Consider the following 121,896-nt stretch of genomic DNA (forward strand, 5'->3'; position numbering starts at 1 on the left):
AACATTCATTATGCGTAGTCGATACATTACCATATTTACTACTGATGTACCTTATTAATAAAACATTTACTTAGTAGGAGTATTTTTATAACCAAAAGCGATACTGTAAAAGTGTTTTTGTTTTACATTGAAAACCACCGAGTCGATCTTCATGAAATTTGGCATACAAAGGGTACGGCGAACGAAGAAGGACATAGGTTCAAAACGTACATAAAGTTCATTATTTGAATCAGGATTAAAAGAAAATATTGGGTACGAGTTGGCTGCAGTGCAAACGGAAGTAAGCTTTTTATTAACTTCCTAACCATTGACAATAAACAAGCTAACAACATTTATATGGGCTAAAATAAAATAATTGTACATATTTGCACATTATTAAATGCAAATGCAACATAAATAATAGTTAACAATTAATAAAATTCCACCATAACCTTGCATTAGGAAAACGAAATTTATTTCTAAGCGTAACTGTTTTCACACTGTTATGTACCACACAAAAAAAAATTAACAGACAAGAACAACAACAGTATTCAGGCAACGTCTCACCAGTTAGTCTCCCTAATGTTTGTTAGCAACATTTTTATAGCACTTACAGGCGATAAATATTGCAATACGTGGTGTCCGTCCGCGGAACATTCCAGAAGGCTTACCGACTGATGTATCGGGCGAGACGGCAATCCGGAATACGTGGAAGAAGCAGTGGCAATACACGAGAAATGCGGGAAAAGTAATAGCCTCTTACATTTACTTTCATTTTTGAAGTATAAGCTAAAGTGTTCTGTTTTTAAGTAAAGTCTTTGGGTTAACTTTGTCTTGAAACTTTACAGTAACCTTAATTAAAACGTCAGTTGTTAAAATGCATCATGTGCATAAGTTCAAATCCCACCTAGGCCATGTATCTAATCTATGCCGTCCAAAATCAATACTGGAATATTGTGTCATTTTCAATGTGCAGAGTTCCTGCCGATGTTTTCTTTTACTATAAGAACATCGGTAGGCACTCCAGAAATTGGTAAAATCACTATACAAATTAAATTAATACTATTTCACGGGTTTTAGCTGGTGATTATTGATCAGAGAAAGATGAATTATTGTATCACACATCCTACTACTATTATAAAGGCGAAAGTTTGTATGGATGTATGGATGTTTGTTACTCTTTCACGCAAAAACTACTGAACCGATTACCATGAAATTTGGTATGTAGGTAGCTAAAGACCCAGAATAACACATAGGCTACTTTTTATCCCAGAGTTCCCGCGGGATTGATAGGGTTTCCATGCGGACGAAGTCGCGGGCGGCCTCTAGTAATGTAATAATCTATCACGGGACAGCCGTTAGTTTAGACTCTGTCGTAGTCGTAGCACCGCTACGGCGTAGAAGCAACTCGTAGCACTGTTATTACTTTTAAAACTAATACCAACATTATTGCAGTTTCATTTTATTAGTTTTTAAGTTAAGATATATCAAGGACCGTTCGTAAATATGTACCTAGTAGGTACTTATAATTAGAGAAATTTGTTAAAAAAATAGCAACAAATACTACTTATTTGTTTTTATTTACGAAGCAACTTTCTACCTGACCTCCGCAACCTTTTCAGGGGAAATTTAGGTTCATATTGAAAAATAATTAAAATTGTGCAGGTTTCCTTACAATATTTTTCCTCACCGTAATAACAAACAAACAAACTAGTGTAAGTTGTAATTAATTATTGGTAATGGCCGCAATATAATTAGAGCTTATGATTTCCTGTGGATCAAGCTTTTTATTCAGACACTTTACCCGTTCAACCACTCAACCACCGTACAACTACACTTACGTTTATTTCAGTTATTTCTGTCAAATTATAAAATATACAAAGATATTAAAACAGTAAATACCTAAATCATTTTCATTAGTTAGTTCCAGGAATCAATTCAGTTTTTTGATGAGAAACAGTTAACTATTCGATTATTTTGTTAGCATTTTCGATTCGTTATTTCGATATAATTACTTTAGATGTACACAAACGACAAATTACTTCCTGTACACACAATGCGTTGAAGGTTTTTCAAGAGATTATGACCCGTGATGATAACTTCAATAGATTCGCTTTTAAAACTACGTACTTGGTATATACTTGTCTATCCAATATTGATATAAGTTTATATATCAAGTATTATGTAGATAGGTTTTCCATTTTAACCTTTTATTTAAGGGATATTTGATTTTTAAAAACGAGGATTTTACTAATAGAAAAAAAAAGATGATTTTTTTCTATTAGTTATGGAACTCCAAAGAATTGTACCGATTCTACGGCCTAATAATGTAAGAGAAATTACTACGTAAAATATATTTTCGAAATAACCTGTTTGACGGAGGATTACCGAGTCAACAGCCCAAATTATTAATTGATATAATCACATTAAGACTTCTCATCAAAGCACAAGTGGCTAATGAAATAATTTTCCATTTACTGAGCTCATCAAGTATCAGATTTCATTAACGCCAACGCCGGATTTAAGGCAGACAGGAATAATTAAAAGAGTTCCGCTACAGTTTCAAAGCTGATTTCGTTCTCATGTGTTTTAGTAAATCCACAGCCAGTAAACTCTTTATCCGGCTGCCAGAGGGCGGCTTGCTTTCTTTTTTTTATTTTCGCTTCACTTGCTTTGAGAGATCCGGTCTCGATTTGCCTAAATACCAATTGAATTTGAACTCCCCGATCGGAAATACTAGCCACGAATTTCACATACATTTTTGCTAAACGCCTGAGGTGTATCCGGCGGCCAGGCCAAAAATTCGAAATTCTAATATTTTAGAGGCAGGAGTTTTGAGTTACTGGCATTCAAAAATGAACAAGTTTGTTTAAGCAAAACCAGTTTTAACCATTCATATAGTTAATTTCACATTGCCCTGTTCATTTCAGTATGAGTTTTCAAAAAAGTAAAAACAGCATGGAATGAGGTCGAGCTATGCGATCAATTCCAGTGTTATTTAGTTAGTTTGATTCGGAACGCGTTTTTGTTGATTCAAGCTGAACGAATCGGCTGAATTATTCTGCATAGGTAGGTACCTTTACGTTTAAAGTTTTAAGGAACAATGTTATATTTATTATCAATTTTTATCGAAACCGTTGGGTATCCAACTGAATAATATCTGCACCAAATACAATTATTGCATCAATCAACCATTGTAGAATTTTTGGTTTAATTCTGTCCTTAAGTAAATAACAATAAATTAAGTATTTCCAAATTTTGGATTATATCAACAACCATTAATGTAATGTAAATGTAATGTGTAATATACTATACAAATGTGTTTTAATTAAATTTATTATCACAAATAAGATAGCTTTGTGAAAAACAAAAGTTTTTAGTTGGAAAATTGTATTACAACGAAATTATTGTTTTCCAGTTCAGTTGGATTATGAGTTCGGACACTATACGGGCTTATCTCTGATTCACACTCCTTTGTTTTATTCTAGAAACAGCACATTTTATGATTAATTCATTCATAAATATTGTTTATTTTTTATGAATTGAAAATTTGCTTTGATGTTTGGAGTTGGCGAGTAAAATAATCGAAATCAATTTTAACCTAAAATAAAGATGAGTTTGTAAATGAGTGAGTGAGAGTTTGACACATAAAATCAAGCCCAACTACATATTAATTGGTTCATATATCTCAGTTTGTCGTAACTAAGGGCTACCGTACACACAAAACTATACTTACTGTAAATTTATTTTTATGTTATTCTACTCCTGAAGACTCTCTTGATGCAGCTTGATGCATCGCCTCTTATTCACTTCTCGCAAAGTGGCTACTTTATAGTTCGCTTTAAAGCGCACGAATATTTCACTAAGTTACCAACTGGCAGCGTTTTAGCGCTCGAATAAATACTTGAAATCCCGGCGCGGCAGGCGTTGCGTCATTAAATTTAATGGGTTAAGCAGGACTACGAATAGTAGGTGAGCGGGACAAAGATAAGCCGAAATACATAGGTCGGTAAACTATGGCATTGTCCGGTTAAAGCCGGGTTTTATTACTGGCTGCAATTAAAAATAATATCACCTAAATTTGTTTTTTTTTAAAGCCCTCGGTTTCGTGTTCAAGAGAGGGTGTAATGTACAAATTACCTTTTCAGCATAAAATAAATCTTGCTTTGTTTACGCTTATTGAGCGTTCTCTCTTACTAAGCAGAGTTCACTTCGTCATATATTTTTTGACTAGACTTACTTATTATGTAATATAAAAATTTACCGTCTATCTTAATGTTTGGCTTAAAATGACAAATCCTCTAATTTGGGGAAATACTATAGTGCACCCCTCGACTCCAAATGGAACCTACATGCCAAATTTAAAATCTCTAGATAATGGTTTGGGCTGGGCGTTAATAAGTCAGTCAATCATTTAGTCAGTGTTCTCTTAGGTAGACTTTACACCACGTGACACCGTAAATCTATCTAATTCACAATATTCATAGATACAGCTTAAATAACTAAAGCATCACTTTGTTTTTCTGTGAGATTCTTTCAGTGCAAAGTCTTTTGTTAAAGTTAAAATATTAACGAGGAAAAATGTCTGTGGTTCCGCCCCGCCGACATTGTTATCGTGTCGTTTAATACGTGTCCAGCTTTAGAAAAAGTTTATAATTAACCTCATTACACTTGGCTATATACATCTAATTAACTTTAATACCATATATGGTCTTCGGCACTTTACGAGAAGATTATCTTACTTTGTTACGAGCAGAGTAGTCTATCTTTTCTTTGACGGCTTTTGTGTGGGCTTGTCCCGGGTTCGAATCCCGATCAGGGCATGATAAGAAACGATCTTTCTCTGATTAGCTTGGGTTTTGGCTGTTTATCTATATAAATATTTATTATAAAATATAGTATCGTTGAGTTAATATCTCGTGACATAAGGCTCGAACTTACTTCGTAGCTAACTCAGTCTGTGTAAACTGTCCCGTATATACTTATATATATTTATTTATTTATCAAGAACAAACTTTCATGTTTATCGAGTATCGATGATAAGATATCTCTTCCCACTTGTATTGTAAGAGACAATCAAGGGAAAGGCTAATAAAAGTTTATTAGCCTTATGAATCCCAAGTGGGATCCATTTTTTTAGGCAATGGGCGAGCAAGGTACTTCTCAATCCAACATATTGATTAATTATATTTATTGTAAAAAACTTACACCAATCCATATTTTGTATTTTTCCACTAACTAATTGATTATAGGTATACTTATGTCCTTTATGTATAAGTCATCTGCATAATGAAGTAGTCAGCCAGAAAATAATTCCGATTTTTGCAGATAATCCTAAACGAGTACTTATTATCATATTTTATCCGTAAAAGGGTAGAAAGATTCTCACGTTTAGTTGGCTACATTAATTAAAGCATCCACTATTGTGTTTACCAAACATTTGTTACTATTTTGCTTACTAAAACTAATATAATATGGACGACTGAAGGCATCATAGCCGCTCTCATATCCCCGGGGTAAAGAGAAAGATGCACTTTATCGTATGAAAATTTTCTCTAGAACGTATGAGATGCATGACATTTTTATACTTACTAAAGTAAATAATCAGTTTAAACTTCGCAGATCTTGCAGCGATCTAAACCGTGAATATATAAATCTTACTCTCTCCTGCTCTTTTAATCTGTAAAAAAACATGACTTTCCATTTAGCTAAATATAAGTATCACTTCTTGCGTGTGCAAAACCAAGTCAAGTCAAAAATAAGGAACGGCGATTGCTTTACTGTAAAAGCTTTTCTTGGCGAAAATATCGCACACATAAATATCACGTCTCCATTCTTTATGGGGAAGACAATACCTTACAAGAGTAGAAGGCCGTGTTTAACTGGACGACTTGATGATAGAATTGTAATTTAAAGATAGTGGCAGAATTCACTATGCTCCTGAAAAAGACCCAAGTTATTACCGGTGTGATGATTATGAATGTGGATGAAGCGAAGGAAGTTTGCAGAGATCGTGGCAAGTGGAAAGACTCTCTGCCCACCCCTCCGGGAAGAAAGCGTGATTTTATGATGATGAATCGGTGTGGGCACTTTATTTTTTTTACAAGACCAGCATGATAGCAACACCTTTGGTGGAAATAAAGCTTAGCGAATAACTAAGTATGCTATCGTAAAGGTAAATGAAACACTACCTCTATGTAATGAGATACCTACGACGTAGACAGACAACTAAATTACTACCTAATGTAAGCCGGAGCAAATCTACCGGCTGTATACGCAAGGATCCATTGAATAGATACTTAAATAGAATGGAAGCGTCAAATCAAATACGGTATTTATAAATTGTTCGTTATACAAGATTTAAGATGAAAACTGAAAATAAAATAATAGTTACCTATGTAAATGTCTGCTTACTGAATTTAGTTTTTTTTAAATAAACAAGGTGTAAAAGTTTGGTTAATTCAATCGTTTTTTTTATTGAAGAATAACGCGGCGGTATTTATATTATATTAGAAAAAATTACATACAAACACACATTGCCTTTTCCATTTATATAAATATCAACGATGCAAGTGCATCCGGTTCAGACGAGAGAATTGTTGCCCAAACATTTAATTAATACCTGACCATTCCTCTTTACGATACTTGAGAAAACACACAATTTGAGAATATCACTTTAAGTGACAAATTTCAAATTAAACAACTAGGAAAGTAAACCTTAATATTGATAGAAAGTATAGCTTTTCGTCCGTTTATCGTCTCGTAGGGGAGATAAAGGAAAAGGTGTGCCACTTACTCTTTCCGTGCACATCGTAAAAGTCAGTTAAGAGTAAGTTCGCTAAAAGAATTCTTCTTTAAGGATAAGCAACCTGTCACTTTCTCTGAATCTTACTTCCATCATTAAACCAACAACCTAAACGTGGTCTTTGAGTCTTATAACTTCTGATACATCTTCAAATCCTTGAATTTCAATCATTCAATTCCTTTATAGGTCAGTATGATATAAAGCTACGAGTATGTGTAAAAGCTTTTATATCAGTTACATGCTTCTTCCTCATAATGTTGAAGGTAATCTTCCTTTTGTATTATTGAGTTATTATTTAATTTTATTATTTAATTTTATTATTTATTTCAATTATTTTTCTAATTTTATTTACTTGTTTTTCTTTACGTCCATGAAGGATTCTCAGCAGGTACCTTTTGTGATTCAAAGTTCACAGACACTCAAATTAAATAAACATTATCATCAAAAATGTATGAACGACCCAAACACAGGATTGTTAGCAAGATGAACAGGTATACAAATTGAATTCTTTTTGTAACGAATTGTATTAATAATAAAATAGATATAATAAGAGCGTAGGCGGTATAATTCGGTATGTTTGCGTGCGAAATGAAGGTTTTTGACCTGAAAGAAATTGGAAAACTTTCCAGTGCCAGATTTCATGATATGACGGAATTGACACAATTACTTGATACAGTAATTGTGATACATCACCGTAGGGCATCGCACATTCAGAAAATATGATTCTGTGGCGTTTATCCTCTTTGGAGAAAACCCCGGAGTCCACCCGTGGCCACAATCCTGGAATAGGATAGTCAGAATCAGACTCCCGTCTGACCACCGCCACCTAACCCATTTTGGATCATCGTTTCACATCCAGTTATTTTTTTTACGTTTTTCCTTCACTGCAGTACCAACTCCCTTACGGTAAACAATCAATGTCAGAATTAAACAGAATATTAACTGTTTAACTCAATTGTATAAATGGATCTCAGTAGTGCTGAGCATAGTATCATAAAGCAAATCTGAAACTCTTAACACAAAGTGGAACAATACCAAATTATTTCCGGTTTTCTGAACTTTTGCACTGTTGGTGTTTAAAGAGAAACGTAGCATTTAATCCCAAAACAATGCAGCCGAGGGTAAAATTATAAGTCAGGGATTTATATCACTGCCTAGACTAATTAAATACGGCGTCGAAACGTGCACTCTGGCTGAAACTTAAGAGGTAACTCGTCGAGAGCGTTACGATTTTCTTTCCACATACATACTTTCTTACTTTCATTTATGATAACAACATCTTTTTAAAATTATTTGTGTTTTACCTCTTGACGTTTACGAAGAATAGAACGAATGAACAAAAGAACGATATCCGACAGATTCTTTAAGAAGACATTTTTAAGATATCTGTCTGATACCGTTCTTCTAAGTAAAGAACGAATAATGATATTACATGATCAAAGTCTCTAACATCAACTGATGTAGTCCTGTTACGTTGTTTTTAATGACCCGGTGCCAAGTTTGGTTTGAAAAGTGGATAATTTAACATAATTTTACTACAACCTGTATTTTTAAATTCATTTAAACTATAACATAAAGTGAAAATAAAAAGAAACGCTGCTATAAAATTTTGTGCCGTCGTCTTCTCACCAACATTCCCTAGAGACCTAATCACAAAATGTCATATTTATTCCTCCACTATGTGTGCAACTTACTGCGGAAATATTTAACTATCTTTCAAGAAAAGTACTAAGGTATTTGTTTTTTATGTAGTATATATTTGAAAAATAGAGTTGGTGTAAATCAAGGATCAAAATTGACAACAAGGCCTAAGTCCGGAATGGGTAGTTTTTTTAAAGAATGTATCGTACCTGCATTGTAAAGGAACTAAGAATAAAGGAAAGACCCTAAAAGATTTGATCCCTAGTTAAATAACCAGCAGTACCAAACATACTTATGTTAATAAATCGTCACTATTCTGCAAACCTATATAATTATGCAGGCTTTACCGGTTATATAATTAAAAATGTAATGTCGCTTTGTAAAGTTAATTAAATCGTTTGACATCGGAATTCCACTGGTTAGCAGTATTTTAATTATCATTTAACAAGCGAATTGAGTACATATCGATTTAAAATAATTATTTATCAAACAAAATATTTTGGATTACTATTTGTTAACCCTGATGACAACACAAATAACATTAATTTATTAATGTTCTAAAATATCTATCATACTGTAGATTGCAAAATTATCTCAAACCTTTTGAATAAACGGACACGGGACAAGCCACTAGTACAAGAAAATGAGCTAGCCCCAATGTATGTGATATGGTATACCCACTCATAAACTCAAACTAAACACCAACAGATGAGTGTCTAAGAGCTACTATCCCATTAGAAAAGGTTAATTTTTGACCGACTTAAAGAAAGGAGGAAGCTTTTGAGGACCTACCTAGGGACTAAATCTGAGACGTGTGGTGGAGAGGCAAGAACCTCAGACCTCATTACAACACATCTTGCTTACCATCAGGCAGATTAATGTCAATAAAAAAGAAGAATAATGTATTACATCTACACCTTCGTTTTTCACGAGTTTGTTTTCAGTCTACTTACGGAAGAAAACGAAGATCTTTTAACATTGTTAGTGAATGTTTTTACAGAACCTGAAGACGCGTACAGTTATTTAGAAAAATACTTCCTTCCTTAGTAATAAACTTCAGCAAAAATTGTGTTACTATTAAAACTAAAAGGTTTCCTCGCCATTAAAAGTGAGTAGGTAGGTGAGTAAAATAGTTGAGTTTAGGAAGCGAGTGTCTTATAAAAACAAATTTTTAAAGCATTTTCTCCCTCAACTGTACGTAGTTCTTTAAGGAAAAATAAATAGAAACTAACAAATCAAATTGCTGGCGACGGGATGTGACCAGAAAGTAAATTCTATGTAATATTCTTTGACGAACCGTACTATAAATCAAAGAATCGATTTCTGTCCTCTAAGTATTTGTTAAGGTATTCTAACACCTTGTAACAATATAAAAACAATATATTACTGTTTTTGTTTGTCGTCATTTATATTGATTAAGTTGTTAAGCACTGAGAGTTTCAAGAGAAGTAGAGTACTAGAAAACCTTTGGTTTATAAATTCCTAGAGTTTCTGAGACCCAGGCCGAATAAAAAAATGAACAAACGGGCTAAAGATCTGACACGCAATATGGGCACGGAAATAGGTAAAACGTTTAAAAAAAATTTCTTTGATTTTTCGGTCTCGTAAAATATAAGAAGGTTTAAATAGTTATTTTAATAATTTAAAAAAAAAAACTCCCAAAATCAGTTCACTTGTGTACTACCATAGCAACTAGAAATGCAACGATAAATTCCATGTTTTATCTTCATTCCGTACGTAGACACAAAAGCAATCAATTCAACAGTGTTGCCAGTTGATTTACGCCGTTTTATTATTACTTAACTTTTGCGTCTACAGCCCAACTTGAAGAATAAACTGGAATTATGTATGAGTGCAATTTTCTTATTTATGCGAATACTTTGTTATTGCAGCGACAGAACGACAGTGCAGTGCGGAATGACTTCTTGCTTGTTTTATGTGCGCACCGGGAATTGTACAGTATTGCGCATCTGACTCCTACTTTAAAGCTGATGTTCTGATTTTCTTACGAAACGCGTTAGGCAATTTAATGTGTTACCACAACATGATCCAATATGGATCTGGTTCTCTTACCCGAAGGGTGCGATGGGCAGACATGAATTTGGTGTTAATACTCGTAACTCGTATCCACATGCCACGCTACGGGATCCTGCTCCCGTGACGCCTGCGCACGCGTGACGCCATTTTTATCGGGCGAAACACTATCGCTGTCCCGTTTCACGTCATAATTATATGTAAAAAAGCAATAGTTACTATGGGGGTGGGATGGATTGTTTTGTATTTTTAGTACTTTAGTAAATATGTGCTATCAATTTTAGTATTCTTCGACATTCATTAACTTGTCGAACGATAATTAGGTACGTACATTTAAATGGAATACATTAGAAAAAAATGGGTATCAGCATAGTTTCTATTAGCAAAAAAACATAAATTAAATGTTAAACTTATTATGTACCTACATTTAATTTGCAGAAAAGAATAAACTTGTCTTAACATGTCATTAATTTGAACTAACATTATCTAATTGTCTTAAAAAACACTATAGGTAAACCTTTGATTTTGTCAAAATCATCAATAAAATAACACGATAAAAAAGTATGTTTTTATTATTTTTCTTATTAAATTGTGCAAAAGTAAGCTGAGTTGATAGACACCATTAAAAGTAAAGTTGTGTCTAGTCGTTCGCTGCTTTTCTAGCGTTCGCGGCCAAAACTTATAACTAACTTTCTCATGATTTATAAACTACTTTTGTGAACTAGAAAATTATTTTCATGAGGATATTTTTATGAGTAAGTACGTAACGAACCAGATTGTTAAAGTTTAACCCAGCTCTATTAAATAAAATGAATGAAATTTGAATGGCATAATTTATGTTGACTGACAAGTATGTTAAACAAAACGATAGGTTATTAGATGCTTTCTTACATACTACTACCACAGGGGCAGGCAGAGACTATTAATTGCCAATTGTCACTATACCTGCATACTGGATTTGCTTCATTTACTTTTCATAAAAGATGGTCAGTTCAAGTCAAGAACTTTTAAAACTATTTTTAAACCAAGGTGGGTTTAAAAACTGAAGTTTCACCTGAAAGTACCAGATTTTATCAAGATACATGTCAAATAGGATCTTTTTGATATTGATAAAAGAGCAAATTTTTTAAACCACATTCAATATAAACAAAATAAATTTAAGTACATTTCCCTAAAAAAACCGGAGACTCGTAGTATACAAAAGTTTAAATGTAGATTTTATAAACGATAGTTTTATTTTGTCTTGAGCTCCTATATGCAGTAATTGGCACGTTTTCCCGTTGATCTCTTCTGTTATCACTTAAACAATATTGATCATTAGAGTAGACAGCACTGGTTATGTTTTAGCCTTTTATAAAACATTTAAATATATATATATATATATATACATACGTAATTTGCATCTGTCTAAAAGTCTTCTTTTGACAAATAAAATTGTCAGTTATTTTCAAATGCAATATTATTAAAATCTTTATTCAATAAATGTGGTTTTATTTAGGCCGCTAAAATAATATATTTTAAAATTTTTCAAGAACTTCAAGACTACCAAAATACTGTGAATCCAAAAGTAGACAGGAAACTGCTTATTCTGAATGCAATAATCAGTCTTGAATGTGTGTTATTTTATTGTTGCATTATGCTTTGTCTACTTAGCCAATTTTCACGAAACGTTACACACAGGTACAACGTACTTTGAGTATTTACTGAAATAGTACTCTTCCAGTGAGATTTCGGAAACGAAAAAATACGCGGGCAAAGCCTCCAGCAAAAACTAGTAACAAAACAAATCGACACGCAAAACATCCAATAAACCTAAATACATTTCAATGTTCCCATTTTTCCAGACATTCATCATGCAATCCCGTCATTGTATGATGAGAAACCTCTCTGTAAAGTGTCGGTTTAATGGAAACATGATTATGCAAATTGCGAATCCTTTATAATGAAAAATGCACAACCATCGCCTGTTGACTAAAAAGAAGGTTATTAAAATGCTAATTGTTGTATGAGAAACACTAAAGATTTCATGTGAAATGAGTTTTCGCTAAAAATACAAAGTATTTTTTTTTATGTTTGCAAAATATTGGAGTGAAGGGTTCAGAAGCAGAGATTTTTTGTAAAATACTGATTATTTTTTAAATCTATGCGTGCTTTTCTTTCTTCCAGCCCGGGGTTTGCCTTTGACCATGGACCCTACATTGGGTGAGTCTATTCAGGTTTTTGCACGAAGTGACGCCCATCTGACCTCTGCAACCTTTGCAGGTAAACCAAACCCGCACTGGATCCATGGTTATAGAACCAGTTACCTGAATGTGCAGGTTTTCTCACGATGTTTTCCCTTACGGCATCGGTTAGTATTCAAACTAATATACAACTTCGAAAATAGTCATTGGTACATTGGCTGAGGTGGGATTCGAATCTGTGCCTGACGCACAACGTCACACCCATTTTAACCGGGTACCTTACCAATTGCCGTGTGGTTCCCGGCACTAATAGAAAAAAGAATAGGACCACTCTAACTCTTTCCCATGGATGTCGTAAAGGCAACTAAGGGATAGGCTTATAAACTTGAGATTCTTCTTTTAGGCGACGGGCTAGCAACCTGTCACTTTATATGAATCTCAATTCTATCAGTAAGCCAAACAGCTGAACATGGCCTATCAGTATTTTCAAGACTGTTGGCTCTGTCTACCCCGCAAAGGATATAGACGTGATTTTATGTTATATACATTGCCAATTCGACCATCGACGCTATTCTATGCTGGCTTTTATCCGCTAGGTATATAGTTTTAGCTACAAATTTATATCTTGTCACGGTCTGAAAGATTTTTGCTTTTGTTTGTGTAAGTAAGTTAAAAATTATTTATTACAAGTAATTCTTTTTATGGCTTCTGTTGTACCAACACTTTATTTATTTTTGGCGCCACTGTCTATGTATAGTGAGTGCAATACAGTCTAAACCTACAAGTATAAGAACACTGAATAAAAGTATCCTCGCCCTTTTTTCACATTTCCTAATAAGCTTTTACCTAAATGATAAGCTTTAAAGTAAATTAAGATTTATACTTTCCGTTCAACTTTAATCAGAATTGAGAAAGCACAGATTAGGACAATGTTATCTACGTAACACAAGCGTAAATGTCTAATCCAGTATAATCCTGGATTAAATTTACGACGGCTCTATTCGGGAGATATGTATTCTCCGAAAGATCGAGTCAACTCGTTATTGTACAGTTTATAATACGAGTTGCAAGAGTATTTGTGTGAATAGGGGTGAATACGACGCCTAATCGGCCAAGTTTGGGAGACTCTTAACAGAGACTTGCCAATATAGACGATACTCACATTTGAACCGTTTGAAACTTTTGTATCAAAGTGTGTCAGTCAACTTCGTGGCCTTTTGTGTATACTTATAATAATAATAATGAAATTTATATATAAGATTTAAAACCATATATACGATACGATTAAGATGTGAATATTTTTTGCACTATAAGAAACAATAGAATGTTGTTGAAACAGGCACTTCACTCACGCAATTCACAATGATAAAAGTTGGAAGCGATTACATTCACAGCGATAGGCCTTTCAGGCGTCATTTTATTTCTATGTCAGTTTCCTTTAGTATATTTCCCATATTGTGCAGTATTCACTCATTTAAAGCTCGACTCTGCATAAACAGTCTGTGTAGCCAATCCATAGTCATTTCGGGCGTGTGATCTAGTTTTCAATTAGATATTCCAGTGTGCACGTTCAGTTAGTTTAATTTATTCAAATCATCCAAATTCCATTTAAATTACAGTTCGCATCATTCCGTTTCACAAGTCATTGTCAATACGCAATCAATCACAAAATTAGTGGTAACGACTATGTTTGAAACTATAATGACAGGCGACGGAACCCGTACATTTTAATGTGTGAAGTGTTAATTCGCACATTTGTTGCCGTCGGTTTCATTGCTGTTTGCAATTAGTTGCTTCTCTGTTTCATGTTTTATTCATATCCATACGAGCACTCATAAAAGTTATCTTCCCTTGTTATGGCAGGAAGTGCCAAATTTTATATGCTGGCCGATTCTGTAAATTAAACGTGTATGGAGCTATAATAAAATAAAGTGCATAGAATTTTTCGTTTAGACCTTTTTGTTGATAGTCGAACCGAATTTAAGGGATAGCCAATATTGAGGATTTGTTAGAACAAATATTTCCTTGGGAGAATTTGCTGTTTTGAGAAATTTTCACCTTTACCAAAAAAAATATTTCTACTGTATAAGTACATAATATTAACCTATTTCTGCTCGAAATATTTTGTATATAATAGTGACGTAATGAACCCTTGGTTTTGCCCTCAGGGGTACACGCTTGTTCAACCTACTTGTACGAATTTTCGGCTTTAATAAAACTTTAATTATTGTTCAATCCTAACAAAGCATTTTGTATACACGTACTGCATGGTATGTAATGATGTGTGTAATAAACAAAGTTTTGCACTAAGCTACCCTAAAACCATGCTGGACTCGGATAACAAGCCAGTTGTTAGGCGCACTATTGTTAATAGGATTACATTGGATTCAACCTAACCCCTGGTATATGGACGCGTTGTTGAAAAAATTATGAGAGCTCGTAATAAACCGACGAAAGGAAATGTATGTAGGAAACAATTTACATACATACATACATACATAAAATCACGCCTCTTTCCCGGAGGGGTAGGCAGAGACTACCTCTTTCCACTTGCCACGATCTCTGCATACTTCTTTCGCTTCGTCCACATTCATAACTCTCTTCATACAAGCTCGGCGGTTTCGGGTACTTTTGACCTGACCCTTTACCAGGACGTCCTTAATTTGATCAAGATACGTTCGTCTAGGTCTTCCCACTCCGACCTTTCCCTCCACACTCTCCTTGTATATCTGCTTAGTCAACCTGCTTTCATTCATCCTCTCCACATGACCGAACCATCTTAACATACCCTTTTCTATTCCTGTAACTACATCTTCTTTCACATCACAACATTCCCTTATCACGCTGTTCCTTATCCTGTCACTCAATTTCACACCCATCATACTCCTTAACGCTCTCATTTCCACTGCATTTATTCTGCTTTCATGCTTCTTTTGCCATACCCAACTTTCACTCCCATACATTAATGTCGGGACCAACACGCCCCTGTGCACAGCCAGTCGAGCCTTTCGAGTCGAGTCGAAACAATTTACGCTCGCGGAAAATTTCAGTTGTTGAAGATATTTAAATTTTCAAATTGTTCTAAAAAGGTTACAGCGTAGGACGTTGATTTGATTAACTTTGGAGTCATCCTAAAATTAAATAACATTTTTTTATGTTAGACATACCATACTAGGTAAGTACAAGCGTAGTTTAAGTTAAATGAGCAGAAAAATGTGACATTTGCACTAATCAATAAAATAATTAAGAAAAAAGGAAAAGATTTATTATAAGAACTAATTTCCATAATCACCCTTTATGAAAATTCTAATTAATAAAATGCTTGAAAAAACTATAAAAACAAGATACGAGTATTATAGCATTTTCATCTTAGCAACTTTGCAAAAGAAGTATGCAGAGATCGTGGCAAGTTGAAAGATGTGGTATCTAATTAGTCCTCTGGGAAAGAGACGTGATTTTATGTATGTACATACTTATACTATGCAATTTTTAAAACTTTAAAATGCTACTTATGTTATGGTAAATAGGAGCGGGTCAATGATTCGGCTCAGCCGCCACCAAAGGGAAGATCTTCCGCCAGGCCAGGTGATGACACCTGGCCTGGCGGAAGGCATAAGCCTGGGAACCGCGGCTCCAACGATATTGAGTCGGAGGTTGCATTTATTGCTCCAATCCGTGAAATCTTTGTTATCGCGATTAAGATTCTTCGCTGCTATTGGCTGAGCGCGTCATTTTCTTCGCTACGATTGACAATTGATGTGTGACAATAGTGATGTCGTCACATAAATTAACGTTTCCACACCCATTTTTTACAATGTTCCTAACATATAATTTAACCCACTCTTTTTAACTTTTTTAAATCATTACGTATGTACCACGGTCAAGGGTAGCTTCCGTGGGAGTCTACAAATTTATGCCGACTGGCTTTTTGGCTCTTTTCCCTTCATAACAAATTCGGCCCACGACTGCCCGTCATTACTGGATATCACAACGTTAATCACTACACATTACGCCTCATTAATTATATTATTCATTTGAATTGCTGAGCAAGAGTTATAATAGTGAGATTGAATTGAAAGTAAAATAATGAATAGTATACGTATAGTAAAATAATAAACATTGTGAAAATTATTATTACCAAATAGATTTTTTCATTTTATTATTGTACCATACATAACAGTATTTGTAGTTTAGTAAGGCAGGTATGTTTTCACCAATCATTCGCTAAAATAAAATAATTCGTTTTTATTCTGTATAGAATCTGAATAGAATATTCTGTATATAGAATCTATAAAAATGACAAATAATTATGTAAAACTAAGGTGGTTCAACAAACATTTTGCATGACCGGAGATTTTATTCAATATTTCATATTCATATGGTGCAAAATATGAATAGGGTTATACACGAATCCAAAGACCAATGCAAACAAAACAATAAACGATTTAATATTGCCGGTTTACCTGCCATTTTACATTACAACTTCCAGCGATATTAAACTCGGATGGGCAATATTTACCAGCAGTCTTCATGGATATATGATTGCAACAATAATAGAGGTGCATACGATAAATGATCGGATTGCCCGCCGCGATTCCATTTCAAGGCTTTGCATTTAAATCAGGGAATCAGCCGGTAGCATTTTCCATATTTCAAAAACGCACCGGCTCCAAGTTTCGAGCAAATATTTTCTGGATATTTGAATTGAATCCGGATTGAGTTTCTTGGGGCGTATTAGTTGTTTTGATATGTTGGAAGATTCTAGTATTGAAATAATGATACATAATGGAGATACATATTATGTACTGTTATTTAATTCGACAACCATAATTTCATAAACATGTGCTTGTATATATAATCGCATTAGAAAAATTGTTTTATTAATTAATTATTATTGGCAAATGATCCTTTTTGTAACGTTAGCAGGAACATAAGTACATTTCTTGCAGACTTACAACATACATTTTATATACATGTAATGATTGGAAATAATGACGGATACATAATACATAATTTTCTTGTAAGTATAAGAATTTTGATATTTTATAGTCATCAACAATATAACTGATACGATATTTTCTTCTTTAAGGCTCTCTTAAATTTATGTGGTCAGTAAAAAAGGGGATTCGAACAAGATTTTTCTTCAAGAAGTGTACCGTCAATTCTGTGATAAAAAGTGAACAATAAAAGGGGACTCCCAAAACAAAGGAGGATTTAGTGGCTGCCAAAACACTTACTGCCGTCCACATTTCAGAACTGGAGCACAAAACATAGAAACACAGAAGTCAATCACATAAATATAAGCGCAACCCACGCTGGATCTCTTCACTCTTCTGATAACCTTCTTCTGGCCACTCCTGCCCACCGCCTTGGATTCATGTCGAATTCATTCCAAATGCAAGCCATTCCACTGTGGAATCCCCTTCCTGAATCTATTCGGAAGGCGCCTGATAGATTTGTATTCAGGGAGCAAGTCCATAAAGATCTTTTTGACCAGTAGATTTTCTTAAACTCTACACAATCATCCAACTTTTGTAGTATATGTATGTTTATTTTACATACAGTATATATCTAAAGTCATACTTATGTATGTAAACTATATTATATGAAGTGTATTAAGTAATCTATTTTATTGCACCACCCGTACATTCATCTCAGTTTGGTCCAAAGGTTCGACTGTCAGAGAATGCCTTGTGGCCTTGCGCTGTTGTACATTTTAAGTTTAACTAAATAAATAAATATACATCTTCACTTTTACCACGAAATATATTATAGGTAATAAATACTGCAACATTCAAGAAGGAAACCTAAAAAACATAATACAATTTAAACATCTAGAAGAATTTGTTCATAAAAGAGAACACTAACTGCTTGACTGACATATCAACACACAGCCCAAACCAGGTTTAAAAATTTGAAGTTCTGTTGGAGATTTGATATTTGACATGAAGTTTTATAGTTTAACGCAGGTGAAGCCGAGTAGGTACGTATTTTAATTAAAATATAAAATTAACCAGAAATATAATAAAAGTAAAGCATTTTTCTTTTGACGTGACCAATAAGGCATATTCACAAAAAACTATTATGGTAGTGGCACACGTAGGTATTTATTTTTAAGTGAAGTTACAAAATTAAGGAAAAAGTGAATTCTGTTCCTTCCTGTGTTTTGTAGCTGTGACTCAGGTGCTGTATTTGATGTTAAGACGTCAGGAACTCTCCCTTTTACAAGAACATCATAACTTGGGAGAATTATGTATATTCGGCGATGTAATGCACCTCGTTAATCATCTACATGCAAACTTATTGGATACTTACCTTTACGATTCATTAGGCTGATCAATATTTTGCTTGCCAATGATAGGTAAATTGTAATGCTAAGTTTTAGTTAGGTATAGTTCTATAAGTTACATAGAAAAGCCTTCTTTCTCAATATTTCTTTATGATAATCATACGTAAATCTTATTCTAGGCAAAAATAAATTTCAACGGGACCACGAATTTAAAAACATGACGGGACAAATTACACTAATTGAGTTATTCTCTAAGTTCGAGACTTTTGTTATGATACGCTTACTGTACTTTAGGTATACCTAATATTATTATATTAATAGGCTGTTGAAGTAGATATTAATATCACATTAAACAATAAAAAAGTAATATCAACACGTAAAGAAATTGAAGGCGGTACAATATAAATACTGCGTCCCGCGCAATCAGGTAAAAACGTATATTTACTAATATAAGGCCGTCTACAACAATTTTCGTATAAAGACAAACATGTTGGACCGAATCCCTTTTGTATGGCAATGCGAGAACAATTTGATTAGTATTTATTGCAAACCCACGCTATAAAATATAGGGGTATGTAATTTCAAACATCGCTTACAATTCCATTCAAATTGCTTTCGATCTATTTAATGAATGTATATTTTTGACAGATATTAATTATGTTATTTAAGTACAAATAATAAACGATTAATTTTTGGCTTGGAAGGTAATTCAAGTATTATTGTCCGAAATCAGAATCATTTATTACCTACATAAAATATATTTTTAATTAACATAAGCGATTGCAATAATAAAACAATAATTGACATACTTGAGCTTAAATTACTACGATTGTTATACTCAGAATTTAATACTTGAACCTATGCATTAGTTCCTACTAGTACTAATATGTAATACAAATCCATCAACCTTAAAAACATTTCATTTCCGTTGTACAGAGTTGATCCTCAAATCCAAACTTGTTGAAATTCAGCATCTGACAATCATTTTAAATTAACCTCTTAAACAAAACAATAAGTATGACGTCGTATTAACGTCCAAAATAAGCACAGTATATGAGGCAAATTGTTCCAAACAGTTAAATTACAGTTGGACATGAAAAATTAACTTTTAATGCCGTTAGGGTCAAGAGGCTTTGTCGGCCCAAGCCAGAGCAGGCATGTAATTAAATAATTTCGAGAGAAAAGCCTCTGCGGGCCTGCTGAATAAGTTAACTTTTCATCGGATATTATTGTGTGTTCTTTGCAAGAGTTATGATTCATTTTGGTAACTTGCAGGGAGTAAAAGGTCCGTCCGTTTTCATTGCTTTTTGTGCCGATTTGCGGTATTTGTTTTATTTATTGATAGTATTACGATTATGAGAAATGAATGATTTAAGTTTCAACCATCAGGCAGAAAGCGGAATGTCCTATCAAAATTGGAAAAAATTAAGCTTAAAGTAATAAAATCCACAACGTGCACCAAAAAGTTTTGAAACATTTGTGCCTCTTCTTGTTTCTAGAAAGATTTCTATGAGTTTCAGTTTAATTTTATTACATTTATTTTTATCCAACACTTTACACGGTTGCTAATATTTGAGTCGAAAATAAATACAAATAGACAACATTCTGTCTACACATGTCGCCTTTCAATTTGGACTACGTCCGGAGCTTCTTGATTTATTCAGGTTATATGATAAGGTCCACTCGCTCAGGTGGCCGCTGACTAAGAGTCACATCTGTGGAACAAACAGTATTTATTAGAAAGTTAGAAACAAACGCGACTGAATATGGAACGAAACTACTACGGTCAACTCATTTTAATATCGAATTATAGCGGCAATAAAAATAGGTTATTTTTACTGCTAATTTTTGTTGTAAGAAAAGCAAATCTTCCTTAAGTTTTAATGTTAGTTAATTTAATTTATATTTAAGTCTTTCATTGCGAATGCGCTAATTTATTCTTAACATGAAGCTTCTTTAATTTTTTTAAACAAGAGTATAAAGGGAATTAATATAAAAAGAATCCTAAATACCCATTTCTTTATGATACTTATGAAAAGAGGTCTCATGACTACAGAAATACATTGAAATTAAAATTTTCCCATTCAGCCGACCCAGTTTTTAAGCCCGTTTCTTCCGAACGTTTGATTCATTCACATTCATCACGGCAGTTGCTGGAATAAGTGCCTCCTTTTCATATTTCAAGGAATTAAAATATTTTGTAGTTGGACTTTGAGAGTGGTAAATTTATAAAAAAAAATCTGTCTGTTTAATTCTGAGCATTTTGTAGAAATAATACTTAAGAAAATTTGAAACCTAAGTTAGTCGTTAATGAAAACGATGCAGTCTATTTTTTTCGACCACTTCTTCATCTGCGTTTTAGAAGCGGTAGCAATATTAAACATATTTTGTGTCAGTAATTTTAATTATAAGTTATGCATGATGTCAATAAGTAATTAGAGTATAATTTTTGTTATGATAAATAAACAAAAAAAAATTAAAGAGTTTCCCCAATTCATATTTGTTTGGTAACAAAAACCGAGTACGTTAATTTCGTCTATATCTAATTTTGGGCGCAACAAATATTTTGAAATACAAAATACCGCACTCGTTCGGGCATTTGGATACCTCAAATTAAATTATTGTGTTTCAAATGATCATGTATTGGTGAACCAGTTTTGATAGCTATGTGTTATTATAATTACTACATAATTAGTAATTCATGAGTGAGAAATCTATTTTATCCGAACATTGTGGCAGATTTTACTTAATCTATACTTATATATATTTGTTTGTTTCTATTATATATTTTTTTTACTATTGGTATGAACAGATTGAACCAAAGGAAGTTTCTTTAATGAAGGCTTTGGAGAAATCGAAGTATTTGATGTCTGTTGATTTTGGTGACCGAATATAATTGGAGTGTTTTCTATAACACTAAGACTCTCCTATACAAAAATAAATATAGAAAAACACCAAGAAGGAATTATAACTACTTCATTAATCAAATAAGAATGTATAATTTCATTGTATTTATCTACATGATATGAGAGAATTTTCCACAGTATATGAAAACATCCACGCTTTTAATATTAAGAAGGTATAGATAAATATAAATTCAAGATAAGTTTATGTACATTTATCATCTCAAAACGATTAAGGTTAGCAACTATAGTTCTACTTAACTTTTCACACTTAGGCTAAACCACGATCTAAACGCTCCATTTCAAGATCCATATTTCATGGTAACTAAACTTAAAACACATTGAGCAAGTCTATTTAGCATAGTGGAGTGTTGTTATCTTACGTTGATAAGGCATGAGGGTAGGTTAATATATTTGGTATTCTCTTTTTAGGGGACTGGCTAGAAACCTATCACTATTTGAATACCAATGCCATGCTGTACATACGTGGCCTTTCAGTAATTGCTACTATCTATCCCGGAAAGAGTAAAGGATAGAAACATAATAATATGTACTTAAGACATATGCTTTATCAAACTTCGTTATTTTTCATACGACCACAAGTTGAGATATTAAATGTACAAGTAAAAAACTAGCTCTATCTCTTTCTCTAGTTCAATAAACCCATGCAACCGCAAGCACCCTTGCTTAGTTTTGAATGCTGGCACCACTTATCATAATGTTACTCTTTACCTGATCTTTAAAAACCTCAATTTTGTGTCCAATGTCTTCCATCTTAATCGCTAGTTTACCGTTGATCAAAATTATTTTCCGTCTTGAAAATTTACGAAATAAATATTGGCTTCATTTTTCATTTTATATTTTCACAAAAATTTAATTATTTCCAACAATTCCTAATTTTTTTTTCTTCCACAGCACACCTGGCGGTTTATGGTGCTCTTGACCCGATCAAAAGCATCTTAAATGGCGAGCTTGCATGAAATGCAGCTAAAGAATATTCAATAGTCAGTCAACTTGACAATTGTGAACGATATTCAGGCGTCTAGATGCGGTCTAGTTGTAAATTACGGCAAATGGAGACGGATCCCACTGCCAGGTGACATAATTCAATTAGATTGCAGGTAATTTGTTAGCAACCCGTGAGTTATGTGGCGTCCTGGTCGCATGATGCATCCCTGATAGTTGGAATTTCTTGATATGTGAAAAGGTCAAAACTGATTATAGCCTCTATTTTTTGTAGCATTATATACGTATAACCCGCGGATTATTCGTATAGAGTATTATTGTTGAGCTATTCTATTCTAAGAGTTCAGAATGTAACTACTAAGTTAATAAAAATACTCCCACACTACAGAATAGGACTACTTTATTTCCTTCCCGTTGATAGAGAAAGAGACAACTTAAAGTAAATAAATATGCACTTCCACATAGGAGAATTTCCATGATTAGGATAACCTGGATTAGGTTTCCCTGCTTAAACTATCACGGAGGATCGTAGCCAAATGCGAAACTTGGGCTTCTCTCAAAAGATTTGAGGATGTAATCGGTACCCAAGAAAACGACGACAAAAGGTTATAACTCAATAAAAATATATCTTTCCACGAATTCAATATCAACGAAAATGGCAAAGAATAACGAGCATTAAAATCTGCACGACATTTACGAGTGCGTCCATAGCGTAAAAGCAAAATGATTGCATTTGCATTTTCCTTTTGCATGATCTGCATCAACAAGCGTAATAATGTAAAATGTGTTCTATCTGTTGTCGGGAATATTATTTACTAACGGTACCTTGGGGATTGTTCTTGCAATTTTTAGTTGAAAGTATGTGAGTGAATGTATGTATGTCTGTTAGGTATTCTGTCTCGCTTAAACTACTGGACGGATTAATTTGTAACTTAACAGTGATACAGCGAATATTTACATTAGAACAACATTCAATATCAACACAGCTAGTACAAAATACAACTAAGTACTTCCTCCGCGCAAATTGCAGGGTGTCAAAAATTTTCCGGGATGAAGATATCCTTCTCATATGGGTACTTCTTACAACGTGTGTTTAAAATAGGCGGTTGGGATAATAAAAATATTATGTGAAGCGACAAAACACGACAAAATATAAAAATTAAAAAAAAACATATTCGTGTAATTCTTTAGTTTCAGAAAAAATGCGATGCAAACAAGCTAATAGCAAGTGAAATGGGTTACAAATTCCAGTTAGCTACTGTAACGGGTAATTTTACAGGTCATCTAGTAGAGATCATAACATTATCTCCGGGGCTTTTGTGCAAATGAGCCTCGCTTAACTTTGCAAAGCAGGTGTGTGTTGGCTTCTGTACTCTCATCAACTTTGCTCTCAACTTTTTTATGAAACATTTACCGTTACCTACAGCTTACGGTGAAAAATTTGCATTGCCCAAGCAAAAAGTATATAGTGTTTTGTAATTGAATAAACACGGTTTCACAAAGTTTGTTTTCTTGAAAGCAGTGAAGTACGAAAAGTCTACATTGGTCACTATCTTAAATTGAATCTTAGTTTGTTTTATTGCTTATTATAATAACCAGGTTACATTAGTTTATTTGTTTATACTTTATTGTGCCGGGTAGTTCCCTGCACAAATAAAAAATAAGAATAGAACTATGTACTCCATCTCTTTCTCATGAATTTCGCAAAAGGCTAGGCTTATTAACTTGGGATTCTTCTTTAAGGCAACGGGCTAGCAACCTGTCACGGGCTAGCAAAATCTCAATTTTATCATTAAGCCAAACAGCTGAACGTGGGCTATTTGTTGGCTCTGCCTACCCCGCAAGGGATAAGGCGATATTATATGTATGCATGTATGTACTTTATTGTAGAATAGCACAAACAATAATGCACAATGGCGGATTTGTGTCGTAATAAGATGTTGTTTCACGGACTTACTCCATTAACCACTTTTTTTGATTTTTTCTTTATTATATTTTCTCATTGACAATTAAGATTAAGAGTTAAATTTGCAACTATCATATGCAGGTAACATTTTCTTAATATTTATGATTATGTGAAATCATACATTATAATAAATATTATCAGATTTAATATATTATATAAACCTTTTATTGACCTTCTTTGTTAAATATCTCGATATACAATTGAAGAAATTAAATCAAATTTTAAGCAGGCAAAATTTAAAACTGAAGTGGAAGTATTTTTAAATAACCACTTGCCTAAGACAATATCCTTTTAATAACGCTGACAGCCCTTTGTTCTATTCATATTGTATTTAGTCAGTGGTTACGGCGCAAAATGTGATTACTACGAGTGTGATACTTATTTGATGTATTTCATTTATGAATTGATCTAAATAATGGGTCACAAAAAAGGTTGAAAGCCGTATTAGAAGGGACCTTTGTATATGTTAATTAAATTTTCAATAAATAAAATAAAATCGTATCTTCAATTTCATACTTAGTAAATTATTATTAAAAATATTAGAGTACAAAACAAGAATATAAAATACTTTTCGTAACATCATATACATCACAAAATGTGTTGATCCAATATATCGAGTTTGAGGTCCTCATAGTTGTGAAATATTTGCTTTGAACTCAAACTTTGCTGTCAATAGTATGAGTAAGTTTGAAAGGCTTTTCCCTAAGGACCCGCACAGTGTTACGATGTTGTTATGAACTCCTAAAGTACTCAGGAGTATGCATTTGATGTTCACTACTGTTTGCACTGTACCATACGTAGGTACGGTTCAAATCTAGTTTAAATATTTAAACGCGAGTTTCAGTTCTACTTATAACGTTTGTGCGACAGTTCGAGTGTTCGTTGTATAGATACTATTATTGTTTGCGTTTTGTGAGTATTGAATATTGAATCCTATTGCGTTAAAGAATCACTGACTCGTTTTTCTGATAGATTGCTATATTATTAGATAGCTGGATTTAATGTAAACCAATGTAAATGGTGACGGAATCATCGCAAATCTACACATTCAGGCACCAGAATTAACCATGAACTAAACGGAATTACGTTTAGAATTTAGTCTAGGATGTCAGTCATGGTCATCTATTCAATCAAATAAAGTGCAGTCATAAACAACGACTTGATGATTATTCCTGCCTGGAATGGAGAACTATAGAAGATATCCAGAGAAACTTTGATCTGACCTTACCCTTTCTAATTTTATTTCTATGGTCAGTGAAAATATGGGACACCTTGTATTGACAAACTTGCTTAATTATTGCTAATTCCTGCCAGAATTAGCCCCATTCCTGTCGTAGGCATTCCGTTGTCAGCGGTGAGCCGCAAACTAAATTGTGGATTGTATGCATGTGACATGTGACGTCACGACGGCTCTATGCGATCATAATTAAATTGCACTAAGTTTTTGTTCCTACTATAATATTTTTTTCTTTGTTATTAATTTAATTTAAATTTTTATCTTAATAAACTTGTGTGAGATCTTGGAACATCTAGGAATTCAAAGTGCCTTAAGTAACTTCTGAAGGTTTTGTCTAAATATTCAACTTAAGGTTTTTTTTTAATCCATACAAAAATAGGATCGTGGCTTTTTTCTTTTTTAAAATTCATTCGTTTGTTTTCCTTTGTTTTTCAACTTAATATTGTTATTTCAAGAAAAATCCAATAAAATCGAAATATTGCTTCAACTGCACAGACGCGTACAAAACGGACAGTTCAATAATGATTGGTTCATATGAATATATAAATAAGGTTCTATGATCTATAAATATGCTAATCACACGGAAGCAGTAGTACAAATCACAACAAGTAAACTAAAGCTATAATTCAGCTGGATTTATAGCTTAGTTACCAAGCTTAACACGTTCCAATGTTTGCTATAACGGCAATAAATTCAGAATAAATATGTTGATTTTCAATTAGGTACTGAGTTCGCGGCTTTTCATATAGTTTTCCAGTATTTGTTGTAGTAACTAGTCGTTTATTAAGGTTTTGTTCGCCTGAGAATTGAAGATTAATACGGTCACTTTAAAGCATAAGCAATGATAAATAATAATAATAAAGGATAAATAATGATTTTTGTACATATTATTGTTTCCTTTTTGTCTTTTTGTTATGGTGTTTTATGAATAAATTATTTTTACTTTACTTTATAAATTTCAGTAGAATAGGTATGTTAAATAACCATACAATATATAAACAACTAATACAATAAATGCGAAAGCGGTTAAAACTGTTCCTGTGTTATTTGCTAGCAACTGTATGTGGCGTTGAATTCGTCGGTTTTAGTAGGTGGCGAAACATTTGTCGCTTATTGTAGGTGAAGCCAAATTCGTGGTTTGCGGGTAAAAGCTAGTTGTAGTATAAGCATTACTGAACTAAATCGGTTCACAGTGAGCCCACGTCACATTTATAACTTATTTTCACTACCTTTCTCTACATTCTCTTCAATTTAAAGTATATCATCTCCTCTTATACATATTCTCCTCTTTACTAAATATTCAAATTCTATTATATTCCCCAAAACTTTTTGTTTTGACTAACTGTAAAATCATTATTTCGGATCTGATTAATTCACAAACTTTGTGTAATCATATCTTGTTTAACTTTGTATGATGATTATGAAATTAATTAGGTTAGTTTTAAAAGGAGCGTCGTCGTGGATACAAAGGTTAAATGAATCCGACTCATACACCTACCTAACAGTAGGTTTATGACTCTATTCTACATAACAATACATACTTACTTACAATCATGTTTTCATTCCTCATGGGATAGACAGAGCCAACAGTTCCGAACGTCTCGGGAAAAACCCGAAAGGCCACGCCCAGCTACATGGCTTTAGTAATGGAGCGTTGGAAAGAGCCTTGTTCTAATAAATACGAGTACTCGTATATCTATCAAGTAACGAACATAAAATTTAAATTCGAATGACAATTTGGAATGAAACTAAAACTAACACAAGTGTTTGAATACACCGACGCTTACAGACAGTGTCATAACCACTAACTCAGAGACCTTTTTGTAAATGCAAAAACGCAGATTTTCAGTTATCACAATTTAAAGTAGGTGCGGGTACTTAAAAACAAAAAATTAATATAGTGGTAATTATGGTGGTGCTGACCTTATATACCTATATTTGAAGAAATATTATAAATTTCGAAGGCATTTCAAAGATATCCTCGAGAAACCTTAGTGATAGTTATTTTAAATATTAATATTTTTCTTTTATTTCCAGAGAGATTTTGTAAAGAACGTTGCTTTTAGCAACATTAAGGTATCTAACCCCACATTGTTTCAATTATTAAAAAGAATACTGTTACAAAGCGTTGAGTTCTGTGTAAACAACCTTTGGATATCAAATGTTCTGAAATATGTTTAATATAAAATAAGTATTTTATAAAAGTTAAGTTTTTTTTAGCAAATCTCAAATAAAAAACCAGCTATGTGAAGCAGACAGCTAGTTTAATTTAAAAGTAGCTCTACTTTGACCAGCAAAATGACGTGATTAGCTATTCATCGGCCGTGTTTAGTATGCCATCACGCCGTCACCAATCACAACGGTTCAGAGCTCCAAATACTTCATTAGCCTACTTGAATACTTCCCCGCGTCCGCGTTACCACCCGTTAAAGAGCAGCTTTCCAAGTTCCATTTAAAATTCAGTTCCGATCATGCCCTTAAAATCATCCAATGTGTTTAAAGTTATAATAAAATTCCCTTTTTTTAACTCCATACTTTTTTAAGAGTCAATACAGACATACACATAGTTACGTCTGTATTTAGCGAAGTAGACAGAGACGGCAATTTTGAAAAGACTGAAAGGCCACGTTCAGCTGTATGGCTTTATAGAATTGAGATTCAAATAGTGACAGGTTGCTAGCCCATCGACTGCAAGAGAAATGCCAAGTAAATTTTTAAAGATAGAACTTGCCTTGTTCATATCGTACCTAACTAACGAGCTTGCATGAAGAAAATGGTGAATGTGAAGTACTCGTAAGGCGAATCGGTGCAAGCGGAAAGACGTAGACTCTGACCGACCATCTGAGAAAGAGGCTTGATTTTATGTATGTAGGTCTATTTTCAGAAAAGCCTAATAAACGTTCTAAACTACTTAATAGGAATAACTCACACAAATTAAATAAACAGATGAGCTGTCGTCTTTGAGCTGCCACTGAAAGTAATTTTTTTCACTAAATAATTTGAATAAACATCATTTGATATTTACCTTTACCTATAAATTATAAAAATAAACTTGTCTGAATTGAATGTACACCTGTTTCATCCATTAGTACCTAGGCGACCGAGCTGTGCTCGTATTTTTTTTTTGTTATTTTTTTAAAAAACCACATTAAAAGTTCAAGTAATAAAATAACATATTGTATATTGTCGTGATTTGAACCTAGGAATACCTAATTGATTTTTAGGAACCTGCAGTCCGTCCTACACGATATGAGACATGACATGCTCTTTTAATAGTATAGGACTCGATAATAAGCCTGGAACACTTACCCTTAACAGGGATCTGCTTATTTGAAACAAATAAAATGTAGCCTGTCGGAGCTTCCAATTCCAAATGCAAAGAGTGCCTCTTGTTTACAATCGAAGACAAGTTAATTGAAGTGGATCGAGAGCTATTGATTTATAAAACCAATTGTTTCATCTGCACTTCAGAAGTCAAAGGATTCAAAGCCATTTATATAAAATGATAGTTGAAATAAAATTAACAAGATATCACTTACCTACTCTATCCAGGAACTTGGTCAAAAGTGAGAATTTAACCAGCCCCCGTAGCAAGGCACACGCGACTTGGTTTTTATCGCGCGAAAAGCTATTTCCCATTATTTTGTTTTGTCCTTGTTTGTCATTATCATTTTCCCATTTCACGTCTTAATAAAAAGCGAGGCAGCGATAATTTTTAGCGCATTAAATGCGTTGTGCGTGCCATACTACAAGGGCAGAACTAACGCCAGGATAAAGAAAAGATAGATCTAAATAAATTTGTTTGAAAATCGACATTCATACTTACATAGCAAGCAAGAAAGGACTTCTCAAAGTAAGAAATTGAAAATAGTAAAGCTATAGGCAAAAGCTAGGACATAAAGTATAAACGGTGTATTTGAACAGAGTTACGAACTGTTAGTTCAGATTTTAGCTGACACACAATAGCGCACAGTTTGTATTGACAAGCGACTGTGTCCTGGCGGTCGCAACAACGAGTGTTTGCAATCGCTCTCTGAAACGTTACATTAAGCTTTACTGACCAGACTTTCTGCTTGAAAATATTACAAACATTTAATTTGCATTAAAAGCAGTGATTTTGATATAAAAGTATTAAGAAAAAGATTAAAAAAGCAACAACTACCGCTTCAAAAGTTTAAAATAAATTATTTAGTTTTAATGATAAGAGAGTCAAAACCTTTTTCTCTCATTTATTTAATAAGAACTTCGCTATAAAATGTGTATATTTTCGTATGTATTTATTTAATAAATAACAAATAAAGTCTTAGTGTAGTTTTGAAAATCTATCTTCGCTTCATGACCTAAGCTGTGCAACCGCCGCTCAAGTATACCGCGTCGGGCGGAAAATGTCCAAAGTTTTCTAATATAGACGGGTTTCAGTCTTCACATGAATGTATTATTTCAGCACTCTGCCACAACTTCGAACTATCTTATTAATTTATGCAACAGCGGTTACTAGAGTGAATTACTAAATTAAGTATTATTTTGATGCATTTTAGTATGGTCTCACATCTTTCATGCCTTTTTAGTACAAAAGATCAAATTGATACACCTAAGGGCACCTCTTGTTCACAACATTGTTTCTTAAATGTACGCTCCTTACAACTCGTATGGCAGAAAAGACGTGTATCGTGGATAAGACGTGAAACGTTCTGACCAATAAAAAAAAACTACTAAGAACCTGAATGAGTTATAATGATCAAATTTGTTTAGGTTTTCATTTTGGTCAGATCTTGATTATCAGACGATAGTCGTCTTCTTCGCCAAACTTTGGTCACGGTTACATCCTCACCACTCTGGAGAGGAGATTCTGGATTGAGCAAGTCAGGTTTTCTTTTACACGCACCCACTCCTGACTGACCCCGCAACATTCTTGCAGAAGCATGTAATGACGTTTCCTCACGATTATAGCTATGAAATTTTATAATTAATTAATTGGTAGAAAGATCGTGTTAACTATTTATGAAATAATTAACAATGTTATAGAGTCTGTACTTTAGTTGGAAAATTAACATAATGTGCACTGTACATGTGGTAAGTGATACATATTGCATACAGTATCGCTTACAGACAGTTTGCCGTATTTACTTTGTATAAATAAGCTGTTCATTTCATGTTAAGCTTGTTTTATAATACTAAATATCAAAAGTTAGATTAAATAAAAATTAACTAGGCTGGTCTTTTCAACACGGTAAAGTTAATAATTTTAAATAGATATTTTATATGATAGTCTCCATCTGGAGAGTCCTTCCCCTTGGTAGTTATAAAATGAGAGTAAGGGAATAGGCACATTTACAGCTTTTAAATAATTAATTTCAATTTCAATTTCAAATTCTTTATTGCATATCATAAAGTACGATCGCGTTCATATCTGCAGTCATAGTTTTAAAATTCTTACGGGTTAAAATAGCGTGCACTGTGGTTCCACTAGATACACACACACATGCATATTTAAAAAGAATAAATATTCCTTCAAATGAATACGGTCTTTAATACCAATGATATTACTAAGTAAAACAGTTTATTATTCTATGACATATAACATAACAAAACAGAAAGAGACGGTAATCAACGATGGCCGAACTGGGCCCGATAATTGTCGATCGAGATATTGTCGTCTCTCATTATTTGCATAAGATTTGCCTATACTAGGGAAGCCTGCGACTGCCAGACTTATGTCATTTCAATAAGGTTGAAAGTTTGTCTGCACACGACCCTAACATAGGTAGTGGTTCCTTTGAAAGTTATTGGGTAGCAATTTTATTACTTCGTGTGAGCAAGTGAGATCTAAGATATATTAGATAATCTCGCTTGCTCACACTCGCTTGTTCTAGTTACTAGCGTTACTTGGATTCCGAAATTATTCATGCACTTTTTTGTCAATTTAAAAAATAAAATTAGTTTTACTGACAATTTTTAATGTTTCAAGGTGTCATTTCAACTATGTAACTGACTGACTAACTAACTGATATCTAAGAATTACAATACCCGTGTCATCAAACACGGAAATCAGCAAGAAATGTTAAACAAGAGGGAGCAAAATAAAACATTAAATAATTAAAATTAGTAAATTTTATTAAAACAGTTTACCTATAGTTTTGTTTACATATTGATGATTATATAAAGCTATACATACAGCATATTACACTAATTGTATCATCTACTTATCTCCTGTTATTAAGGTTACAGCTTAATTATTCGTTTTCATAAAGAAAAGATATTGAAGCTGTCCTTAAAATACTATCTAAGTAATTAGTAGTTTTAATATAAACTGGCAGAACCTTTCACGCACTATATGAACTTGATGCACAGGGCAGTTGTCTTGCACAAATGATATTGTTGGCATATCATCAATCGGATAAATACACCGCACAGTTGGTAACATGGTTTCTTCCAGCACTTGCACATAATGATCAGCTGTAGGGCGTCCTGCTATCCACACCTGTTCCCCAGGTCCAGCAGCACTCATCCAGCCCCACATATTTACAGATATGCGTCCAGACTCCATATTTGGCATAATATTTTTTTCTTCATACCGAGTTGCATTTCTTTGCCATAAATGAAGCCTACCGTGTTGCGATGACGTAAACGAACTTTTCGTCCGTAAATATGCTTTTTTCCAGTCAAAATCCAAATACTGCCTAGCAAATTCTAAATGTTTTTGCTTATTTATTTCGGATAAATACGGCTTTCTTGCTGGCTGTCTGTAGTGTCTGTGGTGTAGTCCCTCACGGTGCAAACTCGACGAACAGTAACCACTGATGTGTCGAACTGTTTCGCAAATGTTCAGGTCGGTAATGAAGCCATTATTTTCGTACTGTTCCACCATGGATCTTCGCTGTGTGGCGTGTCGCTGTGTTGATAAGCGGACGACGGCCGCTGCGCGGCGACTTTTTACACTACCCTCTTCTTGATGGCGCGTTACCCAACGCTTTACCGCTTGTTGTTTATAGTGTTATTTGTGTGAATGTGTGAGTGTTAGCGGTGACTTGCAAGCTATAAAGTTTTGCGAACTATGACTGCAATTATGAACGCGACCGTACATCAGTTAAATTACAATTACTACTTATAAATAGGTACAATATGAACCCTTTTGGGCATCGCAATTATAAAATAATAGGGAACGGCGGGCAGGTTTATGTCGACTATTATGTTGAATATAGCAATAAAAAAAAATGTCGTATTATATTTGGAGAGAACATTAATAAGTAATTTAAAATGATTTGATGACATTATGGGTGTGGTTCCCCTACAAAGGTTTCTTGCACCACAACCCAAGCCAGGTAATAGTGCACTAGCAGTTTCATTCCGCTCAAGCCGATTATGACCGTCCGCCGGTTCCTACAATGTCGTTCAATAACACAGAAGACCATTTAACGTAGTAGAGAAAATATACCGAAGTACCTACCTTAGAAGAAGCTTTTCATCATAAAAATATAATTCATTAGACTAATTAACCAAAGAGGAATCTGAAACCAAACATTAATGTCATAATGAAATGGACTTGACTCTAATTGGTTTTGTTCTCTCTTTGATATTTTACTTATTAATTTATAAATACAGAAATAAAAAGTTTTTACCCACAACTGCGCATACGTAATTTCATCTTTGGAATTTTTTAAATTCTCATTAGCCTAAGTAGAAATGTGATTATTATTAAGATTCCTGTGAGATAATTTCAAATATAATTTTCCTCATTTTATTCATAACTGTTGAATAAGACCACAACAAGAAGACAAATAAAGGACAATTAACCTGGAAAGCTGGGTCAAGTATGAAGAGGCAGACCGAAGTAATTATGGCTAGGCATCATTAATAGACTTAAAAATAAAGACAAAGTGGAATGAGAAATGTAGAAAACCGGAGCAAGTGGTGAAGGGTGTTATTGAGACCACGTTAAGATTAGAGAGAGAGGGAGAGCCCTACCTCTTCTACAAATGACAAGGACAAAATAGTCAAAAGCTCGTGGCCGCTAAGAATTCTATATTTAATAAAAGCTAAATGTAGAATTCCTATAATATCGTCAAAACGATCTCTAGCGCTAATCCATTATTATTCAATATAGTGTTGGAATATTTTCTTGAGATTGCTAAAACATTTTTTCGTTATTATCTTTGATTGCGTTTTAACGATTGTACCCGATAGGTAATACTCCCTAAGTGGAAAGAGGTAGTTTCTGCCTAGCCCTCCGGGAAAGAGGCGTGATTTTATGTATGTATACTCCCTAAATCCATTTTATTATAGAATAGAATAGATTTATTTTCAAAATTGGATACAAGGTATCACTTATTAACATCACATCACTTAAATCTAATTATATCTCATACCACTTCCAAAGCATACTTCCAACTATACTGCACTACACTATCAAAACCCATTTCATTAAATAAAATAATAATAGGACTAAATCGCATTGTTTGAGGTAGCCATGAAATAAAAATGAAATGGGGGAGAGAGAAAAAGAGAACACCCATACTAACCTATAGATGAATAAAATCTTAAGAAAATTAATTTTGCTTGTGTAACCTATTTAAATGTCTGCCAGTGTGTCCAATAAGAAAGGCTGCAGAACTCAACCCGTGAGAACGTTCTAGAATATCGTCAGAATGATCTCTACAATAACCATCTACCCGCGTCAATCCATTACTATTCAATATAGTGCTATAGACCCCATTCTTTGAGATTGCTCAGTTGTTTCCTGCAAAAATTTTCTCAATAGTATCTCTGATTGTGTTTCTTCAATTTTACACGAAACCTATTACATACTCTTATCTAAACCATTTTAAGTAAATAAAAAATATCGTCAAATTATATTTTTCCAATACATTTTATATGTAGACATCCCAGATCCAAATCAATCAGAATTACATCATGAATGTGAGAATGTGTTAAATGTTCTAAAGCTCTGAAGATAGGTAGATATGTTCAATTTATTGTAGAAGTATTTTTGTTTTATTCTGGTTTCGGGAAATCGTTACATAAATAACCAGGAAACATGTCTGTAAAAGTGTACCCGCTTCAATTACTATATTTACCTACAATGATTTGAATACTTGCTACTTTTATTTACCCTTTTCACGTTAGAATATAGTGCGACAGCCGGATTGACTTGGGGTCGACTGATTTTTTGATTCGGATCCTCGGGATGAAATAAACAGATTATATCACATAGTAGTGTAAGTGTTTTTCTTATATATTTTGGTTTATGTACGCAGTTTTATTTAGTTTTCTTGCAACCAAAACTAAAAACAAATATATATTTGAAGATAAGTTGTTAAGAAATCAGTTGTAGTAGGTACGATTGAAGAATAAGAGCGTATGGCACACGAGTATGCAGCATCGAGTCAATTAAATCAATTCACATACAAAAGATTGAATATATAGAAAAAATATTTTTTTATAAATACGAACAAAAACCTGCACATCACCCCGTAACAGTAAACACTACTAAACTTAAATACATTATTCATGACAAAGCGATGACCCGAGCCAATGAATACACACGACCGATGTTACATTTTATATTGTCAATGTTACTAAATAAATTCTCGCATCTACCAATCACACACTGGGATCACGTGCCGGCCGTCCGATGAAAAGTATAATCCAATCAATTATTACACTCGTGTCCCAATTTCGAAAACGTGAAGCGCAAAGAGCAAAATTCAACATCGAAAAAATGAGTTTTTTGTGTTACGCCAACGTGCACTATTTTTAAGGTTATCTAATAATGCATACCCACATCTTCCATGCTGGTATGAGCATAGTGTGTGCCTATTGCTTCTCTTCCTGAAACAGTTTCCATACTGGTCTTGTAAAAAAAGTCGTCGAAGAAAAGGAAGTGGTTATATAGGTATGTTAACTTTATAATTATTAGCTCAATCTGAATATCAAAATAACGATATTGTTTAGACCCTCATTAGACATACATATATCTAGATTCCGGCTTACAATTACAATAAAACATAACATTCAACAATAATATTTAATATAAATCATTAATCATTAGAGTAGATCAGAATTAATCATTTTATAAGCCATCCCAAAAAACGTAGCCCTCGGGTATTGTGACAACAAGCTCTGTCTAACCCATAATGGATAGAGGTGTGAATTATATGTATGGTGAACCCTTAAGAAATGACCCGACTCGAAATAGTAATCGATTGTTGATATCAGTAAAAAAAGGCAGATAACCAACATACTATAAGCTACTTTAATTACGCTAGAATAGTGTAACAATGGGATTGTCTTGTAGAGATTGCAGTGCGATTAGGCTGTCTTTAGTACTTTCGTCTTATAATATACCTAAATGTCCTGGATTGGTTGTAAAATAAAGACTACGGTAGCTTTCTCTCCTCTCACTAACGCCCTATGAAAAGTATAAAATCACACGATTTATACACAAAACCTTTTTATCATTCCACTTTTCGCATTCACATAGCGAATCGCAACGTTATAACAAACACATCTGTCTAGTCAACAAAAAAAGCACTACAATTGCAAAACTTCATGGTTGTGATTTTAGTGAAACCGCCATTGCAGTTAAAACACAATTTTTGTTTTAACGCTCGTAGCTTTGTGTATTGTCTAGCATTTACGTAACTTTAAACATGGATACGATAAATCATTTAAATATGGTACTTTCTCTCTCTCTCTCATCTTTCCATATTCTCAGTTGCATCCTCCGCTACTATGCTTTGGGATTTATATCCGTTTTTTTATCACTTCCTGTGAAATTCGTAAGAGACAATAATAAAATTAATTCAACAACTCTGCATGTCATAAATGGTCATATAACCCGATTGCTAATATTATTTTTCGGCATTCGGGATCACGAAATGAAAATGTTTAAAATCAAAAGAAAATATCTATCTCTTACCCCGTTCAAGTTCTTTAATCCAATAGGCATAATCCTAAGGGGCACTTAGTCGATGCCGACGCAATGCAACCTCGTGCAGTTTTTCCGCAACGTTGCAGCGGCATGAATGCAGTCATAACTCCCCCGAGCCCGCTCAAACTAAGTTCTCAACCCTCACATAATTGTCGGCTTATAAAAGTACAAGCCGCCCCTTTGAAAGTTTCCGTCATTGAAGTTCACTGAGTTACGAATAATTTAGATGAACGGGTTTCAATGAACAAACGATTCCAGATAAAAATGTTATTACTGACGTTTGACAAATTATTCGAGTTTATTTAAAAGGAAGAACTTATTTTATCAGAACTAAATTTAATTATCTATAGAATTCTACATACATACTTATATAAATATATACACCAAACAAATAAATATATTAATACCTACAGACTCATACAGGTATCTATTAAATAAAATAGCTCAATTACTCGTAGAGAGAGAGGATCGCACAAGTCCGAACTTAAAGTAAATTACAGATTGTGCTATTTTTATGTCCACTGAAAGTGAATTCCACAACCGTGCTGTCATAAATGAAAATGATTTCTATAGTTTGACATGTTTGTTTCTAAGAAAGCGTAGGCGAGCACTGAGACGGGATTTCCCAAAAATCCTGCTGGAACAGAAATAGACGAGACTTTTGGGCTTATTTTACTCGTAGTGTATTTTATATAAATAATAAATCCTTCATCGAATAACATGTTAAATGCCAATACCATCGTACTGTAATTTACAATACAATTTAATCTTTATTACAATTGGAATTTTTTACTGGTATATACTTTTATATCCGAAAATTTAATTGAGTGTTCATTCAATCACAAATTGTGTCATATAGGACGGTTCATCCCAAAAATACTAAAACGTCAACATTTTTGCTCTTCAATTACACGGCACACAACAAAATGGACTCGCAAAATAAAACAATGGTACATCCGGCGTCACACGTAACGCGGGTCAGCAAGACAAGCATAAAAGATATATTAAGGGAGAACAAACAAAATATTTACAAATCTAATTACAGAGAGGAAATGTTGCTAATATTCAGAAGTTGCCGAGAAAGCGGGACGTGCCGGGGAAAGCACGCAATGAAGGAGTTTTTCAAGGAAATGAGTTAACTTTCACAGCTGAGGGCTAATTCTACGCGTGCCGTTGTAAATTGTGCCGTTTAGGGATCCACTCATCTGCGACAAAAGGGTTTGTACACTCTAAAACTTGCTGAAGTACTTTGGTAGAGTGAGGACTTGGGGAAATATAATGAGCGGATTTTCGCAACAAGTGTTTTTTTCGCTCGCTTGACTATCGCTCTTACAAACAGCCTTTTCGGCAAAAGCGCGCACGCTTCCAGTTGGGACGAACCTCGGCCTTGGATTTTGCCTTTTTGCATTGACTAACTTCCATTTATAAGAGCGTTAAAGGATGAGTGAAAGCTATCGGTTAATAGGTTAAAGTTAATCAATTAGAATCTCTCTCCTGTATTACACACATGCACTGCACTTACGGCAAGATACAATGTGGTCCCAAGCTGGATACATTCTCCTCATAATTACTTGATTTTCTCACTTCTGGACCTGATGGGGTGAACCATAATTTGGTAAATTTTCCACATTCAGCATTAGATACCTTCTCAAATATATCTCTTCATTAATTTAATTTATTATCAAAAACATATAAAGGTGTTGAAGTTGAAATAATGTATATTACCAAACATTCATCATTATATTGTTATTCCTTTGAAGCTCGAGTAAGTACTTATCAAATCTTCTACAGACGGGAGAACAATAATCGCATCTATAACAAAGAAAGCAACAACAAAGTCAGTTCACCGATATCACGACTTTATTCCATCACAAAAGAGAATAGCAAATTATAACATCAGTTTACAAACTTTTGCGAATTTTCGAATCCTTTCAACTGAGTTGTAATAAGTTTATTAGACTTGGAGGCGTTTCATTGTACCAGAAATAATAACGTCTCTATTGATGAAAATGTACACCTACACGTCACTTGAAATTTCACAATATTAATAAATACATTTTCTTCACGAACCAACCAAATAGGCAGAGAGACGTCTTTCCACATGTCATCCCTGCATACCTACTTCTTTGGTTTTTTCCCACACCCTCATTCATATTTTTTTATTATAAACTCGTCGGTTAAATTTCAAATATTCATCATTACTCTCACACACAAGCTACAGTCAAAGTTCGCGATCCCTCTAGGATACGCTAAACACCGCAATCGAAAAAAAAACCGCTTAACACTTATTTACACATATTTGACACAGTTTAATTGTTCTAACCTAACTAACTAATAAACATTTTTGTTCATTATTTTGGGCATCATTGAAACCCTCAAGGATTAATAATTAACCCCAATTTTTTTCACATTTCCAATATTTCTTCGCTCCTAATAATTGCAACGTGACGTTATATAGCCTAAAGCCTTCCTCGATAAACGGTCTTTTCAACACAAAAATAGTTTTTCAATTCGAACCAGTTGTTCCTGTGATTAGCGCGTTCAAACAAACAAACTCTTCAGCTTTATAATATTAGTATAGATACGTTCTTTACTCTCTAACGAAATTCACAGTCACAACAATAACATGCATGAATGGTCCATTATCATTTTTATTTTAATTCATGAAAAAAGCATTACCTAGAGGAAAAAGGCCTTTCCAATTTTGCACAAAGGCAACGTTTTAATTTTTCTGAAGGAAACATTTTTCTGTCTCACCGCAATCTACTCGGAAACCATAAATTAAGACACCTCCCAATTTAAACGCGCTGAAAGAATCCATGTCTCAGTAATTGATTGGATGGAGAGACCCCGGTGCAACCTTTGCTATTAATTGTATGGCTTTGTCCCAATCACAATATGAATCTTAGAAGCTACATTTCTATTTCAGCTTTTTCAATTTAGTTTTTAACCTGAATCGTACTTAAAAAAAGTATCGCTTAAGAATTTTATTCCGAATTCTGTAGGTTTGAAAAGTTATAAATAAATTATATTTACCAAGTGGTTATATTTCCTTTTACTTACCTATTATCACAGAATTATTAATAGTGTACTTTATGCTATTAACGTGTACGGTACGCCCGTGTTGGTATCTAAAATACATTTTCACTGACCCTTACTAATTTGTTTTCAATGGAATAACTCAGTCATTCATTGTCGGGATATTACTATGCTCCGTAGAATGCGAGTAAAATTGGATACTACTATAGAGTTATAAATATTATGTATTTATATATGTAGTCGTAAGGCTTTGTTGTAATTGAGTAGGTATTTTAATATGAAATGTGATTTTTTCTCTTGTAAAGCTTTATGGCTCATATAAAGCTGTTAAAAATGGCAATTTGTAAACAATGTAATGATGTTTAATTTATTTATTTTCCTAAAGATATGTAAATAAATAATAAACGCAAGAAACTGTAATTTTATAAACGATATTTTACTCATTACAAATATACCAGCTCAGTTCTCCCCTAAACTAATAATCAACTACCTAACTTATAAATAATTAAGTACATAGAATCCGTCAATAATATACTCCTTGTAAATTTCAATATCTTCCGTCATCCCGGGACTGATCATTTATTTAGTAAACGCCTTTATTGAAATGGTCCGCAGAATTTCTGATTACTTGAATTTGTTGCGGAGTTTGCCTCCAAAGGCGGTATAATGAGCCCTTGGTCTTATCGGAGCCATTTTGGTTTCAAACGTCGGGTCCAGAATTAGATTTTGTTAAATAATGATAATTTAGATATTTGTTTTTCTTGTAACTTCGAGTAAGAATATTGCCCGAATTTGCATAATCGCAGCCTAACTTGGTTGCTTGGGCAAATAAAGTTATTTGTCGTTAAGAGTTGTGAGCGGAACTTTTTGTTTTTTTAGTCTCGTCAGAAAAACAAGTTTATTATTGTGGATAGAACACTTTTTCGTTCGCTCTACTCAGGGTGGCTTTGGTATCGGACCTGACGCAGAGATAATATTCATGATTTTAATGACCTTTGTATTGTCAACGTCATCCTCCTGGCATTTGTATCTCTCGAATCCTTCCTAGGCAAAAGTCTATAGCTCGTCTAGACTGAGAACAAAAACTTACTTGCGGCTTCACCTATTAACATTAAATTTATATGAAATTCCATAGGAACAATACTTTTTCCGGTTTTAATTTCCTTCTTAATATTCTTTGTAATGTGTGCGAGCTTTTATGAAGGACAATCACTAGCTTGTAAAACGGAAAACAAACACACTTTCACATTTAGAATATTATTACGGATGGATTGATTCTTATGATAACAACTTCGCTTTTTCAGAAAACCAGAAAAGTACATTTCAATATCAAATGGAACTAGTCCGATAGAAGCACTAATCTAAAAGGATTTTATTACTTTCCTCAGCAAACTGAAGAATGCCGACCGAGACGATCCAACCATCTTACATTTCAATATCGTTTCGGTAACATTGAAACGCTTTCAATTACACAAAGGGAATTATGTAACTTACATGCTCGCTACTTACGCTGTAGAATTAGATTGCTTGATACAAGAGACAAAGAAAAATTGTTGCTGACAATATTAAATAATTTTCATATCACTTTCACCCGTACAAAAATTCGAGTTTCCTGAATTTTAGTAAAATTAATAAGAGGGAAAATTTGTTTTAGGATTAAGTTATTACTCAATTCAAAATATATTTCTTCATTCATTGTGTTCATAATTTAACGTGGCTGATGAAGTGAACGATGAGATATCGACAGATATCTAAAATTACTCGTCTCGGTGTTTTAGCCACAAATTATCCATGTCCGTTATCTGACTAAAGCCGTTTCGTCACCGAGAAAGACAAAAGTAAAAAAATCAGGAAATCGTAGCAAGCACTCGTAGCAGTCGCGTAGATGCCGTAAAAACGATCCGTAGCAGTGTAGAAGCAGTTCGTAGCCAATACTCGTACCAACCCTTAGATCCCTGCCGAACATTTAGTTCCCGTTTAAAGAAAAAAATAATGTTTCTAAACGAACAGGCAGCTATGACAATTTTTTTTTTCATTTTTTATATGTTGATAAGCATATAGTATAGATTTTTTTATTACAAAATAATAATTATTACAACGGAAGGACAGACCAAATTAAGGCAAAAACAAATTACCCTGTCCATAAGTGTACCCGGAGGGTTGCGATTAGACAGGAATGGAGCGGTATTATACTATAGCCAAATGGGTACTTTACTTGGCCACCGACATGTCCCTGATTGACGACTACCAACACCCTGTCAAGAATAAACGATTTATAATTTAATTAAATTAAAATCCGTGTGGTTCCCGGCACCAATACAAAAAAGAATAGGACCACTCCATCTCTTTCCCATGGATGTCGTAAAAGGCGACTAAGGGATAGGCTTATAAACTTGGGATTCTTTTTTTTAGGCGATGGGCTAGCAACCTGTCACTATTTGGATCTCAATTCATAATTAAGCCAAATAGCTGAAAGTGGCCGATCAGTCTTTTCAAGACTGTTGGCTCTGTCTACTCCGCAAGGGATATAGACGTGACCATATGTATGTATGTAATTTAATTATTCCCATCAATCCAGTTCATACGTGTTCATCGCTGACGGGATAAAAAAGACAATAGTCACAATATAAATAGAAGGCCACGTTTGGAAGGCTAACTCAATTAGAGTTTTATAAGCTCGCGGCCGCATAAGCAACTGCTAATGAACAAAACGTTGCTGAAACAGCAAAATAAACCAAATCCCTTTAGAGTCGGAACCGCCCGTCAAGTAAGAGTATCAGCCTCTGTGGAATCAGGAAGTATTAATGAAAGCCGATTATATTCCATCGATAGACTTATAGAAAATTGGCGTAATAAATACAGAAGAGACTTGTTTATACCTACTTGAATGTTTATCTACTTAAGTATTAATTTTGTTTAAACCTAAATACGAAATCAAAATTATTGATTGATGTCAAAGTTGGGTTACTGTACCATAACACAAGTTTTCAACTTAGTTTGAGGCTAATTCAAATTCAAAATTCAACATTTTTTATAATTATTATAGGATACTTCATATCGCTTATTGTCAAAACATATTATGGTTTAACAACATTGGTTGACGTCAAATAAATTACTTAAAACTAAGTTTACTGCCGCTTCCAAGGCGTCAGTGCAGAAGAAGCGGTAACAAACTGCACTGCAGCATTTTCTACAATAATTCAATCTGTGTTATATTTTGTCTTGTATAAGTATATATTTATTTATATCTGCATATAATAAATAATAAAGCATTATTAACTATTTAGTTTGACTATAATACAATCCAATATGAGTTTATTAATTTACAAATTTTAGTTTTGATAAAGCAGTGAGAGCTTTATAGTTCATGCAAAAGAAAATATATATACCTAGTTTCTTTTTTGTATTAATTAAATTGCTGTCGTTTTTTTTTAACCTATTATTTTCTAATTGAACTTTGTTCTAAAAACGGAATGGATAAAAATAAATAGAACTTACCTACGTCGTCAATAGTGCACGGTAAAAACTGGAAACTTTTAGTTTTTTTGTCCGGAATTCTGAAGGAAGTTTCCCGCAGCCTTGTCCGACTTTTAGTTCCGCGCTGTTTGTACTATGTGCGCTTTTCTCCAAACCCTTTGTTGAAACTATATCTTTAGTTGATACCTGTGTGTTCGGTACAAATACTTTGGTAGATACCAAACTATAAGTAAAGTAAGTTTTAGTTTTACTATTTTCATTTAATCTGAACAGATTTTATCACCATTTATTATTTCTTAAAACCATACAAACATTATTAAATATTCCATCCATATAAATAGGCAGAAACTATGTGTGTGGAATTCTTCATCTTGTGACGATCCCAATGCAAGTTCTTCGATCAATGGTCACGGTAAATTTAATCGTTAAACGCCCCGTTCAATGATAAAGCTGGCAATTTTTACAAAAAAAAAATGCGTAATCCTGTGTTTAAGATTACAGTTGCAACATTAATCAAGATTACCTGAAAATAGGCGAGGTGCTGAATGGTGAATATTCCTCGTTAAGCTATCTTAATTTCAGCCAGAGTAGATTAAGAGCCTATTAAGTGCTATAATTTTGTAGAATTGACATTTTTTCACCTCTATTAACTTGGTAAGGGCGTAAAACTTTCCGATACTTAATTACTTGAACTGGATTTTATGAACGTTAATAAGCCTCAATTAACTGAATGGTTAGTCTTCTGGCTTCTTCTGAATTGTTAGTATTAGGTTCGGAATATTATGACTAAAAAAAGAGCAAAATAATTTAAATTTGGACTATAAATTCGGTACAAATTCAATAAACTTTTTCTCTTATTTATAGAAATATTTTAGTACAAAGTATTTGTGTCTTCATGATTTAATTTACATCGATCAATTCAAAAAGGCACCGTTGGTACAGAGATAGAATTAGAGGCAAATGTTACTTTATTCCTTCACACACTAGCGAAGCCTCGGACAAAAGTGTGGTGGGTGATAGGATAACTGAAAATGCAACCGGGAAAACAAAAAAAAACTACCTTTTTTAATACAGATTTTCTTTATTTTAACAGAATCTCTAAAAGACTATGTCTTTATTCATGATTAACCAATAAATATTGATACGGATGGACATAATAAGTATATTTTAATTACTGGACACAATATTAACAATTCAACTTACTATTGATTTACATAATTTACAAAGATTGTTTTTACGTAGATAGTCACCTAGCTTTAAAATAACTGTCATGCAATATTTTCGGTTATATTTTTAAATACTTTATTTTTAGATATTTGAAAGAAAACAAACTTATGTTTGCTAATCTTCAAAATCTGAGATGATTTGTATTTATGGTACCGACAATCACTGGCTTGACGCAGTTTTTTTATGAAACAGTTTTTAGCTAAGTAGCTTTTTCCATTTGAGCAACTAAAAGGAAGCTGAAATTATAAATAAAATATTTCTTGATAATTATTTGAATTCATATAAGTATAAAAGTTTACCCATGTAACCTTTTACGAAATTATGCTGTTGTCAAAATGCGAAATATTTTCAAATTAGAGTAGCGCGAGGCAGTTAAGATATTTTTAATTTTAATAGTGATATGTAGATGTTTATAATTTATTTACAATGGTATAATTTAATTTAATAAACAAAATCAACAAATAATCTCAGTATACAGGTATAGATACAAAACTGAAATTGGAAAAACATATGTAACATAACAATTTCAATATTTGGCCTTTAATGCACAATTTATAAGCCTAAAATAAAACATGTATATTTATTATAACATTTTGATTCCTTTTAAAATATTTTTTTCTTATTGTTTTCTCATTTTTTCTTTTGTTTTCAGACATAGGTGAAATACAAATAATGAGTGTTTGTATAAACTTTTGACAAACTTTGCCTTAATGATTTTATTGTTAGATTTTCTTTTTCAATGATAACGCGTGTTATTTAATTTTCATATAAATATATTATATTATACTTATTGGCTGGTATTACAAAAAGCATCAACTAATACAAGGAATGACAATAGAATAAAAGTTTCTAGTGCATATACAAAACTAGGTAAAGCTATATACTTAGTATATATTAAGAGTAATTTCTTACAACTATCACAGGATGTTCTGAGCATCTAGGACTGACCATCCAATTTATACTTAAAAAAAATAACATGTCATTTTATTTATTTTAAATTTATATTAATAATAATCATATTCATATAATTCATTTTATACAATGGCAAATGAGATAAATATAACAGCAATAAAAATTTTGAGCAGAATTAAATCGAATAACTTTTTTTTGTTAACATCAACTTTTTTAATTTTTATTGTATGTGATCTAACAATTTACCTAATAAAAACAAAACTGCTTGATATACTACAATACCACAAACACAAGATAAGAAATTAATGAATCGTATAACTTACTCACAATACGCGTTATATTTCCAAGATATTTACGTACTTTAAGGTGGTTATGATTAGGTACCTATATGATTTTAAACAACGGGTTATAAATGACTAGCCGAATATTTATCAAGGCAAATAATATTTACTTCTTTTTTTAATGAAAATAAGTTCCCAACTACATAAAAACAAATTACTTGTTATCCTGCTCTTTGGTGTGAATTTTAATATTACATGGCTCAAACACAAAATTTAATTTTGTGAACCAGTTTAGGTAAATTTCTTTGGATTGAAGTTTAACCACCTCAAAGTTAACATTTTAACTTAGGTCAAGACTAGATTTTTTATTTACTTTTCAAAAGTACTGGCATTAAACTTAAAAAAAAAACAACTTACAGCCTTTTCAATCTGAAGTATTATTTTAAGACTAATTAGAAAACTATGTGATGTACACATTTAAAAATACATTAAAGGAAAATATGTTTAATGGTACAAAAAGTTCTTGTTTTACAAGTAATAAGAATATAATAATTATATTCAGAAGGTCTTGGAATATAACCTATATCAAACTTTTATGGATAAACTCGCTTGCCTTCCACTCTTTTCATAATCAAAAAACACAACTATGTGTATCTATAATACATTCTAAGCACTGAACGATGAACGGATGCATCCATCCACGTTCATTATTTACACTCCACTGCGCTTCCAACATAGCATCCGACTCTTGCCGTGTTCATATTTTATTTTTACTAGCTGCCACACTAGCCTTCTATGTTAAAATTAGTTCCTATTTTAAAATACCATTTACGTTGGCACCAAGAAGTTTGCGGCGCCGAAAAGGTTCGCTAATAGGATAACGCCGATTAGTAATAAACTGATGCTATTACGCGCTCCTTTGCCACTCAATGCGCATTCTTGCCCTCGGTATTCAAAGCAAAAGTTCTGAAAGAAAAAAAAAACATTAAAGTAACACAATGCAAAGAACCTATCGCGAAATTCACATGCGCTATTAAATGAGATATAAATGAAGATTTACATATGCATAACTGCCCATTTTATTGAATTTTATTGCCATTTACGGTACAATTTTATTTCATAATATTCTGAATCATTTTCAGGAAAATAGTGGGCTTATTTATTGATTTTTTTTCAATTATCGCCGTTAAATACGAGTAATGTAAATAGCTGTAGACATTTATTCATTACACCATTTCAATGAAAAATAAATATGCTGTTCTCCGAACCCTTTTTTAATTTCCAAAGAGAAAAATAAAAGAACTCCAATAGGACATAATGTTAATCCTTGTTTTATTGTACCCTTGTCATTCCATATTACTGCAGTCATTTCCATACCTCTTATTCACAATGACGTTTGCACATACCTCAAATTTTGCGTCACGATTTTGTCAGTAAATGTATGGGATTAGGTCGTTATGACTTATATGTAAATTCGTGTAAAATTATTAGTAAGCTAGGCTTCAGTTTCAGACACACGAATATGTCGAAAATTTATGGGTTGTTGACTACCACAAAATACTCACGAAAGTTTAGGCATCAACTAGTCGATCTACTATCGTGGCGAGTTTTATATTCTATGGTAAAGCAAATAGAAAATAAAAGATTTACTGATTATCTTATAAACAACTTACCATAATGATATTAGAAGCCATCTTCTTGAGGAACGCACTGGTGAAGAGGGCCGCATCGTCTCCACACGATCTCTGGACTGTTTGCTCCGAGCACAGCAAATACTCTTGGAAGGAACTGAAAGAAAGAATACTGAATTGAATTAAAGTAACTATAATCTCCCGCGGTTTTTCCCGAGTAAAATAAAATGTCCCGTTCATTTCAGTTCCCGCAGGTAAGCCGGGAAATCCTTTCTTAGTGCATCCCTCGACCATATAAGGAACCTATATACATGATTTTCAAATCTAGAGGTTTGGGCTGTCCTTTACTAAATCAGTTCATTAGTCTAGTATCTTTAATATATTGTAGTATTATAAAATGTAACTGATTCAAGTTAATAAAAAAACATTTTCTGAGCAAAACTATTTGTACTACCGTACTGATTTTGGAAACTTGCAAAAGTTCTATTATACTTAATGTCATTGTGTTCGAATTTCAGAAACAACTGTCCAGTTATTTCGCGGCTGTGTTGGTTTTTTAATGTGCGACTGATGAATGTACTTACATTTATTGAATAGCTACCGTTGTATAGTCGTGCTTAAATGAGCGGTTGAACGATCGGATATGTTGTTAAAATAGAATTGATGATGATTTTTTTTTTTATAATAAATTTAATTTGTCTCATTTCCTTTATTTGAAACATATTCAAATCAAATTTTTGACTAACAAAGACAGTAAATAAATCGAAGGAGCCTTAGTAGATTTTTCCCTTCATCTGGGTTATTCCGACCGAATTTAAAACAGGTTCGAAGTAGGCTTATACGGATTCCAGTTTATATTTAAATCTTTCCACAAAAAAAGATTAATGATCTTAATGATAATTACTTCCGCTAATTATTTTTACAAAGACTCGCTTTGCAGATTTGAACATTTGGAGTGATTTGTTTTGACGATTTAAAGTCTCAATCTTCGGAGTAATGAGTAACAATAGGCAGGCCAATGTAGAATTAATATGACAGTCAAAAAATTTTACGATAGCACTTTTTCATTCCATGACAGCAGCGCTCATAAAAGCGGTTATCGCCAAATCTTTGCACCAGTAAGGTATGTAAATTAATAAACAGACAAAGGCCTATTAATGAGAGGCGAGAAATACCCCAGAAAATCCAGTTGTCAAAGGAGTAATTAGTGCAGGAGAGGCCTTCAGTTCAATAAGTTGAATATTTTATTAACGGACTATTCAATATTCAGGGCCCACCCGACTTATTGAGTACACTCAGTTGCTCTTGATAACTTCCTTCCATGACAGTTTAATTTGTGGAACTCAAACCGAGTGACGTCATTCGTTAGTTGATGCTCGCTCGGCAAAATGTGCCCAGGACCGCTAATTAGCAATCACAAGTTCTATTTGACAAATCATTAAGGACATCAACTTTTAAGGGTTAATTTTTTATAATTGTTATTCTTAATTTTTATGCATATTTTTTGCTCTATCTATCTCTGGTATAAATTACGAGTCTGAACCACACGGTCTTGTGGTAAGACTTTATGTTGTGGCTATTATGGTCATTATCTTTGCCGGGTTTAACATAAATAATTATTCAATAGATTAAATAAATCGATAAAAAAGTAACCCGATTATAATTTTTAATAAAATTATCAAAAATTGTTTATATTTCACGCGAACCGGGGTTGTAGTTTCGTAGTTTTCCGCGGGAAATAACATTGTTTTTGTTCATCTTTCCAATGTGTCAGTGCATGGCCAGCCATGTGCGAATCCTGTGATAGTGCTGTAATATTTTTAAACTAGAAAAACTGACCAAACCAAACTTTTTACCATGGAAATGTAATTTCGAGTACATTTCTGTGAGTGACAATTCGTAGAGGTACTTTTTTCTGAGCTCCATGTTTTTGGATTTTAACAGTTTTAACGTATTCTTCTTGCAGATTCGTGATTCAACCATTGCTACGGATCATAATAAAAATATCAAAAGCGTAATAACTAATTTATTTCATACTTATCTAACCAACAGACATATAAGTGTACTTCTGAATATTTTATTTTACTTTATGTGATGGTAACTACCTATGTATGTCCTTACTATTTTCACTATTTTTATAATCAAATTGTCATAAAGTACATATAATAAAAAAAATTAAAAAAATTACTTTACTAGCTTTCATGAGAGGCTCAAATGTTAGCCGACCCAATGTATCCACCTATATATACATAAATATATAGGCACACTACATATACTCGTACTCACCAGCAAACAGTCCTCAAATGATCCTCATGGCTTGTAGCCTCGTCTTTCCCCGTGCTGTACCGCTCCGTTTTCTGCGGCTGGCTCAGCGTCGTAAGTGTTACTTCATACTTCTTACTGCAGCTCTCATACTCCGGCCGAACATTCTTGACGCAATTGGCATGCCTCAAATACTCGTCCTGGTATGTTCCTCGGGTGCAAAGTTCTTGGATCACGTCGGTTATGCCGGCGTATATTCTCTTGAACACAACTTGTTCGTGCTTCTCCATACAGACTTGGGTGTAGTTTTCTATGCAGCGTATGCCTGAGCGGAGCTCGCTGTAACAATGGATCATGAATAATCTGTTATGAAATTGTACAAAAAAGTAGGATACCTATAAGAATATTTTAAAAGATACTTATTATGCCAAAGGTATATGTGTATTTTTGTGTCTAAGTGATATTTTTATATGAAGCATGTTGAGGATATTTTTGTATGCTGTTGATAAACTGTAAATTTTTGACGAAGCTTAATGTTGACGCAATGTTGTAGTTATATATAGATGTGATGTGCGGATGATTGCTCTTTTTATTTTTTTAATTTAAATCAATATGCAAAGAAAAAATAGAATGATGAGATATTTATTTGCCTTTGTATTATGCCTTTTGCCATATATATAAAAGATGATCATCAATTTGAATAATCTCTTATGCAACTATTTAACTATAACATGAAAAATTTATAAAAGTCATAAAAGGTGGTATCCGAATGATTCATCCTATGCAAAATAATTTATATCATTGATATCAAATACTATTAAGCTCATTGATTATTAACAGCGGCTAATTAGTATCCATCCATATAAGATAATGGTCTTGTCATGTCAGACTATCGGGTCAAACATGTTACATACCAGTGTCTAATGTTTTAAATCAAATTATGGTTAATACTGTTCTAAACTTTGATATTATTTTAGACTAGGATTTACCCGCGGTTTCGCTCGTGTCTTGTAAGTTCCATAGTTGATAGGTAGATATTTAATAATAATAATATTGCTGGTAAAATAACACAAATGTATTGAACAATAGGCGGACTAAATGCTAGATTTATTATCTACTAGTCAACCATTGGGGCTGATCGAGAACTTTAGGTGGGGTCAAACTAAATAAATATAATAACAATATAATATAATACCTACACAGATACAAAATAATATAATTATAATCAACATACATAAAAACTATAATAAAATAAATAATATACATAAAAATATAGTTGTAGGGATTACTGAAATGAGTTAAATGCCCTCAACAAAGACCCTCGCGACTCAAATGGAGGATGTCCCGATGGATACGGGAAGTGAGTTAGTACCAAGTACCTTACGGCCGTAACCTTACGGGGTAGGAACACTCAACTTATTTGATGAACGTATGATTATTTCATGAGTGGAACTTAGTAGTTCTCTTAAAGGTAACTGTTATCTTATTATAATTAACTTTCATAGAATTTTTTTGGATTAGTCTGTGGGTGACCTATAAAACAGCAGGTTGCTAGTCAATCGCCTACATGAACAATCCCATGTTTGTAAGTCGCTTCACTTGATTGACTTTTTCAATCTACGCTGGAGGGGATGCAACTGGCACACACTTTGTTTTTTCTTCGCTACTGGGAGCAAACCAGCATGGAATCATTTTTCTATTTATTTATACTATTACAACATATGTAAACGACTTACTTTTTTCTAGGCAACCAAGCGGGTAATTTAGATTGAAGGGGAGAATGTAAATTTAAATTTACCATATGTATCTAAAATTCATTATAAGGGCTGTGGCGAAGTCATATTTCGCTTACACACGTTCTATTGACCAGCGCATCCGAATCACCCAATCACGAAGTTCGGACAACTAGTTTCCAATTGGTATTTACCGCAAACAAGAGTCCTAAATTGAGATGAGCTAACTGCGTGCCACGCTCAGAAGTTCGCGCTGACAAGTCTTAGCGAAAGTTACTCGAGTTTCCGAGCACTTCCTCAAACTTAGTGAAAAGCCGATCTTAAAGGTCATAATAGGACTAAAATAAAATTAGTCGAGGTGAAACCTTTATGCGGTTGCTTTGCAATATGAAATGAAAAATAGAAATGTTAATAGTTACTTACTTCATTTTTTTACATTAAAACCTAAGAACTTTTTTATACAAACATAATCTTGGAGAGAACCAGGCCATAGAAAAGCAAATACTTCGATTGGGAATACTAAAGCGAGAGTGAGAAAGGCTATATTTAAACTTGAAGTTTTTCTTTTATGAGATATACATGCAATTACAATACCTTTTGCTATCTCTGAATTTCATTGTACCATTTTTAATCTAACGTATATGAAAGTAGCCTTCGAGTCATGTGAAATTGACAGATTTTTCTCATTAAGACATGGTGAGTGCCTGGAATAATGAGATAAATACAATTAAAAAAAAAAAAATCTCTTTTAACGCTTTATTATAACTTAATTTTATATACTACCTAATCGAAAGCAATACTTTATTTTAATTTATATTTAAATAGTTTAAACGCGCTAGTAGCACACGTTCATATAAAACATTTTTTATTAATTGTTTCTTATTTAGCGAAACAAAAATACATACGGAAAAATAGTCCTCCATCAAAGGAGTGAGTTGTCTCGTTGATCAAAATAAGTAAGTTCTTAGCACGAAGAATAATGCAGTTACTTATTCAACCTTCGACACGGGGGATAGAAGAAGAATAGTGAGAGCTGTTTATGTTTAGTCTCCAGGGAGACTTTGGCAGGAAATCCTAGAAGAACGAGACAGTATATTTTATGGAACGTGTTCTTTAAATTTTATTTTTTCTGTAACGAAGGAACGGTTAGAAATCACACCTTTGATTAAAGGATAAGGTCTAAGGTGTGATTGACTACTCTTAATCTGGGAATGCAACACTACAAGAGGTATGCTTTTTAAGAGCAATAATAAGGCATCTTTTCTAGTTGTAAGGAAATTATCAAACAAATTATTTTAATTATTATATTATGTCTTCTTTCAGCTCATTCTATCACGTAGATTTTCTTCAGAGATTAAATGATGGCAAGTGGAAAGATGTTGTCTCTGCTTGGAAGGCGTGATTTTATGTATGTATCAAAGGATGTGAGATACTCGTATGTCTTGTCCACGTTCGTGAACATAAGTCCATTAGTCTCTCCACATGAGTCTCGGATTTAATTTCTGATAAGTGGAGCTTGATATTTTTCCCAAATTAACAATTTAACAGAAAATAATTTGGAGTTTATCCTACAACTCAAAAATACTTAATCGAGAATATTAAGTATTTTATGATTATTAAAATAATTTAAATTTACCATCAAATCATTACGATAGTATTCTTATGTAAAGTCAGGTCTCAAAAACACTCATCCGCTTTAACCATTGTTATAAACACGTAAGTTAGTATAAGTATTTAGAAATGTATTTTTTACACTCTTGTTTTTTACTTATGAGGTCACCTCTGTTTTTGTCATGATTATCATTCGTTTTGTTCATGGTAACTACTTTTATTGAGTATTGATCAGTTGTAAATATTAAAGATAAAAACAAATCACTTAACTGCTCTTCAGCGAAGTACGAAGAACTCAATGAATTGGATCTTGAACTCTCGGGCGCCTTATTACAGACAAATGAATTTAAACTCTTAATTGAGACTGATAGATGGGTAGTTTGCAACCTCTAATTATTAATGTATAAGATTTCTTGTTTACATATAGATAGATACATGAACAATTCCATGTTTGTAAGTCACTTTACTTAATTGACTTATTCAATCTACGTTGAAATGGATGCTACTATTTAAATTTTATATATTTAGATTTGTTCACAAAATACTATATTATATTACGCAAGCCTGAAATAGTCAACATACAGATCCGCAAATTAAAAATATATATTTTATTACTAAGGTATTACGGGTAGGAATACCAAATTTTAGCTTAGCTTTTAAGATAAGGTTTTTTGTTTTAGAAAAAAATCTATATGTATGTATACACCACAACCCTGTTAACTTTATTATGTTGTTGAGTGTACCTAATCTAAACCTGAATGAGCCCTTATAATGATGGCCACAGAATACAAAAATGTTTTCCTTTCATACAGCCTAGTGATACAACCTTATACATACCAAAGTGTTCTGAAAATTATAAAGCATACATTTTTTAAGATACTTAAAAAAATGTTATTTAAAAGAGTAACTCGTTATTTTAGCCCATAAATCGATATTATTTATTTCCGTCAGTCACAGTACGGGTATATAAAAGTTAAACGCATATGTCTTCAAAGATACCTAATCAAATGGAAACTTGATCATTTTTTTGGAAAACTTGACATTAATAAACCTTTCAAACAATCTTATAAAAGTAATAAAGAGCACCTTCGCTGCTTCATTATAAGTGAACAACACCTTCATAAATAATGGTTTTTTTAGTCTTTTTTCAGAAAATCGCCGCCTAATCCCCGAAGGGGAATGCAAAAAAACCTGGTATGCCTTTGTGTTGCGCTGTGTGTTGCTTTTAGTAAAAAATAATTTAGTGGCCTTTGATAAGCTTTATTAATGACGACGGGAAGGAAAAATATTGAGTTAACGAATGAATAAATAAATAAAAAATACAAATGTAATGCAAGATAAAAAGAGGTGAATTATGGAGCGCATACCTAAAGGTATTTTATCTAAGTATTTTTTGGCATAAAATTTTCACGGTCAGATTACGTCTTTATCCCTTACGGGGTAAATAGAGCCAGCAGTTTTAAAAAGACTGGAAGGCCACGTTCGGTTGTATTCAGCTAGCTACTCGTATAAGGCTCTATTATAAAATTGAGATTCAAAAAGTGGTTGGAATGGACGCTAGCCCATCGCCTAAAAGAATAAATATAAATGTCTGTTCCTGTTTTGAGAAAATTGTATAAGCTGCGTACAATTTTACGGTTCGCATATTGCTTGAGATAAATTCTATGTTATGAATGTTTTAACGTAATCTCGAATCACAGACCCCAGAGTACGTAGTGATTGAGTTTAATTTTTAGCGGAAGAGAATTTGCATGTTAAAACCTGGGGTGAAAATTGTTTCGAAACCTACGTCCTACCTAAATAAATTTTTACATAGAACCATGGTTCATTTCTATCTTTTCAATGTTAATAATTATTTATTTAAATTAAGTGACGTGAATCTCTGTATTGTACGTAGGTATACGATCTCAATATGTTTTTTAAAATAGGTATAGGATTATGACATTCTTTTTCATTCGTTCTCGAATTTGCCGCCATATATTTAACTGTATGCAATTTCTTAAAGGTTAATTGTTAGTGAATTTGCCAGCGAATAAAGTGTAGAAGTACCATAGAAGCTGAAACTTTTTTAATTATAACATTAATAATATCAAATGAAAACTTACATGCAGCTCTTGTCGAGTTCCTCCTGTGTAAGGGCGAAGGAAATGTCAGGCGAACTGAGGACCGGTAGGGCCATGGAGCATTTTTGTAACATGTCTTCTTCTTGGTTGCAGTGCTCCTTGATTGCATCTGTCAGACAAAATTTATGGAATTATTGAGATAAACAACAAAACATAGATAAGTTTTAACATTAGAATTCCAAGAACTTCTCAGACAAAAAATCTTGATTTTTGAGTAATAAAATCAGTATAGAAATATAATTTAACCTTATATATAACCTATAAGATTTGCTTGACGAGTTTTTTTTTTTTGCAAGATTTCTTTATTGTGATCAATTTTCTTAAGAACAGTTTAAATTAAACCTGAGACATTTTAATAGAATTATTCAGGTTTCGGCTGGTTCTTTGTTCATTCATTTATTTGTATTGGAAAAATGTTCAAACAAAAAATTACGTAGTAATTTTCAAGATGTCGCTGTTACTGACACGCACTTGGCAAAATGTCTTTATTTGGAATAAATCGTTTGTACAAATCTAAAGGGTAACTCTGATGACCAATCTTAAAAACATTCAATTCATATTTTATACCTATGTATAAATTTCCCAGAGGGGTAGGCAGAGTCTACTTATTTTTAATATCGTCGAAGCCTGCATTATTCCTTTGTTCCATCCACATTCATAAATACTTAACGAATAACAACCTATCCCTACAGCGACCTTATCAAAAATTAATTGGTAAACGTTCTACTACGTTCGTCTTATTCAAGAATTCAGATTACTAAATACTCGTATACTGAAGAGGCTCTTCAACAATTCCCTTTGCTTGAAAAAGTTACAGATTAAATCCCAACGACTTCATTAATTTAAACGGTAGCGCTTAAACTAACCCTCCGCTAAACTTGTGGCCAGCTTTAAAATATGTCTGAAGAAATGTTTTACGTAGGCTATAAATTTTTCTGTGGAAATTTCCTGTACCTGTTCCTATAAAATAGGTACTTATATCAATCTGAAGGTTTTTTTAATTTTTCTTTTTGGTGGTATTTTATTAGGCAAACATTACTGAAAACAATTTATAAAAGTTAACCAGAATTTTTAGCGAGCCAGACCGATTAAAATATAAACAACTTAGTTTATCTTAGACTATAAAGTATCTTAATTATTTGGGAAATTCATCGTACTTTACGTGGCTGTCCAAGCTTAATTCGCCAGGGATCAGAAACCGAACATAACTAAGTAAACCCAAGAATATTCTCCTCGCCAGTATGTCCAATACTGGAGAGAATAATGTCGGAATGTAGAAACCGGCCCCAAAAATTATAAGGACATTCAATGACGCAGTCACAATATAAGTAATACTAAATTATTACGGAATTGCGTACCTTTAAAAATCCCCCAAAAGTAGTCGAGTATGTAAAGATCAAAAGCCTGTATCCATCCTTGATCTGGCACTTACGTATTCCTATTACATTGTTAGAGGACCCGCACTTCAGGATATCTTGATACTCAAACGCTCTTCAGAAAGGTTCCAAGTTTTATATGTAAAGAGTAGATATCACGTAAGTAGGTACCTGCTTACCGTTTGTTTTATGAATCTGTAAAGCATATGTATATGTATTTTTTTCTTTAACATCTATTTATCTATCTAATATATATAAACGAGCAATTCTTAAGTATATATATAATCAGGATCTCGGAAACGGCTCCAACGATTTTCATGAAAGTTACAGATTAGGGGCTTTTCGGCTCAAGGAATCGATTTATCAAGGTCCTAGGTTCGAGAAAGGCTCGGTTCCCAAGATATATAAACATTTTAAAAACCGCGTTTTAAGAAACAATATCAGCGCCATCTATAACGCCACACTGGGTATAAAAGTAAAAAACTCTTTCTACTCGATACTAGATGGAGCTTTCTGATGCTAGAAATTAATCCGTTCATAAATAAAATACCGCTATTTTGTCAAGATCGAAGAACATTATTCATATTTTATCAGTATGCAATTCATACTAAATATAATTTTCAAAAAACACGTTCTACCAAAAACAAAACCGAGCAAAGCTCGGTCAACCAGGTACTACATATTTACATGCACTTGCCCCACAAAAGGGCTACCAATATTTAATATGTATTAATAGGAATATATGAATATTTAATTTAGTTTTCATAAGCTTTTGGCTATGTTAATTTACTTTTGTTAAAAGTAAGAACATAATATTATAATAAATATATTTTATTTTACTTTTTACATAAAAAAAGTAAATTTTCCCTCACATAAAAAGGTATCTAGTCCTGCGTCTCACGTCGTTTTAAATTATTAATATTTACTCGTTTAGTGCAATAAAGTTGCAATCATTTAATTATTTATATTTGCAATCAAAATTTAGATTTTGATATTAATAGAACATTTTATTCTGCTTACTATTATATTTTTTAAATCATAAGTGATATTAATAAAAACTATCAAATTCGTCTATGAACGGTTACAAGAAACTAATTTGGAAAGCCACACAAGCATTACAAGTTGTTTTAGGGTTCTACATGTTATCCTTAACGTGCCAAACGTGACTCTATTACTAAACCAAACGGGGGTAGGTAAAGTACTACGTCCAAATACGAATGTCCTTTACTCTACTTACGATACTTTATATTCAGAAATAGCATTTGTACGCGGCTTCGCTTCTATGGAATTTCCAGAAAAAAAGCCTATGTTACAACAGAAAGTCTGTTCCATTTCTGTTCCAATTTTGTCAAAAGAAGTTTTGAATTTATTGGCTACAAACAAAATTGTAAAAACAACAAATCTTTACTCTTCATAATATGAGTATAGATTAAATCACAGAAAACAGAATCTTTGTATTCTGTAGATTAAATAAATATAGTGTACCTATATTTTATTAAAATTATAATTTAAACTCTACCTCAACAAGTTAAGAGGTTAAATAAGGGCATTTATAATTTTATTGTTTGAGATGTTAAAACATAAGATAACCAAGGAAATTAAAGTTTATCGTCAGTTCATAAGGTTATCTTCATTTAAACTACCTACTTGAGTGATAAGGCGATAATATTGTGTTACATAAGTTTCCTTTCTTTAGCAATTGCTATTTAAAAAATTGAAATCAAATAAATGTACTTATACTTAGTTCTTTTGATTCGATAATAAAAAAGGTAACCAATCTTAATATGTAGGTTCCTACTGGCGTCTTTTTGATTAATAATACATTTCATTCAAAATTGGGTTTCTCTCAAAAACTGTCTTTTGGGCATACATTATTATTAATAATTAAAGTTTTTATAATAGTTATATCTTAATTAATACAAACTTAAATAAAATTTACAAATTGTACAGTCCCAAGCGTAGCATCAACCTGCGGGAATTTGTCCAAAGGCTGGCACGCGAGATATTTGATATTAATAAGCTTTTTCGACAATTATCGGAAAAGCTGGTGGGTAGATTGCCCCACGGTCCCAGAGTTATTCAAAATTTATTTTAAGACTAGATTTTTTTACTGTGTATATTTATTAACGTTAATTGCGATTTATACAAAACTAGAGTGGTACTGCTGTGCCAAAAATTATTTCTGATTCTCGTTACTTGAAAACCCAATCTTATGTCGTCGTTACGGTCAAGAGAAAGAAAGACAGAAAATAACAATTATTCACATATTCGTGAACGGCCCCACTGATCTTCACCTACGTAAATATTGTTATTCTTCCAGAAATAACGCATGGGCCGGGCTCGGAACGTCATCGCGCGATCACGTTACACTGAGTGACCACACCACGCGTCCCAGCTGTTTGCTTGCATGCAAACGGAAAAATTTATACTATTTACTTATATGAACCTTATCAACTGTATCAGTCAAGTCAAGCTATCGCAATTATAAACTGGAAACATTTTACACTCCATTAACTTATAATTGAGATAATAACAGCGATTGAAATATGCTGGTATAGTTTTTTATCATTGCTTTGCTAATGTTTTAAGACCACAAAGAAGTTCATAGTTTCATTTGCTATAGGATTACACTAGTTAATTTAATAACAAACTTGTGTTAGAAAAAAGAACGATGTTGCTAAGATGTACACTTGGTGAAAAAAAAACGTACGAATCATGAAAAATTATTGTATAATAATATAACCTATGTATATGACGTCGTTATGAATGAGCAGAATATTTTCACTGAAGAACTAGCTGATTAAAAAAACATGTTTACTACGGTAAAATGTTTCTTGCATTCTTATTCGATAGAGTAATCTCTTATATAGGTACCGCCGAGTTGCAATAAATTTGCATTGCCGTGAGTCGAGCAGGGTTCAATAAAAGAATTGATTGTGCAAAAACCTTTTTTATTTCAATGAATCGAGGGATTTTTTAATTTTGCCACCAATATCTTGGCAATGGCCTCGAATGACGTCTGCCGTCGTGTGTGTCCTGTCAAACAGGTAGTTATTTTTAACAGTGCCGTTCTAAGAACCATGCATTCCGATGTTGTGGTGGGGAGCCGAGCCCACCACGCTCTCCGATCCGATTGGCCGAGACATATCGTACGATGTTTTTGCATGTATGAGTGTCGTATGAATATTCTACACACTTGCACTCAATCGGAGCGTAATCGAGTATCAATTTATAAAGCATGGAGAGAGCCGCCAATTGAATAGATTGATTCGATGCCATAGTAAAGACTGCTGCCTTGACATAATGACGCTTCTATTTGTTGTGATTAGTCATTAACCCAGCTGTGGTCAGCGTCTGTTATTGTTTACGTCAAGCAGCATGAAAAAAAAACTCGTTGACGTCTAGGTTCTACGCAAGAATGCAAACAACTAAGGAAAACATTGATAAGAGACTAGGTGTTTTATGTTACCTTGAACATGATTCCCTTCTCAATTACTTTAACTAAGGCGCGTTGTAGGTAATTAAATTATCTACCTATTGTATTAACAGTTACACACTACGCTTCTCGACAAATAGCAAGGTCTCGTATACAGAAACATGTCGAGGAATAATGTTAATCTTGACTAGTTTAAAACGGGTAAATATAAATAAAATTTTCAGCAAAATGCTCAACGTGTAGGTATCTAGGTTACATCAATTGGCATCAAATTTTAGGACAGTCAATAAAAAATAACATGGCTTTATCAAAATAACGAATTTTAGGCAGTTTTCAGTTGATACATCTTATATATAAAATTCTCGTGTCACAATGTTTATTCCCGTACTCCTCCGAAACGGCTTGACCGATTCTCATGAAATTTGGTGAGCATATTGAGTAGGTCTGAGAATCGGCCAACATCTATTTTTCATACCCCTTAGTGATAAGGGTTATCCACACTTAACATTTTTTTTAATTAGGAATTACTTAAAAAATATTTATATGGTAAAAACAACGTTTGCCGGGATAGCTAGTAGTATATACTTACTTATACATAAGTACATGTACAGTTATTTGGGATATCCTTGGCGTGAAATATAACGCCATCTTACCGAGGTCCGTTAACAACTCAAACGAAACCCTGATTAGATTTCCTTCACTCTAATGAGCCTCTCAGGCTTTAGTGTAATGAAACAAAGACGGAATCCCTTTTCCAGCCGACTTAGAAAGATTTCTTAAAAGTAAACGTCATCAAAAAAGTTTTAATAAAATGTGAATTAAAACCTTTATGGCAATCAGTGTGGCTCCATTCCTAAATAAAATCTTTGGGAGAATTTTGACTTTACATTTTTATTACTTTGAAATAATGTAAATTTAAAATTAAAACAATTAAACGTGTATCGCTGAAAGGCAATAAAATTCCTTGTAACATAGATGCATGCTGATGATGAAATTAAATACTTAGTTACTTTTCACTTGGTACTAATTCAAATACCTAATGAATAAAACATTTTTTTTTAATTATTTATTAAATACTATTATTTAATTATTGATAAAGGTAATATATACAGCAAAAGACACAAATTAAAGAATATTGTGTTCGAAATTTGGTGATTAAATAAAACCAGTTGTGAATGGTCCGCTTGCCCGTCTCCACTTTATTATTCAACGAGCTCTCAACTCCACTTCCATTAACTCCGTTTATGGTCCTATGAGAATGTTCTAGTGTTTTCTGCAGTGTGAAAGAATTTCATATGAATGGGCCGATAAAAGGTCTAACGCGTTTTTTAATCATGAAATTGTAGGATGAATAATTTAATACCAAATTATTTTGAATCAATTCTAATAATATTTAACATTCTCTCTCTCATTATGAGAAGGTACCATATTCTCTATTATTTTCTTAGCTTGTTATGTGGGCGCGAAATTATTATTAAATGCTGTGAAAAGATTTTCTCAGCTTTGTTCTAGAATTGATCTAGATCTAATTTTACTAACTGCATTAATTATATGGCATTTGTTCTCTTGTAGTATCAACAATATCTATCTATATGAAGAAGCTTCTTTCTTCTTTTAAAGAAACACGACCATCTCTATATCTTTAATTGTGAAGGATATTCTGTCACCTTTTAACAACAATAAAGAACTCAGTGATATCAACTAATAGCTGACAAAACTAAGTTGTTTGTCACGTAAGTGTATCAGTAAATCTCGTGTCAGGCACGGTTGGGGTCAACCGCTATGAGACGTATCTGCTATTTATCACATTATTATCACGTGATATGACAATGTTTTTAATAGTTTATGTCAAATCCCATGAAGGCACAATATTCACAATATTTGAAGACAAATGTATAAATGTATAATGAAGAAACTAAGCAGTCTTCTTTAAGAACCCTAATAAGTGTAGCTACTTAACTGGGCGTATGAGAACAAAATGTTGATTTATTTAATATATACCTGCAACCCAATATTTAAAAATGGTGTGAACTGGGGATGAAAAGGGAATGGTTTTCTCACGATTTATTATGAAATATTGTAAACTTTTGTAAATCAGGGAGGAAAGATGAAGGAAACATTTTTGAAAGAGAGTTATGAAGAATAAAAAAGTCTTATTGAGCCAATTTTTCTATGAATATCTCCACACTGACTTATCTGTTTCGATTTTTACATTTTAGTACCTAACAAGATTTTATCAATTTCGCAAATAGCAATCGTATAAACGTCCTTACTGATAACTAATTTTTTATCATGTTTAATGGAAAAATCTGTCTATAGAGTAGGCATATTCACAGAACAACTATGTGATGGTATTACAGCCTCATAATCATCTCGTTATCTCTAAAAGTGAAGCGGTGATGGAATTGTGTAGTAAATTTCTGAAATATATTGCGATATGCTAGAGATCCTACATGCACGACTTCCATCTTGCCTCTTACTCTTAAGAGCCTGATCCAAGAGGTAATTAAAACTTGTCTGTGTTGAAAAACTTTACGTGCTAAGTTTAATGAAAAAGTTTACGGCACACATAAAATCCCACTCACCAACTGTGCTCCAAATACCAAAGATTTACGTTCAATATCCAAAAAGCAAGTGTTTTATGAAAGAACATTATAGAAAAAAAATGAGTCTGGAATATCGGTCGTAACGGGTCCATGAAAGAGTGTCCCTAAGGAATTGGGAGGCTGGAAATGGGAGTATGTCGAGATACACAAAGCTGAGAATGATTGCGAAGCAAATCGTCCATTTCACTGATGTCTCCGCGTTCGCGCCCGGTCATTTGTCATCGCACTCAGATGGGATAACTTTTTGCACGGACCGCTGACTTCGCCCTAACTTTTGTAAGGGAATCTTGGCTTATTATCTCGGTACTAATGCGTTCTTTACTGCCGGCGCTAATCATCTCATTTGTGCATCCCTTCGCGTCAAATTGCCGTAATCTGATTATGGGACATCGGCATTTTTGTTGCATAGTTATGTTTGTTGTAATCTCAACAATTGTTATGGTGTTTTATGTGTAAATATGCTTACTAGTTATTCAAATTTATCTTTATAGTCACTTCTCGTTTTTGTTCTTTTAGATAAATAGCTTATCAGCTTCAGCGACGAGGTTTTACAATTAACTGTTTAGGTGAATTTGAAACAATTGTTAAGTTATGATTTCCATGATATATCTTTAAATATATCAACATTTTCCTTTGTCAATCTCATCACCAATTTCATCCATTAAGCACAAGATAATATTCGTTCCTCGACAATATTATCAAAAGAGATCAAACTGATATTTCACCGCAAAAATTTGACGTAGGTAGGTATTTATTTGTTTATAGATAACAAATCTGGGAATATTTAAGCGGGCCTCCTGTGGGTAATAAATTCGGATAAAACAATTTCATCTGACTGGAATCGCACCCCAAACTATGCGGCTTACCTCATAAATCCCGATTAGCCCTCGGCTGAAAGAATAAATCAATAGATTATCCGATATTATATTTGTTATACAAATATCTTGAAAAAGTACCTGTTATAAAACATATCTTGTTAAGATTTGGAATGTTCTGTAAAAGATTCATCTACATTATTCAATATGCATGAAATGAAAACTGCATAGATGTATACTATAATCACGTCCTTATCCCTTGCGGGGAAGACAGAGCCAACAGTCTGGAAAAGACTGAAAGCCCACGTTCAGCTGGTTGGGCCGATTATAGAATTAAGATTGAAAAAGTGACAGGTTGCTAGTGCATCACCTAAATGCAAACTGGCTTATTTAAATTTTAATTCATACCTACGTATAGAAAGTGCACAAAAATTTGACCTAAGACCGTACAACTTATCAATTGGACAGATCCGAATCTAACTTTTTTTGTTCTATAGTTAAGCCCGGGCAAAATAATGGTAGGCTATATGATGATTGACATGATTTTGAAAACTAGAACACCTAATAGGGATCATACTAAATATAGAAATGACGCCTTCAAAAATGTGTTTAACCTTATGAGTATTTTCCGATAAGGTTCAGAAATCTAAAATCTGTAACACCTGACGCAGCACCATGATTATTGAAATGACACCGAAACAAAAGTCGCTCAGCCACGCGAAGTCGTGGGCATTAGCAAGTAAATACTAATTACTTATGTTCTTTATAATATGTACATTGTCTGCCAACACAGACGAATTGATTGATATAAGTAGGCACTCGTACATTCCAGTCTCAGATCATTTATCATCGAAGATTCCAGTAAACCCGACGTTGATATCTATTCTGAAGTTTATGAGGTACAACATGGGATATATTTTAAAGGTTTAGGCTCTTGACGAGCAATACAATTCAAAATTACTAATATATATTATAATATTATAAAAATTTGATGCTATTCTCCCAGTTTTAAATTTGGAATGATAACGTCATTTAACCAAATTAAATACACAACCCATACTAGGTAGGTATGTTTAAAAACATGAGAATAATCTCATAGACCGCCTCAATTGAATTACAAAACTTAAAGAACATTATAGCAAGAGCATTGTTTGTAATTTGATAAAAAGCAGAGAAAGTCTCGTGTGACATTAGCTGTTCCATTTTGCCTTTGCTGCCTTGCAACAGTTCCTAGAACTCTATTACTAGCGCTGGTTCTATTAAAAATGCAAAATATAATTATGTATTAGGAACATTGTTCTTTACGAAGCATTAAATATACTACATTCCTACCTTTGTTTATAATATTAGGTATTTACCTAGCTATAAATTTGAAATGTCTGCATGTGTTTCTGTCTGTGGCACCCATAAAAATTGGAATATATACATACTTACATATAAAGTTATGTGGAACTATAGCTTCTAAATTGATAATTTTCATTTCATGCAGAGAAAGGTTTTTTTTTTCTTATTTATGTTCATTACTGAATGAAAGATAACCGTAATAGAAGATTTTGCTTGTAATGGTTAAATAATGACTTCTTTTTTATAAACAATTTTCATGAAAAATATACTACCAAAAACGTTAAGTTTTGCAACCACTAATAACGTCTTTATTGTTATTGTTAATTTCTAAAATAGACGTCATTTGTTCGTACACAATGTCAGTGTTAGCAAAAATAGTAAACAGCACATTACTCATCTAAGATAGAGTACCTGCCTACATATGTTACATCCAATATTGTCAAATCTAGATAACAAAATTGATTACAATGTCACATGCGTGGTCCGTAATTTTTAATTTCATAATTCATGTAAATATTTTGTGTTAAGAAGCTTAGATAAGGCTACACAATATGTCTTCAATATCTGTGATTTCAACCAAATTCTACTTAAGTCTTGTAATATCAAATCAAGTACAATATAAATATAATTGGTTAATTAAGTAATTCAAATGAATGTATCTAACATTCATTCATATAATCACGTCCATAGGCCTTGCGGGGTAGACAGATCCAGCAGTCTTATAGGACTAACAGGGCACGTTTAGCTGTTAGGCTTAAGGATAGAATTGAGAATCAAATAGGTACAGGTTACTAGCTCATCGCCTATAATCAAAATTTCAAGTCTATAAGCCTATCCCTTAGTCGTCTCTTACGACATCCGTGGGAAAGAGACTGAATGGTCGTATTGTTTTTTTACATTGGTGCCGGACCATACGGCACGGCACAAGTGACTGTGCTTAATGCAAAAAGAAAAAAAATAAGAAGTTTTCAGAGATTGCTTTTAAGTAGGTATATGACATAAACACGCACTAGAAATTTCGTTGACTACTTGTAATTGCTGCGTCTTCAAAAATAGACTGACCTTGTTTTCCGGATATAATCTAGTTTTGTTTTTTCAGTTTCACAGTCTCTATAAACTTGTAAGGTGTAATTTAAAACCGGATTATAGTCTATAGGATTATAAGAGATATTTAGCGCCAAACTGTAATTAAAAACAAGTTTACAAATAGGCAGTTACAATGCTTTTGTAAATATCGCATCTGTGTCAATATTTTAGAACCGTTTACATTTAAGTATTAAAAATTCATTTTATATAAGACTTTCTGTTAGTATTCTACGTTTATACAGACACAAATTTACCACAAATTCGAAGAATGTTTTTATAGCAAAAGTAACATTCGTTTGCCAAATTTATGGGTATGTTTGATTCTTTTTTGTATTTGTGGCGGAGGTTTCCTTTGGTATTGATGTAGTTATATATCAGGAAGGATCTCCGCCGCAGTGAACTGACTAGGTAAAAACCCTGACCACTTCTCAGTCAATGAAAATGCCCGCCAAGCATCAATTTGGTAACAAAAGTAATATAACTTATTATCTAAACGAATGCTTTCTTTAGGTAGGACTATTATAATATCTTCTTTTAATTCTAGCTCATTATAGGATCTAACAATTCCTACTTTTCTGATTAATTCGCTTATGAGTAAAGGTTTCTTTTTTATTGTTTCGTTTAAACTAACTTAACTGAACCCTTTTTGACCAATTTGAATAAAAATTAACACAAAAGCGCGCTAGACCACAAGAAGTAACATTGAATATATGTATTTATATATAAACAAGATTACACGATGAAAAAGCAGTGTGTCTGTTTATCTGTTTGTAGACGCTAATCTCTCGAACTACTGGACGGCTTCGAATTTTTTTCTTGATTAATATATATAACACAGAGAAACATATTGGTTTTAAATGATTCTCTTTATGCGTTCATCCTGATAAGCATTTTCTATTGAGGTATAAAAATCGAAGATCTGGAACACCTGATGCTAAGTTGTAATGACCCGGCTAAACTATAGGAAACATAGAAATGACTTCTCATCAAAAATCGTTCAGGCATTCGCTAATTTTTAATAAAATAATAAAATCAAAACTATTAAACATTAGCAATGTTTCACAATCAGAATGAGAGAAAGTTCGAACTAGAATATTGAGTTTGCCTTTGAAAGCTTAGCACCAACTTAGTTCAAACATTATTTAACAAAGAGAGTAGGTAACTGTGAGAATTAGTTACTAGGTGTATTTAACATCTGGATTATAGTTTTCTAAGTCAACAACTCGTTAGAAACATTTGCGAAGGAGTTTAGTGTATGCTTTGACTTTTGAAAATTTGAGGTAAGTAGCTATTGTATTAAAATACGAGTTACTTATATCTAACTGGAAATAATGTTCGACTATTGCAAAATCCGACGAGATTCATCAATAACCTTAAATTACCTACCTAAGACCTTAATATCCCACCCCAATAATCAGAATAAACACGGATGTTAGGAAATAAATCTGACTTTTGTTTATAGGTGTAGATAATTTTTAATACACGGTTAAACAGTGTTTTAATCTTAATAAATATTTATAAAGAACACTGTTATATTCCAAGCTCTGCTTTTATTTGTATTTATGTAGATAAATTTGACGTGTAAATTAATAGCTTCACGCTAATAAGCTCAATTATCTCTTGCTAGCTTTGCCCGCGACTATGTTCCCCATAAAAGTTCACTGAAAATGTTGATCAGGGGATCAACATTTTCAGTACAGGGGTATTACCCCTGAGAGTAAGTAAGGTCAGAGGTATTTTGCAGTTTTAAGTGAAGGACCAAGCCTAATTCATCTGAAAAAACCGCATTCAATCGGAGCAATAGTTTTTGAATGTTGCAAGTACAAACATACAGAAAGACGGACATAATTTTTTAATATCATATTTTTGGCTTCTGATGGTCTTTATAGATCCCCCATATCGATTTTTTGACAATATCATTAAAGTACAGACATCGGTTACTCTTTTATCATTTGTATGGAGTATGGATATGGATATCAGTTGATACCTACTCCTGTTTCTATACCATTGATATCTAATTGGCTTGCCAGCGTCTACAATGGTTTGTAAACATTATATCCAACTAACTGGAGTATCGTCGTCTTAAAAATTTAGATTTTTTCCGATTGTGACCCATTCCAATACTACTTACCTCTAGCCAAGATCAGACCAGCAGTAGCTGCTGTATCTAACTATTGGTTTAACCAATTCCCAGAACTCTCACTGCCGCTATCTGGCAGCTAGCATATGAATAAATGCTATTCAACAGACCATCAAGTCTATCTATATTCATAATTTTCATGCTGCCAACGGGTGTGATTGGGTCGAGCGATGCAGATGCAACTAGCGGATAATCTATGCATTTTTAAGTTACATTCACTTTATTTTTCAGAAACTTAACTCATTCGGATACAATCTGTTTTTAGTCAAGTAAATATTCCCACTGAGACAGTCACTCGCTTAGTTCACTTAAAGTTGTCAAATAAAAAATAAGAACTATAAACTTTCCGACATAACCAATAATATTAGCTACATCGAATTTGTTGCATGCTTTGACGGGTATCGACCATTCTAAGTCGTAGACACCAAAGGCGGATAAGTAGCACGATGGAGGCACAAAAGTGCCAAACATACCAACTATTGAAGGAACAGAAATAGAGCAAAACTACTAATGAAAACAAAGTTGGCAATGAAATTATAAAATGCTAAGATAAATATTGAGACTACCTTCGGTAATCCGTAACATAATTATGTATTATACGGGTATGTATTATATGTATGTATGTACATACATATAATACAGAGCAAACAGTCATGCTACGACTGAAAGGCCACTTTCAGCTGTTTCAGATATTGACAGGTTTTAGCCCATCACCTAGAAGAAAAATCCAAAGTTTAAAAGCCTATCCCATATTCGCCTTTTACGACATCTATGGAGATCCTACTACTCCATTTCTTTCATCACCATAGACTTTTTCTTTTTTCATTGGACGCACGGCACTAACGTTACGGTAACGGTAGACGTTGCGGCCTTACAAATTTGACCAGAGCAAGCAGCACTGGTAATTTATTTATTACATTTATACCTCTATGATTTTGCATGAATCTTAAGCAGGTATATTCGCCTCTATTAATAACATGTATGTAAATGTCAGCGTCCGGTATGTTAAGTAATCTGATTATGTCTCTCTCTCTATGTCTCGGCAGATAGATAATTTTACTACGTTACTTATTGCTTTGTTTAGATTGTAACATCGCGTGATTCTTCCATACTAATATTATAAATGTGAGTGTATAAATTTGTTTGTCTGTCACGTCAAACCATTGAACCGATCTCCATGAAATTTTGCTTTCATAATAGTGTGGAGTAGGTACGCTAAAGGTCATATCTACATGACTTTTCAGGCGGGCGGACCCGCGGCCAATAGCTCGTATAAGAATATTTAATATAGGTATTTTAGTTTACACTCAAATCCATTTTATATTTTAGTAACTAGGTACTTATTTACCCATGTAACACACTCTCAAATTTCAAAACCATTATGAGCTCTTTGTTAAGACTATATCTAGCCGAGATCTTCTAGTATTGTTAAGTAGATGTTAAAAGCCCGTCAAGCCTTTCTTACTTGTAAATTGTATGATAGTTTACGTATCACCTTGCATCTTGTTTACACCGAAGTATATTTGTGTATTGCCGAGATGTCAGTGAGGGCACGTCTAATTCGTGGGCGGTTGGAACGGTGCCCGCAACACCACCTCAATATAAACAAGCGATAAGCAACAGCTCTGCGTTGCGACTCGATAAAAAATTGTTTTGTCTGGGTAGAAACTGTCTTATTAAAATAAAAACGGCAGTAAAATTATGTTTATTATGTGTTATATAGGAACCCTTTTTTATGTTTAGGTATGTCAAATTATAACAATTTTTTTTTGTCCTAAAGACATCAGAATTATCTTCTATGGAAAATTTCAACTATTTGATATACCTATACGGTTTTATATTATCTTGGCGACTGACAGCTTAAATTAAGATCCAGTTTAACTAAAGTCCTAAATATTAAATTCGAACAATATTTTATTAATATTAAAAATTATAAAGTAGTTTTTCAGGCAGTAACATATTTGTTAATTTATTTATTTCTGAAATCTTTCAACTTACAACCCGGAATACCTACCTACCTAACCTACGGTGCGACGAGACAAATGTATAAATGGATTGAAAAATTATGAAAACGTTAAAAGTTTGAATTACTTATATCCTACGTTTATATTAAAGCACCTATCTAACTATATAAGCCATTTGTTTATCCTATAAGGTACGAGTATCTTACTATTCTATGAACAATTTCAAAGGACTGCATGTAATTAGGTAAATTGAAATAATAGTAACTTATTTGATGTATAAGTTCAACAGCACCTAGGAAGTGTTTCGTAATCGTTTGGTTGATCAAGTTCACGTCACAAATAATTGAAATTTATTTTTAGAAGCCCAATCCCAACCCAGAGCGCAAATTTAGTTTGCTTATCGTTGCGGTGTGGGCGGCTGAATCTTTGGTAGATGGCTAGTATTTATTTGGAGGGCCACAATTCCCGAAACCTTATATTAAAGAAATACGAAGGATGTAACTGCCTAGATAGTATTTTTGTAGAATCACGGTTTAAACCGTGCTGTATTTTGCTGATATAGATTTGGAATAGTTTTAATTAATAGGTATTCATATAATTCACATTCCTTTTTCATTCAATAATTGTGATTAAAAGCTATTCTGAATAAATGATATATTTGAATTGAAATAATCAATAAATGGCAATTAATGGCCGCCATACGTAAACAAAGATATTTTGAAAATAACCTAAAAAATTAAGTCGCAGGCACGACTACACTGAAACAATTTTAAAGTTCTTTAGAATTAAAAATATTATAACTTACCAGAAAAATGTGTTATTATTAATGTAATAAAACTGCAAACTGCCAATTTGCACATCATGATACCACTTAACACTTTCTGTAGTATAACCGGCTACGATTGTTATCGTTTATCTTCAAAATAAACACTAGGAATACAACGATAAATAATATTTAAGGTAAGATTGCGTGACATAGAAATTAAAAATGTAATAATTGAGTACCCACTGAATAAAAATAATAAGTTAGTCGAATGACGAAGTTAAACACGTAAACTTTGACCGCATTCGACAACAATCCCCTCAAAACGCTTGTTGAAAACTGATTAAAACGAACGAATGCATAGAAATGAACCCAAATAAACCGCCAACTCGCCAAGCAGTTTGAATGAAATGAATGAAAGTAAGTCCGACAGTTGTCAGACTGCAGCCTTTATTTGCAGTAAATAAATGTCAACGCGTAGTTTTAGTATCTGTCAACGTCAATTTCAAACAAAAACTATAGTTTAGTTACCTAGCTAGTTATAAATTGCAAGGATTTCATGATACAACCAAAACCGAAAATATGGTATTTTCTAAATGAAATTGATAAACAGCGGAATACCCCGTGAATTTAAGGATATAGTGCATTGTATTTACATGTCTAAAGATATTTCTTATGTAATATGAAAACATAACCTGAAATGGCTACAAAAATATTGAGAAATATTTTACAGACGAAACCGTCGCGTATTATTTTTCGAAGATGGGAAAGTTCTGATAATAAAGTAGCGATATATGACCCTTTTTCTACGAAAGTTAAGAAAGACAAGGAAACCTATCTTCAGGTTATAAAAATGTTTGAAGAGAGAGATACAAGGAGAAGAGGACATGTAGAATTTATTTATGCTGCTCTAGCAAGAATGAAAGAATTTGGAGTTCAAAAAGATTTGGAAGTTTATAAAGCCCTTGTAGACGTGTTGCCCAAGGGAAAATTCATACCACAGAATATTTTCCAATCAGAATTTATGCACTATCCAAAGCAACAGCAATGTGCTGTGGATCTTCTTGAACAAATGGAGGATAACAGTAAGTACAACTGCTCTGTTTAGCTGAAATTGAGATTCAAATAGGCGATGGGCTAGCAACGTGTAACTATTTGAATCTTCTTTGCAGGTATAAGGAAGAATCCTAAGTTTCCCTTAGTTGCCTTTAAGAACATCTATGGGAAAGATATGGAGTTGTCCTATTCTACATCATGTGGTATACCTACTTATACTTAAATGCATATTTTTTTATATTTCAACAGGTGTAATGCCAGACACAGAAATGGAGCAAATGTTGCTTAATGTATTTGGACGTCGTGGTATACCTCTAAGAAAGTTCTGGAGAATGATGTACTGGATGCCTAAATTCAAGTACCTCAGTCCTTGGTATCTCCCTGATAAACTGCCCGATGACACACTGGAACTGGCCAAGCTTGCTATTGAGAGAATCACATCTGTTGATGCTGACACTAGAATTTCAGTTTGGCAGGTGAAAATTATTCTCTCCCTCACAAATATTTTTCATTTTTCAATGTGTGTATATTTGGTTTTTTGTTCTATTTGACACTTTAAGCTGATAAAATATTAAGGCTTTTGTGTAATTAAAAGCAGAAACAAATATGACTGATAGGTTGCCAGACACAGAAAGTATTGCTTGTAGAAAGTGGGGTTTTGATACAAAAAAAAATGTTGAGAGTTGAATATTTAAAACCTCTGTTTCACTTTTTATTACGACCTGACAGCAATAGTTTTTCAGATGATAAAATAGGCATAATAGATGCCATGCTAGGGGGGAAGAGTTTCAATTTTGTAGTAAATTCTATTATCAGGTCTGTGTCATGAATTTATTAAATTCATTATTGATTCCAGCTAGTTTATTTTGTCATTAAAATATTTCATTTGTCAGACAGAAGAAATTGAGGCCTCATTAGACAAGACATGGATTGTCAGCGCTCAAAGTGGAGCTCAGCAGGTGCTGTTAGCGGAGCAACCTGAAGATGAACCACTTGTTGTGAAAGGACCCTATATGGTTTACTTGAGAGACCAAACAGTGAATTATTTCCTCCTTATTGGAAAAATAAGACCAGAAATCAAAGATGACACTGATCCTGATGGTAACTTATTGTCATTATGCATTGAAATTTTTTCTCGTTTTCTTGCAAAGAAGTTTTGTTGTTATCATACAGCCAGAGCCAATGAAACCCTTTGTGATTGTAAGGAAATTATGTACTTCTCCCCCTACTTATATTATAAATGGGAAAGTAACTGTGATTTCCTTATTTTTTTTTTAAATTTGGTACAGAGATAGAGTTGACCCTAAGAAAAACTTAACATACTTTTTGTTGTAAAAAGAGACAAGATGGATGAAGTTGCGGGCAAAAGCTAGTAAGAAATAGATGAGCACTATAATCACAAAACAAAATACTTAGTTACTTAAAAATACTTTGTTAATGTGTATTATCACTAAAAACTGTATTAAGTACATTGGTACTTATAATTATTTCCAGATGTATCCAACATTGAGAAACCTTCTGGTATTCCCGGGTTTATAGGAAGCACAAAGCTACCCTCAATAAGAAACACATTACATGAACAGGACGATGGAACAATAGTATCAGTCTGTGCCACAGGTGAGTTGCTTGTCTATGCATTTCTTAAACTCAGAATTAAATCAATGAGACGATGACCTCTCATCTGTGTCATTTGTTCCATATATAATTTATATTAAACCTCTTAGCCTTAGCCATCCCCTCTTTTCAGGATTTAATGTGTTTAGAACCAGTGTAAGCCACCATCCTTTTGTTAATGTCTCCTTTAGTTGCCACCTAGAGCAACCACAAAAAAGATGATGCACTGTTCCCATAACCTAGAGCTGATAGCCATGACATCACCACTGTGAAAAGTTATTATTATAAACAAATCATGATTTTAATTTGATGTATTTAAACCAGTTTCTTATTTTCAGGCACTTCATCTCGTGATTCCTTATTGTCATGGATTAGATTACTAGAAAAGAATGATAACCCAGTGTTATCAAGTATTCCTGTGATATTTACACTGACAGCACCTCCATCAGACATTGCTGTGCAAGAAACTCAGCCGGCCATACAAGACGAGGGAAAAGAAAAAAATTAATGCTAACGTACAAATTAATTCTATACCTTGTTAAATTGTTTAATATAGAGGTGAATTATATATATTTCATTGTTTAAATTAATTTTCTTTTTACTCATCATAATAATTAAAAAATCTCTGAGAGTTAGATTTGCATTGCATGTATTAAACAATATGTACATTTTCTTTTGAATTATGAATATAATCTAGATATTTACATAACAACAATACACCTTTGGAAATAATTAATAAGAAGGTAACCTAAGTGGTCATACAATATACAAGTAAAATTTAGGACGTCGTTAATTTAATCAAGATGCGTTCGTCGAGGTCTTCCCACTCCGACCTTTCCCTCCACACTTTTATATACTTTCATATTCTTGGAATATATAAAATTGTATTCATATCACAGGATGAGATAAGATAATAGGAGCATTTTTTATAATTTCAATATCTTACACACTTACAATAGACCTAATATGTGGTGCCTTAAAAATCTATTTTTACATCTTAATGAGCCCCAACTCCAGCACATTAATGTAAAAAGCTTTTGATTACTATGAAAGCAGTTTAAATCAGAGATATGCCTACATTACATTCCACCATTGATTGCCTTTCCTTGTTACTTAAAACGCCGCAAAGGGTATAGATGTGAATATATGTACATATGTACCTACCTTTTTACTTTTTAAATTTATGTCCTACACATCGCTGAAATTGAACATACATATTTAAAGGTGAACGTCATTTGAACAAGAGATCACTGCAGCCACTGCACTTTAAATCTCACTTTCATGAAACTATGTCTAAACTTATAATAACTTATAATATAATAGAACACAGTTTTCCTTTTGGTGGTATATCATTTTTGATATATTTATGTCCACTCATAGTCCTCATCCTCCTCGAAAGAGATAATGCCCCACTGTCAGGTGATGTTATGCCAGTCAGCCTGAGGGAGCAGGTACGTCTCATTGTCACTCCGGATAACAGTGACTCCAGCTCCATAGTATGGGATTACATAACTCGATCCATCTGATGGGGTGACAACCTGAAAAGGTAATGTTTGTATATTAAAAACTTACCCACTCTAGAATTGTGGTTACAGGAGCAACTCAGGCTCCTCTCTAGAGGTGAAGAGAAAACATCCAACTTGGATATTTTTATTTTACATTATTAATATAGTTATAAAAAATGTGATAACAAATTGTTTAGGGTTCAGGTCGGTTTGTTGAGGCCTCATGGAAAGTTCTCAAAATTCTTTCTTAAAAGACGCATTCTAACAATCTGTTAACCAAATAAGGAATTTTCAAGTTCAATTTTATGACAAGATTTTTCATAATGAAGATTAAATACAAATATCATTCATCATAAATGCATTGATATAATTAAATGTGTAAAACACACTTACTTGAGCAGCTATGAGAATAATATCCAGAAGTTGCCCCAGGAACATGAATCCCAGAGTGCACAGTTTGGCCAAGCCGATACCTGGGTATCCCAAGTAGAAGCGATCCAAACCAAACATTCCTAGAAACACTGACAGTAGCAGTGCTATCTCCAGTGAATACCCATTTCTGAAATGAGAAATATTTATAACAATAAAAACATAAGTTACAACAAAATAACACATGACATTCTTTGTGGCCCACTGTAGGTACTATTAAATCAACACATGTATTAAAGTAAACCTAGAAAGTCATTAGCCATAGTCTGATTTGAACCTGTGCACTGTTTGGAACAGGCATGCTTTTTAGGTTAATCACCAAAACTTGAGTCATAATGTAGTAAAATAAACACCAACGATAGCTAAGGATGTTTGGTGTTGCATTGATTTGTTGATAAACCATTAAAAGGTTTCATCAAATCATTTCGCTTAATCGGATTTAGCATTAATAAGTAATGTATAAATGGGTGTTTCTCCAGAAACTGGTCCACTCGCTGTCTCAGGTCAATATTTTCATAATAGGTATAGATTATGTAATAAGTAATAGTAACTCATAAAGTTAATGCCCAGATCTATCCCTACTGGCAGTAAATCACTCATTAAAACAATTATTTTTACTAAAAAAATAATCATAAAGTGCTAAAAAAACAGTCCCCTGGGGTGTCTCCATAACAGAATACTCACTTAAAAGCTAAATAATTAAGACAATATCAGTAGAAATCATATAACTTGTTTAATTATTCAAACAAAACTTAACAATGGCTCTTTAGTAATGCTTATTTATTACAAACATAATTTAAAATCATCAAAAAATAAAATTAAAATGTGTCTCCGTATTTCGTGAACAGTCCCCTGTGCATATTTTAAATTACGCGCCACGTTTTCCAAAAGGTCAATATATGCCATACTTGAGTGTAACGAAACACAACCGATCTGAAGTTAACGCAGATGCCGCCATTAGCTTCCGGACGCCATTTTATTGAGTGCCATGCACGCGTCCATCTGCGAAGCACGCACTATAACCTTGAAATCAACAGTCCTCTGGTAAGAATATTTTATCATTTATTATTATTTAATTTACTGATACCTTATGTAGTTTATATTGTTTTAAAATATATATGATCCATGAGTAATGGGAAATAACGTAACTCAATTAAATTTTGAACGGCCTCTGAATGAAATAATAAAAAACAGTCCCCTGGCGACAGCCCCCTGCCCCGCCACACAACAGGGGACTGTTTTTCCTTCCAGAGGACTGTCTAACGCTTGTTTTACGAGTACAGTATGGCGCCGAGGAAGAAAAAGTTTTCTAGGAAAGAGATTTTACAAAGAAAAAGAGAAGCTGAGCGAATGAGATATGAGCATATGAAAAACGATCCACAGAAACGGGAAGCACTTAAAGAGAAGGAACGTATTAAATACCTAAAGAAAAAAGAAAAGGGAACTAGGAAGTTTGTAGAAAAAATGACTCCTCGTGAACACCGCGAAGTAAAAAAGAAGTGGAGAGAGCAATGCAGCAACTACCGTAATAAGAAAAAATAATTGAAAAACATTGCCACAGCATTCATGAGAGAAAACACTACAGAGTCTGAAGAATCAGATTCTTTACAAATGCCACACCTAAAGGTGATGTTGCTGACAAAAATCGAGCAAGAAGTATCCAAGGTTATGAATTTTGTTTGTACTCTCAAAGTGCATTAAGTTACCGGAAAATTCAATAATTCTTCGGGTATAAAACTTGTATGAACAGAAGCAAAAACTTTGTGTAGAAGATGTGTTCACTGATTCAGAAACAGAGAATGACGCAGGACCTAGTTCTGTTGCTGTAGCAACAGAACTGAACAGAACAGCAAATGCTTTCAACACTGGTGATTAGGTACATCCTTGCCAAATTACCTACCAAAAATATGGAATACAGATATGTGAGCGTTGTTGACACCATTGATGAAGAAGAAGATGAACTGAGTGTTACCTTCCTAAAACTGTGTGATAAAAATGGTCAAACATTTAGGATTGATCAAATGGATGTGGCGGATGTTGCAATGGACCAAGTCATAGAGAAACTGCCTAATCCTAATTTGCTTATGAAAGGGAACTGATTTTTTTACAAATTTGATTCAAGTGTGTTTGAAAAACAATAACAGTTGAATCAGATGTGAAAAATACTAGATATTTTCATAGCAGATGAATGATTGTGAGACTGTTTAGAGATTACTAAGTATTAAGAGAAAGACTCTGAAGTCTGAGGTATACTTACATCTTTTAATTAATGTGATATTAAATGATACTCAAGTGAGATTTGTAGTGAGAGTAAAATTATTATTAAGACTGTTAATAACAAAGAGCTCATATAAAATACTGTTGATTTAATGTTTCTATGATCTTTAATAACATGATACGTAAGGTTTTTAGTATTTTATATTAATAAGAAGACTATATTTTTGTACTTACATGGTATTTTTATTTCAAAAATCAGTCCCCTGTCGTAGGCAACAGTCCCCTGTGCCTATTTTTCAGAAAAAGCTCAATAAATCCTAAAATAGCGGAAATACGTTCAGTTAACTTACTTTTTATTGTTGACCAAGTAGATGCCTATTATTGTAATAAAGTCATTTTAAGTTATAAGCAAGCAATTGCATGAGACAGATTTCGCATGAAAGTGGACCAGTTTCTGGAGAAATACCCAAATATAATACTTACGTCCATTTACAAGGGAGCTTCTTTTTGAAAGAAGAACTCTTTGATTCTTGACAAATTATACCATCTGCAGCAATACATTGCACTGAAAGGAAAACCACCATTTTGAAAACAATTCATTTTTAATTAAACTAACTCTAATTAAATTCTAATTTTCATGTTTTTGTGTCTAATTACATTGAAAAAACAACTGTTTCATAACCAGAAAACTTGAGTAATGAACAGCTTTTTGTAAAATTTAATATAAACTTGCCCAAAGCTTCTCCTTCCGAAGGTATCACTTCTCCTTTTGTACAGCCTCTATACTGCTGCGTATCTGGATCTATTTGGTTTAAACTAGGATCTGGACAAATGTACTGTCCTAATCTGAGCGTACTACAGTCCACCTCCTCTTTGTCACTCTTCGGTTCGTCAGAACCATCGATTACTCTTGCGGTTGTTATTAAGAGAACAGAGATTTGCAATAACCACTTTCGACACATAACTAACATTTTTAAAGTTTACCAAGACAATACTTATAAAGTTATATTAGTAACATTTGATAAGGGAACATATAAATTTTATATCCTATTTAATATATAGATTTATTAAACTAGAGCAAAGAACTAAATTATAACACCACAGGATTTCGATAGATAACCCATCACATCAAAATTCATCAGATCAAAGGAAATCAACATAGATACAAAGGAAATCAACATAGATACAAATGAAATCGCCAGTTCACCACACCACTGAACTGCTGAGCAACTGACTGTTGTAATCATAGGTTGTAATACTTCTGTCAGTCAATGACAATACTACCGTGCTGTCATTTTGTCAGCTTATGTCAAGAATTTTAAATTAAAAAAATTCTAGGTACTAGGTCTGAGTACCTACTATATTTATATAATGTCAAACTGCCAATGATTTTATTGTCAAGTTGATTTTTTACAAGATGACGCAAATAAAAGCACCCATGTTAAAGTACACATGTACATACATTATTGTCACGTCTATTAGTGATTACGGAGTAGACAGATCCAGCAGCCTTAAAAAGTCTGAAAGGGCCACGTTCTGCTGCATGGCTTTATGATGGAACTGAGATTCAATAGTGACAGGTTGCTGGCCTATCAGTCATTTCAAGAATGGTGGCTCTGTCTGACCCGCAAGGAATATAGACGTGACTATATGTAGGTATGTATGAATTTGGCAAGGAAGTGGAAAAAACCTAGATAATTCGCCTTCCTTTTGGATAACATATTTTTAAATTTACCGAATACATAATTTTATTTATAAAGGTTTTCCATCACCATTAATGTATACCTAGTTTTCCAAGTCTTTTCCTCAGTATAGGAAATCACCACCATGGAAAATACATACCTAAAAAAAACACAATTGAATGAAATGAAAATGTTGAGAGTAAGAAATTCAGTTGAGAAATATCAATTGATATTTCGTGCAAAAGAGCAAATGTTTTGTTCGTGTTCGTTCGCACATCGTGCCTCCTGTAAAATGTAAAACGATAAAAATAAAGAGCCCTTCACATAGACACTCATGTCTCGTTGTTCATATTAATTGAGAACCCTTCACATTGGCTCGTCAGACGCCACTTTATCACTCTCGCATGGCACACTTGTCTTTTTTGTACTTAGTAGTTACACCTAAAAATAAAATAAATGAAGGGACTCCAAGATGACTGGATGAGAGCTGTTAGGGGGTTGCATATTTCAACAGTTGGAGTTGAGGAAGATTTATACACGGACTCTCCGACTATCTCCATTATTTTTCGGATTTTAACCTGCTGTACCTAAGTACGTGCTCTAGATTAGGTAGACACCTAACTATTTATTATAGGTACTTAGAGATTATAGGTACATTATAGGTCTAATAATAGTCGTATAATAACCGATAAATCATTTCAAATTTTAGTTGTGATTTTTATGGGTCGTGAAAAATAACCAAATTAGTGTATAGGACGGGGCATTATCTATACTAATATTATAAAGCTGATGAGTTTGTTTGTTTGAACGCGCTAATCTCAGGAACTACTTACTGGGTCAAATTGAAAAATTCTTTTTGTGTTGAATAGACCATTTATCGAGGTAGACTTTAGGCTATATAATATCACGCTGCAACTTTTAGGAGCGAAGAAATAATGGAAAATGTGCAAAAAAACGGGGGAATTATTCATCCTTGAGGGCTTTAATGATGCCAAAAATAACTATTTCACGCGGTCGAAGTCGCGGGCACAGCTAGTTTATTATAATGTGCAACCTCAAGGTGTAAGAAATTACAGCTGAGCTGAATATGCGAAAGTAACTCTGTCTGTCTTAACGCCGTAACCACTAAACCGATTTTGGTGAAATTCGACAGAGATAGAGTTGACCCCAAGGCAAGGGCATATACTACTTTTTATTAAGTATTTTACTAAAACCTAGTTTTATTTTAAAAACGAGGACATTATTCCAGCTGTTTTGATTCACTCTTAGATCGAAAAAACGATCAAGGGACGACAAATTGTAGAAATACAAAGTCAGTCAACTGAATTGTGTTCTCAAGTCAACAGTCAGAAGTCAACCGGTAAGTACCTAGTCCCTGTAATAACCTGACCTTCCTTCTTCCGGACCGTGGTCTCAGGCGGGCTGTGGACCTAAGGATCGATACAGAGTGTGTGGTAACGGTAGATATTCCACCGATTTAATATTGAACTGCGTGGTTCAACTTATTCAAACATTTTGGTCTTGAATCACAGACATTTTTTGGGGGTTCAGCCGCTCTTCACACGTTACCACTCGTTGACAGAACGGACTCTTTATTTATTTCTGGTGTCCGTACAAAGATGAAAAGTCCTGTCATCTAATCTCTCGAATATATTTTTTTTATCGTAGGTTGTAGAGGTAGTTTGTAGACCATAGGTACGGTCACATAACAGTTTCAGTCTCCACCTCATTTAAGTATGTGCTTCACTGAATGGGTCGAGTAAGTACGTGTACTTTGGCGTAACTACTTATCTATTAAAATTTTCAAAAGCAAATTCGATAGAAAGTTGATTCGTTATCGGAGTTAGCCGGAACTCTGGCCGCATCCACGGGACCACGGGTTTGTTAGAGTTGTCTGAATGTAAATGAGAGCATGCGATGTTCGAAAACTTCTACAACGAGAAACTTTTTCACTTTACTAATGAGCGATGGGATTTATTGAATAAGTTTGCGATTTTTCTTTGTAGTTAGAGCCTCGGAATGATAAAGAACGTTTTTGAAAGTTGAAAGTTATTTTTACAAAACCATAGGTAATCAAGATTAGGCTTTGCATTCAATTTGATTGGCATTGGTGCCGATGTGTCTTGGTATCGGTAGTGTTGCTACTTTACGCTACCTACTGTTTAAGAGAGCTTTCGGTATTGAGGGGATGGCTATTAAAAGTTTATAATAAACTTATGAGCAATTTAATTAGATAACAGAACGAGTGAAGTAATAAAGTTGGTTCGTTAGTCGGTATCTGTATAATAAGGGGATGGGAAGTTCACAAACTTTGGCCTTCGGGAAAGTTCGGTCCAGCGTACTTCGCTAATGAGCGATGAGTTCAAAATATTTTTTACAAGGTTTGTTATGGCTTTATGGCTCAATTAATAGAATCCACTTCTTTTCTTCATGTGCATTATTTGTAAGATTGTATCAAAAAACCTACTGGTCCGACTTTATTTTTTTATCTTCTTCAATTTAAGCGCTAACTCTGTAACACTCAAGTTTAGTGGTTTGAAGATGTTCTATGTTAATTATGAATACCTATTAGGTGATTTGTAAAACAGAAATTCATTTTAAAAAAAATTTAATTTCATAAATTTTATTCTAATAAAAAGTATTGGTAAATATTAAAATACTGATGCTCTTATAATGTCGTATTTATTACATAATCACATTGTTACATTACATTTTAAATATTCATAACATATAAACATAACCATGAGAATGTAGGTATCCTGCAATATAATATTGGGTAAGTAAATATTTTTAAATATGCATAAAATGTATTTTATAATGATCTGGCCTCTACGTGACAACGATGACAACGTTATATACGTTCTATGTTTTGGCTCTCACAGAAAAAATACATCTGCATCCATATTTATTTTTATTGATAACGATAACAATATTTAGATATTGTTCTTAACGTGCCCTCACGATTTAATGAGCGTGCTTCATTCGCACCGCCCTATCTTTGTAAAACTGTCATCAGCCGCGCCAACCAGTGAATGATGGAGATCTGAAACAATAATAGAAATATATGTAAAAAAAAAAGATTGTATCTATATTCGTAAATAAACGAGATTGCAATTGAGAGTCTATAAAGTTGAGATCTCTCTCCGATAAGTAGATTGACCAACAGCAGCTCCAGTTTTCTTATTACTTAACACGAACATTGGTACTCAGTACTTAGCCAGTTTCAGACAAGATTAAATAAAACGGGAAACCTGACCGAGGCATAAATAGGTAGGTATAAATAGGTATATAAGTATATTTACTGAAATTTGGTTAAAAATCAGAGTCTTCATTATGTAAATAGAGTACACACGCAGGCACACTGGCATTAAACGCTGGCATTAAATGAAAAATCGCGATAATTTCTCTCTTAGTTCATCTTTAGACTTATGGAACCTACTTACATATCTAATTTCAAGGCTCATGATCCAACGAGGATTGTGCGTTGATGTGATAGTCAATCAGTGTCCTCTTTAAAATAATTAGATAAAAGATAAGTTGAATTATGAATTTATGAACTCACGTGTTAAAAGTGGGTTGCTGTTGCGGCGGCGGCCCCGACTGCTGGGCTAAGTTGCCGAAAGTCAGCGTATTTTGTGTCGCTAAGCTCTCGAACGTAGCGTTAGACTGGGTCGGTGATCCGAAACCTGCAAATAAATAAATATACAAGGAAAAGCCACACACCTATAAAGCTGAACGTGACCTTTCAGTTTTTTCAAGCCCTAAAGTTGGAGGGAAAAGTTCAATTTGTATATCCACTTAGATTTACCATAGTTTAGGCTATGTGTGTAAATACGCGCCCGGGCATTAATAATATATTGATATTGAATTTATTGTGTTCATACGATTTTTTAAGCATTTTGTATATCACTTACCAGCCGGCGAGCCGCCAAACATCTTGCTAGGCGAGGTTCCCCCGAAGGTCGCTCCACCGCCGAAGGCCGACCCCCCGAAGGTGGCGGGCGCGCCGAAACCACTCGTAGGGCTCTTGTTCAGCCCGCTGAACGAACCGAAACCGCCGCTAGTTGGGGAGCTGAAACTAAAATAATAGATTTAGACGCTTCATTTGAGTTCTATTCTTATTTTCCTTGATGTACATAAATATATGAATAAATAAATAAAATATAATCTTACGCTGCTGATTGGCCAAATGCAGGCTTTGATCCGAATACTGCAGACCCTCCGAAGGCTGGTGCTGTAACAAGTGATACAAGTGTTAACAACTTATTTAGTTTTTTAAAAGTGTATTTTATTTACTTATTTAGTTTTCTAAAAGTGTATTTTATTTACATTGACTTTAAAATATTGATTCTTGTGTTGGTATAACTTAGGTATATATAAAATTTTCGTGTCACAATGTTCGTTTCCGTATTCCTCCGAAACGGCTTGACCGATTGTCATGAAAGTTTGTGAGCATATTGAGTAGGTCTGCGAATCGGCCAACATCTATTTTTCATACCCCTTAGTGATAAGGGTTAACCCTTAAAAATTTTTTAACTAGAAATTACTTCAAAATTATTTATATGACAAAACAACATTAACCGGAACAGATAGTTGGAATATAATTTCTTCAACTTTCGTATTACCTAATTTACCTTCTCCTGGATCGTAATCATCAAAACCAGAAAAGACCCTATTTAAAAACTTATATTAGGAAGATCTTATCTTCTCTCTTTTTTGGGTCGGTCTTAAAATAGTTCCGATGGGGAGATCTCATGAACTCGCTCGAGCTAACTCAATTCACCAGATATCGAACCTGGTACATTTTTATTGTTACCCATGCTTCATGTAAAAACCTGACTTACCGAACCCAGGATCAGGTCAAAGGTGCACTTCGGTCTTACATACATACGTATTGTCACGTCTACATCCCTTGCTGGGTAGACAGAGCCAACATTCTTGAAAAGACTGATAGGCCATCTTCAGCTTTTTGGCTTCATGATAGAATTGAGATTCAAGTGGTGACAAGTTGCTAGCCCATCGCCTAGAAAAAGGATCCCAAGTTTAGAAGCCTATACCTTAGTCGGATTTTACGACATCTATGGGAAAGACAAGTAGACGTTCTATTCTTTATTTTATTGGTGGCGGGAACCAAACAGCAGAAGGAAGAATAAGAGTTTAATACACCAACCAGTTTGCTGCTGAGGGGACCCAAAGATCGAAGGTTTGTTCTCGCCGAAGCCGGCGTTTTGTTGGGGACTACCGAAAGGTTGGCCAGTACTGGGCTGACTGAAACTGCCACCTGTGCCTCCGAAGATTGACGAAGCTTGGGTTGTTGCTTGTTGACCTGTAGTTATTAAGATTCAAGTTTTGATAGTAAGAAAAATGTGAGAAGATAATATTTAATTTTGTAAAATGGAAATTTATTATGGAAACAGCATACAATATATAACAACTCCTGCATAACATCTAGCCTGGCGGAAGATCTGCCCTTTGGTGGCGGTCAAGCCGAATCATCGCTCCCGCTACAAGTCTATTCGAATTCATATATATGTTTAGATACATTTTATTCGAATATCTTTTTGACGAAGTATGATACTGATTTAATATTTGATGATAATAAATAAACAGGTTAATATAAAACGATTTATAAAATGATGACTGAACATCCGGACTAAAGAATATGCATAACAAGATTAGTATTCATACCAAAACCAGATCCAAATCCTCCTCCGCTGGTATTCCCACCCGACCAGAAGTTGTTAGCGGCGGCGGGTTTCTGTCCGAAAGAGGCGCTGCCTCCAAAGATGGATCCGGCAGACGTGTTCGATTGGCCAAAGGCGGCCTTACCACCGAACACGTTGCTCGTGTTACCTCCGCCGAACACGGAACCGCCTGACCTGAATTACAAAAACGTAAATAAATTCATAAGTATTATGTACTTGTGTTCAAAAATAAATTGCTTAAAAGGTGTTTTGTGATTTTGTTTTCGATTTTCTGGCATTTAATTAACACCAACTAATATTTGTTATATAGAAGGAGGATTATTACATAGATAAATGTAAATATATAAAAGAGGATACTAATTGACTAACGTATAAACGCATACCGTAAACCGCTAGGTGTAGACGTTTGAAATTTAGCATCTATCCCGTTGTGGTCTTGGGGTGCACTATGGTTTATTGGAAGGAGAATTTCCCGGAATTCCCGCGGGAAGAGAAAGATTTTTCTTACTAGACACAACTTCATTTAAGAGAAAAGCGAATCGCAATGAAATATTAAGTTACAACTTGCAAAACTTCTGGGGTAAGGAGTCGTCATAAATGTTAGCGTGTAATAATGATATGGCTTGTCATGTTAATGTATATTTTTAACTTCATATCGCAAAGATCGTCAAAATGTCAAAAAAAGAAGTTACTACTTACCCACCACCAAAGATATTTCCACCACTAGTCTGCGACGGAGCGCTAGTTGTAGATATACTCGCAGCGGCAAACAAATTGGCTTCACCTCCTCCAAATAATGACCCACTTTGCGCCGTCGTCGTCACGGCTGTACCGCCAAAGAGCGAAGATTGAGTAGTTTGTGTTGGACTCCCAAATATTGAAGATTGCGTAGCCTGAGAGTTCTCAAATACAGACTGGTTACTAGTTCCAAATACAGAAGATTGAGTTGAAGGTGCACCAAACATCGATTGAGTGGTAGTAGGAGCACCAAATAAGGAACCTTGGGTAGTAGTTGCTGTTCCAAATACATTTGGTGATGTCGTTGCAAACAACGATTGAGTTGTAGTAACCCCGAAAGCACCTGGCGTAGGCGTTGTACTGCCAAATGCTGATGCAGTTGTTGCGGGTGTAGAGCCAAATAGAGATTGCGTAGTCGTTGGCGTTCCACCGAATAAAGACTGGGAAGTTGTAGAAGTAAAGACAGATTGACTGGTAGTTGATGGTGGGCTACCAAATAAAGATTGTGCCGTAGTAGTTGCGGTTGCTGTCCTAAACACACTAGATGGCGAAGTGCCGCCAAATATAGAAGAGGTAGTGGTAGTGGTTCCAAAAACCGTTGTTGAACTAAATGCCGAATTATTTGTAGTAGCGAATGCAGGAGATGACTCAAAAACTGACGAAGACTGAGTTGTCTTTGTACCAAAAGATGGTGCAGCAGGAGTAGGGGAACTGAAAACTGATGGTTTAGATTCACCATTACTTGATGTTGGAGTTGTTGTACCGAAAATTGACGAAGATTGAGTCGTCGTTTCTCCTGAAGTAGGTGTGGCAGAAGTGGGGGTACTGAAAATAGATGATGGCGATGAAGCAAAAACATTGGCATTGGTAGTATTTGTACTAAATATTGATCCAGATTGGGTTGTTTTAGTAGGAAAAGAAGAGGCAGCGACGGCCGAGCCAAATAATGACGATGCAGTGGTTGGAGGAGTTCCAAATATAGATGTTTTTGTGGTTTCAGTTAGAGTAGAGACTGCTGTTGTAGGCGATTCAGTTGTCGCAGTTGCAGTGGATGTGAATGTTGGCGGGGATTTAATTTCTGTAAATAAATAACAATGTACATAAGTATTAATATAAAAAATACTCACCCTATAAATAAAATAGGTACAAAAATATCTAAACTTACCAGTCGGTGTAGCTGCGTTTGCTGCAGCAAAAAGTGATGAACTGGTTGTTGTTGCATCAGATTTTTCCACTTCCGGTTTACTATCAGTTTTTATTTCAGTTTCTTTTTGATGTTCCGCTGGAAATTAGTTGTGTAAATGTAAACTATATTAGCATACATACATACATATAGTCACGTCTATATACCTTGCGGGATAGACAGGGTCAACAGTCTTGAAAGATTGGCAGGCCACGTTCAGCTGTTTGGCTTAAAGATAGAATTGAGATACAAATAGTAAAAGGTTGCCTAAAAACAGATTCCCAAGTTTATAAACCTATCCCTTAGCCGCCTTTTACGACATCCGTGGTGGAAAAGAGATGAAGTAGTCTTATTATTTTTTGTATGGTGTGATATTTTGTATGCCGTGTGTTGTCATGCATTACATTGCACCAATACAAAATTTCTAAGTACAGATGAATTTAATCTTAAAGGTTGAAAGCCACTCTATCAATTCTTACTTGTAACTGGAGTCTCGCTTGCACTTGTCACTGCTGTCTGTGGAGTTCCAAATAAAGAAGTTTTATTGGTTGACTGTATTCCAAATGGTATCACATCAATCTTGTCCTCTGTTTTCGGCACTGATGTACTTTGTGTTGCATTCTCCGCAGATTTCTCCGGAATGTTTTCTTTTGCCTTTTCAATTTTTTCTACAAGTTTTACAACTGGCTTGTCTATTTTTAGAACATCAGGTACATTTTGAGCGGATAAAGGCGTAGAAGTTTTCATACCAAATAAATTAGTCATAGGCTTTTCTACTTTCTTTGTTTCTGTTTTTGGTAATTCTGGAGTCTCTGGTTCTCCCGTTTCAGATGATTTCGGCTTCGCTTGTTCTTGAGGTTTCGATTCAGGTACAAATGCTTGTGGTTGGAACTTACTAAACATGTTGGTTATGTCTGATATTGGTTTTGCTGTAAATAAATTAGACCCAGATGGCCCTGAGGTGAGAGGTGTGGATGACGCTGAAAAAGCAAATCAATAATTACATCTTTGCATAGAAAAGAAATATTCAAAGTGTAAAGAAATTACAAATACCTACCTCCAAATGCCGAGGGCGAACATATTTTCTGCCCCATAAATATGTTTGCGTCATTCTTCTGTTCTAAAAAGCTACCTGAATCACTTTTTTTCAATGTGAAAGTGTTAGTATCACTTGTTTGTGCTGTAGAATGTGTTTCATTTTTCTGTTCCGCAACATTCGCTTCATTTTGAGCGTTCGCCAAAGCCTGTTTATTTTGTAACAATTCTTTGAGAACGCTCCTCGTGTTTGTTGCATTAGACGTAGGCGCAGCAAATGTAAAGGTAGATTGTTTCGGTTTTAAAGTAGGTTGGGGTTGCACTTGACTGGTTTGCGGTTGCACTTGGCTGATTGGGATCGGTTGTTGCAATTGAGGCTTCGTTGATGCGTAGTTGGGTTCTAAAATGAAAAAAAATTGTCATTCTTATTACTTACTTACACATGTTAGCAACAAAGAAAAAATGTTTCTAAAGGACCGTAAAATGTATAGCTTTGTAAATAAAGTTTGATTTCTGTGACAGATACATACATTTTACGGTCTATCTGTTTTGTGTTATATTAAAGTTCTAATCTATAAGTAGTTCCATTCGGCTGTAACAGAGATCAGACTGTAGATGTACAATTGTACTTGTATTCAATAAATATAACGAATATAATAATAAATAACGAAGTCAATTCTTACCATCCGTAAATAAGGTTCTTGCAACATTAGACAACGACGGTGCTACCGGTTTTAAATTGCTGATGGCGGAGAACGATGGTATTGAAATGGGCGACGGCTTTATTTCCTGTTTCGGCTCGAACTTTATCTCTTGTTTTGGTTCGAACTTCACGAGCCTTGGTGCTGCTGATGCTTCAAAAATGTATGCAATTATTCATTCGTCGTGAACTTTATACGTTGATGTTCGTTTTTAAATTAGTAAAAGCATATTTGAGCGCCAACCAATAAAAAAGCAGGAAGAACAATTTCCTATCCTACCACGGCGATAAATTACTGAGTTACGTACATAAGCTGCTTGTTATTGCTTACCAATGCTTTTATTGTGAGGGAAGACATCGCGTGAAAAAACCTGCATATTCAGGTAACTATATGTGTAACTTGTTCCAATATGAGTTAGGTGCCCTTGCACAGTTGCCAGAAGTCGCTTGTGTGGAACCTGACTTACCGAATCCAGAATTTCTCTCCAGAGAGGTAATGTAATGATAATGTATTCCTTACCGTGTGGTTCCCGGCACTAAAGGATAGGCTTATAAACTTGGGATTTTTTTAGGCTATGGGTTAGCAACCTGTCAATATTTTAATCTCAATTATATCATTAAGCCAAACAGGTGAACGTCTGATAGGCCACGTTCTTTTCAAGAGTGTTGGCTCAGCCTACCCCGCAAGGGATATAGACGTGATTATATGTATGTATGTATTCCTTACCAATAGACACAGGCGACGGTGGCTCCACCTTAGGTAAAACTTTTGTTTCCTGAACGATAGGCTGAGCAGCTTTTTCTCTCAAATTCTTTTCATAATTTATCTTCATAGCGGCCAGTCGCTGCCTCATTTCTACGCTAACAGGTTTTATTTTTATCGTCTTATGGTTCGATAACATGTCTTTTAAAGCGTCCAGTTTTTGAGCGTTTAGCAATGGCTCCTTTGTCTTGTTTTGCGGTTCGATACTCATGTTCAGTATGTTCTTTGTTAGTTTTGATAGAGGATCTCTAAAATCAATAATAAAAATATATGCTGTTAAAACAAGTTATTGTGATCATTAATCTCATATGAATTCCGAAACTTCACAGACATCTTGGTGTGTAGTAGTTGTATTTTTACCAAAAGTTAAAAATAAGTTTTTAAAGTGCGTGACTGGAGGATCAATAAAAAGGGTGTGTATATTTTGTAGATAATTTTTTTAGTAGTGAGTTTTGTGTTAATGTGTACACAGATTGATTATATGAAAATCGTTATTGATGAAAGTTTTTGGGCATAGATTCACAATATTTATCTTGAAAAATTGTTTATAAGCCACTATTTAACGTAAATTTAAATGTCACACATAGATGTAGAAAAAAAGGCAGAGTTAGTGTGGCTTGAAAAGAAATTGTAGCATCGTAATTGCGGAATTTTACGCATGTGTGAGTGACAGAAAATTAGATAATCTATGACGTAATGGCGGCCAACTGCCACACTATTGGTGAGTGTGTGCGTGAGGCGTGTATATATACAGTATACTATTGGTGCTTCATTTGGTGCATAGTAAAACTTCGTCTGCCTTTTTATACGTCTATGTTGTCACAATATAATCTTACTTGTTCTTAAATGGAGTACTTCTCAACAGCGACGCAGACTTGAACATAGGCGTCATTTCGCACTCCTTTAGAGTGTTTCTCAGAGTTCTCAACACGGCCTGTTGTCTGCACAGTATCTCTTGTTGTTTGACGAGCGGTTGGTAAACGTCGTCGAGTATGGGCCGAATCATGCGGTGGCCTGGTCTGAAAAACAGGGTTTGTTTAATTATTTTTTTAATGTTTTGTCTAAAATAGCTATATCAGTTTATTTTAAACATATATTTTAGACAATAAATATATTTTTTCAGATTTGTTTTGAAGGATAATCTTAAACCCAGAAAAATAGGATAGGCCCAGAAGTGGGACAGACATTTATTCAACTAATAATCTTCCAGATTTTAGTGTTTGGATGCTTTACTTCTTTTTCACTTCAAATGAATTCTCTTTTAGTTTGAAACGGTTGCGTTTTTGCTCTTGTCCGGAGGCTTAATCGGACTTGAATCATGGTTGTTGCCAAAAATGTAATATCGCGCAGATTGCATAATTAGATTTTATACAGTTTAATATTTCGCCGTATCGACTTAACGAGACCAAAAAATTTAACACGCTTGTTTTTGTTAAAATTATTTAACTCGCTTAAGATGTATAGGTTTTCACTTCACTACACCAAGAAAAATACAAATACCACAATAAAAAATAGGCCACGAGGTACAAAGGGGGTTTATCTCTAAAGCAATCTCTTCCATCTAATTTTGTGTTTATTCGCTTTTACAATTCTTTGCGATATCAAATTCTTTTTATTGTATGAAAATCTTACTTGTGCATATTCATTTCATTAGAGGCAATAATATTCCACTTGTAATCCAATGCCTTTTGCGCTTGTTCAACCTGGTTTTGCACGTAGTACGCCAACTTTTTGACTGACGAAATTCGCTTGTTAGTCAGAGGGTCTACTTGAGTCCACTGATGTATATCTTTCGCTCTGTTGACAAAGATACGATTTTAATTAAGAAATAAGTAAAATGAATGACATCATCAACTTGTTGAATATCGTAAAAGTCCAAGTATAGTATGGATATGCTTAGAGAATACGATAAAAAAGTCGATAGTATAAACATGAAAAAACAATAAACGATGTTTAGGCTGTATAAAAAAAAATCTAAGTTTAAATATACAATAGAGCAGTCACCGCAAGAATAAAAATACGTCAGTGTCAAAAAAAAAATATTTTTTTTGTAATGAAAAAAATTATTGTATTGAAAAACTAGTATTAAAATAAACAAAATATGGCTAGCGACATGTCACAATTTCAATCTCAATTCTATCATTAAGACTAACAGCTAAACGTGGCCTGTCAGTCTTTCGAGACTGCTGGCTCTGTCTTCCCCGCAAGGAATACAAACGTGATTATATGAATGAATGAAAATATGTTTCTGTAATAAACTTACTCAGCATGGGTTCTTGCCTCTGCAACTACGGCACATGCCTTCACTAACTCTAATTTCAGCTGGAAAATATTGTTGCGAAGCTCGTCCAATGAGCATTCCTTCTTCAGTTGTTCCGCGTCCTTCGATTGTAGATTGAAGTTGGTATTGATCGCTTCTATATCTTGTTGTAGCTGCAAATTTGTTCCGTTATAAAAGATGTTGCTAATCGGTAAAAGAGTATTTCAAATCAAATTGAATTACAGTGAAGAAACTCATTGTAAATACATCGGCGCATTCGAGGAACTATGACGGTTGAGTGAAAGAGAATGCTTATAGTATTCACGTTCACTTGCCATAGCTAAAAGCTAAATAATGTTGTTAACTAGATAAATGTGTGAGAATTATTCAATTTGGAAAAGGTTTCCTTATACAGGAATACCAGAGGTGAGACACTAGATGTCGCGACCTTATACTTAATTAACCTTACCACTAAATGGATCGTGTGGATTGGTTAGCCTCATCCGTGTTACCCAGGGATAGCACAATAGGAAAAAAACAAAAGGTTGTTGTATTAAGGTTATGAGGAAGAATATTACCTTCGCTTGCGTCTCCCTAGTTTTCACCATAAACTTGTACAGCTCCATTTGGAAGTCATTGACCTCCTTTATGAGCATATCTTTCAGTTCCTGATTCGCCTTCTGCTTATTAACTTTCTCTTGTTCAGCCTTCATGGCCGCGGCGGCTGCCTCTTGAGCGGGCGTGGGCTGAGGTTTGGCCGGTACTGGGGTCGGCTTGGGTTGTACCTGTGAAAATAACAAGAAAAAACATTTCGTTGGGCTCTTTCGATACGATAGGAAACAAAAGTTTGCTAAGTAAGGGCGTCGGTGGTCAAATCGATAAGGTGCCCGGTTAAAATGCGCGATGCGCATAAAGGCACAGGTACTAATGTATCGGCCATTTATGTACCAATAACTTATGAAATAGTACATATAGTATAGATAATAGTAGTAGTACTTTCGAAATTATGTGCATTAATTTAAATACTAACCCATGCTCTTACGATGAGGGAAATCATTGTGAGGAAACCTGTACATTCAGGCAACTGGACGTGTAACCTTGATCAATCCAATGTGGGTTACGTTCCCCTGCAAAGGTTGCGGAGGTCAGATGGGAGTCACTTCATGTTAAAACTTGACTCACCTCCGGGCTCCTCTCCAGAGTGGTAAGGATGCAACCTGGACTAAAGCCAGAGAGAAGAAGAAGGAAAGAAAAGTTTGCAGCGTCAGGTTTTTAACGAGACGTTATTTGAACTTTTACAATCTGAAGGGACGACAAGCAGCTGGCACACAGTTTTTTCTTTGCTACCAGACCAGTATGGAAGTTCTGTTCTTTGTCTCTTTACCAGATAATTCTTTTACTGTAATTCCATATATGTTCATGTTAAAACCAATCCAGAATCATGGTCAAAGCCGACTTATAGTTCCTCCACAAAGAAGCTGATGATTTTGTACCTGTGCTTGCGGTTGCGATGCGGGGGCTATTGTTGGTTTAACTTCTACTGCTTTTTGTGCTGCTTGTGTCGATTGCCCTGAAATAAAAACACGTAGAATCAAATACCTTTCGTTTCTTACTGGAAATGAGTGTTTTAAATCTTAGGCTTAGGTTTCTTAATTTTTAACATTTTATCATAAAGCGAAGATTAACAGTAGTATGTGTAATTATTTATAATAGTATGATACTAATTTATGACGATTTACGTTAACAATGTACGGATTAAAAATATTAACTGAATATTGAATGCTAAGAAATGAACTTTTTAATATAGCATTAAATAAACAAAAATGTTTGCCTTTTGATAACTATATTCTCGAGACACCAATTAAAATAGATTTAGTCTGTAATGGTTGTTGTGAGAAAATGAATTTAAAAACAATCTCAATACAATACCAAAAGAAATTCCTTGCGGTAACTGCGGTTGAAACATCTTTGGCGCATTATTAGTAGGTGGCGCTCCAAACGCACTGGTTGCTACCGATAGTACTGAAATTTGCGGTTGCGGCGTGAATTGTGATGCAACTTGTTGTGGGGTAGCTTGTTGTGGGGCAACTTGTTGTGGAGCAACGGGTAGTGGCGCGATAGGTTGTGGTGCGACAGGTTGTGGCGCAAACGTTTGTGGTTGTTGAGCTGGCTGTCCATAAGAAAGGAGGTAACAGTTAATTCGTTTAGAAATCTTTGACGAAATTATTTGAATAAAAAAAAAGTTTTATTAGGTTTTATTTTGAGGCATAATGCTGAACGAATCTTATCTCAATTCCGCCATTAAGCTGCCCAACTGAACGTGGCTATATGTGAATTAATTTGATGCCGGTAAGTGCAGCGAGCAGCGACAGAAAAAGATGCCGTCATTTATAACATCTCTTTGAACGGTTTGGCGACAGTTGAAGCTTAAACACTAAATATTTTCACTTTTTTCTTATTGAGGTCAACAGAGCCTTTTGTTTATAGGGGCGGTGGAGCTGGACAATCACGATAAGAAAGAAATATTAGCAATATTCTATATACAGTATTTTACTAACCTTAGCTTGAACTTCTTGAGGCGGTGGGGCCGTAGTCGGCGCAGGCGCAGCGGGAACTAAAGTGGCCATCGCCGCAGCCGGCAACTGCAATTGTTGCGGCGGCGAACACAACGGAGGCGCTTGTTTGTTCATATTAATCACGTTGAATATCGTAAGAAGACCGGTTTGAGATACCACTAGGAGAAGAGGCATGTGCGGTAGCACCTCGTTTTCTCCTAAAAAGAACATGTTAATAAAGTTTTACAATAAGCAACTTTATATATAGCAACAAGATCAAGCCGAATGAAAATTCAATAACGACCTTTATTGCAAGGACATTAAACTTAAAATCCAAACGTCTCCTGCTATCTTGCTCTTAAAAGTAGTTCTATAGCGGATAGTTCAGTACGCGGGTTCAAATCGTGCGCTCTTATAGGTTCAAATGCTGAAATATTTTTGCACCATACAAAAATTTGACTTCTGCATAGCTGTGAATTATAAGCGGTAATACTGTAGCTACGTATAAAAACCAGACTGATAAAAAAAATGAGGTCACAGACAATTAAACCCTGAACTTCCCTCGGTGGCCTCCCTTCACTAGAGAGTGAAGGGAGGCCACCGAGACCAACAATAAGAGTATGATAAAAATAAAGTACTTAAAAAAGGAATGAAATACTGACCCCAGGGTAGCTGATGAATGGCACTTGTGTCGATGCATAAACCAACAGGATAATTTTCTATCTTCTTATCTGTCAAAGGTAGTTCGGGTCTAGCTTCGTCAGTCTGCGAGAAATAGTAGTAAAGTTGATCGAACATTTAGATAAGAGGGTTTTTTTACCACTAATTTCATAGTATTTAAATCATAGGATTAAATAGTACATATCATAATCAATTAAAATAATTGTCCTCCTTCATTAGTGAACGGCAATTCATACTGATAATTAATATTTTAAATCTTTAGTAATGTGTGCTGAACGTATACGAGAGAGAGGCTAACCTGACACCATTGCAACCAAGACGAGCCATCTGCTGATCCCAATGTGGCAATCTCCATACTGTTCGATGACGAAGATAGTATTAAATTCCTGAAACATTGATATTTTAACTTATTAAACATAGTTATAAAAATATATATAGTTGGCAGTGCAGTATCCTTTACACTCCATATCTTTCCCATGGATGTCGCAAAAGGCGACCGAGGTATGGGCTTATAAGTTTAGGATTTCTCTTGTATGCGATGGGTTTTCAACCTGTCACTATCTGAATCTCAAATTCATCATTAAGTCATCCGGTCTTTTCGAGATTGGTGTCTACCACTTAAAGGACAAAGAAGTGACTATATGTATGTATGTATGTAGTTTATGCTCACAGTAGATAGATATAGAAAGAAAGTTATAATTATATTAATACAACAGATACATGTGTAATATGACAAAGAAAGTGGAAAGCAATTCAATTCTTAGTAATACTGGAGTTATCTCACCATTGTGGTATTCCTTGAAGATAATAGTACCAAGGCCTATTGGAGCCAGTACTGTAACAAATATCTTCATAGTTCAAGCAAGATGGCTGTCCTGCCTTCGGTGTGTTCACGATAGTGACAGCTGTAAGCATAAAATAAATTTAGTTTAGTATTAGCATGTAAAGAATTGAAAGAGCATTAGAACTTCCTAAGATGTGTTAGTGTCAACAGGTAGAGTAGGTACGTAGGTAGTACTTCTTTTTTTCAATGCTTTGTAAATTCATAAAATGACAAAGGTAGTACAAAATGAAAACCTATTTATGGTGTGCATGCTACTAACAGAGGGTTTTCTAACAATACCACTGTGTTACAGATGCTATTAATATTGTAAAATCAATGCACCATGTCTGGAAGCTCATACATGGGTCATACATACATATAATCACGTCTATATCCCTTTTGTGGTAGGCAGAGCCAACAGCCTTGAAAAGGCTGACATTCAGCTGTATAGCTTAAAGATGGAATTGACATTCAAATAGCCCATCGCCTACAAGAAGAATCCCAAGTTTATAAGCCTCTCCTGTAGTCGCCTTTAGGACATGCATGGGAAAGTTAGGGAGTGAGAGTGAGAGACTATTTCTAAAGTGCCGAGAATAACATGGCATGGGTGAACTTTACTTTTTAGTTACTTACATGGCCTGCTATTATCAGTAGCATTTTTATAGACTGCAGCAAACTGAAATGTAGATATCCAGTATACAGCAAGCACTTCCACTGGTGCTCCTTCAAATAAATTTGGTGCCGGTATCAGTTTAGCCGGAGTCAAGTTGGGCTTGTATTGGCAGAGGGTGCCATCACTGTTGCCGGTCACCAATTGCTTGCCTTTGGGGCTCCAACATATACATCTGAAATTTGACAAATACTAATATATCAAATATGACTTAAATTTTATTTATTGAAATGTAAAATGATATTAAAACTAAATCATTTAAAAGTTCCTTCCTTTGGGAGTTTGGGCTCTAAAAGAGGTATTACCTTGCTTTAGATTGCACTTTGTTAATCTGTCCTGAAGTGACCTGGCTAGCAAGAAGAGTCCCATCATAGAAGGCTATGGCTATATTATCAGGAATGCATGGGTTCCATTGCAAGGATGATACAAAGGTAGTAGGATTCACTTCAGTCTTCATTGACAGTGCTGGTGATACATTCTGTAACATATCATTTTTAAATGAATCATTGGTTATGTTATTTAAAATAAAACTTGGTGTGTAATTTACTCAAATAAAGCATGGGGTTGTCAATATTTCTAAATTTGATTCATCATGTTCATTGCTTCATTTTATCTTGCTACTTAACACAACCTAGGAGCAGACTTACCAATTGGCATAATCAAGCACAGTGAATTAAAGTGAAAGACAGGGCTTCAAAAACACCTTCAATGATTATAATAATAAAATAACTGTTAAATACATAAATTATTTGAAAGATTTTGATGTCAGAAATTAATAACTTCTAAAATGTAATATGATATTAATAAGTTTTAGATACCTACCGGATTTTGAAAGTCAGCAATATTGTAAATGCAAAGCAACTGTCCACCAGTTACAGCTAAAAGTTCTTGGTGACAACTGACTGCAATGTGTGATGTTTTCTCAGGCAGTCTCACTGATAGGTATTGGGGGTCACATTCCTTATCAATGAGCTGGTTTAAATAGAATACTGTAAAGAAAGGATACAATCATCAATTTTAAAGATGCTCTGCACTCACAAAACAAATACAACCTGAAAAAAGAATAATAGGTATACCTGATAGAGTTGCATCTGGTGAGGCTACAAATGCTATGCCAAATTTGCTTGAACTAGCCACAAGATTGTAACCACGGCTTGGCAGTGCATCTTTGGTATCAAACACTTTAATTTTTCGCTGTAGTTTGTATAGTAAGTTCTGTAACAAATATGTATAAAATAACTTCATATTTTAAAGAACAATGGTTCGGCTTGAACCATGATATGTTATGTTGATATTATCTGAAAGGATTTAATTGGATAATAGTATTTACCTAAGTAAGAAGTAAAAATTAACAAAAAGTAGAACTAAAAATAACCAAAATACGTACCGGTTCGTCTTGCGCGTTTGGACCGAATTGTACTTCCATTTTACTAACCTATTTAACTCCACAACTAGTAATAAAAACAAATAAGTGAAAACAAAGAAAATTCTGTACCCTTTTTATTTATTGTTTATTTTAGCAAATTTAGAAAATTTTATAGCGGAATCACAAATAAAAGTTCATCCGATTTCGGCTGTTGGCTGACAGCTGACACTGCGCGACATTTACATTTGCTGTCAACTTCGTGCCTTTTTATTTCACTTATATGTCTACTTTCTGCTATTGGCCATGGATACAAGTTCAAGTCTCGTTTTACATTATAATAAAAAGCGAAATAGTGATAGTTTATCGCGCGACAAATACTTCGTCGCGCTGGCTAGCGCTGCTAGCCCCGTAGACCGTCCTAGCAGAGAGTATTCAAAAACTGCCGCAAAAAGCCAGTTAGCTAGTTCTCAGTCAGTTAAAACGAAAGATATTTATGTATTTTATAAGAAAGATTTTTCTTCTTATCTCTACAAATAAAAAACAAAAATGATTGTTTGGCATTTCCACTATATATTGATCATAATGATGAAAATATTATATTGCCATCTCGTTGAAACACTGATAAAGATGAACCGATATAACTTACACATTCTAATGAATGTGTGTCCTTCTTGTTTTCAACACCACTCAATCAACCACACTATATATAGCCTTTTCATAGCTTTTGTATAAATTTATTTAAAAATTGGTTTGGTAGGGATAATGTTACAACATAAATAAGAATATTCAGTTTTATTTATTCATCCTTAGGAAAACTAAGAAACTTTTGTATTAACCAATATCGGACCCCTTCCGGGAGTGGCGACTTTAACAGATTATAATAAAACATGTATCTCCACGATTCAACTTTGTAGAGATCCTTTGGGTTTTCATCTAGTAATGCTTTAGCAAATGTTTCGATGATATTTTCGTCTTTCAGTGAATCGAAGGTCGTGTTTTGGGATGTACTAGATCCTAGATAATTAGTAAGAGCTTCTATTCGTTTTCCGTAAAATAATTTCTGCTCTTCGTTCAAATGCTCCAACATAGCGGTACCTTGTGCTACTTGGTTTGTCATTATACCGCTGGAAGCAACGAATCCTCCTAGAAAAAAGAATTTTATGTTTTTAGTTAGTTACTTGAAAATAGTGCTTCCTCTGCTTTCTGTTCTCGACTGCTGATAAGTTCTGCCACTTAAGTAAAAACTTTAACGGTACAGCATACGAGTATCATCGTGACAGAGTTTCTCGGATCAAGTGATCATGTTGATGAGTACCAGTCTTTACTTTTATTTGTCGCTTTTCAAATCCTGATTTTATAAGAATTCGTTTTTGTATATTACAATCGGATAATTCATGAATTATTGTATTCCAACAGCAAAACTTTTAAGGCGCTCCGGATCAAGCAGTCCCCTCTGTACCTACCTGGTATAAAAGCTACAGCCCTAAGTCCATGAGTCCAGTGTTCCCACCGCAGAGCCCGTGTCCAAGCAAGAAGTCCTGCCTTGCTGGCACTGTATGGACCAAATCCAGGCAAAGGATGCTGCCCACAATGGCTGGCAATGTTGATGATACGAGGCTTCGGAGAACACTAAAAATACAGTAATGTCAAAGGAAAAGGAAAAGTGTAGTTAAGATCTTCAAATTAAATAGTCGCCGACTATAGGTAATGTCATATCGACTGATACCAACGAAGCTGTTAACGATTATATGGCACAATACTTTGTCTATTTATCTTCCCGTCAAAATGGATTGTTATTATTGTAGTAGGTAGGTACTTATAAGAAAAAGTTGATTTATTTTTAAGGGGTGTAGACATCATCTTTTATGATTTTTTTTTCAAATTTAGGTATTTGTTTGTCATTATTTACTTATATCTAAAATCTTAAACTACAAGTCCAAAAAATTTAAAAATATTTTTTAATTAATACACATACCTATAGACGGGATCAGGATGGGAGCAAAGAATAATAAAGCTTTTTCATCAAAACAAAAAGCTTGTTTAAATCAATGACAAAGTACAGAGCTTTGTTTTTAATTTAAAAATATTTCGGCGTTTTTCTGGCACCACCACGCCTCAATTCTTGTAATCCTACTTTTTTATTCGACTGATTGACAAATCAAAAAGAAGGGTATTGCGAATACTTCCTTATATACAACTTTAATTCAATATTAAAAAACCATCTACCTACGAGTATGATATTTTTATTTCTTATATTGCATTATATCTAAAATTTCCTCTTTACACAGTCGGGTTGTTTATTTATCAATTTATAAAATACGTATACTTATTTATTCAATAGGTAATAACATGTATTTTTTTACGATAATTTTATTTACTTTATCAACGTTGAGTTTTGCCTGCTGATATGTATAAATAAATGGCAATGGTAATATAAAAAACCCAATCCGTTGTAGGTATATTAATCTTTTATTTTTCGTTGCAATCTTTTCCTGAGGGTGCTTAAATTCGTAACGAGAAAATAGCTTTTTGACACGTGTAGGTAGATAAAAAAAAGAGGTAAATGATAACTTGGCTTAGGCCAAGTTTTGAAAACATAGATCCGCGACTGGCTCTAAAGCCTACGGCTCTACGTTTTCAAAAGACGGGTGCAGAAGGCAATACCAACAAGAAAAAAAAATCCTACTACGAATCTTGCCCCGATTCTCTCCCCGCCCTAACCGTCATCTGTCTATCGATTTTGTTATAGAAGCTAACAATAAAAAAGTTAACAACACTTTATAACTTTAAGCATGGACTTTTAAGTAGGTACTTAAGTATACAACAACAATCAAACCAAGGAGCATCCAGACCCGTTAAGTCGCGTCAACTGATATAAACTAGTCTTCAAAAAAAAATCTTCAAAATAATGGGACCCTTAATAACTGTCATATCTTTTTGTTTCACAACATTGGTTGACGTCAAATAAATTGCCAAGCCAGATGTTTATCCCAGTATGGGACAAGTGGGATAGATAACATAGTACTGAGATGAAGTGAGAGTTACATGTGATCGTATACTTAAACGTTGAAAGCGGGATTACATCGACAGTACAAACAAGTCAGTGTTTTGAGTTCTTGTATTTTGAATAAATTCGTTCGTCCGTCTATTTCCAAACGTATTTACCTGACCAGAGCTTCTTCGAAGATCAGGAAGAAAGGCTGAGACCACTCGCATGGCGCCCATGAGATTCACATTGATAGTAGATTCTATCATGTCTGGCGTTTGCCACTCGTAATCCCCTATCGTCATTATTCCAGCATTGTTGACAACCGCGTACAGTTCTAGAAGTAAATACTACAGAATTTAAAATAATAATTGGAAAATTTTTACTGAATATATTTTTCTTTTCCTGCAGATTATGTAAAGATACATTTACATCACGAAACAAATTTTGCACGAGGCTAAGTCCCGTGGAAATGACCAGAAAAAATGTCGCCCGCCCATATTTGACTTGGAATAGGTAGGTATTTAATTGTGATGTTCATTCAAAATTTTATGAAATCGGTCCAGCAGTTATGTTTTGAAAGCTTTACAGATATATGTGTAAACAGAAAGACTATTAACTACTAATATTCATAATATTTTAATAGTATATAGATTACAATACATAGGTAGTGACTCGGACGCGTTTATCTTAAGACTTAAAACTAACGATATAGTTCACGTTGGCAAATATTTTTCATTTAGTTTTAATGTTTTTGCATACCTATTCTCATCAGGAATTTATAATCGAAAATGTTCGCTTGAACGAACGTCATGTTTACGTATTCACACGTATTTAATATTTAAATAGTCTCTAGTTTTTGAAGTATAGGTAATAAATATAGACCTAATTGAATAAACTAAAAATTATTAAAAGTACTTACTGTAACGAGGGTTCTCAGTAACTAAAGTCATCACGTAATCTCTAAACTCAGCGACACTCTTAGCATCCCTCACATCTAGTGGGTACGGATGAGCACACAACTTCTTTAAGGCCTTCGCTGCTGGGGTATCAGTACCGTGGTACATGCCAGCTATTGTGATGAGACCCTCACGAGCTGATCTAGCTGCTATGGCCCAGCCTAAACCAGTGTCACATCCAGTGATTGCTACCACTCGGTTTAAAGTCATTGTAAGTCCTAAAGATACAGACATAATAAAAGTATTTAGTTTACATACAACAGTTTCTGATATCTTTCCGTCAGTAGATATGTTAAGAGTTGAATAATTAAAAATATGAAACAATATTTTACAAAACCTAAGCCAAAGGACTAATCATTATTCTGAGCAATATACCCTCAATCAATTTGACACAACGGATAAAAATTGGCAGACATACACTGCACACAAAACATCTTTTTGAGACAAGGGTCAAAAATATAACCAAAGATAAACTTACCCGCCAAATCTTCGCTCTAACAAAGTTTGCTAAAGTTTGAGACTAAACAATCGCACAGTCGGGAGGACACTGGCCAGTCGACAGGCGGACAGACTTGTTGCATATGAAACAGGTTTCCGATTTCGTTGCATATTTACAATGAATTTCATGTATATATTTCTAAGTTTACGGTCAAACGTATGGGAGAGGCGTCAGAAAGTTGAATAAAAATAACATAGGTTAGGTAGGTGCTTCCAATATCACAGTATATTGTTTAAATCACAGTTTTGAGGAAAAAATTAAAACAGTGGTAATTGTACCTTACTGATCAATGGAAATATAGATAAATTATGTATGTAATATAAAAAAATCTTTTTTCTTTGATATGTTTGGAGTATGTATTATGTAAGTTTATACTTATATCTTTAACCAAGAGTACCTACGCCCTCGTAGTACCTACACCGATATTAATAAATCATGCGTAGCACATACTTCCAAATAAATCAAAATCTGTCAGGGCTGTGCAGGTAGAAAGTAGTTATGACCATCAGTGTCCTCTTTTATTTGGATTCACACCCATTTGATACACAGCCAAATAATATTGCATACATTACACATGCTCGGTTATACTAAGTATACTTACTGATTATAGCCAGTTAGGTGTCATATTTGCTTTGTCAATAACGAGCAAGGCAACTGATTCTTGAGACTCAGGTTACTTACCTAATTCTCTAGGTTATTCCTTCATATCTTTTAAAAGTATTATGACAAAAACTAGTTGTGCGCAACTGCTACTATCCTGATTTTATAAGTTTTTGAAGATTTTTTCGCGATCCGGCTCGGCTTCGCACGGGTAGTATTTATAAATATGAACCTTCCTAAGAAAACGCTCTTTCCAACATTTCAGACAGGATCAAAATCCATCCACGACTTTACGAGATAAGCGTATACATACTGACAGAGAAAACAAGGAAATTTTTTAAATATGTAGTAATTATGCATGAAAGAAAACAAAATAGGAATATAGAAAACACTGCAATTATGTTATTAATATTTAATATATAACATCTTAGAATATAAGTATGTATTAAAAAAAATTACTACATAACCCTTGCGAATGGGCGGCCATTCCCCACCTGTAAATCCAGATAATTCGAAGAAGTATCGGTGAACATTAAATTCGCGCGAAAAGGGATGAAAATGTCAATCGGTTCGACAGAGAGATGCCAATAAAATGGGATCGTTTCAGCACGAATACGCATCTGAGAGATTAGGCCTATTGGACGGAAACAATCTTGTTTCTGCTCATTTCTGCTCGACTTCGGCCGCGATCCGATCAGTCGTGTTAAAGTGTTTTGTACCGCAAATCACAAATAACCCTTTCTGCCTCTGTCACCATGGACCGCTGCCTTCGACGAAATATTTTAATTGAATGAATGAAATTGATACAAAAGGCAACGTTACGTTACTTATGGCTAAGGAGATGTGATTACAGTGATGAATTTCTAAACACTTAATCCACTTGATGATAATATACCTCTTAGTAAGAGCTAAACATAAACTATGTTTTTTTATAAGTATGTAAAGTTTTTACGGATTAACCTAGGTAGTAGCAAGTGTTTATTTGTTTTGATATTCAATTTAATAGTTATTAGGTTAAACTTACTAATTGAGCGTCGGTGGATGAACGGTTAAGATGCCCGGCTAAAACGCTTTATGTTTTTAAAAACCATGAACAATACTTACATTTACTTACCTACTTACTGGCTCCCAATCGAGGATCATGGTCAAAATGCGCACCCTGAAATCCTCTTCAGAGATGTGAGGATTCAGCCAGGACTATCGCCAGGAGGTAGAATATGAATGGCAAAACTTAGGTACTTTAAAAAAGCTGAAGCTTCTACCGCTTCCCAAAATTAAGTGTAAAAGAGGTGGTAGAATAAACTGCACTGCGGCATCTCCTTCAACGATGTTAATTTTGAGTGCATTTGTAAGCAATCAAGTTATGTGTCCGGGCATATTCCCATGTTTCAAAATCATGTCAGCCCAGCGGGGCGTAATGATTGTGACGTAGGTAGTGTGGAGAGAACATGTTAATAAATTAACCACTCGTTCATTTTTCATAAGTATGATAATCGTGGCGATAACTTTGCGTTGTATCTAATTTTCAAAAAAAGTTAATGTTATTAGAATTAGTACGAGATTTAAAAGTAAGGACGTCTTGTCACGTACAGTCCGATTCATGAAATAAATACTTTTGTGGGTATAGATTTAAAAGTCGTTGTCAAATCTACACATCCTGCAGTAAAGGCGGATTTATATTTGTCTGACGTGTCGTGTCGTGACGCGTCAGAACGGTATCGGTTCTATACATTTACACAAGCCATCACAACACATCACGCATTATTAGTATGAACGTTACCATACTAAATGTATAGAACCGATACCGTTCTGACGCGTCACCACACAACACGTCAGACAAATATAAATCCGCCTTAAGGTATAACCTTGTCACATTCTTTTCCAAAGAAAAGTTTGTTCACAGCCGTGCGTTGAATTGTGGTCATTGGACCGACACTTTTAAGGAGAAGAGCGCTCTTGGGAAATCTACAGCCCTCCCCATAATAGTGTTTGCTCATTTGAGTATCTTTTAACGTATTGTATTCCATGCTTAGCGGTTGGGGATGCCGGCCCTTAAGAGCTCGAGAGATGCAGTAGTTGAAAATACACCTATTTTAAATTTAAAACGATTTTGTTTCGCTTCTCCCACGAATATTTAAAACTAATAACGAAATTCGGTAGCTACATTTGTTGTGACTGTAGTTCTTATTTAGATTATCTTTGATTGATTTTCTTCATAGATATTGGTTATTCAAGTTCGATTAAGTAAAGAAACGAAGGATTTTATATTCAGCTTACCCAAATTAAAATACAAAATAACTTATTATAATGATGCCAACTCCTACATTTTCCATATGCACCAATTACAGAATGACAAAGTCCATTGAGAATTTAATTAAAAATATACTTCTTGAGTATGTTTTATAGCTATAGCATTCTCATAGCTGTATCTATACCCTTTTTTGAACGGCGTTACCGCATCAATACTGCAGTTGGTAGCACTGCGAGGGCAATTTACGCGGCAACAAAACAGGCCTGCCAACTGCACTGCGCGTAACGGCTACAAAAATATAACCTCGAAATTTTGGTGCAATATTTTTCGCTTTATAAAACTTTATTTGCTCGGATGGTATGCAAATACTTTATTGTTAATTTGAATTGCAAGCAAACAATTTGAAAACGAGCCTCAAATAATGCAGCTCGTTTTCACTCCGCCTTGGAAATCAAATAAAAAGTCAGAAGACCCGTATTGAATTATTTATTAGATTGAATAGACAATATTTCTCAAATAACATACAGTTTTCATAGAAAACAGAATTTTATAAAGTAAAAGTTAGGCACATTCAGAATTCAGGTCTGAATTTGCACTAAACGAATGAAGTATCCATCTGGCACAGCACTTAATTACATTACAGAACAAATATACATAATCACGTCCACATCCCTTGCGAGGCAGACAGAGTGAACAGTTTTGAAAAGACACGCTCAGCTACACAGAATGGATACACAATGGACATTACATTACAAACTCTTTTTTAACCTCAGAGGATTTAGAGGACTTAAATAACACACACCTGCCTACCAAATCATTGTAGCGCTTGGATGTGACGAATGACATTAATAGTAAAATTTATTTTATTAGCGCTTACAGCTACTACTAGCAGTTAGTAGAAATTTATAAAAATAGTCATATTTGTTTTTAGATAAAATGATCAAAAAGTAATTAAGAATTATTATAAAATAGACAGTGAGAAAGTAAGTTACCAGAAGTAATATTTTTACTATTATTTAAATAAAGTTATTATCACATTTTAATTGGCAAACCTTTACGATAAAATTGTCCTTGAAATAGATTAACACTTAGATCAAATTTAGTAAGTCAATTCAGTTCCTTATATTGTTACGTATCCAATCTAAATGTTGATACACATTTGTATACAAAGACGGTACGGACGTACCACATGGCGCATCTGCTCTTTTTCCACTAACTACTCCGGACACGAAGTACTTCCCTTCATATTGCAGCATCAGAGGACCACCAGAATCTCCTTTACATGTGTCCTCGCCAGAATAACCCGCTGCACAAAGTTGGGTATTTGATAGATTTGGGTAGTAATTTCTGCATTCCCTATTAGGGACGAGGTTGACGACTGTGGATTGCTTGATGTCTGATTTGTATTTTCCGTTTCTTCCCCAACCAGATACAGCCAGGCGAAGGTTGAAGAAGTCAGGTTCGTCAACGTTGATGGGTGGAAGGCAAATAGGGCGAATGTAATCTGTGGAAATAAATACTTTTTTACTTTCTAAATGTCTTTCTTCTAATCATTTAGGCTGTTAGCCTGCAGAGTATTCTCATATATTTCCTGCCAAAGAGGAAACACTGAAAAAGTATTCTCACCAGTATAAGGTGCTGGTCGTTGTAACTTGATCAGAGCTATATCATTGAACAGCCTATCGTTATCATAGTTAGGATGTGGAAAGAAGTTCTCAGCTCTTATCACGATGTTCTCAACACATTTCTGTCCTTCTCCAAGAATATTCTTGCAGTCCCTCGGAAATGTGCGCTTATCAAACTCCGCTAGGTAGATTTCAATACTGCAAAAAAAACAAGGGACATTTATAAGTACTGGTACATTTTATATATGATTTTCATTTCGTTACTGAATTATACACCGAAAATAATGTAAAATTAGGTGGTCTTAATGCTGTGGCATTTCTGCCAATCAAACCCGAAAATGAAGTGCTTATGTTTTGAAATTTGTTTCATATCCGCTTACTGTCACTTGCCTACTATAAAAATCGTAGTATACTTGCTGCTTTTCTAAAGCCTAGAATTTTCTGAGTATAAAAACTCGACTTAGTTTTAATTCTTGCTGTATTTTGCGTCAAGCTAAACGTTCACGCTTCGAAATCATAAAAACTTAAATGGGTAGTTTCCAAACAAACTGTTGCTCCTTTTATAGGCGAGATCAAGAGTGTCGACCACAACATTATACAACACAGAACTAACTTCAGGCAGCAGGCAGCCCTCAGGGAAATCTAAGACTGTCTTGAAACTTCACTAAAAATGCCGAAGAAGGAATAATATTCCAACTTGCATACTAATTGCAAAACCATACATACATACATACATACATATGATCACGTCTATATCCCTTGCGGGGTAGACAGAGCCAACAGTCTTGAAAAGACTGAATGGCCACGTTCAGCTATTTGGCTTAATGATAGAACCGAGATTCAAATAGTGACGGGTTGCTAGCCCATCGCCTAAAAGAGGAATCCTAAGTTTATAAGCCTATCCCTTAGTCGCCTTTTACGACATCCATGGGAAAGAGATGGAGTGGTCCTATTCTTTTTTGTAATAGTGCCGGGAACCACACGGCACAACCACTTGTCTAGAATTTATTATTCAGGAAATTATAAAGCTGCCTATACAAGTAAAGTTTTATGTGGTACTTGTGTTTGGTAGGTCATCTTTTTAGATGTTCTTTTTATCAAATGTCTATCAATATTTTATACTGGAGTTTCACTCACATAGGATTTTTCAAGAAGAAAAGTAATCCGTCCCGAGTCTTCGAAGATCTATTTATATACATTTTAATCGGTCCCGTAGTTAAAATGTTTTCATTATCTCATTTGGGATAAATCGTCATTGTGCATTTTTGAGCATTATAAACATATATAAATCTTCTGTGGATAACTTACTCTTTGACCCGTGCATTATCATCGACGACGCAATGACCAGCAGTCAGCACGTAAAAGGAGCTGATGAGAGAACCTCCGCAGTTGAAGGAGGCCTCGCTGGACCCGTAGTCGAAGGTGGTCTTCAGGAGAACTGTCCAGGGAAACTGTTCTAGCTCCGTTTCTTTACCACCTGTAAAGCAATTTAAGAAGGTGGGATGCAGAGAAACGTTTCATTACAAACATGTTTTCTTTTTAATTTCAAGTAGGTAACTATGTTACGATGACAATGCACATCTACACCAATAGTGTTTAAAGTGTGTGTGTATTTGTAAAATAGTCGAAATCGGGTAATGACAAAGAGATAGTGATAAAGGTACCTATTATACATTATTCGTACAATCATCAATATTTAACGATCATCATAAAGAAAAAACAATATTTGGATTTTTGTGTTTTTATAGCTTTTTATCAATAATTCTGTCCACTATTCAAGTGTGCTAATATTGCATACAAAAGCGTACAGCAGATTCACTCGGTGCATTTTTTATTACATACAACAGATTCCATTGAAAATAAAACACTAAAATCACAATGTATTTTGACAATAGTTTTTTGGCAAAAAATTTTGTTTGTTAGCAAAATATTGCTAACAACACTGTCGGTAGTTGGGGTATTGGCAAATAGATTTATTCAATAAATTTATCTAGTTAGTTTTGTAAATTATGCGATTAAAAATGGTAAAGCCTATTCAAAATTTACTATGGGAAGCATACAAATATTATGCCTTTATCCTTATGCGTTAGACATAGCCGACTGTTTTTATTTTGCACTACATTTTTATTATGTCGAAGTTATATGTTCTGTCTAAATACATAGAGATCTACCAAATAACTGAATTGCAAAGAAGGTTTTTACTGAGGTAGTATTCTTCGAAGGTGTATCTTGTCGAAGTAGATCTATCTTATCAATGCTAAGTAGTTGAATATATGTTTTGTAATTACAATTAATGTCGAATAAAATTGGTTTTCGTAATTAAGACTTAATGTCTAAATAATCAACTGTTGAAATTCTGAATGATAGCGGTTGTTCGCCTCCAAATTGAGTTAACATCGAACTTACCAGCAATACGATGATCAACCGTTACATTAGTAGCTTGTCGTTTAAATCTCATTTGGGAATTCCAGTTTCTGTAATCATCCATCGGTGACTTCCAAGGCCTGTCCATCCTCGGTCCTTCATTCCGGGAGGCCCATGGTTGCCTCACTATTTAAAAAGCGGTTAGGTACAAATCGTTAGTGGTGTAGTAATAAGCAAAGACATTTATTAGGGATGATGTCGTTGCCAGACAGATAGTAGATAAATGATTAACGGTGCTGAATGTGACATACTAATTAATTTATATGCCTCTATTAGATTTGCGGAGCAATTTCCTTTTCATATTAAACTTTTAAAATGTCAAAATTTAGAATTTAATGAATTTTGATGTGATTCGTAGTAAAAGTTTATGATTATGTATAGTAAGCTAATAGTTAATATTGTTCCTTTTATAGGTTAATGACGGATTATCAAGAACCTACTTTATACTAATTAAGTGAAAAAGTAACGGTCATTGTTATACAAAAGGATTAGCGGAATAGCATAGAGGAACAGTAGTTAGTAGTTTAGTTATTGGTACTGAACCTTTTTTTGTTAAAACAGCTATAGTATAGAGTTACTTTGAAACTTACCAATTATTCTATCAGAATCAGTAGCTTCTCTGCCGCAGCAACCAGATTCGGGATTAGGCGGATAACTTGTCACAGGACACTGATTTCCTGAATTTGATCCACCAAATGAGTTTCCACCTGGAGTGTTTTGATTTCTACCAAAAGAATTCCCGTTTCTTCCAAAGGCATTTCCGTTTCTACCAAAGGCATTTCCATTTTTTCCAAAGGCATTTCCGTTTCTACCAAAGGCATTTCCATTTCCACCAAAGAAATTTTCATTTCTACCAAATGAATTGTCATTTCTACCGAAGGAATTATCGTTTGAGCCAAAATTATTCCCGTTTTGACCAAAGTTATTTGCATTTCCAAATGCATTTCCTTGTCTACCTAAAGGATTCTGATTTCCACTAACAGAGTTCCCATTTCCATCGAAGGGATTTCTATTTCTTCCAAAGTTTTGGTTATTTCTGTTCCAGTCATTGTTTGCGGGACGCGGTGCCCAGTTTCCTTGATTGTATGGCTGTCTAACTTGATGATTCTGCGGTGCTCGATGAGTTTCATAACTTGGTTCATAATTATTATCTGCCGGTCTATTAGAACCTGTGTCATAACTACTTAAAATATCAGTTGGCCGATTCGAATTATCGTTGTCAGCTGGTTTGTTATAATTTAATGCGTTATCTCTTTGGTTTGGCGGTTTGAAGTCCGATTGCACATTATATTGTGCATTTTTGTTGATATTTTGTTCTTTGGTTCCTTGAGCGTCGTTTTTATCTGTACCCCAGATTGAATTTGGACAGCAAACCTCAAATAAATAAGATTTTAATATAAGTATGTGCATTATAAGTTATCACAACATACATACATATAATGATGTCTATATCCCTTGCGGGGTAGACAAAGCCAGTCAGAACAGTCTTGAAAGGCCACCTTCAGGTGTATGTTAAATAATAATATATAATAAAGTTATCTCAAAATTTCAGAAGATAATAAAGCTACATAATATCTACTTTATTAGAATGTAAAACGTAAAAATCCTGGTACACGTTTTTCAGTTTCACCAATTGTGACAATATAAGCTAGCGTCGCGCGTTGTTTTTCCTCGCAAATGTTTATTTTGTAATTTCTCTCTCAGAATAACTTGTATGCACTCTGTTGTTTGTACAGGTCCCATTTATCAAGTGGCGTTTCAGTAGGGGTATAATGACACGTTCGTTTTGTGATAAATTGCTACAACAATGCTCGATTTCTGTTTAACACAACACTGCATTTAAACCATTGATATCAAGTAAATTAATGCACTGGATTAAATATAGTTTTTATCAAGAAACTACTTGGGAATAAGATACGATTATTGTAAGAAAGAAAAAATAAATTATTTATATCTAATTATTATGAACATTGGTGGAATTTTCCGACCTAAGTATTACCAAGTTCGAATCTTATTCTAATCTCTTTTCTAACAAACGATTAAAAACTTTAAATTCAAATTATATAATTCGGCCTTTGTGGCGCAGCGGTAATACGCTTGACTGTGACATCGGAGATCTCGGGTTCGAATCCCGGTCAGGGCATGATGAGAAGGGAACTTTCTCTGTTTGGTTTGGGTCTTGGATGTTTATCTATCTAAAAATTAATTATAAAATAAAGTATCGTTGAGTTAGTATCTCATAACACAAGTTTCGAACTTACTTCGAGGCTAACTTAATCTGTGTAATTTGTCCCGTATATATTTATTTATATTTATTTATTATAATTTATTGCTTTTTTATTTAAGTTGCTTATTACATAAAGCGACTTATTCTTATATTTTTCTTGTTTGCATTTGAGTTCCAAATAAAAAAAAATATGATACTTAGATTACGTTGTGCAAATCAAACCAAATCTCGATATCTACATGCATTTCCAGAGCATACGCAAATAATGTGTCATTTTGGAAGGATCTCATTCCAGCAAATTAACAAGCTTCGAATCGGTGAATCAAATTGTATTAAAAGCAATTTGCATCATCGACAATATTAATGAGGATGATACTATTTAAATAACTTTTAGTTATTGGCTGATTATTTAAATTAAGTATATTGTTTGGTCACTCATGTGTGGACATAATTATTACATTTTTGTTTCATAATTAATTTTATAAGCTTCAACCAGACATTAATGAATATCTAAGTAATATCACAATCTAAGTTTAATATAAAAAAAAATCAATTGAAAATGATTATAATTATACTTCTTTTCATCTATTACTACATACTTCAAATATGAAAGTTTGTTTCTTATGTAGAAATGTACGGTTATTTCCTTTTACGCAAAATCTTCTTAAACGGTTTGAAAGAAACTCTAACAGTAATACGAGTATAGGTAGTAATAACATCAAAGCGAAACCGTGCATATACTGGATACCCAATCATAATATCTAATGCCTTATAAATAATTGTCAAAATGTATGATTATTTAAAGACAAGTCACACATGTTTACTTACCATATCGCCCTTAGCGGTCTGTGAAAATCCAAAAAGTGGTCCGGTGTCATGTTTGTCAGATTTGGGACACTCAAATCTTTCAGCCCATCTCTCCTGTTCTTCTCTATTCAAGTTTCCGTAAAAGGAACAGCTGTTTATAGGCAAGCATTTCTCACATTTTTCTAAAACATAAAACAGGAATATTATCTTTCTCATAATATCAGTTTTTTCATAATAGAAATAAATAAAAAATGGAAAATTTCGCTTGACGAATCAGAACAACTTTCAGATTTGACTAATCAGACACATTTTATTTTACGTTTTGATTGCAATGAAATAATGAGCAGTTTGTGTTTGTAGCCTAGCATATTATCTGTAGCTGAATTTGACTATGTTAACACGGAAATTAACACGCGTAAACCCATGCCTAAACTCGACTAGGGAACTTTTCGTCCCAAACCCATTTTTAACTTCGGCGTGGAGATGGTTAATTTAACTTTAGCTCTGAAATGTTACGGTTTTCTTTATTAAAAGTTTTCTCACAAATATTTTTCGTATTATTTGCAGACTCATACGATGGGAAAACAAGGCGACGAAATAATCGTAGTTGGCTTGGGATTTTGGTTACGTAGATTTGTGTTAACATCTTATCTAAAATACTCTAGGATTGTGGACTTAGGCAGACCTCGGGCTATTGCCGAGAGAGAAAATGCAACCGGGACTAGCGCTCGCTTGTTATGTTTGGTACTGAGGTCTGTTGGAAAACTATACTTATGGGATCGAATTACACTGCCCGAAGAAATAAAAAGTTGAATGAATATCTTCAACAATATTATTTTATCGTATTACGATAACCTAAAATATATAGACTTATGTTATTTATCAGTTTTGAGTGTATATGTTTGATGTCGGTTACTATTAATTTGTAGGCTACTTTATTTACACTTGTAAGTATGGCGGCTTAAAGGTGGGTTTACTTTTTGTATCGGTAAAAGTTTGAAATATATAATAGATAATGTCATCGAGTAAAAACTAATGCGAAACATAAGGTTCCACAAATTGCGTATTCCTTGATAGTATGTATATCATCTCGCGTGGAAGTAATTTGTGTCTGGGAAGTTTACGAACAAAAGCTAACTCATGAATATTTTAAATTTGGAATAACTATCTATGGGGTGCACATTTTAGAAAACAATATAAAACAAGTTTATGACAGGGCTTTAGAATTTTCGTTTCCTTTTATAAAGTTTACCCTAGGTTTTGCCGCATCGTGGTTTCGTGTTGGCAAAAAGAGTCATAACTCCCTTAAGCTGTTATCAAACAATGTTAACCTGTTTGCAAATATGGAATTATTAATTTGCACTGATAATTTTTTACTAGATACTTAATTCTACAATTACGTTTTGGACCTGACGTTACAACTGATTTTTGAATATCCAAGACCAGACATGAATCAATATTGTTTGTACGATAAAGTTTAAATAAATAAACAAGAGCCCAAAGAAACATCTTATGATATGTAACCTTTTAGAAAGGTAAATATCGACTGTATTCTACCTGTTCAAAAGATATATAAATAAAATAGTAGTAGTAGGCTACAAAAAAAAATAATAATTATGAAACATTACCTTTGCGTGCCTCAACAAGGAACAGCAACGTTACAACAATGAGACTCACTGAAGGCCTAATCATCTTGATAATATAATTTTCTTATTTCTATTGACACCGAGACGGCGTATACCATGAGCCCTATTAACCAACTGATAGTTGATATTAATACGAATGCTCGCGTAATTGTCCCTTGTGGGTATTTGCCATTAGATTATCAACCGCTAATTGGTCTATTAATTTAGATGGTAGCAATTAAATAAGTTGTTCTAAGAATGAAAACAATACTCAGATTGGAATGCACGGTGTTGAAATGTACTAACTTTTTTAGTAGTCTTACAATGTATTTCCTCGTTTTTTTGTCTAATTAAGTACGTCATCATTCTGACGTAGACAATAGCATATTTAATGTGCATGTAATCATGAGTCACTTTGTGGGAAACCTCTATTTATTTAGTTACGTTTTGTTAAAATCACTTTCGGAGTTCTAATTTGTTTTTTCAATCTTTTTGGTACAAGTTTTGTTGGAATCCTTATGTTATTTCCAGCATTAATCCTTTGCTATTTTACCTGGCAAATTTGTCTTAATTTTATCAGTTAAACAACTATTTTTTATTGTTACCATTTTAAAGAAACGAGATTTCTACAGTCTACAGCCTTTTTTTCAATTATAAGTGCATTAGATTGGTAACCAAAAATTTAAAAGTTTTGTTCTATTTTACGTTTTAATTTCCGTTATATACGTTAAATATCGTTACGTTAATAGTATCTACTGTGTTATATTAACATTTTTTATGAATATCTCTTTCGTCGCATTCAAACTTAGAACTGCACATAACTGAAGCTTACAATGGAATCTCGGAAATTCGCAAATAAATTGAATAGCGTCGGTAATTGGCCAGTCGGATGTGAAAACGAAAACGGCGCAGCGCACGCACTGGCAGGGTTGCCGGACCGCCAGGGAGACCTACAGATTGTCCTAACATTTGGGTTAAAAAGCCAAACACCCTAAATAATATACAATTTAATCTTACTTCTGCGACGAAATTAGCTTTATTTTGATTGCTTAATACATCAAAAGCCGGACAGGCAATCAAAAAGTATGTCCGGTAAATCTGGACGCCGGCAACCCTGCACTAGCAGGGCCCGAAATTCAATTAGTGGCCCAACGTCCACTCTTTACGATAACACAGAATCAAACGGACTGCATTTTAGGCGGTATTTGCGTTTTGCAAACAAAATTGGGGATTACCAATACTGCGTTTCCTGTAACATATTGCTTATGCCTTTGACGAAGGACATCGCAAACGTTTTCATGAAAAGAAAATGTACTTGTTGATATTAAAATGTATGATAATTAAATGAAAATTACGTTTTGACTACAAAATTGGAAGTGATAAGTACTTACTGATTTATTTAATAATTTTGAGATAAATAACCTATAGTTCTCTGTTTCACTTTTTCCTCATCTAGCATGTTTCTTGTTTGCATTCTCAACTGTTAGTTTCAATGATAGAGGACCAGCGAGAGACCAGGATTACAACTAAGGAACATAATATTTCATGCGCTAAAATAATACCTAGTGTTTTTGTCACACACACCTTACTGTGTTGAAAATGATTGGCCTCGCCAAATTTTACAACCCATACTGTTTTCTATAAGTAAAAAAACATTGAATGTCCAGTTCATGTCTCAAATGTTTTTTGCGCGTATAACTTTATTAGCCCACAATAACAAAGGTACATCTTGAAATTTAATGAGTTTTAAAATCTCTATTGTCTAAAGAAGATCTGAGGCCAATTTAATTTAATTTTTAAACAGTTTGGCCGCTTTCCAGAGCAATGGCATTATGAAACGTTAGCTAATTAAATGAAGTAAGTGTTGTCTAATACATTTTAAGTACTCTTGAAACGATGTGAAAGAAATAAAGTTCGGTCAAGAAAACAAAACAAATTTTTGTGCGATAGATTTGACGTATCAAATAAACAAGGCAGTTGTCGTACTCCCCTCGCCCAATAAAGATGGCGCGCGTAATTAATCACAGCTGTTAGGATACATAGAAAATCACGATCTTATTAGTGACCGTCGAATAACGTTGTTTGACTTGGAGGAATCTCTTCTTATGATCTAAGTGTAACATTTGTAGTGCCCGAATCTTTAAGTTCAATTCGATTCAAATTTAAAAGTTACCTAGCAATTTTCAGCTCATGCGATTATGCAAAAAGTCATTACTCATGCCTGATAATTATTTGAATTAAATTTGAACTTAATGTGCAGCTTGAAGAATGTATACTAACAAAAAAATTAAAAATACATGACCGATAGGTGAAGTCAAATAAAAATAAGGGTCAGTTCAGTACTCACAAAGTAACTAAAGAAATCGATGTCACAAAGTTGCAAACGGTCGGAAAACTTTGTGTGGAAAAGTTTAGCAAGTAGTCGAGATTTTATTGATATTACTGCGAGTCTTTGGAAGAGCGATCATGGTGGATGTAACGAGACCACGCCAGCTAGACCGTCGAATAAAATTTGTTTGTACCTTGTGAAAATTTGTCCAGGTTGGTTGAAGTACTAAACAATGTAGGGAAGTTTAACTTTGTTTGCATATAATACTGGCTTTTGCTTGGGGTTTCGTGGAAATTGCCATAACCCTTCATTAAACAAATGCTGACTTAAAAAATATATTAAATTAGTTGATTGGCAAAGCCAAAAAAAATATATATACCTTCCTTTTTCTCCTGGCGGTAATCCCAGCAACATACTCATCGTTCGAAAGAGGAGCCCGGGGTGCGATGTCTGACCATGATCTCAGATTTAACTCTTAAATAACTTGGGTAAAATAAAATCTACTAACGTTGGATTAACAAATAAGGTTGAAAGATAATATTTCACAAATCAACAGATAGACACAAACAATAAAAATTAACTTTTTAATAAATACATTATTCCCTTTTCCACATTATATCTAAATAAAAATAAAAAAATTCAGTAGGGACAAACCAAAAATATTACTAGTTCGGAAAAACTTTAAGTATGACGTTACACAATTAAAACTTCTAAGATATTTGATAAAAAAACAGTAATGAAAATAAAAAAAATAAATAATTACTTAGAAATATTTTAAGAGGCCTATGGACAGTCTCAGCTCTCCCCACAAATTTCCTCTAAGTGTCGGAAGTTTGACGACCCTCCACAAATATCTGGTTTCAATTTTCTCTCAATTAACCTCAGGTTGCCTTCAATAGACAAGTGCCACTTATTTCTAAATGGGTTGTAATGTACAGTCAACGGCAGATTTTGGCTCAGTGAATATTTTCTAATATAACTTTACCTTAACCTTTGATTTAAAAAAGGCTTAAATATATTTTTTACAGTAATAGAAGAAGTAATAGATGAAGAAGAAAAAATTATAGCCACCGTTCGCATGACATTATTATACCGAGTAAATTTTCTTAAACTCGCGATATTGTAGGTAAGGAAAACCTAGCGGTTATTGCACAAACATAAATATATGTTTTAAGTTACTTTAATCTGTTGACTGTACAAGTGGTCCCGATTTACTGAAATATCTTACAGAGGGTATACAGCCCTTACCTATATTGTATTGCATCGAGGGTAGTTTAGAAGTGAAAAAAGAAAATTGTATAAAGAGGGTTTCACCAGATTATTTCCTATTTTATCATAAAATAATGCAGATAAATAAGTGAAGTCCGCTTTGTTTGAAATTAATGTTGTAAATTGTCGTAGCAATAAAATAAAAAAATAATTATACAAAATTTTTATACACAATGATGACGTTTCTTACCAGAAGTAAGGCAGAGGCAAAACATATTTGCATAAATATTTTATTATAGAATATTAGACAAAGACACATAGATCACCTTTAAGAATAACATACTATATATTTATTCATTTAACATGCTATATATATTAACCTAGATTCATACTAGATTTTTACACGGAATAAAGACGGAAATGGACCGAACTCAAGAAATAAATTTTCTCTTCCAGCGTAATGTATGAAATCATATCCCTGCATTCGATGAAAGTGGTGACAGGAGCTAATATTTGTAGGACCGGAACAAATATTTGTTCGCATTTGGATATTTGCCATACTGTTCACAGAGCGATGAAAATAAAGTGGAAATACGTGAACACATTATTTTTAGACTAATGCATGTCTTTGTTATTATGAGCATCAAGCTATACTTTTTCAATCCCTATTATGCCATCGGATTAGTTTCAATAGTAAAGTGTTGAAATGCGCTGTTTTGTAGTGTGACCTAGGTTAATTTAGTAGAATCATCTAGCAACACTGAAGAGCTTGGCCGATTGCTCCTTCGGGATGGAAACCCTTTCGACTTTGAGAACGTAGACTTACTCCATGTCACTTCCCGTTTGGAGAGGTTTCTAATCTTATCATACTTTTTTAAAATGCATTACCATCTTGTCTTCTGCGAAGTGAGGATTTGCAAGCCGATTTGGAAATTTTCGATGAAATAAATACCCTCTAGTTGTAGTATATGTATATAGGATAGGCCAGAAATGGCAAGCATGTCGCTTCCGTGTCATGCTCATAAGTAATCATTTTAAACCTGGGATGTTTTAGTATTTAATTTAAAATGTCTGTCACTCTCACCTTCCGATTTCCATTTGCACCCTCCACCATAATGCTTCAGGGGCCTGGGGTCCGCTTTAAATATGTACGGTGTGTAAAAATGTAATTCGGTAGCTAGCAAAGTTAATAAATGATGTACGAACCCCAGCGCACATGTCGAAACATCGATCATAGTTCTTAGTTGTGTAGGGACGCGCCCCTTAATCCAACTATTTCGCGATTCACATTACTGCTGCTGTTTCATCTATGGATTATACGGTTTAATGTGTACGTGACTATCACATTAATGTTCCAATAGTATGACTTTGGACATCTATGTTTATATAACAAAATCATAATTAGCACTGGATTTATCTTTAAAAACATTCTCGTATAAAGTATGCGAAATAACGTTCCCGGGAATTCCCTAATTAAAAAAACCCTTAATACATAAAATCCCGTCACTTCCCAGAGGGGTAGTCAAAGATTACAGCTTCAAAGAAGATAAGTACATACATACGTTCTTAATTAAAATATTGTGGCAACCTACATTGTGCCCTTTCGTTTCTAAAAAAGTGATCAATTAATTTCTTTAAATTTTTATTTTATTTTTTATTCCCCTTCTTAGTTTGTAATGATTTCTTAGAGATTTTGCATCAGAAACAAAAATATAGAAATCGAAAATATAGGAATAACAGAGCATGCCATTTCCCTCCGTCTAGATGATTCATTATAGAAAATTCCTGTGAAAATAAAAGTAAAGCCTTAAAAAGTTCCAGAGCTTAGGGGAAAGCGGACGACCGCAAAATTTAGTTTAAGTTGAAATATCATTTTAATGAGCTATTTTGTCCAAAGAGAATTATCCCTGAAATCATTTATGGACAATATTATATATTGCTGTTTGTTTAAATAAACAAAATGCATTTACTTAAAAACTAGCTACCGCAGTAATTTGAAAGAATGTGAATTCTTCTGACTTGTATCAAGTTACTACATGGTACGAAGATTTTTAACTAAGATTATGAGAGACTGGTGTCTGAACTTAACAGCGTATCTCAGCAATACCAGCCTCCCCTTCCAAGAAAAGTGGAGTAAAGCAATGTGTGTTACATTATAATATTAGGCATGCTAAAAGCTAAAAGAATTTACACAGAAACATAATCAGTTCACAACAAGTCTAATGTGAGCTTGGGTAAAGTAAACTCTTAAAATAAATTACAATATGGTGTACCTAAGTAACTAAGAGTAATTTATTTATTCATTTATATATCTGCATATGAAATTAGCTTTTGAAGATTTTCATTCAACTGCTTCTTTTTTCTCAATGCAATTAAAGGTACCTGTAATATACTTACGTATCGTTGGCGGGTTCGGCGAAAAATACTTTGCATAATAAATTAATATATTATGCAAAGTAAATAATTAAATAATAAATTTTTTACAGAATACGATTTACCAAGAATATTCAATTTAGTAATTAACAGAAACATTTAGCTAAAAACAGAATTGTAAATTGTTAAGCCCCTCTCGGCAGCCACTAAACACACTTAGCCAATTTGTCTCAATTGCGAAACCGCTCGATATTAATTTCCGTTTAACTCCATTCATTTTGAACTGAAATTGAATGATTTCTCTTTTAATTCAATTCAAAGTGAGTAAATGTTGTAGAACGTAAAATGATTTTAATTGAAATTCCTTGAATACAATTCAGTGCAATGAAAATGAAGTTTAAGTTTAAATTCCAAATAATTATTTTAAAATAAAAATTACTCATTAATAAGGATTTGATAATTTTTTTAGTACCTAAGTACGAATTGGAGATAAAAAACACTACGAATATAGCACATTCGAATTCCGAGAATGTTTTAATGAAAGCAAATTGAGTCCTTTTATGCGCATATTTATGCGAAGAATTTAAAAATATAAATTTCTACCACCGCAGCTGTAGCTCGCTATGTGTCGGGAACATACTGTGTCCAGTGTGTTACGAGCAAAAAATACCGATTTAAAAAACTACGCCTTTGGCCAGATACAAACCCTATCTTGAATACTGGATGCTTATACTGGATATCTGCTTCATTCTGCTACTGAATTGGATAATATCGAGCGTTTTTCTAAGATATAATAAATGACTTAATGATCATACAACGCCTTATTAATATTTTTTGTGTTAAAGTTAAAGTAAATTGCTTAGCTTTAAGTTAGACTAAGTATTTGTATTTTTTAGGTTTGGAGCGGACACCCAACGCGACGCATTTTCTAAAAAATATTACTTATAGATACTAAGGTACTTTTTAAAGGGAACTTAAAATTGCGTCGGGGTATTTTTAACTTTTGATTAAATTTTTAATAACGCGATTATAAATATTATACATATACAAATATTCTTAGTTTATAAGTGTATAAATAATAAATATGATTAAACAATATCTAAATAATCTAATGATTCTTATAAAAAAGATGATTACCAACTAATATTAAATTTACAATCCAATCCAGGATCCATGGTCAAAGGCATACCTTGGGCTCCACTCCAGAGAGGTGAGGATGAAACCGGGACTTAAGCCAGGAGGAAGAAGATTAAATTTACAAAATATTCCCTGTATAGCCTCAACCTGCGGGAGTGCATTTGCCATTTTGAGTGGCGATGCCGATTACGGGGTAAACATTGTTTCATAATAATTACTTACTTACATAGATAAACATCCAAGATGAGACCACTCTGGAAAAGTTATTTTTTCATCTTACCTTGTCCATGATACGAACTCGGGACCTGCTGTGTCACAGATAAGCGCACTACTGCTACAGAGGTCGTCAACATTATATCAATTGTGAGGAATGGAAATACGCGAGGTTTTCGGGGGCAGAACTGTCGGCCTACTCTTGTCTATTTGTGAAATAAACATACTTATGTTGAAAAACTAGTTATACATTTATTTGAATATTGGACCCGTATTTATTATGATATTTATATTTCTGAGCCAAATATTTTCATCACAAAAAGTAAATATCGTTCGAAAAGCAACAAACAAAAAGCAAACTGAATATTCTGTTTCAGTTGAAATATTTTTGTATGTTTAAATTATCAAATACTAAATGGTAACATTCTCTGAAATTAAAATAGAATTTTAATGCATCGCATAGAACGTGACGTAATGAATCACTGTAGTCGTAGTTGGGTCTAAAGGGTTTCCTAGGGTTGCTAAATGAATATTTCAACTTTGTTTCGACGAATTAAAAAAGTTTTTTTCTTCTTTATATTCTTCTTATTCAATTGTGTATGATAATAACCGACCATTGTAATTCTCTCTCTCACTATGTTTCGAAGCTGCTTACTCTAATAATCTTACCATATTCCAAGATTTCAGTGCTTGAGTCAGCAAACAAGTAAGCATATTTCGAAATATTCTATGAACTAAATATTTGGTAATGTTTAGTACATTAATCTGACACCACGACATAGTTAAAAATGGAACAACTCTATTTAATTTGCTAGTATAAAGTGATGTTTATGAAATGGTTTAATGTTGCTTGAAAAACATTAATACACTAAATAACAATAACATTACGTT

General features: G+C 33.8%; 6 protein-coding genes across 7 annotated transcripts; 1 reads left to right on the forward strand and 5 right to left on the reverse strand.

The window, feature by feature from the left end:
- Positions 1-44,526: 44,526 nt before the first annotated feature.
- LOC106142703 (uncharacterized) lies at positions 44,527-71,115 on the reverse strand. The gene is made up of 5 exons (XM_013344573.2): positions 70,802-71,115; positions 55,212-55,338; positions 49,787-50,101; positions 47,543-47,657; positions 44,527-46,835 (listed from the first exon to the last, which is right to left on the reverse strand). Exons 1-5 carry the CDS (start codon positions 70,857-70,859, stop codon positions 46,698-46,700), a joined length of 753 nt encoding a protein of 250 aa, XP_013200027.1. The 5' UTR covers positions 70,860-71,115; the 3' UTR covers positions 44,527-46,697.
- Positions 71,116-71,252: 137 nt separating this feature from the next.
- Positions 71,253-74,019, forward strand: LOC106142683 (evolutionarily conserved signaling intermediate in Toll pathway, mitochondrial). Its single transcript, XM_013344547.2, has 5 exons — positions 71,253-71,844; positions 72,065-72,291; positions 72,709-72,916; positions 73,310-73,432; positions 73,768-74,019. Exons 1-5 carry the CDS (start codon positions 71,460-71,462, stop codon positions 73,935-73,937), a joined length of 1,113 nt encoding a protein of 370 aa, XP_013200001.1. The 5' UTR covers positions 71,253-71,459; the 3' UTR covers positions 73,938-74,019.
- Positions 72,713-78,830, reverse strand: LOC106142684 (TM2 domain-containing protein CG10795). Its single transcript, XM_013344549.2, has 4 exons — positions 78,314-78,830; positions 78,064-78,145; positions 75,328-75,493; positions 72,713-74,967 (listed from the first exon to the last, which is right to left on the reverse strand). Exons 1-4 carry the CDS (start codon positions 78,549-78,551, stop codon positions 74,845-74,847), a joined length of 609 nt encoding a protein of 202 aa, XP_013200003.1. The 5' UTR covers positions 78,552-78,830; the 3' UTR covers positions 72,713-74,844.
- A 3,097-nt stretch (positions 78,831-81,927) lies between these two features.
- On the reverse strand, positions 81,928-97,956 carry LOC106142624 (nuclear pore complex protein Nup214). 2 transcript variants are annotated; one of them, XM_013344455.2, is made up of 27 exons: positions 97,763-97,956; positions 97,452-97,590; positions 97,198-97,364; positions 96,681-96,853; positions 96,339-96,550; positions 95,667-95,787; positions 95,181-95,268; positions 94,864-94,966; positions 94,205-94,419; positions 93,576-93,816; positions 93,140-93,216; positions 92,225-92,431; positions 91,650-91,819; positions 91,019-91,183; positions 90,223-90,405; positions 89,351-89,634; positions 88,607-88,777; positions 87,946-88,323; positions 87,368-87,868; positions 86,871-86,987; positions 85,667-86,783; positions 84,951-85,141; positions 84,433-84,588; positions 83,436-83,496; positions 83,177-83,334; positions 82,825-82,948; positions 81,928-82,305 (listed from the first exon to the last, which is right to left on the reverse strand). In XM_013344455.2, the coding sequence occupies exons 1-27, from the start codon at positions 97,799-97,801 to the stop codon at positions 82,275-82,277; spliced, it is 5,589 nt and encodes a 1,862-aa protein (XP_013199909.1). In that variant the 5' UTR covers positions 97,802-97,956; the 3' UTR covers positions 81,928-82,274. The 2 variants fall into 2 exon arrangements, with proteins under 2 accessions (XP_013199909.1, XP_013199908.1); XM_013344454.2 differs by having other exon boundaries at positions 83,177-83,340.
- Positions 97,957-98,518: 562 nt separating this feature from the next.
- Positions 98,519-102,261, reverse strand: LOC106142427 (D-beta-hydroxybutyrate dehydrogenase, mitochondrial). Its single transcript, XM_013344175.2, has 5 exons — positions 102,165-102,261; positions 101,650-101,904; positions 100,907-101,064; positions 99,205-99,370; positions 98,519-98,884 (listed from the first exon to the last, which is right to left on the reverse strand). The coding sequence occupies exons 2-5, from the start codon at positions 101,894-101,896 to the stop codon at positions 98,538-98,540; spliced, it is 918 nt and encodes a 305-aa protein (XP_013199629.1). The 5' UTR covers positions 101,897-101,904; positions 102,165-102,261; the 3' UTR covers positions 98,519-98,537.
- A 3,887-nt stretch (positions 102,262-106,148) lies between these two features.
- LOC106141535 (uncharacterized) lies at positions 106,149-113,811 on the reverse strand. Its single transcript, XM_013343187.1, has 7 exons — positions 113,748-113,811; positions 112,141-112,301; positions 109,676-110,459; positions 109,068-109,211; positions 107,970-108,138; positions 106,663-106,859; positions 106,149-106,540 (listed from the first exon to the last, which is right to left on the reverse strand). The coding sequence occupies exons 1-7, from the start codon at positions 113,809-113,811 to the stop codon at positions 106,149-106,151; spliced, it is 1,911 nt and encodes a 636-aa protein (XP_013198641.1).
- Between the last annotated feature and the right edge of the window lie 8,085 nt (positions 113,812-121,896).

Source organism: Amyelois transitella, chromosome 12, assembly GCF_032362555.1.
Source record: "Amyelois transitella isolate CPQ chromosome 12, ilAmyTran1.1, whole genome shotgun sequence".
NCBI lineage: Eukaryota > Metazoa > Arthropoda > Insecta > Lepidoptera > Pyralidae > Amyelois > Amyelois transitella.

Bases quoted from the DNA above. Each gene is read 5' to 3' on its own strand.
- LOC106142703 (XM_013344573.2), bottom strand. From the start codon at position 70,859: ATGATGTGCAAATTGGCAGTTTGCAGTTTTATTACATTAATAATAACA. The intron at 55,339-70,801 runs GTAAGTTATAAT...TTTGTCTGACAG, and splicing joins AATAATAACACATTTTTCTG to ATGCAATCAAGGAGCACTGC. The intron at 50,102-55,211 runs GTAAGTTTTCAT...CCATTGTTACAG, and splicing joins GAACTCGACAAGAGCTGCAT to CGAGCTCCGCTCAGGCATAC.
- LOC106142683 (XM_013344547.2), top strand. From the start codon at position 71,460: ATGGCTACAAAAATATTGAGAAATATTTTACAGACGAAACCGTCGCGT. The intron at 72,917-73,309 runs GTAACTTATTGT...AATTATTTCCAG, and splicing joins AGATGACACTGATCCTGATG to ATGTATCCAACATTGAGAAA. The intron at 73,433-73,767 runs GTGAGTTGCTTG...TCTTATTTTCAG, and splicing joins AGTATCAGTCTGTGCCACAG to GCACTTCATCTCGTGATTCC.
- LOC106142624 (XM_013344454.2), bottom strand. From the start codon at position 97,801: ATGGAAGTACAATTCGGTCCAAACGCGCAAGACGAACCG. The intron at 93,217-93,575 runs GTATTGTATTGA...TTTTTATTTCAG, and splicing joins ACCGCAAGGAATTTCTTTTG to GGCAATCGACACAAGCAGCA. The intron at 86,784-86,870 runs GTAAGTTTAGAT...ATTTATTTACAG, and splicing joins AAACGCAGCTACACCGACTG to AAATTAAATCCCCGCCAACA.
- LOC106142684 (XM_013344549.2), bottom strand. From the start codon at position 78,551: ATGTTAGTTATGTGTCGAAAGTGGTTATTGCAAATCTCTGTTCTCTTA. The intron at 78,146-78,313 runs GCAAGTTTATAT...TTTTCCTTTCAG, and splicing joins TTCGGAAGGAGAAGCTTTGG to TGCAATGTATTGCTGCAGAT. The intron at 75,494-78,063 runs GTAAGTATTATA...TTCTCATTTCAG, and splicing joins AAGCTCCCTTGTAAATGGAC to AAATGGGTATTCACTGGAGA.
- LOC106142427 (XM_013344175.2), bottom strand. From the start codon at position 101,896: ATGACTTTAAACCGAGTGGTAGCAATCACTGGATGTGACACTGGTTTA. The intron at 101,065-101,649 runs GTAAGTACTTTT...ATTTACTTCTAG, and splicing joins TACTGAGAACCCTCGTTACA to AACTGTACGCGGTTGTCAAC. The intron at 99,371-100,906 runs GTAAATACGTTT...CTGTATTTTTAG, and splicing joins TTCGAAGAAGCTCTGGTCAG to TGTTCTCCGAAGCCTCGTAT.
- LOC106141535 (XM_013343187.1), bottom strand. From the start codon at position 113,811: ATGATTAGGCCTTCAGTGAGTCTCATTGTTGTAACGTTGCTGTTCCTT. The intron at 112,302-113,747 runs GTAATGTTTCAT...TTTATGTTTTAG, and splicing joins CCTTGTTGAGGCACGCAAAG to AAAAATGTGAGAAATGCTTG. The intron at 106,860-107,969 runs GTAAGTTATCCA...TTTTTTTTGCAG, and splicing joins GATAATGCACGGGTCAAAGA to TATTGAAATCTACCTAGCGG.